Source organism: Hyperoodon ampullatus, assembly GCF_949752795.1.
Source record: "Hyperoodon ampullatus genome assembly, chromosome: 1".
Taxonomy (NCBI): Eukaryota; Metazoa; Chordata; class Mammalia; order Artiodactyla; family Ziphiidae; genus Hyperoodon; species Hyperoodon ampullatus.
Genome location: NC_136914.1, coordinates 190,233,409 through 190,373,861, shown reverse-complemented (window position 1 = coordinate 190,373,861; position 140,453 = coordinate 190,233,409). Strand labels below are relative to the sequence as shown.

Genomic DNA, 140,453 nt, shown 5'->3' with positions numbered 1-140,453 from the left:
TTTTAATTTCATAATTTAGCTGCACTTTCATTATAATAGTTTGATAGGTGAACCCTTTTGAGAAACTCTCACACCATTTTTAATTCCATGTAAACAACAGTCATGAGTAGGTTGTCAATACATGTTGAATCACTTGTTTCCCTTTTTTAAAATGAGTATTTTAAGTGATAGAGTTGAAGATTAAAAACTCAAAGCCCCAAAGTACATTTCTGATGTCCTTGTAGCCACAGTAAGCTTTGTTCAGGGTCTATTAGATTTTGCTCAAAATTAGTATTCCCAGTACTGTTTATACTAGTGTCATGAAAAAAGTTTCATGATCCAATAAATTTGGGAACTACTATATGCTCAACCCCTCTTTCACAGATTCACTATGTACATTACGATAATAGAGGTTTTTAGACACTCTGAAGGTAAGAAATCTATTTAAGTTTGTCTAATTCAATGTTTCCTAAATTTAGTTGAACATAGCTTATTTATTTTAAAGCATTTCAAATATTGGTCTTTCATACGCTAGACACAGTTCTAGGTTCTTCATATGTGTTAACTGATTTATGCTTCATTACAGGCATCTGATTTTACCTCTGTTTTACAGAGGAAATTGTTGAAACAGTAGAAGCAACTTTTGCAGAGCATATAGTTAGAAAGTGGCAGTGTTAGACTTAAAACCCAGGCCTGCCTGGTTCCTAAGAGCATGCTGTTTCCAGTTGTATCACATGGCCTCTCAACAGGAACTTTCAGGTATCTAATGGCTGAGAACAGAATCTTCTGCTTGGCAAGGGGCTGGGAGTCACAAGAGCGCTGCTTTCAGTTGGCTCTTCCCTTGGGTAGAGACACTTTTAAAGTACACTTGTGTAGAAGCAAGTGATTCTCTTCTCCTGGAGGTAAGAAATTATGGCCTGCTATGCTAGATGGTCTTTGCATGCTGCTCCTCAAAAACTTAACCATCTACTTCCAAAGCTGCTGTTGTTTTGGAAAATAACTGGAGAGAATGGATGTCTCTAGGGAATTCTTAATTTGCATAAGATGCTTCACCTCTAGTCTCTTCCCAGGTCTGTACTAGGCACTGCGTTTCTTAGCCATGAAAGCAGAATTTATAGTCTAATTCTCTGAGATTCAACTTTCAAAGTCACTTTCCTGAAGGGATCATAGATTTTGTACCTTACCAATAAAGAACAGCTATTAGAGAACAGATAACTCCAGAAGGTCACTCATCCAGAAACTATTTTTAGGCAGACTATTTTGGGTACTTTATATAGAAAAGCTGGATGAGAGCAGGCTTTTAGAACAGAGGGCAGGAAAAGATGGGCCCTTTGACTCCTGGCTCTGTCTCTTGCTTTCTGTGTGATTCTCAAAGTCTCAGTTTCCTCAGGTGTTAAAAGGAAGTCAATGTACCTAGTTCTTGAGGCTTAATTGAGTATCAAATGAGATCCTGAATATCTATATTCTCCCACTCCAAATTCTTATGAGTCTATAAAACCCAACAAAGACAATGACATAGGAATACAATTGACAAGATTTATTAACATGGTGGAGGAAACTTGTATGTCTGACCCATGTTGTAGAAGGTGTTTTGGATGTCCCCCCATCTTCAAGTGGTAGATTAAAAAGAAAGTGAATTTTAACAGTTTGATCAGGAAAGAGGTGGCCAAGATGGTGAAGTAGGAAGACCCTGAGCTCCTCTCCTCCCATGGATGCACCGAAATTACAGCTACTTATAGAGCAACCATCTATGAGAATGACCTGAAGACTAGCAGAAAAGATTTTCCACAACTAAACACATAGAAAGGAATCATGAGACAGGTAGGAGGGGTTAGAGACACGGTGTAATCAAGACCTACTCCCCTGAGTTGGTGACCCACAAACAGGAGTATGACAATGGTAGAAGTCCTTCCCAAGGAATGAGGGGTACAAGTCCCCATCAGATTCCCTATCCTGGGTGTCCTGCACTGGGGAGACAAGCTCCCAGAATGTCTGGATTTGAAAACCAGCAGGGCCTATGTTTGGGAGAGCCAGAGGGTTATAGGAAATAGAGACTCTGCTCTTAGAGGGCACATGCAAAATCTTGTTCTCTGTAAGTCCCAGCACGGAGGCAGTAGCTTGAAAGGAGCCTGTGTCAGACCCACTTGCTGATCCAGGAGGCAAGAGGGACTGCCCCTGGGGATGGAGATGCTGGTGGCAGCCATGTTTGAGAGCTCATTCTACCATAATAACACTCATTCTGGCAAGCACCATTTTAGAATTCTCTCTCTAGACTATTGGCCCTGGGGACCCAGTCCCACCTTCCAGAAGGTTGGCACCAGCTGCATTCCCCGCCCCCACCCCCCATGTCCAGGCCACACAGCCAACCATGCAGGAAGCCTACCCTTATCTCTAGCAGGCCTGCAGCCACTGCACAGGGCACAGCCTCACAACCAATCAGACCCAAGGCCAGCCCTGCCTACGAGCACACCCAGAGTAGTCAGCCCACCACAACAGAAAGGCACATGCAGCCCACACAAAGGATACCCCTAGAGCACATAGCTCTGGTGACCAGAGGGGAGTATGCTATTAGGCCACATAGGATGTCTTCTACATAAGGCCACTTCTCCAAGATTGGGAAATATAACCAACCTACCTAATGCACAGAAATAGATACAGAGAATTGGGCAAAATGAGGACACAGAAAAATATATTCCTAATAAAGGAACAAGACATAACCTTAGAAAAAGAACTAAAAAAAAAGTGGAGATAAGCAATCTATCCGATAAAGAGTTGAAGGTTATGATCATAAAGATGCTTACTGAACTCAGGAGAAAAATGGATGAACATTGAGAATGTTAACAAGGAGAAAATATAAAGAAGAAGCAAACAGAGCAGAAAAATGTGACTGAAATAAAAAATATACTAGAAGGAATCAACAGTAGATTAGATGATAAAGAGGCATGGATCAGTGAACTGGAAGACAGAGTAGGGGAAATCATCCAAGAAAAACAGAAAAAAGAATTTAAAAAAATTATTATAGTTTGAGACCTATAGAACAACATCAAGTGTACTAACATTGGCATTTTAGGGGTTCCAGAAAGAGAAGAGAAAGTGGTATTTCTTCTTATTTGAAGAAATAATAGCAGAAAACTTCCCTAATCTGGGAAAGGAAACAGACATCCAAGTCCAGGAAATACAGACACTCCAAAACAAGATGAAGCCAAAGAGGTCCACACCAAGACACGTTATAATTAAAATGGCAAAAATTAGAGATAAAGAGAGAATCTTAAAAGCAGCAAGAGAAAAGCAACTAGTTATACACAAGGGAACTCCCATAAGACTATGAGATGACTTTTCAGCAGAAACATTGCAGGCCAGAAAGGAGTGGCAGGATATATTTAAAGTGACGAAAGGAGAAAAGCCTACAACTAAGAATACTCTCTTCAGCGAGACTATCATTCAGATTTGAAGAAGAGATAAAGAGTTTTAGACACGCAAAAGTTAAAAGAGTTCAGTATCACTAAACAAGCTTTACAAGAAATGTTAAAGGGACTTCTCCAAGTGGAAAAGAAAAGACCACAATAGAAATATGAAAATTATGAAAGGAAAAATCTCACTGGTAAAGCAAACATACAGTAAAGATAGTAGATCAACCACTTATGAAGTTAATAGGAAGGTTAAAAGACAAGAGTAGCAAAATCATCCATATCCGCAATAAGTAGTTAAGGGATACACAAAACAAAAATATGTAAAATATGATGTTGACAATAGTAAACGTGGTGGAGGGAGAAGTAAAAATGCAGGGTAGTTAGAATGCATACGAATTAGATTATCAACTTAAAATAGTTATATATAGGTTGTTATATATGAACCTCATGGTAACCACAAACCAAAAACCCATAATAGATACACACGTGAAAAAGAGAGAGGAATTCAAGCATAACACTAAAGATAGTCATCAAATCATAAGGGAAGTGAGCAAAAGAAGAAGAAAGAAACAAGAACTAAAAAAGAGCAAGAAAACAAGCAACCAAATGGCAATAAGTACAAAACTCCGGAGATTCAAGGTCAAACCTGTCAGAGGTCTACTTGCCCAAGGAATCCAGGTGCTTGGAGTGAGGGAAAATTGACCCTTGCCATTTAGCTCCTTTACAAAACTCCTCTTGGTTCTGGGGGAATCATTGAAACACCAAAACCTGCACTTGATGGGGAAGGAGCTCACTCTGATGGGGGTTACCGTGCACCATCTTGCTGGGGAGATAATATCAGTTGCAAGGGAAGGACTAAGGAATGCCTCAGGGTGTGCAGGTCGTCAGCTTGGGTTCTAGCCTAGCTTCCTGCAGACCATCTCTTTGTCCACGGAGGAGGGGAGCTGTAACAGATGATGTGATTTACGAGTGGTTGCGTTAGTTTGGATCCTATGAGAAGCAGGTGCTGGGCATTTCATCTTTACAAGGACCCAGTAACAAGCCCAGAGCTGGTTCTTCACTGCAGATGACACAGCCTGGCTCCAGACCCCCAAAGACCTGCATTGCAGATGCCTCATTAGGGCTTGCCATGCACTGCACACTACGTCTTTTACCACCACCGACCCCAACACTGCAGGGTCTTTTGGTTCATATGGCCCAAGGGACAGGATTGCTCATTCTTCAGCCTGGACCTGCTGCAGAGTCCTTTCTTACTCCAGGTCCCACTCAAGCGGGCAGCCTCCTGACACCTTGTGTGTTGACTAGAGCAGTATTTCTATGTGAGCGTTGTCCTATCTCCAGAACCCAAAGAGGCCTACCAGGCATTACATGTTTTTTTTCTTTCTTTGCCCAGAAAGCCAGTTGTTCAGCACCAGTGGCTCAGGTGAATAACAGTAACCACTGGGTGGGTCTGTGGACCTGGTAGAGGACCTATAAGCCAGACTTCAGTAGGTCTCCATTTATTACCTGACACCTGATAGGCCCCACTTTAACAGGAGCCAGTGATGCCTTTGGGGGTCTCTGGGTATCAATGTCAACTCAAATTCTGTGTCCAATAGTCTTCAGAGTCTCTGGGTTCTCCTCTCTCCAGTCTACAGTCACCTGAGTAAACAGCTCTAGGTCTCATTTGGGAAGTGAATCATAGTCAAGTCAATAAAAAAAACCTTGAGGGACTTCCCTGATGGCACAATGGTTAAGAATCCGCCTGCCAATGCAGGGGACGGGTTCGAGCCCTGGTATGGGCAGATCCCAGATGCCGTGGAGCAACTAAGCCCATGTACCACAACTCCTGATCTTGAGCTCTAGAGCTCGCGAGCCACAACTACTGAAGCCCCTGCACCTAGAGCCCGAGCTCCACAACAACAGAAGCCACTGCAGAAGTCCGTGCACTGCAACAAAGTGTAGCCCCAGCTCACCACCACTAGAGAAAGCCTGCGTACAGCAAAGAAGATCCAACACAGCCAAAAATAAGTAAATAAATTTATATATATAAAAAAAAAACAATCCATCTGTATTAGGCAAAAAATTCACCCCCGCCCCCCAAAGTCTCTGGAACCTGATGGTATGTTATCTTACCTGGCAAAAGAAACCTTGCAGGTGCGATTAAATTAGGGGCCTTAATTTAATTAAGATTAAGGATGGGGAGATTAGCCAGGTGTATCTCAATGTAATCATGTCTTCTTAGGGAAAGATGGAGGCAGGATGGTCGGAAAGAGAGGTCTAAAGATACTTTACTGCTGATTTTTAAGATGGAGGAAAGGGGCCATGGGCTAAAGAATGCTGGCAGCTTCTAGGAGCTGGAGAAAATAAGGAAACAGATTTCCCCTTAGTCTCCGGAAGGAATGCAGCCTTGCCAATACCTTGATTTTAGCTGGTGAGATCCATCTTGGACTTCTGATTATACCGGTAAGATACTAAATTTGAGTTGTTTTAAGCCATTAAGTTTGTGGTAATTTGTTACAGTAGCACTAGGAAACCAATTTACTGTCGTAAGTATGAGTTTCCCCTTCTCTAGGGATCTTTCCCAAAGCGTTAAATCCCTATGTCTCAAAAGTGCCTTCGAATCAGTTCTTTCTTATCCAGCCTCACACTTCGGCCCTTGGAACAAGCACACTCACGATCCAACCCCAGGGTCCTCCTTTGGATTCTGCTTGTACCTACTAGGTAATTCTTGCTATTCCTTCTGGAGGTATAATTTCTTTTCTCTCTTATCAAACCCAGCATGGTCCAAGCTGAGTTATGCTGGATTGAACCCTATCTATCATCCTGGCTGTCCTGGAGAGGAAGTGGGAGCGTCACCTTAGGGAGTTATCTGTTGCCTTATGAAGGAGAGGCTTCTGCAGTGTCTCCCCACACAGGAGAAATGCTAGTTCTTACTGTGAAGGCAACCTCTGGAAGCTCTTGGGGGAAGATGTGCAGAGTAAAATCCTTGAGGGAATCCACCCAAATATCTCCATCCCATATTCTAGGGTCCCATGTTTTCCCAATCAGAGCCCAGGCTTTAGCTTAGCTGACATATTTTGGCTATGTATTTCAATGTGGGCAACTGTATAAATCCAAGGATAGCACTACAAGAGTCAACAAAGTTCTATACTGTGCATAGTAGACACAATATTAATGAAATAAAGAGATATAGAGTGAACAGCCTACAATAGTTCCAAGAGTAATATGTAGACGTGAAGAAAAGATGACAACAGGTTCTAGAGCCACCAATGCTGTTTTGTTTATGAGTGAAATGTCTCTGGAATTCTGCAGCTATATTAATTTCTGATCGTGCTCCTCAGCTGTGTTTGCTTTCACTGCAAGAGATAAGCTACCAAAGAGGCCCTCTGCTTCTCTCTCAGCCGGTAGCTGTCAAACCTGTTTCCCATTTTTCCTCTGTGGAGCATTAAAACAACTTGGTAATGACTAACTCTCTTGCCTTTGTAGGAATTTTTCCCCAATATCTTTCAAATATCTGAGTCATTGTACCGTTAAGAGCATTTCCTTCCAACAGGGCATTTCCCAGGTCAGCACCAGTGAAATCTTCAGCAACTGGGCTGCCACCTGTGCCAGGGACTATCTATGCCCTGCGCAGGATGGAGTCATTCCTGCCTTTTGAGTAATGAATGAGCCAGTCCTGAAACCTCATAATACTACCTGTTTCTTTGGACCACTTGTGGTATCACCTGTGTCATCTAAGAAGCAGATACCCAGATGAGATTAGACATGCAAGAGATTTTATTGGGGAAAATACCTGTTTAGGATTTAGGGGAAGGGAACAGAAACAGGTTAGAGAACCTTCAGACTGTGGTGCAGATCTGGCATTGTGAAAAGAGGGAGGGAAAGAAGGAATGATTGCATTGGAAAACCCTCAGACCACGGTGCAGTCCCGAGAAGGTCTGGGTTAGGCTAACAGGGAATCTCTGAGGAAAGGTTGCTTGACATAGGGGTCCTGTGCTGGGCAATGGTGGCCCAGTTCTAATGCCTCTGCTTTGCTCATTGTCTGGGAGCACACTGGGGGAAGTGTGGCCTTGTCACACCTCACGTGCTTGCTGTTCTCTTAAAGGAGGTCTGAGTGGCAGCCCTCCATGGCCATGACAGTGGTTAATAAACTCATCTCTGGAGCCAGGGGGCCAGGGTTTGAAACTTGACCGTGCCACTTAGTTGCTATATGGTTATTCATATCTCTAAGGTAGTTCATTTCTCTAAACCCTAGTTATCACATCTTAAATCATGAGGTTTACAGTAACTATCTCACAGGCAAACTGTGAGGCTTCAAGTGGTTAATACATGTGAAATGCATAGAACACAGATTGGCACACAGAATAATAAATGGTAGGTAAACAAACAAAACAGATTGGTGGCTCTAGAACCTGTGCTCATCTTTTCTTTGAGTCTATGTATTGCTCTTGCAAATATCATAGGGTGTCCACTCTATTCCTCTTTAGTTATTTTACAGATATTTACTAAGAGTCTCCTAGGCATGGCATATAACCTTGCTGACTCTTGTAGTGCTATTTTGGGATTCCTGCAGCTGAGGAGTGAGTTCTCTGAAATCCTCATAAACTTGAACTGTGTGGCTACCACACAGGGTCACTTTCTAGTTCTTTCCTAGATTCTTTCCTTCTGTGGTCTTCATGAGGTAGAGAAAAGTCTCATTCGTGCACATCAACATCTCAAGCAGTTCCTTCTAGGAGTTTGAAATTTAAAGCTATTCCTGTCTCCTGATACTACGCAAAGCCAAATTAATTCACATGTATTTTATTTCCTTCCTCAAACGTTTATTGAGAGCCTAGTTAGTCGTCAAGCAAATAAGGATAAAATATTAATAAGATGATGATTGAAACACTCAGAAGCTCTAGTCTCCCGGGGAAGATAGATAAGGGACCTACTCAGAATTTAATGTGAAAAGCACAGTTAAAGGAACAGCCATGAACAAAGACAAAAGGATATAGTGAGAAGTTTCCCAGGCGACTTCAAGGAAAAGATGGCAGCAGGGACAAATCCAAAATCACATTTAGAGAATGTCAGGAGATTCTGCCCTACTGCAGTTCAAGCCTCTCAGAAGCCTTCATAGCAACAGCACATTCCTCTTAATGTATTTCTTCCCAAGCCCCTTTGCAAATAGTTATCTTGGGAACAGTGCTGGGGATGCTGTAGTTTACAAAGAGTATGCAAAGTGGCCCTGATAAGAGTTTAGGGTCGTATGTATACATGTGTGTAATGTGATTTATCAATACAAGTAATACGTGTTTCCCATGTTTGTTGGTGATATCTATAGTGCTTCCCTGAGCACTGTTTGATCTCTAAATTATTATTATTATTTTATTTTATTATTATTATTATTTTTTTGCGGTACGCGGGCCTCTCACTGTTGTGGCCTCTCCTGTTGCGGAGCACAGGCTCCTGACACGCAGGCTCAGCGGCCATGGCTCACGGGCCCAGCCGCTCCGCGGCATGTGGGATCTTCCCGGACTGGGGCATGAACCCTTGTCCCCTGCATCGCATCGGCAGGCGGACTCTCAACCACTGCACCACCAAGGAAGCCCATGAGCTCTAAATTATTAACCAGTCAACCTGCTATCACTTTTGCAGAGATGGAGTAAAGAATCCCTGGTTAGAATTAACAGGAAATGAATAAGAGCAGTCTTACATCCAAAGCCAGAATGGTGTAGCACTTGTGAAATTTATACTCCAATTGATTAATAATAAAATCCCTGGGAAGCATTGAGTTTTGTGCTAGAAATAGGCTTTTGACTTTTCCTAACTGGCCCAACACAGTGCAGTTCTCCAATTAAACAAGTGAAAAGGGCCTGGGTGGGGCACTTCTTCCCATCAGAGGAAATTCTAGACAGAGTGTTTTCTTTTTCTTTTTTTTTTCTTCCGTTTTTGGCCAAGCCGTGTGGCTTGTGGGATCCTAGTTCCCTGACCAAGGATTGAAGCTGTGCCCTCGGCAGTGGAAGCGTGGAGTCCTAACCACTGGACTGCCAGGGAAGTCCCCAGGTAGACATTTCTTAGGAGAGAGAAACACATAAAACAGGACCCTGAGCAAAATTAACGGATTCACATGGGGTTATTTTTATTCTTCTAGATGGCCAGGTTTTTCTTGATTTAAGTTAGAGGCGTGAAAAGCATATTGAAGCATATTAAAAATTGCTTGAGACAATTTTAAAATTGAAGCATATTAAAAATATTACGAGTTTATTTGAGCAGAAATCAATTGGAATTGGGCAGCACCAGACTGGAAGTGGGCTCTCTGCACACAGGAACCAGGAGAAAGACTCATATAGAAAAAGTGCCAAATCAAATTACCTGATTGGCTACAGCTTAAGCTAAATGGGCTGTTTGTGATTAGTTTTCTGTAGCTTTCTACTTCAAATCTAGGCATTTACAGGCTTAGTTTTTGGTTTGCTTACATAGGCCTCCACAGCATTAGAGCTGCCTCAGGGCAATGGCCTCCTTGTTTAACTTTTTTTTTTTTTAATTTTGAAAAAAATGACAGCCTTTATTCTTTTGTTTTGTTTTGTTTTATTTTTTATTTATTTATTTTTAAACATCTTTATTGGAGTATAATTGCTTTACAATGGTGTGTTAGTTTCTGCTTTATAACAAAGTGAATCAGTTATACATATGCATATGTCCCCATATCTCTTCCCTCTTGTGTCTCCCTCCCTCCCACCCTCCCTATCCCACCCCTCTAGGTGGTCACAAAGCCCTGAACTGATCTCCCTGTGCTATGTGGCTGCTTCCCACTAGCTATCTATTTTACATTTGGTAGTGTATATATGTCCATGCCTCTCTCTCACTTCGTCCCAGCTTACCCTTCCCCCTCCCCATGTCCTCAAGTCCATTCTCTAGTAGGTCTGCGTCTTTATTCCCGTCTTGCCCCTAGTTCTTCAGGACCATTTTTTTTTTTAGATTCCATATATATGTGTTAGCATACGGTATTTGTTTTTCTCTTTCTGACTTACTTCACTCTGTATGACAGACTCTATGTCCATCCACCTCACTACAAATAACTCAATTTCGTTTCTTTTTATGGCTGAGTAATATTCCATTGTATATATGTGCCACATCTTCTTTATGCATTCATCTGTCAATGGACACTTAGGTTGCTTCCATGTCCTGGCTATTGTAAATAGTGCTGCAATGAACATTGTGGTACATGACTCTTTTTGAATTATGGTTTTCTCAGGGTATATGCCCAGTAGTGGGATTGCTGGGTCTTATGGTAGTTCTATTTTTAGTTTTTTAAGGAAACTGCATACTTGAACTGTTTTCTTAACTTCAACTAAGATCAGCTTAATTATCTGCAAAATGGAAATAGTATCTCATAGAGTGGCTGTAATATATAAATGAAATAATTTAAAACAATTTAGCAAATAATCTCAGTAAAGTAGATGCTCCAGAAATGCTAGTGCCCCTACATTTGATAACAAATGTGGCAATATCTTGGCTAACTGAAATCTAGCTTTCCAGAAATCTCCTTTAACCACATCCTTTCATCTGCATTTCATAGAAGAAAAGCTAGTATATATTGTAAATATTAGTTTATAAACTTCAAGCCCAACTTTATACATTCTAAGCTTGTGTAATCATCAAGAGAAAGAGGAGAGAGAAAGAGAGAGAATTTTTGTTTACCATGGAATCTTTAACACTTAGAACCATCTGGCACATGGTAGGTACTCAATAAATGTTTGTTGAATGAATGAGGACCCAGAAATCCTCAAAGAGCATTATTTGTTAGGAGTTCAATGATGCCGTAAGTCAGCAAAGCAGACAAACTCATTTTACAGAGGTCTTCAATGAAAAATGTTGCAAGTAAAACACTTACTGAAGATTTCTCTGAGTTTCTCTGCAATGCTTAGTTTAATTCAGCAACTTATAAGTATTCAGAAATTGATCAGTATTTCTTGTTTGATTACTACGTGCAAAACAGAGCAAGATATATAGTCCCTTTACTCAAGGAACTCCGATAGAGCATGGGAAGAACAATTGAAATGTCAGGCATAATTGAGAGAATGAACGAATATGAACTAAAATTTCAGTTGTGATGCAGTAGAAGAAGGAATTCATTCTCAGTGAGAGGCACAGGGAGTTCTTTGAAGGGGAGATTTTATTGTATTTGAGTCAAACCCTAAAGTGGGAGTTAATTTGTGACAAGTGGGTGTGACTAAAATGGTAAAGAAGACTAGAAGGGTTGTGAATATGAGGGAGAAATTCCAGGCAGAAGACAAGGCATGGCTGGTAAAAAAGCAGAGAAAACTTTTCCTGGGGATTTTGAAGAGGTACGTCCCAGAGAAGATGCAGTGTGTGAGAAAAGTAAACAGAGAGGATAGGTGATACCTCTTACCAAGATTACTGTAGACTTTATATTTGAATGCCCTTCAAAGTCACTTGGGAAATATAAAGAATGAAATTCCTTATAAGCTCCTTCTTGAATGTGACTCTGCTCTGAGACTGAACAGAAAGAGACTAGATTTTATCAGGGCAAAACAGACAAAGGGTATTAAAAATAGTTCTTTTCTGGGAATGGTGCCCCCATATTTGTAGCCTAAACCAAAGACTAATGGTAGAAGAATTTCTGGCCAGACAGGAGATGTCATCTAACTACTCCTGTAGACTGCTCTCAAGGGTTTAGAATGTGGCAAACCAAAGATAAGCTATTTAACTGCAGAGAAAATGTTCACTCTCATTATTTTGGATGTTAAATCTTTCTAAATTAGATTACATATTTTCTTACTTGATTAAACATAAGACTCTAAGAATAATTTAATTGCTTTAATGACTCAGAGTCACCATTATGGACATCAATTATTATGCCAGTTTGTATAGAGTGAGACCTTGGGAGCTTAAAATGTGTCAGACTTTTTGCCCCTGTATTAATGGTACTACCTACACATTCAAGTTTTTAAAAATTATTATTAGTGTTCTTTTCTCTCCTTTCTGCTGCCAACTCTTGGTATGAAGCAGTTTGTAAGTTCATTTCTAATCTTCCAGTGGTCAGAGTGGTGGCTTTTCTCTGAAGTAAAGCAAAGGGTCTTTGTATTTCAGAGGCCCTGGTGGAGGTAAAAGATGTTTCTGTTATGGGCAATTTATAATGGAAAAATTAATTGGTGGATCTTCTGCAAGACTTGGGTTTCAGCCTCAGCCCTTTCCCTAGTTGCTAGTTAACTTTTTGGCATCACTTAACCTTCCCCAGGCTAACTTCCACATTAAAAATAGACATTTGGAAACATGTTCTCTACAGTCCCAGAATGATGGATGCAGCACGGATTCAGGAGTCAGACTGTATTTACAATTTCTTACTTGCAAGCTTGGCAAGTGGCTTGGACAAGTTAGTTCATCTCTATGCCTCCTTCTGTTTTTCATTTTGGTGGATAATCATACTGGTGTCACTGTGGGGTGTGGGGAGGATAAATGGGGAAAGTTCCTCTCACAGTGCCTAAAACCCATGGGAGAATACTTGTTCGTTCCAGTTCCCTTTCTTCAATTGAAATCTTTTTCAGCAAGATGAAGTGCCTAAGAGGTCAGAATTCCCCAGGCTCTTGAAAAGTCTCTAAGTGTCATTAGCCAACTCAGCCACTGGATGTCACACTTGATCTAAGCTACCACATGTACCTTGTCCAGTGCACTTTGGCTTGGGCAATCTTGTGCTTTCAGAGCTGGAGTGGACCTTAGTGATCTTTGAATCAGAGTTTGAGCCAGAGTTTGAAAACCGCAGGCCACAGCCAAATTTGTTTTGCACCTGTTTTATTTTTTCAGTTTTAATGGAACTTGAATGCACTCAGGTAGACGGTACCCTGTCCTATCCTGTAGAGCCCTACTTGGGCCCTTCACTCATTGGGGTTACTCACCTGTTTCCTCAAGGCAATGGAGTGGGGAGCACCTGATCTCATTTTATAGAAGAGGAGACTGACCACCCAGACACCTTACATGGTTTGTCCAATGACATAGTTTAAGTTGGTGGTAAATCTGGGACTAGAACTCAGGCCACTTGACTCCCCCATTGGTGCCTGGCATTGAGTCAGGTACCCTAGAGTTACATCAAGATTATGTACCTTTAGGAAATTTCTACTATGCAGAAGCAAATGAGAGCGATCCTTATCTGACTCTAGCTCTCTCCTAAGCTCTGTTCAATCACAAGCCTCAGAATATTTTGACTTTCACAGTAGCACTAGATTGGGTGTTTTATCTCATGAACTTGGTTGGGGGGTGGGACTGTGTTTGGACATTGGAACATGTTTCCCAAAGGACTTAGCAGAGACACATAGGCTAACAATAAAGTCCACAACCTCTAACAGGAAATCAGTAAGACAAGCCAAGGGTCATGATTTATCCCAGCTCTTATCAGAAAAAACAAGCCGAGAGCTCACCCTGAGTACTAATCAGTTATAATGTAACCGTACACAACCACACAGGAGTTTAAATTTTCATAACTACCAGAAGGAGGATATAGGCTAATATTGCTCACACTCTACCCACCACCTTTGGAAAAACCAGGTCAGAGAGGGTAATTATCTCTCAAATTTAGATTTTCCAGGTTGTGTTCTCATTAGAACAGCAGAAAGTTATTTCTGGGTCTGTGTCAGCAGAATTGCAGGCCTGTAGGAGCGACCAAGATAAGAGTAAATCAGGTTTCCATTGAAAACATTTTACTGCCTAGGGCACTTATTCTGAGATCCTGCACAGTTTGGGGAGGGTGTGGTCCCTTCCCAGGGGACCGGAAGTGTGGAGTGTGAAGCATGCCTATCTCTTTAGTTGATAAGGATTTTGAAGCTTCTTAAGGAAGCTCACTGCTCTCTTTAAAGTCTATTTTGAAGAACCCTGATGTCAGTGATCAAAAATGGTAGCACAGCCTGTTATAAGTGGAACAAATGTTAAAGAGCATCCAGTGCAACCATTTTCACATCACACAATCAGAAATGGGGGCCCAGAAGTGATAGAGTACCTATTGATGGTTACACAGCCATTTAGCTGAGCCAATACTTTTGTCCTTTCTTCTTCTGTCAACACTTTCTTGTACCCAGATCCTCGGAATCCTCCTCCCTTGATTTCTCTAATTACCCTGCTGCTTTTACTATTTCATACCCATTTTTCAATACTGAGGTTTTGTCGACATATAGTAAACTACGCATAATAAAATTATACAATTTGATACATGTTGACATATATATACTCACAAAGCCATCATCGCAGTCTAGATGATAAACATACCCATCACACTCCCAAGTGTCCAACTGCTGCTTGGTAATCTATCCCTCCCGCTCCACTCCACCCCACCACGCCCCACTCCTTCCTCCAGGCAACCACTGATCTGCTTTCTCTCACTGTAGAAGAGTTTGCATATTCTGGAATTTTATATAAATGAATCTCTTTTGTCTGAGTTCTTTCACTTAGCATACTTACTTTGAGCTTCAATCATGTAGCATGTATCAATTGTTCATTCTATTTATCACTGAGCAACATTCCTTGTATGAGTGTACCACAATTTGTTTATCCATTCATTCATCTATTGATGGACGTTTGGGCTTTTTCCAGTTGTTGACTGTTACAAATAAAGCTTCTATGAACATTCATGAACAAGTCTTTGTGTACATATATACTTTTGTTTCTCTTGGATCAAGACTTAGGAAAAGAATGGCTAGATCATATAATAAGTATGTGTTTAACTTTTTAAAATGCAGCTTTACTGAGTTACATTTGATATATAATACACAGTACATATTTAAATTACACAATTTGATAAGTTTTGACACATTTATACGCCTGTGGAAACATCACCATATTCAAAATAGGAAACATATTCGTCACTCAGAAATGTTTCCTCAGAATCATTTGCCATCACCCTGCCCTTGTCAGCCTCAAGCCCAGGCAACCACTGTTTTTTCTCACTATAGTTCGTGTTTTCTAGAATTTTAGAAAATGGAGTAATACAGTATGTGCTATTTGATGTTTGTTTTCTTTCACCCAGCATAGTTATCTTAAAGTTCATCCATGTAGCAATGTATCAATACTTCATTCCCTTTTCTTAATGAGTAGTATTCCATTATGTGGATGGATTTTTGGTTATTACAGATAAAGCTGGTAGAAACAGTCATGTATAAGTTTCTGTATACAAATATGCTTTCATTTATCTTGGGCTAGATCATATAGTACCTGTACATTTAACTTTCTAAGGTACTACCAAACTGTTTTCCAGAGTGATTGTATCATTTTACCTTCCCAACAGCAGTGCATAAGAGTTCTACTTCTGGACTTCCCTGGTGGCGCAGTGGTTGAGAGTCTGCCTGCCGATGTAGGGGACACGGGTTCGTGCCCCAGTCCGGGAAGATCCCACATGCCGCGGAGCGGCTGGGCCCGTGAGCCATGGCCGCTGAGCCTGCGCGTCCAGAGCCTGTGCTCCGCAACGGGAGAGGCCACAACAGTGAGAGGCCCGCGTACCGCAAAAAAAAAAAAAGAGTTCTAGTTCTTCCACATCCTTGCCAACACTTGGTATGGTCTGTCTCTTGAAGTTTTGGCTACCCTAATACATGTATAGAGACATTTTCTAGGGTGTTAATTTTCATTTCCCTTAGGACTAATGATGTTGAACATTTTTTTATGTACTTATTTGCCACTTCACCAAAGTGTCCATTCATATCTTTTGCCCATTTTTTATTGGGTTGTTTTGTTTTCTTAGTGTTAACTTTTGAGAGTTCTTTACATAGTCTGGATACATGTCTTTATAAAATACATGCTTTGCAAAAATTTTCTCCTAGTCTGTGGCTTGTTTCATTCTCTATTGGATGCTAGAAGTTTTAAATTTTGACGAAGTTCAATTTATCAGTTTGTTCTCATATAAAACTATGCTTTTGGTATTATATCTAAATAATCTTTGCCTATCTTAGGGTCACAAGATTTTTCTCTTATTTTTTTCTTCTAGAAGTTTTACTGTTTTAGGTTTTACATTTTATTCTATGATCAATGTTGAGTTAGTTGTTATGTAGAGTGTGACGTATGGATCAAAATTTATTGTTTTACATATAAATATCCAATTGTTCCATCACCATTTGTTGAAGATTGTCCTTTTTCACTAACTTTGAACTGCTGGCAAAAATCAGTTATATATATGTGTGTATACACACACACACACACATATATATGTATATATGACTCTATTTTTGGACTCTATTTTGCTCCATTGATCTATTTCTCTATTCTGACACCAATACCACAGTGTCTGGGATATTTTAGCTTTATAATAAATCTAGAACTCAGGTAGTATAAAACCTCAAACTTTGTTCTTTTCAAAGTTGTGTTACCATATTCTATATGCATTTCTATATAAATTTTTGAATCATCTTGTCATTGTCTAAATAAGTCTGCTAGTCTGCTGGGTTTGAGATTTCGATTGGGATTGCACTGAAACTATAGATCAGTTTGGGGAGAATTGACATTTTTAAGAGTATTGAATCTTCTGACCCATGAACATGGTGTATCTATCTGTTTATTTAGACTTTCTTTAATTTATCTTTAATTACTTTCTCTAATCTCAGAAGTGTTTTGTAGTTTTCATTGTATAGGCATCACATCTTTTGTCCAATTTAAATCTATGCATTTCACATTTTTTGATGGTGTTGAAAATTGTATTGCTTTTTAAATTTCAACTTTGGATTGTTTGTTGCTAGTTCATTGGAATATAATTGATTTTTGTATATTGATCTTATATCCTGCAAGCTTGCTAAACTCAATTATTAGTTCTCGTAGCTATTTTGTACAGTCCTTCACATTTTCTATATAGGCTATCATGTCTCTGAATAAAGACAGTGTTACTTCTTTCTTTTCAATCTAGATTTTTAAAATTTCTTTTTCTTATTTTATTGTACTGGAAAGAACCTCCAGCACAGTGCTGAATAGAAGTGGTAGAATTGGACACGCAGGTCTTGTATGTTATCTCAGGGAGAAAGCCTAGAGTTTTTCATCATTACTATAATTTTAGATATAGATTTTTTTGGTAGATGCCCTTCATCAATTTAAGGAAGTTCCCTTTTATTCTTAGTGGGCTGAGAATTGTTATGATTATAAGGTTTTCTTTTAAACTTTCTTTGCCTTATTTATTGGGGTAAAGCTGGCCTCATAGAATAAGCATGGAAATATCCCTTCCTTTTCAATTTTCTGGAATAATTTGTATAAATTATTGTAAATTAAAATATTGTAAATAGAACTGTTATTATTTCTTCCGTTATGTCTGGTAGAATTCTACAGTGAAGCCATCTGGACATGCAGTTTTCTTTGTGGGAAAGTTTTTATCTACAAGTTCAATTTTTTAAAGCTATTGGACTATTTCAGTTATCTGTTCCTTCTTTTTTTTTTTTTTTAGTTTCTGCTTTATAACAAATTTAATCAGTTATACATATACATATGTTCCCATATCCCCTCCCTCTTGCGTCTCCCTCCCACCCTCCCTATCCCACCCCTCCAGGCGGTCACAAAGCACCGAGCTGATCTCCCTGTGCTATGCGGCTGCTTCCCACTAGCTATCTACCTTACGTTTGGTAGTGTATATATGTCCGTGCCTCTCTTTCGCTTTGTCACAGCTTACCCTTCCCCCTCCCCATATCCTCAAGTCCATTCTCTAGTAGGTGTGTGTCTTTATTCCTGTCTTACCCCTATGGTCTTCATGACATTTTTTTCCTTAAATTCATATATATGTGTCAGCATACAGTATTTGTCTTTCTCTTTCCGACTTACTTCACTCTGTATGACAGACTCTAGGTCCATCCACCTCATTACAAATAGCTCAATTTCGGTTTTTTTATGGCTGAGTAATATTCCATTGTATATATGTGCCACATCTTCTTTATCCATTCATCCGATGATGGACACTTAGGTTGTTTCCATCTCTGGGGTATTGTAAATAGGGCTGCTATGAACATTTTGGTACATGTCTCTTTTTGAATTATGGTTTTCTCAGGGTATATGCCCAGTAGTGGGATTGCTGGGTCATATGGTAGTTCTATTTGTAGTTTTTTAAGGAACCTCCATACTGTTCTCCATAGTGGCTGTACCAATCCACATTCCCACCAGCAGTGCAAGAGTGTTCCCTTTTTTCCACACCCTCTCCAGCATTTATTGTTTCTAGATTTTTGGATGATGGCCATTCTGACTGGTGTGAGATGATATCTCATTGTAGTTTTGATTTACATTTCTCTAATGAGTAAAGATGTTGAGCATCCTTTCATGTGTTTGTTGGCAGTCTGTATATCTTCTTTGGAGAAATGTCTATTTAGGTCTTCTGCCCATTTTTGGATTGGGTTGTTTGTTTTTTTGTTATTGAGCTGCATGAGCTGCTTATAAATTTTGGAGATTAATCCTTTGTCAGTTGCTTCATTTGCAAATATTTTCTCTCATTCTGAGGGTTGTTTTTTGGTCTTGTTTATGGTTTCCTTTGCTGTGCAAAAGCTTTGAAGTTTCATTAGGTCCCATGTGTTTACTTTTGTCTTTATTTCCATTTCAATAGGAGGTGGGTCCAAAAGGATCTTTCTGTGATTTATGTCATAGAGTGTTCTGCCTAGGTTTTCCTCTAAGAGTTTGAGAGTTTCTGGCCTTACATTTAGGTCTTTAATCCATTTTGAGCTTATTTTTGTGTATGGTGTTAAGGAATGATCTAATCTCATACTTTTACATGTCCCTGTCCAGTTTTCCCAGCACCACTTATTGAAAAGGCTGTCCTTTCTCCACTGTACATTCTTGCCTCCTTTATCAAAGATAAGTTGACCATATGTGCGTGGGTTTATCTCTGGGCTCTGTATCCTGTTCCATTGATCTATCTTTCTGTTTTTGTGCCAGTACCACACTGACTTGATTACTGTAGCTTTGTAGTATAGTCTGAAGTCAGGGAGCCTGATTCCTCCAGCTCTGTTTTTCGTTCTCAAGATTGCTTTGGCTACTCGGGGTCTTTTCTGTTTCCATACAAACTGTGAAATTTTTTGTTCTAGTTCTGTGAAAAATGCTAGTGGTAGTTTGATAGGGATTGCATTGAATCTGTAGATTGCTTTGGGTAGTAGAGTCATTTTCACAATGTTGATTCTTCCAATCCAAGAACATGGAATATCTCTCCATCTATTTGTATCATCTTTAATTTCTTTCATCAGTGTCTCATAATTTTCTGCATACAGGTCTTTTGTCTCCTTAGGTAGGTTTATTCCTAGATACTTTATTCTTTTTGTTGCAATGGTAAATGGGAGTGTTTTCTTGATTTCACTTTCAGATTTTTCATCATTAGTGTACAGGAATGCCAGAGATTTCTGTGCATTAATTTTGTATCCTGCTACTTTACCAAATTCATTGATTAGCTCTAGTAGTTTTCTGGTAGCATCTTTAGGATTCTCTATGTATAGTATCATGTCATCTGCAAACAGTGACAGCTTTACTTCTTCTTTTCCAATTTCGATTCCTTTTATTTCCTTTTCTTCTCTGATTGCTGTGGCTAAAACTTCCAAAACTATGTTGAATAAGAGTGGTGAGAGTGGGCAACCTTGTCTTGTTCCTGATCTTAGTGGGAATGGTTTCAGTTTTTCACCATTGAGGACGATGTTGTCTGTGGGTTTGTCATATATGGCCTTTATTATGTTGAGGAAAGTTCCCTCTACGCCTACTTTCTGCAGGGTTTTTATCATAAATGGGTGTTGAAATTTGTCGAAAGCTTTCTCTGCATCTATTGAGATAATCATATGGTTTTTCTCCTTCAATTTGTTAATATGGTGTATCACGTTGATTGATTTGCGTATATTGAAGAATCCTTGCATTCCTGGAATAAACCCCCCTTCATCATGGTGTATGATCCTTTTTTTTTTTTTTTTTTGGTGGTATGCGGGCCTCTCACTGTTGTGGCCTCTCCCGTTGCAGAGCACAGGCTCCGGACGTGGAGGCTCAGCAGCCATGGCTCACGGGCCCAGCCGCTCCACGGCATGTGGGATCTTCCTGGACCAGGGCTCGAACCCATGTCCCCTGCATCAGCAGGCGGACTCTCAACCACTGCGCCACCAGGGAAGCCCCTGTATGATCCTTTTAATGTGCTGTTGGATTCTGTTTGCTAGTATTTTGTTGAGGATTTTTGCAGCTATGTTCATCAGTGATATTGGCCTGTAGTTTTCTTTCTTTGTGACATCCTTGTCTGGTTTTGGTATCAAGGTGATGGTGGCCTCGTAGAATGAGTTTGGGAGTGCTCCTCCCTCTGCTATATTTTGGAAGAGTTTGAGAAGGATTGGTGTTAGCTCTTCTCTAAATGTTTGATAGAATTCGCCTGTGAAGCCATCTGGTCCTGGGCTTTTGTTTGTTGGAAGATTTTTTATCACAGTTTCAATTTCAGTGCTTGTGATTGGTCTGTTCATATTTTCTATTTCTTCCTGATTCAGTCTTGGCAGGTTGTGCATTTCTAAGAATTTGTCCATTTCTTCCAGGTTGTCCATTTTATTGGCATAGAGTTGCTTGTAGTAATCTCTCATGATCTTTTGTATTTCTGCAGTGTCAGTTGTTACTTCTCCTTTTTCATTTCTAATTCTACTGATTTGAGTCTTCTCCCTTCTTTTCTTGATGAGTCTGGCTAATGGTTTGTCAATTTTGTTTATCTTCTCAAAGAACCAGCTTTTAGTTTGGTTGATCTTTGCTATCGTTTCCTTCATTTCTTTTTCATTTATTTCTGATCTGATTTTTATGATTTCTTTCCTTCTGCTAACTTTGGGGGGTTTTTGTTCTTCTTTCTCTAATTGCATTAGGTGCAAGGTTAGGTTGTTTACTCGAGATGTTTCCTGTTTCTTAAGGTGGGATTGTATTGCTATAAACTTCCCTCTTAGAACTGCTTTTGCCGCATCCCATAGGTTTTGGGTCGTTGTGTCTCCATTGTCATTTGTTTCTAGGTATTTTTTAATTTCCTCTTTGATATCTTCAGTGATGACTTCGTTATTAAGTAGTGTATTGTGTAGCCTCCATGTGTTTGTATTTTTTACAGATCTTTTCCTGTAATTGATGTCTAGTCTCATAGCATTGTGGTCGGAAAAGATACTTGATACAATTTCAATTTTCTTAAATTTACCAAGGCTTGATTTGTGACCCAAGATATGATCTATCCTGGAGAATGTTCCATGAGCACTTGAGAAAAATGTGTATTCTTTTGTTTTTGGATGGAATGTCCTATAATTATCAATTAAGTCCATCTTGTTTAATGTATCATTTAAAGCGTGTGTTTCCTTATTTATTTTCATTTTGGATGATCTGTCCATTGGTGAAAGTGTGGTGTTAAAGTCCCCTACTATGAATGTGTTACTGTCGATTTCCCCTTTCATGGCTGTTAGTATTTGCCTTATGTATTGAGGTGCTCCTATGTTGGGTGCATAAATATTTACAATTGTTATATCTTCTTCTTGGATAGATCCCTTGATCATTATGTAGTGTCCTTCTTTGTCTCTTCTAGTAGTCTTTATTTTAAAGTCTATTTATTCTGATATGAGAATTGATACTCCAGCTTTCTTTTGGTTTCCATCTGCATGGAATATCTTTTTCCATCCCCTTACTTTCAGTCTGTATGTGTCTCTAGGTCTGAAGTGGGTCTCTTGTAGACAGCATATATATGGGTCTTGTTTTTGTATCCATTCAGCCAATCTGTGTCCTTTGGTGGGAGCATTTAGTCCATTTACATTTAAGGTAATTATCGATATGTATGTTCCTATTCCCATTTTCTTAATTGTTTTGGGTTCGTTATTGTAGGTCTTTTCCTTCTGTTGTGTTTCTTGCCTAGAGAAGTTCCTGTAGTGTTTGTTGTAAAGCTGGTTTGGTGGTGCTGAACCCTCTCAGCTTTTGCTTGTCTGTAAAGGTTTTAATTTCTCCATCAAATCTGAATGAGATCCTTGCTGGGTAGAGTAATCTTGGTTGCAGGTTTTTTTTTTTTTTAATTAGTTTCTGCTTTATAACAAAGTGAATCAGTCATACATATACATCTGTTCCCCCATCCCTTCCCTCTTGCATCTCCCTCCTTCCCACCCTCCCTAACCCACCCCTCCAGGCGGTCACAAAGCGCCGAGCTGATCTCCCTGTGCTATGCGGCTGCTTCCCACTATCTATCTACCTTACGTATAGTACTGTATATATGTCCATGCCTCTCTTTCGCTTTATCACAGCTTACCCTTCCCCCTCCCCATATCCTCAAGTCCATTCTCAAGTAGGTCTGTGTCTTTATTCCTGTTTTACCCCTAGGTTCTTCATGACATTTTTTTTCTTAAATTCCCTATATATGTGTTAGCATAAGGTATTTGTCTTTCTCTTTCTGAGTTACTTCACTCTGTATGACAGACTCTAGGTCTAGCCACCTCATTACAAATAGCTCAGTTTCGTTTCTTTTTATGGGTGCGTAATATTCCATTGCATATATGTGCCACTTCTTCTTTATCCATTCATCCGATGATGGACACTTAGGTTGTTTCCAGCTCCGGGCTATTGTGAATAGAGCTGCAATGAACATTTTGTTACATGTCTTTTTTGAATGATGGTTTTCTCAGGGTATATGCCTAGTAGTGGGATTGCTGGGTCATATGGTAGTTCTATTTTTAGTTTTTTAAGGAACCTCCATACTGTTCTCCATAGTGGCCGTACCAATTCACATTCCCACCAGCAGTGCAAGAGTGTTCCCTTTTCTCCACACCCTCTCCAGCATTTATTGTTTCTAGATTTCTTGATGATGTCCATTCTGAGTGGTGTGAGATGATATCTCATTGTAGTTTTGATTTGCATTTCTCTAATGATTAATGATGTTGAGCATTCTTTCATGTGTTTGTTGGCAGTCTGTATATCTTCTTTGGAGAAATGCCTATTTAAGTCTTCTGCCCATTTTTGGATTGGGTTGATTTTTTTTTTGCTATTGAGCTGCATGAGCTGCTTATAAATTTTGGAGATTAATCCTTTGTCAATTGCTTCATTTGCAAATATTTTCTCCCATTCTGAGGGTTGTCTTTTGGTCTTGTTTATGGTTTCCTTTGCTGTGCAAAAGCTTTGAAGTTTCATTAGGTCCCATTTGTTTATCTTTGTTTTTATTTCCATTTCTCTAGGAGGTGGGTCCAAAAGGATCTTGCTGTGATTTATGTCATAGAGTGTTCTGCCTAGGTTTTCCTCTAAGAGTTTGATAGTTTCTGGCCTTACATTTAGGTCTTTAATCCATTTTGAGCTTATTTTTGTGTATGGTGTTGAGGAATGATCTAATCTCATACTTTTACATGTCCTTGTCCAGTTTTCCCGGCACCACTTATTGAAGAGGCTGTCCTTTCTCCACTGTACATTCCTGCCTCCTTTATCAAAGATAAGTTGACCATATGTGCGTATGTTTATCTCTGGGCTCTGTATCCTGTTCCATTGATCTATCTTTCTGTTTTTGTGCCAGTACCACACTGACTTGATTACTGTAGCTTTGTAGTATAGTCTGAAGTCAGGGAGCCTGATTCCTCCAGCTCCGTTTTTCGTTCTCAAGATTCCTTTGGCTATTCGGGGTCTTTTGTTTTTCCAAACAAATTTTGAAATTTTTTGTTCTAGTTCTGTGAAAAATGCTAGTGGTAGTTTGACAGGGATTGCATTGAATCTGTAGATTGCTTTGGGTAGTAGAGTCATTTTCACAATATTGATTTTTTCAATCCAAGAGTATGGTATATCTCTCCATCTATTTGTATCATCTTTAATTTCTTTCATCAGTGTCTTATAATTTTCTGCATACAGGTCTTTTGTCTCCTTAGGTAGGTTTATTCCTAGATATTTTATTCTTTTTGTTGCAATGGTAAATGGGAGTGTTTTGTTGATTTCACTTTCAGATTTTTCATCATTAGTGTACAGGAATGCCAGAGATTTCTGTGCATTAATTTTGTATCCTGCTACTTTACCAAATTCATTTATTAGCTCTAGTAGTTTTCTGGTAGCATCTTTAGGATTCTCTATGTATAATATCATGTCATCTGCAAACAGTGACAGCTTTACTTCTTCTTTTCCAATTTCGATTCCTTTTATTTCCTTTTCTTCTCTGATTGCTGTGGCTAAAACTTCCAAAACTAAGTTGAATAAGAGTGGTAAGAGTGGGCAGCCTTGTCTTGTTCCTGATCTTAGTGGAAATGGTTTCAGTTTTTCACCACTGAGGACGATGTTGTCTGTGGGTTTGTCATATATGGCCTTTATTATGTTGAGGAAAATTCCCTCTACACCTACTTTCTGCAGGGTTTTTGTCATAAATGGGTGTTGAATTTTGTCGAAAGCTTTCTCTGCATCTATTGAGATGATCATATGGTTTTTCTTCTTCAGTTTGTTAATATGGTGTATCACATTGATTGATTTGCATATACTGAATTATCCTTGCATTCCTGGAATAAACCCCACTTTGTTATGGTGTATGATCCTTTTAATGTGCTGTTGGATTCTGTTTGCTAGTATTTTGTTGAGGATTTTTGCATCTATGTTCATCAGTGATATTGGCCTGTAGTTTTCTTTCTTTGTGACATCCTTGTCTGGTTTTGGTATCAAGGTGATGGTGGCCTCGTAGAATGAGTTTGGGAGTGCTCCTCCCTCTGCTATATTTTGGAAAAGTTTGAGAAAGATAGGTGTTAGCTCTTCTCTAAATGTTTGATAGAATTCGCCTGTGAAGCCATCTGGTCCTGGGCTTTTGTTTATTGGAAGATTTTTAATCACAATTTCAATTTCAGTGTGTGTGATTGGTCTATTCATATTTCCTATTTCTTCCTGATTCAGTCTTGGCAGGTTGTGCATTTCTAAGAATTTGTCCATTTCTTCCAGGTTGTCCATTTTATTGGCATAGAGTTGCTTGTAGTAATCTCTCATCATCTTTTGTATTTCTGCAGTGTCAGTTGTTACTTCTCCTTTTCCATTTCTAATTCTATTGATTTGAGTCTTCTCCCTTTTTTCTTGATGAGTCTGGCTAATGGTTTATCAATTTTGTTTATCTTCTCAAAGAACTAGCTTTTAGTTTTATTGATCTTTGCTATCGTTTCCTTCATTTCTTTTTCATTTATTTCTGATCTGATTTTTATGATTTCTTTCCTTCTGCTAACTTTGGGGGGTTTTTGTTCTTCTTTCTCTAATTGCATTAGGTGCAAGGTTAGGTTGTTTACTCGTGATGTTTCCTGTTTCTTAAGGTGGGATTGTATTGCTATAAACTTCCCCCTTAGAACTGCTTTTGCCACGTCCCATAGGTTTTGGGTCATCATGTCTCCATTGTCATTGTTTGTAGGTATTTTTTAATTTCCTCTTTGATTTCTTCAGTGATGACTTCGTTATTAAGTAGTGTATTGTGTAGCCTCCATGTGTTTGTATTTTTTACAGATCTTTTCCTGTAATTGATGTCTAGTCTCATATCATTGTGGTCGGAAAAGATACTTGATACAATTTCAATTTTCTTAAATTTACCAAGGCTTGATTTGTGACCCAAGATATGATCTATCCTGGAGAATGTTCCATGAGCACTTGAGAAAAATGTGTATTCTGTTGTTTTTGGATGGAATATCCTATGGTTGCAGGTTTTTCTCCTTCATCACTTTAAATATGTCCTGCCAGTCCCTTCTGGCTTGAAGAGTTTCTCCTGAAATGTCAGCTGTTAACCTTAAGGGGATTCCCTTGTGTGTTATTTGTTGTTTTTCCCTTGCTGCTTTTAACATGTTTTCTTTGTATTTAATTTTTGACTGTTTGATTAATATGTGTCTTGTCGTATTTCTCCTTGGATTTACTCTGTATGGGACTCTCTTTGCTCCTGGACTTGACTGACTATTTCCTTTCCCATATTAGGGAAGTTTTCAACTATAATCTCTTCAAATATTTTCTCAGTCCCTTTCTTTTTCTGGAACCCCTATAATTCGTATGTTGGTGCATTTAATGTTGTCCCAGAGGTCTCTGAGACTGTCTTCAGTTCTTTTCATTCTTTTTTCTTTCTTCTGCTCTGCAGTAGTTATTTCCACTATTTTATCTTCCATGTCACTTATCCGTTCTTCTGCCTCAGTTATTCTGCTATTGATCTCATCTGGAGTATTTTTCATTTCATTTATTGTGTTTTAAATCATTGCTTGATTCATCTTTATTTCTTCTAGGTCCTTGTTAACTGTTTCTTGCATTTTGTCTATTCTATTTCCAAGATTTTGGATCATCTTTACTCTCATTATTCTGAATTCTTTTTCAGGTATACTGCCTATTTCCTCTGCATTTGTTAGGTTTGGTGGGTTTTTATCTTGTTCTTTCTCCTGCTGTGTGTTTTTCTGTCTTCTCATTTTGCTTATGTTTCTGTGTTTGGGGTCTCCTTTTTGTAGGCTGCAGCTTCGTAGTTCCCATTGTTTTTAGTGTCTGTCCCCAGTGGCTAAGGTTGGTTCAGTGGGTTGTGTAGGCTTCCTGGTGGAGGGGACTAGTGCCTGTGTTCTGGTGGATGAGTCTGGATCTTGTCTTTCTGGTGGGCAGGTCCACGTCTGTTGGTGTGTTTTGTGGTGTCTCTGGACTTTTTATTATTTTAGCCAGCCTCTCTGCTAATGGATGGCGTTGTGTTCCTGTCTTGCTAGTTGTTTGGCATAGGGTGTCCAGTACTGTAGCTTGCTGGTTATTGAGTGAAGCTGGATGCTGGTGTTGAGATGGCGATCTCTGGAAGATTTTCGCCATTTGATATCATGTGGAGCTGTGAGGTCTCTTGTGGACCGGTGTCCTGAAGTTGGCTCTCCCACCTCAGAGGCACAGCGCTGACTCCTGGCTCCTCAATTTGGGATGATTTGTTGTCTATTCATGTATTCCACAGATGCAGGGTACATCAAGTTGATTGTGGAGCTTTAATCCACTGCTTCTGAGGCTGCTAGGAGAGATTTCCCTTTCTCTTCTTTGTTCTCATAACTCCTGGGTCTCAGCTTTGGATTTGGCCCCGCCTCTGCGTGTAGATCGCCGGAGGGCATCTGTTCTTCGCTCAGACAGGACAGGGTTAAAGGAGCAGCCGCCTCGGGGACTCTGGCTCACTCGGGCCTGGGGGGAGGGAGGGGCACGGTGTGCGGGGCAAGCCTGCAGCGGCAGAGGGCAGCGTGACGTTGCACCAGCCCGAGGCGCGCCGTGCATTCTCCCAGGGAAGACGTCCCTGGATCTCGGGACCCCGGCAGTGACCGGCTGCACAGGCTCCCCGGAAGGGGGGCATGGATAGTGACCTGCGCTCGCACACAGGCGTCGTGGGGGTGGCAGCAGCAGCCCCAACATTCCAAGCCTGTCTCTGGGGTCCGCGCTTTTAGCCACGGCTCGCACCCGTCTCTGGAGCTCCTTTAAGCAGAGCTCTTAATCCCCTCTCCTCACGCAGCAGGAAACAAATAGGGAAGAAAAAGTCTCTTGCCTCTTCGGCAGGTCCAAACTTTTTCCCAGACTCCCTCCCGGCTAGCTGTGGCGCATTAGCCCTTTCAGGCTGTGTTCACGCCGCCAGCCCCAGTCCTCTCCCTGCGCTCTGACTGAAGCCCTAGCCTCAGCTCCCAGCGCCGCCCGCCCCAGTGGGCGAGCAGACAAGCCTCTTGGGCTGGTGAGTGCCAGTTGGCACCAATCCTCTGTGCGGGAATCTCTTCGCTTTGCCCTACCCAGGTACGTGGGGAGTTTCTTGCCTTTTGGGAGGTCTTAGGTCTTCTGCCAGCATTCAGTAGGTGTTCTGTAGGAGTTGTTCCACGTGTAGCTGTATTTCTGGTGTATCTGTGGGGAGGAAGGTGATCTCCGCGTCTTACTCTTCCGCCATCTTCCCCGGAAGTCTGTTTCTTCTTGATTAAGCTTTGGTAGCTTTTTTGATTCTTACCATGTCAGGCCTTATGTTGAGTATGCCTATGTACATGATCTCAGTTCTCATAGCAACCCTATAGGGGAGGTGTTACAATTTCTCCCTAATGAGTGAGGAAACAGAATCAGGTAGGTTAAGTTATTTTCTCATTCCCAACCATAAGTAGTGGCAGGGCAGACTTCGTTCTGACTGGCTACAAAGCTTGTGCTTTTAGCCACTCTGCAAGGCAGCATGGGGTTAAAAAGAACAATTGGAACTATGCTGAGGTTGACCTCGATTGATGGAGTAGCAGGTCTCAGTCCACAAACACAAGCACTAAAGAAAAAAAAAATCACTTTATTTTTCTATAACTCAACTTGATTTTCGACTGACTCCCATTTTGTGGGGTGGGTTAAAACAAAAACTTGCCAAGGCTCATCCTCCCATTCCTGAGATTGTGTTACAATATTTGGTGTCCTTCGTACTAGTAGGAATGGAGGATCTGGTCCCCATTACTGGGGCACAGAGATAACTTCTGAGAAGGCCAATGTCTCTGTTGCTTTAGTCCCCTTTAGGGACTCCTTTGAGAAGTTCCTTCTTTGTGTGGGGCATAGGTGTGTATTCAAGCCTGCCTGAACTTGTTCTGAAGCCATTCTTTTCTAAGATCTTATTACCTTCTGGTGTGTGCTGCTTGGATGCAGAATCCAAATTCCCTATATTCTTGGCTTTTCAGGTCTCACTATTCTCTCTCTCCTCATCCCCATTCTGTTTTGGAGATGAGGGCACACGTCATTCCTCTTCCTTCTCTATGATACTCTCTCTATACTATGAATCACTATCTCCTACTCTTTCACTTCTGTAAATTCTTTGAATTGATAAATCTTTTGGAAAACCACAGTCAGAAAGCCTTGCATGGAATCTCTGGTTGATGTTTGGCCAGATACCTTTACTGAAGCAATGGTAGACAGTTGGACCTTCTGAGAAAGAGGGATAAAGTGAGAGTAGAATTAAGTTAATGTCTTCCTTTTCTCTCTCTTTTCCTTCCTCTCTTTCTCTACCCCTCCCTTCCCTTCTTCCTTTCTTCTTTCCTCCATCCTTCACTCTCTCCCTTCATCCATCCCTCCCTTCCTTCTTCTTTCCACTCAGCCAACATTTTTGAGCACTTCCAATCAGGTATCTCCAACCTCCTTAGCTTTAATCCTCCCTAGTATTGGGCATATGCTCCTGCATACGGACAACAGCAAAGTTATTCATAAATTTAAAAATTGAGTTTATTTCTCTGATTTTGTATAACAGCTTCAATGACTCTCAAATAAGCACATTTCCATTCACTATAACTTTATAACTTTTCACTGTTTCATTAATTACTGTTTCACAACAAATTATCCTAGAACTTAGCAACTTAACACAACACATTTTACCTCCTGTGGAACAGGAATCAAGATACAGTTTAGATGGGTTCTCTGCTTCGGAATCTCTCATAATCTGCCGTTAACTCTGTTAGCCTGGACTGCAGTTCTATTGAGGAGGAATCTGCTTCAGAGCCCAGTCATGTGGCTCTTGGCCTGACTCAGTTACTCACAGGCTGTTCCTTACCATATGGCCCTCTCCATAACACAGCTCACAACATGGCAGCTGGCTTCATGAGAGTGAGCAAGCAAGATGAGCTAGCAAGATCCCAGCAATGGAAATCCTAATCTTTTACAACCTTATCTCAGAAGTGATATCCCATATTCTGTCCATTAGAAGTGAGCCACTTGGTCCACACTGAACTCAAGGAGAAGGGATTATTTAATGGTGGGAATACCAGGACGTTTCAGTGGAACCATCCCTACCACAACTATACTTTCAATGGGTGACAACACTTTAAGAAATTCTGAGGTAAATTGACAGTTTCTTTTATTTGGTGAAGGGGAGGGAGGCAAGGGTCCTAGGCATCTAGCATGTGCCAAGCCCAGTGCTGAATGATCTCAAGTGCCTTACTTATTTAACTCTCACATATTTCCTGTGATGTAGGTATCTGTGGCAGACTCTGCTAGCTTTCCCTCAATATTCATTCTTCCATTCTTTCAGAGTAAAATAATTTTTGATGGTTGCCCAGATGAAGACTACCTTTCCCATTCTTTTTTGCAGCTAGGCCTAAGTTCTGGCCAATGGGATGGAAGCCATAGTGTTGTGTGGCAGCTTCCAGTAAATTCCCTTTAGGGAAAGCTAGTAGGGGTCTTTTCCTCTTCTTCTTCATCCTGCCTCTATCCTCCTATGTAGAATGTAGGTGCCGTCATTTTAGATCATGAGATTGAGATCATGCAGGTAAAGCAGCAGAAGAGACTCTCTGTTCATGATATTGTGAAACACAATACCAGCATTGTACTGCATTTTGGGACTTTGGGTGAAGAGCAATAAATTGCTATATTATTTAAACCACTGCCATTTGGGACTGTCACTGGCAGCCAAACCTAATCCTAGCTAATTCAGAATTTAGTACCTAGAAGTGGGATGCTACCTGTAACAGAAGATATTCTGTTAATACCATCAAAATGTGTGGTATTGTCTTAGTGCAGGCTTTGCAAACATTTTGTAAAGGGCCAGATGGTAAAGTCTTTAGTCTTTATATGCCATCTATGGGCATTGTCACAAATTCTTCCTTTTTTTTCAAAGCAACTTTATAAAATGTAAAAAACATCTTAGCTCAGTCCTATAAAAATACTACAACCATCCTTAACTCAAGGGCCAACAAAACACAGGCAGCTGGATTTGGTCCTCCAGGGATGGTTTACTGACTTCTGCTCCCGTCCATTAAGGGATCAGCAGATACCCCCAGGGTAAATGTTGACTTCAGAGCCCACTTACCTTTCTGCAGTCATGTTTTCTCATTATTTTTTTGTTTCTTAGTATTTCTCTTGTTTTCTTTATTGATTGGAAAATAATGCACTCAATCATTAAAAGTTACATTTATTCTCAGAAGATGCACCAGAGGGAAATTTTATAAAAGATGTGAATGTAAAGAAGTCACCAAAGGGACATTGCAAATATAGATCATTAATATTTAGGTATTTACTCAAAAAGAGCAAAACTTTAGTTTTCAGGAAATAAAAAATGAATCAGCAACACATGTTGATACTTTAAAAAACTTTATAATGGTGCTTGAAAATTCAGTTAAAATCATTTCACCATTCTGGAATTACACTAGTCATCACAATATTGCGTTATTTCTCATTTCATGTGATTTATGATTCTACAGTGCCCATTATCTTCCAAACCAATGATTATTTTCCCAATGAATGAATGTTGTAGTTTTACTCAGTATATATAGATAGATCACCGAGTTTTATAAAACATTGTACTCAAAGTACAAAAATAAGTGCTTTATGCATACTCTTTAATACTGTTTTTGTTTCTTGGTACGTCAGCTAACTAACTTCACATAAATAATGTCAATAATAACAAAAAGGAAAAGAAGAGATCGTTTAACATCTAGAAACTAGAGATACATTTTGCTGACAGCATGCTTTTCATTAAGAGAAGAGATAATAATATCTGGCTATATTGCAGTCAGAAAAGTAGAAAAAAGAACTCATGAAGAAATAGGGATAAAAATGCCAATAATTACATTACATATTTGAACCAGTGATAATGACAGATTGATTTAATAGACTTATCTGCAGCCTGTGAGCCCAAAATTCCCTTATAAATTATTGTAGAAAATGCCAAGTTTCAAAATAAATTCACATTTGAAAATAGGTATACTTCATTGTAAATCATTTACTGCAAAAAATATAGGTATAGATAAGGCTTTTTACGCAGAGTTTTAAATTTTATAAACACAGGTATATTTAGAAAATAGAAGTTGTTAATAACCAAACTGTTTTCAAGTAAATAAAAAGCATGCGTCCCTGCTCATTAACATCATAAATCAGTATGTGAATTTGTCAACTCCATGTTTTAAAGCTCCTTCTGGGTCTCTAACTAAAATTTTTTCCTCTTTTTAAATTTTTGCATGGTCTGTTATATTTCTCCTGGGGAAAATATTTGAAAACTCATTTTACTTAAGTAGCAATAATGATAGATCAAGAGTTAAATTTGTCTTTAAAAAGGCTTACTATACGAACCTAGTGTTTGGCAGTGATAGTGGAAACAAGGTTTAGAACAGAGTCGATTTATTTTGGGGATTCTGACTAAGTGACAAAACCTACCAGATGACACACTTAAATATGTGCAATTATATTCAGTTTTAAAAACTGCAGAATGGATCACTAGACTGTGTGCCCCACTGAGGGAAGAAATTTTTAAAAATAGATTTGTGTTCACAGTTTCTGGCATAAGAGTAGGTGCATAGTAAACACAGGCTGATCATACATTCTATGAAGAATAGTTTTGTGGGTTAATAGCAATAGAGACTGTAAAATTTGTTTAATTCTCAATATTAGTAAAGAGAATAAAGGAAGAGTGGAAAGGGATTCCTGTTAAAAAGGAAACTATCTGATAACATTACTTTCCATTAAAAATAATAAATTCTTTATATGGGATTATATGATGATTTGGGGTGAAGGATAGTTGATGAGCAAACATAATGGTGAAGTTAAATAGAAGGGAGTCAGTGTTTGAGCAAATCTGGAAAACACAGAAGGAGGGAAAAAGACATCGTGCCTCTTAATATGAAGATTTACATAGGAAGTCCTTTCTGGTTTGAGGTGTAGGTAGCTTGGTTCAAGGAAGAAAGAACCCAGCAAATGCTCTAAGACCCTACTAATTCCCTCTTGACCTTGACAGGCTAAACACATGCCCCCAAGAGCTATCTTTCATCTTTTCTTCTGCACCATGTGGCCAAGTGGCTGCTAGCTCTGTCAACAAAAGGCAGAACTCAGGACCCAGAGCCCAGGGGCAGTGGGAAGAAAAGTAGGACCAGCAAGGGGCAGTAGAGGGTCAGCTAGATGGGGAGTGGATTGAAGAGTGGAGAAGATGTTGCCTTCCTCTGTGTTCACCATGATCCTACCCCAGTCAGAAAGAAGTGGCAAGGCCTTTTAGTTTAAACTGTATCTGCTCTAGAGAGGATAAAGCCAATTCTACAAAAATAAAAAAAACAAAAAGAGCCATAAAGATGAGGTCACTGTATAATCTGTTGTCTAAACTGAGACAAATTTGAGAGTAAGGGGGACAGGTGTTCATTTTAATTGTTGATTGTTAATATTTATAGTGGGACAACAGACATAAGGCTGCACTGTCCTGGCAAACCAGGATGTATTGTCACTCCAGAGAGATGGTGTTAAACCATGAGTGGGGTGGATGCTCTTGTGTCTTCAAGAAATTCCTGCTGGCAGCTAATTTTCTTTAAAGACCTGTTTCTTGGTATCTCTCCTCCCCTTAGACAAAGTACCATATGTGAAGAGAGAATGGGGTGTATTCTTTTTCTTGATTTCCCTCTCAAAATAAGAAGAAAGTCCACAAGGGAGAGGTGATGCAGAAGAGTTCTCTATTTTATTCCAGGCACTTTTGAATGAATGAAGGCTTCTGGTTTCCTAATTACTTTTTACTTCTAGATTGGTTATGAACTTCTCTTCACTATTAGCTAAACTATAAGGTGTTCTTTTATCTTTCCTACAAAACTGAGGGTAACTGGGGATGCATAAAGTCTGCCGTTTCCCATAAATGAGTCTGTGTGTTCAAGGTATACACTGCTGTCCCTATTAAATTTGTTCATTCTATAATCTGTATCAACATTGTAAGAAAAAGCTGGCTTTTAAAATGTTGGACATTTTGGGGGCACTAGAATATTCTGTACCCATTTATTATTGAGTAAAAAAATTTTTTTTAATGTTTTACTACATAAGTAAAGAGATAAGTATGGAGGTCAGAAAAAAACTTATTTTCCTAATAGTTTCACTAATTATAGCAGGACTTGCTTTGCTTTGTTCTAATGTTGGCAAACACAAACATACAGTTTGTGGATGCTTTACACTTTCTATGAATATGTTCTCATTAAACTGAGAGCATTTTCAAGATATCACTAGAATGAAGTGAAATTTCAACATCAGATTTGACAATCAATTTAACAAAACCCAGTAGATAACCATTGCCTGTCAGGTAGGAATGTCTGTTGCCTAGTTTCTCTTTCAATAAGTATATTAAAATTCCTAAATTATGCTATTAGTATTTTCTCTTAAAAGTGTTTATCATAAAGTTCACTTATGGTGTCATATTTGAAACTTAGTTTTGTCTTTAGCAGATGTCTCTACAATATATAAAAATATATCTACAAAACATAAAAAGTACTAATTCTCTAGGTTAAGTTGTAGCTATGTTTTCACCCCCTGGACACTTCTATATGAGTGCAAGGGGGTAATACATGATCATGGCCTTGTGTGAATATTGGGCACATTGTTCCCTTTTAGTTGTAAGTTACTTTCAGGAAATCTGCGACAGGGCTGGAGTTGCACAACAATAATAAACTTTATCAAAACTTTGTAGCTTTGAATACAAGACAGTTTACTGAAAATCCTAACTTTCTTTATTGACCCTTATTCTGCCAAGGCACCCTGGAAAGTTTCCCTATCCCCATGAATTCAAATTGTGACCCAGCTGCCCAAGAAAAAATGATAAAATAGTCATTTTAAAATATAGCGAAAATTAACATAAATTAAAAATTATATTGAAGTAATATTTCTGAAAAGCTAATCTATGTGATTGGAAGAATGTTTTTTAAAAAAAACTTTTACGTAAGACTAAAATTTCCTGCATAGCTATTAGCAATACATAGCTATAATTTAATTTCCATCCATCATTAGAAAGTTAAACACCTGTGGTTTGGAAATACATTCTCATTTGTTAGATATTTTTTGAAATACGTTCTCATTTGTTAGATTTTTTTTTTTTTTTTTTTTGCGGTACGCGGGCCTCTCACTGTTGTGGTCTCTCCCGTTGCGGAGCACAGGCTCCGGACGTGCAGGCTCAGCGGCCATGGCTCACGGGCCCAGCAGCTCCGCGGCATGTGGGATCTTCCCGGACCGGGGCACGAACCCGTGTCCCCTGCATCGGCAGGCGGACTCGCTACCACTGCGCCACCAGGGAAGCCCTAGATATTTTTTGAAGTCAGTGTTTTCTTAACACGAGGTAGCTTTCTAGCAGCATTTTGGATGCTGTCACCCGAATATCGTGTGATTTAGCATGATACCAGGTTTGGGCGGAGATGGATGGGTGTGGATAGTCATCTAGGAAAATTGTATTTTGTGGCAGTTAAAGGCAGTTCTAGCTAAATTAATGGGGTGGGGGAGGAGTATAGCAATTTAAGAAGAGGAAGCATTTTTATAGATAAGAAATTGATATCTAATCTCAATGCTGTTTCATTTCCTCCTAAGTAACATACAGCTGATTTTAATTCTCATTACGCTATTAATTACCCAAATTTTGAAACCCAATCCTAATTCACTAGATGTTTCTAAATTATTGGTTTGGGTATTTTGTTGTTGTCACTTAGTGGGTTGACTCATTTTAATTTTGTTTCTATGAAGATTTTCTTCTATTAAGCAATAAAGTAAGAAATAGAAAAAGTGTATTGATACACAAGGTATGATAGGTATTAAGTAAGTGCTAATTTCTGAAGTTCAAAACTATAAACATAATGCAAAATAAACCTTTGGTTCTACACTTGATTTTTAAAAAAATCCCAATTTTTAAAGTTTCAAACTCATCATAACAGGAGTTGCTCTACATTACTTAATTTGGGCAAAGGCAATGCAAACATACGGCATGGCAAACACGTTGATACCTTCTATGATTTATGTTCTAAATGGAATTCTCTAGATTTTACTAGAATAAGATTTCAGCAAAAAATAAAACCACATCTACTCACTTGAATAAAACTAGTTCTCAGGAAGTAAATGTTATGCATACTTGTGACTTTTTTCCTTGAGCAAGTAATGAGATGATATTCCAGTGGTAATTTCCTTGATACTTTGCTATTATTGTATATTTATGTCTCTGCTCTTAATCTTTTAAAAAAATGATTATGATTTAATCTGGAATAATGACTTTTTTCTCATAAAATGATTCCTGTATTAACTAATTGTTCATTTTGATTAAATTTAAAACTCCTCTGTATCATACCTTCTTTTTTGCATATACTAGATATGCAGAGTATCTTTTTATGTTTATTTTCAAAGATTTTAAAGAACATTAAAACTTTTGTTCTTGGAATTTGGAATGCTTCTTTGGACTGATTAGCAATTTGCCTGCCCCCACTGTAATTACTCTCCTTGAGTATGAAAGCAGGTCTGTGGAAGAGTGTAAATTTGGACCTAAGAATTGCTTAAGGAGGAATGTTTCACTTTCTCATACTTAGAATTAGTTTGGCCCAAGAGTTAGTTTGAAGCCAGTATGAATTATATTCACATTCATACTTTTCATGAGATGAATATATGTAAAAATATCTGGCTATTTATTTTAACTTAGACAATTTTTCTTGCATTTTTCTAATTAATAAAAGTGAAATAAAAAAGTATTAAAATACCAGCTTACCCTTCCCCCTCCCCGTATCCTCAAGTTCATTCTCTAGTAGGAGAGAGTGGCATGGACATATATACACTACCAAATGTAAAATAGATAGCTAGTGGGAAGCAGCCGCATAGCACAGGGAGATCAGCTCGGTGCTTTGTGACCGCCTGGAGGGGTGGGATAGGGAGGGTGGGAGGGAGGGAGACGCAAGAGGGAAGAGATATGGGGATATATGTATATGTATAACTGATTCACTTTGTTATAAAGCAGAAACTAACACACCATTGTTAAAGCAATTCTACTCCAATAAAGATGTTTTAAAAAAAAGTATTAAAATAGAGTGGAAATACAAAGAATACAGCAGTTCCCAAACTTGGTTGTACACGTGAATCAGCTAAGATCTTTAAAAACAAACAAACAAACAAACTGATGTCCGGCTCCGATCCCAAGACATTCTGATGTAGCTGGTATGAGGTGTGACCTTGGCATTGGCAGTTTGAAAAGCTCTCCAGGTATTTCTAATGTGCAGTCAAGTCTGGGAAACACTGTCCTCAAAAATATGAAAAGCAAAACAAACTGAAAGCATGAGGCCTTTCAGAGTTTCAGCCGGAGCCTTGAGGCCTTTGATATCAGATTGGAGTTAATAGAACTGAAAGATTACAAGGACTCTTAATTGTTGTTGGAATTTACCTGATTTTCATTGGAATCTGGCATGATTTTGGGTCACAGAATTCCATTCAAGACTTGACAGATTTTTCTATGCTTTGGTGTTTATGTCTTCCCTTTAGTCTTACAGAAATTTACAAAAGCCAAGGGAAATGGAAATCTAGTACTGTATGTCTTAAACCACTAATAAGACTGGAGTGGTAGTAATAGGTATTTTGTGTTTGGACTTTGATTATTTCTGTTTTGAACAAAAAGCCATCATTTATAAGTATGAAAGAAAGCAGTGCCTTCTACTCCCCAGTTTTTGTAGCACACTCACCTCAGATGTTCTAGAGAAGAGACCCAAAACTCTAGGAGATTTTGATAATAACATCCTTGTTGAATATCTGAAAAATTGGCTTCTAATAATAACTCACCTCAGATGTTCTAGAGAAGAGACCCAAAACTCTAGGAGATTTTGATAATAACATCCTTGTTGAATATCTGAAAAATTGGCTTCTAATAATAATTGGTGATGGATATAAAGTTCTCCTGTGATAACTTCAGGACTCAGATATGGTAAAGCTGTCTGATACTTATTGAAAGTAAAAGGAAGAGAAGGTGGTGGATTTCTCAGCAGATTTAGTATAAGTGGGTTAGATAGTCCAAGGCTGAACCCAGGTTAATAACTATCTCTGAGTGCTGGATGGTGGGCTGGGTGCTACAAAAACATCATAGGAATGAGAGTAAATCTTCACTCCTCCCTTTGAAATGACTTTTCAGCCAATTTGCTGAATAGCAAAAAATATCATAAATGATATGCTGTAGATTTGATTAATTTTTTTATGATATCGGAGATGAGCAAAATGAGATTGAGATGAAAATAAATCAATATGGACAAGTCAAAAGGTTTAAAATGAGAAAAAGTCATTTCAATTTGGCATGACTATTATGTTGTGGGCATCCTTAGGAAGCGTTGGAGTTCTAGGGAAAAAGAGGTGTGGGCTAATGAGTTTAATAAACGGTGGGCCTGGATTTGTCTTAACAATAGCTGTAACATATCACATTAATTTCCTAGTCCCCAGGGGCTGCAGGGGATGAGAAGATCCTGACTTATGACAAATTGACTGGATGGAATTTTCAGACTGAAATGATGCTGACTCCATTAAACCTTGGATAATCTCTCACGAGGTCCAGGCTGTGAATATGCCTCATGCAGTGGGAAATGGGAAATGTGCTTGGAAAAGCATCTCCTACTGTCCCTCAGCCTTTTGTGACTTTGTGTATTACAAAAGCAGCTGTGAGCCAGGGGTTAAAACTCTGGAATTACTTGGCCCCCTTGGTTGTTACTGGTTGTCCAGGTCTGCTTAGCCCCTGAACTCCTGCTGGCTAAACATCTCTCTCCACTCTGTCAGGGTTTGTAAACATACTCCCAAGACACTCAGGAACCTTGGAAGAACAACCTTTGGGGGCAATTGCTGTTAGCTTCCTGTTAGATAAATGGCTCCTTAATGTTGGATTTCATTAGAAATAAAGTTCTCATACCATGATTCTACAATTAGTATCAATGTAAGCTGTACAGTCTCAGGAAAGGCATCACTCTGGGACATGTATTACTTGTGATAATTAGGGGACCGAGTTAGAGGTGTATTTCTTCTAGATTGAGTTTCGTGTGTTTTATTCTTAAAAGAAAGATGTCTTCAGAAGGTTCCATATCCATCCCCTTGGGCAGTCACTGCAAAAGTGGGGTAGACCTCATACGTTGCATATGCTGCTAAGTCTTGTCCCAAGGTCACCGCTTGCTTGAGCTGGGCTGCAGACACAGATGCAGTTGCATTAGGGACAGCATAGCCTGGAGGAGAAGGCAGAGAAAACTTCATGAAAGGGATTCGGATTTGCTTCCTTTTGGCTTATTGTCTTTATGAAAGATGAAAATTTAACATATTGCTTAAAGCCAAAAGTTAACGTGTACATTTTAAAAGGTGCCCTCAGGGGACGTAATATCTGGACTCACTGATTAGGGAAGAGTGTTCCTGAAAGTGGGGTCGACCATTTATATCAGAATCGTTTCACTCTTAGAAAACTGGCAACATGGGGGATAGACCCCAAGAAACAGAAACTTGACAGGATGCTGAGCTGATTAAAGTTTGATGTTCAGAACTTTTTCAGAGGGTCTCAGAACTTGTGAAGGAGGGGAGGCAGTTGATGGGTTGGCAAGGAGATTGGGGTAGGCCTTGTGGGTCTGGTTCTGCTGCATCCCCACCCTCATCTAAATAGAATATTAAAAACCATTGCCTTTACCCAGGGAGGATTCTAGGGACTGGGTAGACCAATAGGAGGAATAGTTAAAGTTTTAGCATATTTCTATATAGCACCATAAAAGCAAATACCTAGGGTGTCCACATTTTGGTCTAAATGGATAGGACAAACAATACCTCACCCCACCATCGAGCTGTCTTTGATGTATGCAGAGGTCTTAGTGCTCGTCCTCACTGTCAGAGAACTAAGGGGTTTGAGTGATAAGGAAATACTCATGTGCTTTTGTATTACTATCATGTCTAGCTGATTAATACTTTTGAAGAAAAGAGCATAATAGCTATTATCTAAAAGCAGTATTTCCCTGTTAATGTTTTAGACCCAAATCTGGTTATTTCTGAGATGATCCCCAAATTGTGAAAGATGATGAGAAAAAGGGAAAAAGTATACTTAAGCAGCAAATGGGGACCTGATTTAAAAAGAAAAGAAAAGAAAGAAAACAAGCCCATTTGGTTTATGTGTTGTCGAAGTCTGCCCAAACCCAGGCACACTGATTTCTTTCTGGTGGCTTCTGAGGAAGTGGTGGTGGGAAGCTGGCTGCACTATTTGTAAAAAAATTGAATCCACTCCTTGGCTCGTGCACTTTGGGCAGTAATACTGACTAATGTGCTAGTGAAGTTTGGTACATTTTCCAAGGATATGAGAAATATGTTAACAATTACTTTCATAATTTTGGAAACAGTATTTCTAAAGTAAGTAAGTAAAATATATGTGTATGTGCGTGTGTAGTGTAGGTTTTACCTTTAGGGATTTTGAAAAAAAATTGAATTTTCATTTTCAATTTGGCTAATTTCTAAAGTACAAGAGCATTTTTGTTTTAAATAGATTCTTCCCTTGGAGCCTATTATTCTTTGCTTGACTCCATAGCAAGTTATAAAAGATCTTCTCAAATTCTTAGACATTCCCAAGGCAATTCTCATGCTCTAAATAATTTTTTATTTCTTGTGGGAGCAAATAAAAGTGAGGATAAGATAAAATATATTTGGGCAAAAAGCAAATCCTTTCCAATGTGAAAGCAAACTTTAAAATTCTGCTGGCAGTGGCTCATTTATTTTTATAGTACATTAATTTGGTGTCTTTGGGGTACAGTTTTCTGCAAGACAGGGCCTTAACTTTCTACAAGAACTGAGAAGCCTGGCACAAGTCCCCAGAATATGGATGTGTCAACACCCTGTTGTATGGAAAGCAAGCACGGCACTGATGGCTGCAGCACAGCCCAGGAGGGACCTGGCCCTCGGCAGTGACAACTGTTGCCTTGATAACCTCGAAGAGGTGCATCACACACCTTCTCCACGTTCTAAGAACAAAGCTGGAATTGAGGTCACATTTGTGTGGGAAGCATGATTCGTTTTGGCTTCACTTGCCAGAATGGAGGCCACATTTGCAAGTTTTGAGAAATAAAAGGAAAGGAGAGCCAGCTCAGGTGTTATGGATGTGATGTATATAGCAGTTCTCATACCTACACAGGACCAATATATGAATTAGTCAATTGATAGGAATGTCTTATTTCTAGGTCTAGTCAGAACTCTCTGATTTGGGCTTATGGGAGGAGGTATGCCAACACAATGACAAGTCAGAATGACAGATTTCTTCGAAAGACCTAAACTTTTATTACTAAGAAAGAGTGGAGCTGCTCAAACTAACTGCTGAGGGAAAATTTCTGAAAGAAATTTCTTGTCTGGTCCTCTTTAATCTCTAGAGAATTCATTTTTAATTGTTAGCATTTGTTGTGGGTACATAATAAATGGGGGAAAGTCTTTTAAATGTGACCCTGAAGGCATGTTGATCTACAGATAGGCTTTACTTTAAGTAATCAGCATATGTCCCAGACCTAAATTATAGAACAGATAAAATGAGCCTGGTTAGCCACTTATTGAAATGGTCTCTCTTTTTCTTTTTCTCCATCTCTCTCTCTCTCTCTCACACACACACATAGATTTTTGTCTTAAAATAATTTTAAAAAACTTGATCTACACGTTTCTTTCAGAAAGCAAAACAATACAAGTAGAATTGAGTAGAACTGAAGATTAGAATTGGGGAGGGAGTCCATGGATTGCTTAAAAGCTGATTGGCCTTGGCTGAATGACTTAATCTTTCTACTGGTGGTACTTGGTTTCTTCATCTGTACAATGTGCATGATGATAGAACCTGTCTCTTGTGGTGTCATGAGCATTGCTGAGATAAGTCAGCACCTGGCACATAGTAAGAGTTCAAATAAACATCATCCATGAATGTAGTAGTAGTAGAATGTAGTAGTTCTAAACTCTTACTAAAAGTAAAAACCCAAACAAACTAGATGCAGAGAGATTGATTCATTCAAGGTCACACAGCTGCTTATAGCTGAGCTGAGACTAGACTCCCCCATCTGCTGCCCAGCTCAATTCTCTTGCCTTGTTAATGGCTCACTCATCGGGCAAATTCTTTTTGGTCACAGGTGGTGTAAATCAGATTTATTGTAGTTGGAGTTCACAGATAACTCTGTGAGTCCATGGTCCCAAAGACGGTCTCCCAAACACTCTCTGCAGAGTGCCATTTCTGGCATTATTTTTCCATACCTGGAAATGTGGTGGCAGAAGCGGCAGCAGCAGCTGCGGTCTGGGCATCAGCTCCATCGGTGGGGATGCCCAGGGTCTGCAGGGTGTACTCCGCTGCATATGTCTTTGCTTCATCCACATAGGCACTTAGCTTCGGGGGTGTGAAAGGGTGGCTGGAAAGCAAAGTCAGTCAGGGTGTGCATTTTAAACTTATGTAGCTGAGACAGGTGAAAACCTAAGGCGCTGTTCACTTTTTTGATTGGATAATGGAATTTTGCGTGGGGACATATCACTCTCTGCTTTTAAAGCTTCCAGATATACATGCATGTTGGAGCATTTGTGAATGGACCTAGAACATCGATGGATGATGAAATTCCTGGAGCATACTTGCAACTCTTTATAAGTTCTTCCTAATGTACGTGTGAAACAGGATGGTTCCTAAAACACGTAGAAATGCAGGCTCAAGGTAAAATTGAGAAGGTGATAACCACTAATAGAGAGGTTATAGCTTTGGTTCAAAACGTAAATAGCTAGGCATGGTGTTGTTAGGTATAAAAGGGCAGTTTCGTATGGTTCAACCCAAATACTACACAGATAAAGGGATGGGCTATAGTTTTCATTTCTATTACACTTAACATCTGCAGTTTTCCATTGGTTGGTGAGAGTACACAGTCTTCATTGTCTATATGAAATTTAGGGGCTTTGAGATGCTAGTCTCATAGCTGTCACATATATCCCAAATACACATCTCAACGTTTGCACTGAATGAAAAATGAGTAGGTTGTAGACTTGAATATTTATCTTATTTAGATAGTGATAAAATACACTTAATTTACAAGACTCTTATTCTAAAATCAAAATGATTAGGAATTTGGAGAAGTTACACACATGACAGGATTCTGGCTGGACAGGGCAGGAATAGTTATTTTGTATAAGAAGAGTTGTCTTTGATCTTGTCCAATGGCAGAGTGCAGCTGATATACAGGTTGTCCCCAGTTATTTTTCTGACAAACTTCTTCTAATATCTACAAGAGCAAAAAAAACAACAACAAAAAGTGACTTCCCTTCCAAATATCACATTTGCATTATTTCTCTAACTTTCAGGTTTTTAAACTTGAATCTTCAGAGTTTAAGCAAATATAAGAAGATATAAAATGCCACATGGTTTAATGACTCATAAAATTTAAGATGAACTCAATTTGAACTCCATTTAAAATGTTGTGTCTATTAATTCAGGAAAATCATTTTCACACCATTTATTCTAATACACTTTTAGTTTAGTCCATTAGCTCTAACTTTTTACCAATAGTTTAATTTACGATTTGTTTGGTATATTTATTCCATTTTTTAAAAAATTGATATTCCAGCACTGTGTAGTTGGATTTACTCATTGTTACCCTGAATCCTTCTGTTTATAATGGTTTAGAGAAAATAACCTAAGGATTTATTCCTATTTCATGTCATTTGTCATAGGGTTTTAACTTTACATTTTCATAAAAATAGAGTTAAAAAGTTTAATGGGTTAGTATTTATTGATGAACATTAATAGAGGAGTGTTGAGGGGCTTCCCTGGTGGCGCAGTGGTTGAGAGTACGCCTGTCGATGCAGGGGACGCGGGTTCGTGCCCCGGTCCGGGAAGATCCCACATGCCGCAGAGCGGCTGGGCCCGTGAGCCATGGCTGCTGAGCCTGCACGTCCGGAGCCTGTGCTCCGCAACGAGAGAGGCCACAACAGTGAGAGGACCGCGTACCACAAAAAAAAAAAAAAAAAAAAAAAAAAAAAATACAGGGGTATTGATAGTTGCAATGTCTTTGTTTGGCAAAACACCACTTCTGGCTATTTTTATGATGATCTGATTTTTGGAATCTTCCTTCATGCTTCTTTCTTCTGTCATTACTCCAAACCAAATCTTGCCTGAAGGCACATATTTTCTTCATGCCAAAGCCCTTTCTGGTGGCCCACAAGCCCTGATACTCCCATTGGTCAGAAGATCCAGTAAACTGTGCAAAACAGGGCGTAAGTCCTAAAAAATAACTCTTGGGACAGAACAGCTCCCAGGTTGAGTCTGTGGAATTTCTTATCTCATTTGCTCTAATGCTTATCCAGCTGTAATAGCATGACATTTTCCAGTTTATTGAATTTATAGATTGCTCCTATCTCCTCTATTAACTGTTGCTTCTTAATACTCTTAGTTTTGTAGCATCTCTTGTCATCTACAAACTGTTCTCTAAGGTTCCTGGGCAATAGTCAGTTACTTGAGCTGGCAGATATTCTGCCTGCTTGTTTGTGCCCATTGTGCAAACACATGTAAAGGATTCCAGCTCTAACTCCTGACTCTGCAGGGCAGCCTGCTCTTCTTTTTGGAAGTTCATAACTCCACCATGGAGTTGTCCAGGCTCCATCTATGCTGGTTGGGGGTGGCATGGCCCTTAATTTCTAAGCTGCAGTTGCAGAAATTCAGAAACAAATTAATTAAGAAAAACTTTCATTAGTTGATAGAGATAGTTACTCATATGTTACTATATAATTTTGGGGGGTACATTTATTTATTTTATTTATTTATTTTTGCCCACATTGGGTCTTCATTGCTGCGTGCGGCCTTTCTCTAGTTGCGGTGAGCAGGGGCTACTCTTTGAGGTGTGCAGGCTTCTCATTGAGGTGGTTTCTCTTGTTGCGGAGCACGGGCTCTAGGCACGTGGGCTTCAGTAGTTGTGGCACACAGGCTCAGTAGTTGTGGCTCACAGGCTCTAGAGTGCAGGCTCAGTAGTTGTGGCTCACGGGCTTAGTTGCTCTGCAGCACGTGGGATCTTCCCGGACCAGGGCTCAAACCCGTGTCCCCTGCATTGGCAGGTGGATTCTTAACCACTGTGCCACCAGTGAAGCCCCCATATATTACTATAAAGCATGACCAATTTCTAACCTGGATTTAATATAAAACCAGAGATCATGACTCATGCTATGGCAGTTCTTAGAACTATTACACAGAATTTATGACAATGATTATTTTTTATTTTCTAAAAATATTTCTGGGTATCCTAGTACTTTAATTAGGTTGCTTATTTTAGGTTTTAACCCAAGGTAGATTGGATTGACTAGCTTTTGTGTTTTCTGAGCAAAGCTCCATCATGGCACTTACTAGATTTTATTGTAATTATGTGTCAGGATTGCCATATGATTTTTGATGGCAAGGGTTGTGTTATATTCACTTTTCCATCCCCAGCACCTAGCACAATACTTGGTGCATAATGCGTGCCCCTCAAATGGGTTTTGAACAAACACATGATTACTATTTACCACTCTGATAGGCATCCTTTAAAAAAAATTGTATGGGGAGGGGTAGCAGAAACTGTAGATGAGCTAATTTGTATGTAAAAGAAAGCCATTAATACACCAAAAACAAAGAAAAAAACCCACTCAAGATGAGATTTTAGAAAATCAAGTTTTCTACTTGATTGCAATCATAAGGCTACTCATATAAATTTGGGGCTTATACCTTTGGGGTGGGAGTTGGGAATTTTCCTTTAGGATATGCAAACTGTCACTCTGAACAACTGGATATTGATTATTCAGCCAAAGTGTCTCTGCAGAGAGTCCAGCATGTACTACACGTCCAGAGGGGACAGTGTAAGGGTTAACACAGATCCTGTTTTGTTTTATTTTTAACCCTGTCATTCAGTTTCCATACTGGAACAACTTTTATAACTTTTAATTTTCCGATAATAAAATCATAGCCTCATGCAGAAACATGGAAACTTAGAATTGTGAAGTGAAAGCAAAAAATTTACCTTAATGTTACTGCCCAAATACAGTCATTGTAGATGACTTGATTCAATATGGCTGATGGCATCTTATAGTTAATATGAGTAATGATACACCAGAGATAGCACAGTGTTTTCTCTTAGACACAGTGCTTCCAAGAAAAGATGTTCTAAATGATCTATTCATTCCCTGTCATGAGTGCTCTTCATTTGCCAACCAGCCTTGCTTCATTTTATTCTCATTTAAGGTATTGGTTGATAATTCTCGGTAGTGCTCAGGATCCTTGCATTTCAGTGGAAGATTACTTAAGATGTCAAATTTCATAATTTAAAAAAAAGAGACTAAAGTGAAACAATTATACTCAACACCCACTTTTCTCTCACAGTACATTATGTTGATTGGCCACTGTATCTATTTAATAAAACAAAACAAAACAAGACAACAGCTGAAGTAGGGATCAAGTCAAATCCTTTGATGAATGGTAAATGATGGTCTTTGGCCCAACTTATACAAATTATCCAAGTTATCTCTGGAATAACATTACCTACCTGTGGAGCAAGTTTAATTCCTTGGGGTTTTAAAGTGACAGGATTCATTGGGGTGAGCTCCATCCCAGGCAAAAGATCATAGAGTTTGTCTTCTCTCTTGTCTCCTTTGACCTGGTATCCTCGACCCAGGCCTGTGTAAGCCAAATAGCCACGGCCGCCCAGTCCTCTCACTCCCGCAGCCCCTACAGGTACATTCATGTAAATTTCTAGGAATGTAAGAAGGCATTAAACCGAATCAAACCACCAGAAAATCACCCTGAATCTTACTGTAATGGAAAAGTTAGCCCAAGTCACATTGATTATTTCCCTGAAGATGGATAGAAAACTCCAGGATTCTAATGTAATGAAACTCAACATAGAATAGGGTTCACCACAGGTGTCTTTTTTTTTTTTCTTTTTAACTGTCTGTGGAAGAAAGCAATACTATCAAAGCTATGGGTAAGTACACATGCAACTTTAAAACTTTGGTACAGAGAAATTTTGCAATTTCTCTCTTCAGTTAACCTTTCGTTGATGTTTTTCTGTAGACTAATAAATGTTGGGAAGGTATTTATGAAAACAACCCAGCATAATATGACCACATGTATTAAAATAAGTCTTGCCTTTTTGTCTTTGATCAGTAAATTAGAAATGAATTCTAGTTTCTCTAATATCCCATTCATGATGGCCTGCTGGAAAACCAACATTTAGAAAATGTGTTTTAAAACTCACCATTTTCTCTCTTATATTCTATCAATGTGAGGCTTAAATTTCCATTGAGTTTCATTAATAGATTCCTTTTGATTTTTTGTTTTGCCACATTGCTACTTTGATTTTCTATTGGTGGCATAAAGAGATAAAAAATTAAATTGATTACCCTTCATCCATGAATATCATTCATTGATTTCTTTCTTGTTATAAGACAGGTATTTTTTCCCTTGGAGTGAAGTTTGTTTTTTTCCTACATTACAACTGGTTGATAACTTATACTTAATGTAGGGATTATTTAATGATGTGATTTTAGATTATAAATGTACAATGTTTTAATGACATAATTATCAAACCTATAGACAGATCATCATGAAGGAAATCCTGAAGATTTCTTTTACATTAAAATTTTGGGTAGAGTATTATGAGTATGGAAATTTTAAGGCTGTTGAAGACTAGAGTTCCTAGGATGTGGTCAATTCAGTTCTCCTGAAAAATAGTAAAACACAGTAAGATAATTGTTTTCACAGTAATCTGGACATGCCCCTTTTCTTCTAGTCAAACCCAAGAATAGAATTAAGTACACAGTTTGCTGTTGAATTGCTCAGACTGGTGTCATATTTGGCAGACAGATCTGAGATTCCGTAGGCATTGGTTCCTAGCAGAACCACTCCGAAGGATCCCATTAGGTAGAGACAAAACAGTTTCTTGAAAATAAAACATGCTTTCCTTATCTTTTACATTTTTTGAAATAACTGAGCTCAGAAAACTGCTTGAACATTTGGAATTCTCCCAGGATTCAGCAGGAAGATTTGTTGTTTGGCAGTAAGATTGAGGTTGCATTTTTTTTTGTTTGTTTTTTATTTTTCTATTTGGACTTTACTATTTGTTTCCTGATATCCTGGAGAAAAAAGTTGATTTCCTTAGTAATGTGGCTTTTTAGAAGGCATAGAACATATTTCTTAGGAGAGGTCAGATGAGAGCATCTCATATATCTGTTAAATATATTTATGATGAATTGTGATTTATATATGGATGCGGTGGCACTGACTCACTATCCAATACTCATGTGTCTTGATATTTGAGGTAACTGGTTTCCACTGAACCATACTGCTCTCAGTTGGAAGTTTTGTAATGAGTCACATGACTTCAATATGGTAGTACAGTGATAAGGAAGAAACTAATAATTGTGGACCCGAGTTTTAGTTTGTACACATTTTATGGGCCCATGCAAAGATCAAATGTGTACATCAGACTCATTTATACCATGTTCTGACCAAGTTTTTTCAATAACCAGTTGTAATGTGAAAAAAGATTCATATGGAAGGAAAACTATTGATATAATATTTGATTTTCAATAAACAATTTTCCAATTCTTGTCTCCCAGTGGACCCGTCCAATTTGTCTAGGGCTATTGCAATACAAAGCATTTGAAATCGCAGAGTTTTTTTCTAAGACAAGAGCTGATTAATGTTACCTCTAACAGAAGGGGCTCTGATAATGGCCCTGTTGCCAAGATGTCCTTTGGTGGCTGGGAAATGAAGGCTGGGAATTGCTGTGTAGGCTTGGGGGGCATAGAAGACAGGAGCTCCAAGGTAGGCTGTGGTGGGATCATAAACATGACCCAAGGAGTAGGTGTACTCTCCTTGAAGCATGGTGCCCCTTCCACCTGTTCCTCGGGTGTACCTAACATAACTATCCTTGTCCACTGGTTTGGCTAGGGTCACTTCGATGGGGGACCCATCCAGCACCTGTTTTAGACAGCAAGGAAAAAGCAATGTGAAAAGATATGAAGACAACCAGGTGTGGCTGAGTCCTAGTAACATGTCTCCTTCTAAGTGTTAGTCTAGTTGCTGCTGTGTTTACTGACTGTTTCACTTATAGGTGTGGATGAAAAATATCGCCTCTCATATCAGTAAACAAAGGATGTTGCAGCCATTGAGCCATCACATTACATACTCCCCCAACTGTGATCCTGAGGAAACTCAGGATGTGAAAACACAGGATACTGGCCCCAGAGCACTGAGATGCATATCAAAGGAATGATTTCAATGAGCACAGACTCTTGCATCTTCCTATACATAGAAAGTGCTAAATTCCTTAACTTGAGATATCTGGCTTTCTTTAACTAACAGTAATCTTTTGGTGTTCCAACTACCTGTCTTTGTTGCAAAATCTCCTACATATCCTGGCTCTTCTCTTTCCTCTTCAGAGCAATCCCTTAGAGCTATCTGAGAGGCTGTCTCCTGGGCTTGAAGTCCTCAGAATATCCACAGAAGAAGACGTAATTCTCAACTATTAGATTGTGCAAGTTTTTTCCATTGACATATGTATCTTATCTTTTCATAGGTTCTTGTTTTGTGTGCCAGCTGAGTTTTCTCTGAGTGGTTTGTTGGTAAATTGCATATAATCTATCAACAGGTTTGACAGTGAAAAATTGACCACTGTCCATTGACATATTAGTTACAAATTTATTAAGTGAATACAGTTACTGAGACGGAGAATTATGTAATATTTATATGTGATATATATTTTTTAATTACCTATTTATATAATTATTCTAAGAAATTTTAGGTTAATTATGGATGGAATATAATCTCCAGTACCTAGCACAGTGTAATGAAGATAAAAGGAAACCAATAAAAGATCTTACCAATTGTTAACACCTTGGCATGGGCAGCATATCAGGCCTTTCCAGCTGCCAGCCAGGTACGTGTCTTACTTCTTGGTGCAGCTACGCAATAGATGAATTTTTACTGGAAGAGAAGTGAGGCTTAAAAGTGGGGCCCTGCTTAAGAAAGAGGAATCATTGAGGGCACTGCATTGTTCTCTGTAGGTGCTTCCTTATGAAGCAACCTTTTGATCTGCTAAACATCTGGGAACTAACAAACAGGGATGGCAGGGCAGTACTGAAGTTTCTCAAGTCGGGCACTACTTAAAACTTGTCCTCAAGAATTGTTGAAGTGGTTTTTTTCTGACACAAGTTTCTGACATTTTGTAACCAGATCCAGATATTGAAGATAATGGCTGTGTGTAGATCTACAAGTGTGACTTGCTTTTATGTGCTGCTTGCATACACAAAAGATAAAGATAGCTCTCAACAAATACTTGATAGATTGGTGAATTTCTTATCAAAGGGACAAGGTGTTTTGAGGAAACAGTTGGTGGCTTCTTTCAAATAAGAATGTCGTTTGTTATAAAGAAAAGAAATGATGTAAAGTGTTCCTGCAAAAACTCCCTTTCACAGCAGCTCATGATTTCATGAGTGATTCAGTGGTTCCTGCATCACTGAAGTCTGCTGGACAAAATTTGTGCTTCATCCTGATCATTTTGGTCAGCCTCTTGTTCCTAGTTACATGTATCTACCTTACTTTTTAGTAGCAGGAGTCAGTATCAAATATGTTAGATGGACCACACTGAGAGATAGAATTCAGCTCATATTCAACTCTATTATATTTATGTTGATGTAATTAGAAGAAACAAATTTGGAGTATTAAAGAAATGGGGTGACCTTGGATGTAATTCTTTGTCTTCGGTCCTGTCTTGAAGAAGATGATACCCAGATAGGTCTCTGCTTATAGGAACTTCCATATCAAGAGATGTTTTTAATATTTTAACTGCAAAGTCAAATATCTTACTGTAATAGATTTTGTTCTGCATTACTCTGCCCTCTAACCGTGTTTTAAACCCAGTACTGTATTTCACTTATTTGGTTTAGACGTTTCAAGATCTAGGACAATATCTTATTAACCTGTATAGCCACAAGCCCAGCAAAATTCCTTTCACGTCATAGACATTCACAAGTATTTACAGAATAAGTGAATAATCACGTGCAAACTTCAATTCATCCCCTTTCTTTCCAAATAGGTTTCTCTTCTTGACTTCCCTATCAACCTTCTTCTGGTCTCTTATATTGAAAACCTATAATGGCTCATCTTGATTTCTCACTGCTATATACAATCAATTGCTTGATCCTTTGAATTCACCCCTCCATAGTCGTGTATAGAGCTCTCTCCTACATACCATTCCCACCCTTATTCAAGCCCTTATTTCTTCCCATTTGAGCGACTATAATAGTTTTTTAACTAGTTCCAATTACATCTCTCACTCTACTTTATGAAACTTCAATTCTTAAGAGGTTAATTTCCCTAAATTGTTAACATGATCATTACTCCACTGCACAGAAAAACTTCAAAGCCTCACCTTGTCTAATAAATTAAATATAAATATCCATATGTATATTTATAAACCTTCATAGTTCCTAGGCAAACTTACTTTTGATTTTCCCATACCACATTATAGTTAAATATTATTATAATATTTAGTATATATATTTATAATTACACTGAATATGTATTTAACTACATAATACATGTATACATTGCTATAAAAATATCTAGCTCTAAATATATTAGCTACAAAAATTGGAAACAATTTGAATACTTTTCCATTGTGATTATTCCAATGTAATTATTTAGCATTTAATTTATGATGATCCCGTCTCAGTAAGCATCATATATACCTCAAGAATGTTTTCAAATTGAGAAACTAATCTACAAACTGTTTTCAAAGTAATAATTGTTTTGATAATAAATATAATCATCAATGAAGAAGAAATAATGTTTTGCTTCATAGATATGCATTTAAATATACATTAATTTTTGCTCTGCAGTTTTCTTTTTGTGTTTTGGAGTCAGTACTTCCCCCCTCACCCCCGCCACCGCCCACCAGGATTCAAACACTTCTGTAGGCTCATAAGCCCAGGCCCCACTGTGTCTGAAGGGCCTGTGCTGGGAGACCATTTATTTGCCATCCAGATCCACTTCCCACTGGTCTCCAGCCTCCCAGCTCCGGGAGGGTGTTCTGCATGGCATCCTCTTCAGGGTCTTGGGCTTTCTGGATTATGATTGGATTTGGCCAGTGGAGAGGCCTGGCAGGAGGTTGGAGGGAGAGAAAACAGTGAGTTCAAGCCATTTCTTCTCTTGGCTCTCTCTCTGAGAGGTCGCCTTGGCCTGGATGTGTCCACTGGCCAAAGTTCATTACTTTTCTCAGAGACCTGCTCTTTAGAATCCTGTCTCCTTTAGATTTCCTGTTCCTTCTGTAGCCCCTTGTCCCCTTGGGTTCAGGAGTGGGTGAGCCCCAGTTTCCTGCACTCTTTTAATTCCCCTACCCCACACTCACATGTTTGTAATTAGTCCCTTTGCCAACTGTCTCCTATTAGGGCTGACTGATGCAAGTCTGGCAGGTGGAACAGCCCTATGTGCATTAGGTTCATAGCAAAGCAAACTACTTTTACTGTCCTCCAATCATATCTCGCTCTTTCCAAATTCTGTGCCTCTGAGACTACCTTTCCTTTTCCATGTTTTTTCTTTTGGAATTCTGCCCAACTTTCAAGGCTTCTCTTAAATATTATCTTCTCGTATCCATGAAGATTTTCTGATTCTTTATGACCCACTCCTCTTTTCTTTGAACATTCTCACCACTTCTTTTTTTTTTTTTTCCTAAACAAAGCTTACCTGGCTGGACTTTGCAAAAGTTCTGCATACTTGTCTTAATCTTCCAGCTGACTTTTAGCCCTTTGATAAACATCTTTGGTTTGATCCTTTTTGTATCCCAGACTTTATTTAGCATGATAAGTGGTCTACAAAAGCCTTTTAATGTTTATTGGAGTAATAAGTAAATATTGTATTGGTTTCTATATACAAATTAGAAGTAAGGATATAGTATTTGAGTTTTCCCCAGACCTTACTCTTGGCAAGGTGAAGAGATTCTAAGGCTTCCAGAGTTTGGAAGATCAAACTCTGAGGGCAAAATGATAACCTTGACATCTTTTTAGATTATCAGCCTCCAAAATCCTGCACTACAAAGGTGATAGTTTCTTTGAAATAGAGAAAACTGGAATTGGGAAAAACACCTTGGGATAATCCACTCCGACTCTCTCCTTCTAAAGAAATTGAGGGCCAATGACATGTCCAAATCAGCCAAAATTAGAGAAAGAATTGGACATATGAACCACATCTCCACTGTATTTTCCATCACTTCTCTTTTGTTCATCTTAGCTGGATTGAGGCAGCCATGTCAGAGATGGAGGAAGGCTGAGTGAGAAGGACTTGCAGGACTGTTCCCTTGAATAAAACTTCCACACCAAACTTTGATGTAACCTGTACATATTTTTTCTTGGTCCTACATTACCTTCCCATTTAAAGCTTTCATAGCCTCTACCGCATCTTCTCTGTTAGTGAAGTGCACGAAAGCATAGTCTCGGATTTTCTTTACCCTCTCCACAGCACCTGGAAGCAGATTGTAAGTAGTCCCATTAGCAAACCTGAGATAGCATTGAACATGATATATTTAAGCATTTAGCTTCCAAGAATATTTTATCCTTTTTTTTTATTTTTGGAGACTCTATTTAAGTAAGGAGGTCATTGAAAATATTTCTTGTGTCCAGGTTTAAAATTCTGCACATTCAACAGAAGATTTTTTTCTAATTTTTAAATAATACTTATATTCTGCCTTATTGTAATTAGTTGTGGATTTGTGTTTCCACTTCCTAGATTATAAGATCTTTGAGGGTAGGAACGGTATCTTGTATATTATATAATATAAAAGATAGTAACTTAAACATGGTAAAATATTGTTGAGTTGAACTCAATTATTGGTCATATTATCAATATATATTTAGGTAATTACCTTTTTAAATTTTATGGCTTTTTCCCCAGAAAAATACCTTGTCTCTTTTGATTTATATAATAAAAAGTGTTAGAGTTAGGAGAGACTTTAGTAATAATTTAATTTTTAATTCATTTTACCTTAATTTATTTATTTTTAACTTAATGATTTGGAATGTAAGGTTCTGATAAGGTATGCGAGATTTCTGAGTTCACATAGCTAGGAACTAGAACTCAGATCTCCCATCTGCTTATCTCATACTCTCTTGATCAAAACAAACAAACAAAAAATAGTTTGTGAAAGAACATCTGAAAACCAAGATAGTTCCTTATGATGCTGTTCAAAATATCTAAAAGTTGGAAACAATGTAGATATCTACTAATTCTACCTTGAGATATCTCTTTTACAAGAAGCATTCACACATATACAAAAAGATCATGCATAAGGGTATTAATTATACCAGTCAGTTGAAACAGCAAAAATAAAACAATGTCCAATTTCATGAGTGATTAAATTTGGTATATTCTTATTAAATAGCACTAAGGAGTCTTTAAAGAGAACAAATAGGTCTATATATACATGGAAAGATTCAGAGCCTGTTGTCAAATTTAAAAATTTACAAAATAATAAGTATAATATCATAGCATTTATGTTTTTAAAAATCCCAACCGACATACATGTGCACATAAATATGAATACACACACACACAGAAAGAGAACTGGAAGGATAAATATCAGACCATTAGTAGGGGTTACTTCAGGAATGGGGAGAAATTTGGGGAGAAGAAAGGGGACTTTGATATTTTAATTTATATTCTCCAGTATTCTACAAATATTAACAAGGCTTGTTTATATTATTCGTGTAATAAAAAAATAACAAATCAAACTATCCTATTTTTATGTAGAGGGATTGCTGAATATGTTGATGGTAATGTGTAAAAATAAAGTTCTACTGAGATGGTTGAGCTTTATATTTTACATTTTATTATGAAATGTTGCTTACTCAATTTTAAAAATAGAACTTTTGCCTAGAGTGAAGGTAAGATGGAAACTTGTTTAACATTAACCTGTTAGTTTAGCATGTAAATTACCACCTTTTAGTTATAGTCTCTTGGGTGTATCTTGAGAGAACAGGTTTTCTACTATCTTTAGTTTCCAGAGACAACCTAGGATGGGACCCCATGCCAGGGAGGATCAGAAGAGAGGAGAGAAGTCCTCCTTTTCCCCTCTCCCTGTCAAAGTTCAGTTATCTACCCTCTTAGGTTCAAGGTCACAAAGGCAATTAGGCTTCTACTCTATCATGTGGTTCAATGACTATAAACTGTCTTCCTTTGCAATAATGGTAGGGTTCTAATGGAAGGATAATTTAAAAATATTGCAGTACTTCTCTTCTCTCACCCCTCAGCATTCAACCCATGACTTCTTATGATAGTGGTTGTACAGAGCAAAATGGTCTGGCTAAGCTGAAAATAAATAAAGGTATTTGAGACCATGAACCATAGGACATGTGATTAACTGAACTTCTAACCTGGTCCCTTTATTCCTTCAGTGTCAAGTGGGGTAATTATTGTGACTTAACCTTATGACTTATCTTGGAAATTAAGTAAAAAGTGGGCCAATGAGGACCTTTACCTTTCCAGTGTTTGCGCCATTCATTCTCCAGTGCCATCCTCCACCCAGGCTCCACTGTTAGCTCCCAGAGGCATTTTGGTATTGTCTTTACCCTAGTTCCTACCTAGTGTTTTGTACACAGGGGCTGAAACTGAGTAGGGCCCTCTGGGGCCCCCAGGCACTGAAACCGAGTGGGACCTGGGCACAGAGGATGAGCAAATATTATCAGTCAGTTCACACTCCAACTCCTATCATTCACATTAGTTAGGTGGCACTTCAGATGATAATGGATTTTGATGTTCTCAAATTCTGTTTGTAGATATTGAAATCAGCTTGCATTTTTGAACAGTAATGTCCAGCTACACATGCTTTTGGAAATCTTTTTTTTTTCTTTAACTTTATTTTATTTATTTATTTATTTATTTTTGGCTGTGTGGGTTTTTGTTGCTGTGCACAGGCTTTCTCTAGTTGAGGCGAGCAGGGGCTACTCTTCATTGCGGTGCATGGACTTCTCACTGCAGTGGGTTTTCTTGTTGCGGAGCGTGGACTCTAGGTACATGGGCTTCAGTAGTTATGGCATGTGGGCTCAATAGTTGTGGCACACAGGCTCAGTAGTTGTGGCGCATGGGCTTAGTTGCTCTGCGGCATGTGGGATATTCCCAGACCAGGGATAGAACCCGTGTCCCCTGCATTGGCAGGCGGATTCTTAACCACTGCACCACCAGGGAAGTCCTAGAAATCTTAAGATGTAAAAATTTAACCTCATAAAGAAGACAAATTAGAAAGTGAGAGTTTTTATCATAAAAGCTGGTATTCTCTACAGTAGTATCCAACATATGGCTTATTTTAATATGTTCCTCCTTTGTGCATAGGAGTTTGATTATTGATTGATCCTCATTTGGCAGAGGGTGAGACAATAAAATACCAGTGGTCATCTGTAAGACTCATAATGCAGAGAACTGGGAAACAGTTACTCTGTTCATTACCAACTTGTCAGAGACACATCAATTACCTGAAGACAAACACGTCTGCAATACTAAGGGGAGACTTTCAGAGGGTCGTGGTGCCCAAAGTGTGGTCCCCAGACCTGCAGTATCAGCTTCACCTAGAACTTAATGGAAATGCAAGTGCTTGGGCCCCACCCGAGACGTACTGAATGTGAAACTCAAGGGGTGGGGCCAGCAATCTGTTTTAACAAGCCCTCCAGGTGATTCTGAAGGTAAACCCCTTTAGGAAAATCAGATTTTATAGAATGACTATAATTGGAATTTCAGCAGATACCTTTAGGCTACACTGGGGAAGAACATACATTTTCAGGACCCAGTTTTTGTTCTGATTGTCATTTATTTGTCTGAGTACCGATATAATATTTTCAGGTTAATCAGGGTTAAAATAATTAATTGATAAATATTTGCAAGGAATATTCAGGATCCTCCAAGGGATCCAAACCTTCAATAGAATTTTTAAAGAGTTATTTTTCTGTTTCTCAAATTTTTCTAGGTAAGTATAAACACATCCTTTCCACTGGAAAGGAAACTGGTTAGCTCTGACTTTTTCTTTCCCAATACAGCAGATGTCTGCTAGTAGTCCACCCTTTGCAATTCATTTTCTTCTGCAGAGTGCCAAGAAGCAGCCACACATCGTTATAGAGCCCTGAGAGTTGTCCCACCAGCCTCAGAGAGAGAGAGAGAGAGAGAGAGAGAGGAAGAGACACCTGGCATTTATTATTTTCATTATACTTAAAAGGGCCTGGACACTTGTCTATCTTCAACACACAGACTGGGAAAGCTGATAGCCAGTGTCTATGAAATGAAGCAGCCTTTTAGTAGTTTCTCATTCCAGCCTTTCCCCCCTAAAAAGAGTAATTTTTTAACATCTTTATTGTAGTATAATTGCTTTACAATGTTGTGTTAGTTTCTGCTGTATAACAAAGTGAATCAGCTATACATATACATATATCTCCATATCCCTTCCCTCTTGTGCCTCCCTCCCACCCCTCTAGGTGGTCACAAAGCACCAAGCTGATCTTCCTGTGCTATGCAGATGCTTCCCACTAGCTATCTGTTTTACATTTGGTAGTGTATATATGTCCATGCCACTTTCTCACTTTGTCCCAGCTTACCCTTTCCCCATTCCCGGTGTCCTCAAGTTCATTCTCTACATCTGTGTCTTTATTCCTGTCCTGTCCCAAGGTTCATCAGATCCATTTTTTTTAGATTCCATATATAGGTGTTAGCATACAGTATTTGTTTTTCTCTTTCTGACTTGCTTCAAGGAGTAATGTTTTAATTACATAAAAATAAGAAGTATTATTCACTATGGGAAGGAAGAAAATCAACTTAAAGTCATGGTGGAGCAATGCTTATACATTCGCAGATCAGTTGTTATGCTCATAACTGCATCAACTTTCAGATCTCCAATTATACGTCACTTCTCCTAAACATGAGTCTTCTCTACACCTCGGGAGTTAGGCTGCCATTGCTGTTATTCTTCTGGAGCATCTTAAACTCCTTCCACACACACACATCATACCTGTTAGCTCCTCCCACTGTGCCTGGCACCCATGAGCCACTGAAGCAATGACAGGTGAATGAATGAGTGAGTGAATGGAATAAGCACAGAGCACAGGGTCCTAAAGTTGTTAAGAACATGCTGTTAACCAGACCTGGATTCAAGTCCGGAATCTGCCACTTGCTGGTTGTATGCTGGTTGTATGACCCTGGGCAAGCTACTTATCTGCTCTGGGTCCTGGTTTTCTTATCTTTAAAATAATGGAAGTAGTAAGGTACCCTACATCATAGGGTTGTTGAGCCACACCGTTATACTAAAGTAGCAGGGAAGGCAGAGTTCCTGAAGGCTGGAAAAAGGCAAATCTATGATGAATCTTTAAAAAGGGAGAAATGATAACCTTACTAATTACCTTTAGAATTAATTATCAGTTTATTCTATTATAACTGACAGAGCAACCAGAGTTGGAAACAGGCAACATGACTATGTGAAGTGAATATCCTCAGGCAGTTTTAAGATGATGGCATCATGGCCCATGCTTATCAACAATCTAGAGAGTTACTGCCTGAGAAATTCTCATTTATGGAAAGATGTCACCACAGTGATACACTTAGACTAATATGCTCCAAAGCATGCTAATACCAGAAGGCGATCTGCCAAAAAATGGGATCCATGGCCCCCAAATTGGGAAGTGAGTTATCCTACAATGCTTCTTTTGGAGACTTTCAAAGCAAATTCGAAGGTGAAGGACTCTGATAAGTCCCACAAGCAAACAAACCTTTAATTTTGCTGAATCTGGTGTTAACAAACTTATTTGACCATGGACCCCTTTTATCATTAACATTTTATAAAATTAATGTTATGCAGAACTGGCTTTGGGAAATGCTTCTTTGGACATTGTTTCTTAAAATGTTTTACTTGTCTCAGTGTTGCAGTTTCTACATGAGAAAAAAAGAGATAAGGAGTCGATCTCATGGCTTAAAATTGATAATGAAAAGTATTGACAAAATGAACAGTAATTATTCTTCTCCACCTTCCTTTTTGCTTTCTCTTCACCCAAATTAGTTTCCGAGAACAAGTTGTCACCTCCTTACTTATGTACCTAAAGTCACAATCATATTCCATTAGACCAGTGGTTCTCAACTGGGGGCAATTTGCCTTCCCAGGCACAAAAATGTCTAGAGATATTTTTTTAAAAATTATAAAAATGTCCAGAGACATTTTTTGTTATTACACCATGGACTGCACAGGACAGGTCCCCACAGCCAAGAATTATCTGGCCAAAAATGTCAAGAATACTGAGGTTGAGGAACCTGCATTAGATCTATAGTTATAGCCATGCATTTATTAACACAGTTAATATTTATTGAGCATCTACTAAGTCCCAGGCACACAGACAGGAGCTGAGGAGACAATAGAAACAAAAAGAACTCATGGAATTTATAGTTTAATGAAGGAAATATGTATTCATTAAGTAATCACACAGAAACATGTATAATTATAATATCGATAAATGTTATAGGACTTTAGGTCCCTATTTTCTAATCCAAAGGTAGGAATATAGTTTTAGTAGTCTATGCAATTATGAGAATAAGTGAAAGCTATCTTATTTAAAGATACAGGAAGTTGGGCTTCCCTGCTGGCACAGTGGTTGGGAATCTGCCTGCCAATGCAGGGGACACGGGTTTGAGCCCTGGTCTGGGAAGATCCCACATGCCGCAGAGCAACTAAGCCCGTGAGCCACAACTACTGAGCCTGCGCATCTGGAGCCTGTGCTCCGCAACAAGAGAGGCCGCGACAATGAGAGGCCCGCGCACCGTGATGAAGAGTGGCCCCCGCTCGCTGCAACTGGAGAAAGCCCTTGCACAGAGACGAAGACCCAACACAGCCAAAAATAAATAAATAATTAAAAAAAAAAAAGATACAGGATGTTATCACAAGCATAAGAGTTTTTAAAGTATGTTTTGAAAAAGTAATGTTGTCTGGTATGTCCTACCTGGTTTAATATTGTTGAATTCTTTCTCAATCATCTCTTCAGAGGTAGACAGCATTAGGTTTCTTACATATAGGATTTTCACGGAAGACATTGTGTCTTCATCAACTTCTACTTCTGGTTCTGCCCAGTCTACTGCAATAGGATGTCCCCATAACTGAATTCTTCCTGTTGAGAAGGATCACAAGTACGATTAATTATATAGAAATTAAGACATCATCTCTGTTCATACTAACGGACTTTTAAATTGAACCTTGAAGTCTTGATTGAGCAAGAAGACTAATATTAAAAGAGGTGATTATTGTTTTTAAGAGACATTTCAAATAAGACCTGGCTAGAAGGGAGTTCTGTATGACAAGTGGCTTATTATAATGATAGGGTATAAATGGAACTAGAACGTGGTTTGAAATGGAACAGAAATGAGGCAGCAGTGGTCACGTTTGGGTCCTAGTTCTCACAGGGTGAAGGTAGTCATTGGAGATGGCAAAAATGGAAGAAAGAAAAAGAACGGATTTAGGGCTCAGACATAGAGTCTGGCTTCCTGAAGCATTAGAAAGGTCATTAGGAAGTATATCTGCTGCAGTTGGAATCTGTGTGACTAGGTGCCACCACTGAGCTGTCCAAAAATGGTGCATGTGAAGGGGGGGTAGGGCTCAGGTACCCCTAGCTTGTTTTCGGTCACTTACACTCGGTCAGAGCTCTGATCAACTATATTCCCTCCTAATTCTCACTTTATCAGAACATAGACAACTCAGAAATCTGGAGAAAAAGTTATTATTATTTCCCAAATTAAGACAAAGAGCAATGAAGAGTCTATGATGGGAAATTGAACTCATCTTGAAAGGGTAGCTGTTATCCATGACTATATATATATTTGTATTCCTATATAACTGCAATTTATTGAGTGTCTTGCACTCTACTGCATGTTTCCCATATTCTCTCAGTTCCTTCTCACAGTAACTTTGTGGGGAGGGGAATGACTTTCCCAATTTTACAGAAGAGGAAATGAGCTTTTGAGAGGCTACCTTACCCAGATTTATTTCACTTCTCCACTGCTTCCTTTTGTTTTTTGTTACTCAACCCCTGTACCCCTACACAGTACAGATCCATGTTGAAGTGATGAGAGGAGGGTGAGGGTCAACTCAATTTTTTAATTTGATTGGAAATGTTTAATTATTACACAAGAGGCAAGTATTTTTAATCAAAATGCATCTTTTTATTCCTTAAAAAACAGTCAGTGAAAGCATCTGTGGCATTGACATTCTAAAACTCAAACAAAGGATAGACGCATCCTAATGAGTTAGTGAATCCCAGTGAGTTAGCAGGAGGCTGGCTCCTGCTATCCCAGTTGGCTGGCTACCTTGTTCTGCCTTGCAGCCCAGAGGATAGTTTTCTCCATCACTCTCTTTCCCCCCTCCCTTCCACTCCCCTTCTACATTTCCTTTCCTTTTTCTTCCATTCCCTTCCTTTCTATGCTTTACACAGACTTTGCTAAGGGTCTTATCCCCAAAACCCTAAGGCTCCTAGGTGACTCTGGTTTCTGTAGCTCAGTGGTTCTCAATCTTGGTCCCATAGTAGAAGAGCTTACAGAAATATGGGTTCCACTGGGTGTGCTGGACTCAGGTCCTTTCTACCTGCAAGAATAGACTTAAATTTTCAGAATTTTGTGAGTCAATTGATGTCACCTTGGTGGCTTGAAATGAACCACAATGGGAGTGTTAATAGTATGGAAATCCAAAAATATTACAAATCAGTGTTTTTGATTTTCCCCTGGGAATTGGCTCATCACTGACCTCTGGACCCTCTTTTCCAATTCTGATTTAAGTGGTCTAGGCCTTAGGATTTTAAAAAGCACCTCAGTTAATTCAGCCAAAATTGAGAACACTGTTCTAGCCCATTGGCTTTTGCCTTCCCAGACGGGGACCACGGTAAGTCACTCACAGGCCTGAAGATATGGAAAAGGTTAAAGTGGATAGAAGTGAGAGAAGGTGCAGGGAGCAGTGATTTCCATAAACATCCCTGTGAAAGTCAGTGTTGGAAAGTGATTTGTGAACTGAGCTTTGAAGTCAGACAAGTTCAAATATCAGATTAATGATCCTGGCTAGGAAAAAAACCTTTCTAAGCATCAGTTTCCTCATCTGCAAAATGGGGATAATAAAAGTACCTGCTTCTCAGGGTTGTTGTGAAGACAAAAGAAGGTGATGCATTAACGCATATATGAGGAATCTAGGAAAATGTTACAGATGAACCTATATGCAAAGCAGAAATAGAGACATAGACGTAGAGCACAAATGTATGGACACAAAAGGGGGAAAGGGTGGGTGGGATGAACTGGGAGATTGGGATTGACATATATACACTACTATGTGTAAAATAGATAACTAATGAGAACCTACTGTACAGCACAGGGAACTCTACTCAGTGCTCTGTGGTGATTTAAATGGGAAGGAAATCCAAAAAGGAGGGGATATATGTATACATATAGCTAATTCACTTTGCTGTACAGCAGAAACTAACACAACATTGTAAAGCAACTATACAGCAATAAAAAATTTTAAAAACCCACCTATTTAAAACTTTAAAAAAAGAGAAGGGACTTAATTTATCGCTTTTAAATGATAATTCAATAACATACATTCCTCTTGAGTATTGTTTATCTATTTTGGGGGATGTATAGTTTCCTCAGAATATGCATTGTCCAATGTGAATAGTGTCACTCACTCAAATTAGGTATGATTTTTTTTAGAACCTTGTCATTTAGAAGAAAGCAAAGTACATTGTAGACACAATAAATGTTTCTATACTGAGTGGTTCCCCAGGTGTTCCTATTTATTTCCCATGCAGGTGAGTGACTAGTGTCATTAGTTGACAGACCTAGCAGTGGATCACAAAATTTGGCTACACAACAGAATTATCTGGAAAACTTAAAATATCAGTGCTCCAACACCGCCCCCCAGAGAAGCAGATTCAATTGATTAGAGGTTGATTTGGGCACTGGTATTGTTTAAAAACCTCTTCAGATGATTCAAATTTGTAGCCCAGCATGGACCACCCTTGATTTAGATGATCAGATCTCAAACTTGTGGTCTCAGGGGCAGTTGCATCCTGGGAACTTGTTATAAATGCAAATGATCAGACCCCATACTACACCTACTGAATCAGGAACTCTGGGGTTGGGGGCCCCAGCAATCTATGCCTTAACGAGCCCTCCAGGTGATTCTGATGGAGGCTAAAATTGCAAACCGCTGTTGGAAATTTTTTTCAGAGCATCCTTAGAATGCTTTGATAATGCCTGAACTGGATGCATCAACTTTGTTCTACTACACCTCAGTAAAGATGCAATGTCAAGAGGGAGCTTCCACTGTTTGAGGAGGTAGATGGTGGGAGGCAATATACCACTTTAGACCACAATTTTCTCTCTGTCTCCAAGCCTGGATCAATGAAGAAGGAAAAGCTTCTTGTGGTCCTTGCTTATCACGTTTCTTAAAGCTCTCCTTGTCCTTTCAAACTGGGGTCTCCAGAGGATTGCCCATTACTGAAATCATGTGTTGTTGCTTAATCTATGGTGAGGTCATAAGTAGATGTCCAAATGGGTAATAGATTTTACTCTCAGGCTTCAGTAGAAAGGAAGCAGTTTGCTTTGGCTGGCTTATTCACTGCCTCTTATTCTGCTGATGAGGCAGTCTGACTAAACTCCAGCGGACTGAAACTCAACCAGCTGAGGCCAACTTAAAGGGAAACAAGCAAAGAGGTGGGGGCTGCCTCACATTATGATGAGGATGAGAAAATGCCTGGGGAGAGTGAGGCAGCTTATATATTGCTGCGTCCTGGCCAGAGAATCCATAGGGAGAACTCAGGATCTTGGGTGGAAGCATAGCACAGTGCTTGAGAATTCTTGCCGCCTAGCTGCTCAGCCTTGCCCGGTCTAGTCAGTTCAACTCAGGTAAAGACAGAAGCTCTTTCTGTGGGTCAATGTACTGTTTTCTTTGAAGAAGGGAAGCTGACGGGAAGTTTTAATTCCCTAGGAACACTGATTGTCTGGCTGCTGAAAACTCTTTCTCCCATTTTGGACCCTCTTTCACTGCCATCCTCCCCCATCCCCCAAATGATTATACATATCTGTTTTTACAGGTAATGAAGGAGGAAAATGATTAATGTGGGTTGGAATAGTGGAAGCTGGTTTCTCAGTGAAGTGGTGGCTAAGCTGGGGCTTTGAATGCCATGAGTCAGTAGAGACGGGGAGGGGCAGGTCATTCTAGGGGGGGATACAGCCTCTGAAATAAAGGATACAAAAAACGAGCATGGTGTTGTCTAGGACACTGAGTTTGTCCTGATAGAAAGGAGGGTGTTTATTGTGAAAAAGAAGGTCCAATTATGTTTGAAAAGAACTGGGGCCCCGAGTGAAAGGCCTTGAATGACGAGCTCAGAGGTTTATGCTTTATCTCATATGCAGCAGCAAGTTGGTGAATATTTTTGAACTAATGAGTGAGTGACATCATTCAGCCTTCCTACTATTTGGAAGAACTTGTAGAAATGATGATATGTTATTTTAGGAACACTACTCTGGTGGTAATGTTTAGGATGGAGTAGGCGGGGGAGGTGGGGGGCTGGGGGCATCAAAGAGAAAGCAGAGCTGGGAGAATACTTAGGAGACCTTGAAAAAAAATAATCCAAGGTTGGGAATATATGTGTTTAGCCTACAGAGATGGCTTGAGAACAAGAAGGATACGAGGCACTTTTCAAAAGCAGAATTGTTGATGTTGAAGAGGACAGCAAAATATTAAGTTCAGGTCATGAGAGGCTAGGTAAGCAGCGTGGGGGAGTTTTAGTGATTCTATGCACCTGTGAGTCAGGCGACTTGACCACTGGGTAGTGAAGAAGTAGTGAATGGAAGCTTCCCCATTAAAAATATCCACCTCAGATCAAAACATTTTTGCTGGGCTTCCCTGGTGGCGCAGTGGTTGAGAGTCCACCTGCCGATGTAGGGGACGCGGGTTCGTGCCCCGGTCCGAGAGGATCCCACGTGCCGTGGAGCGGCTGGGCCCGTGAGCCATGGCCCCTGAGCCTGTGCGTCCGGAGCCTGTGCTCCGCAGCGGGAGAGGCCACAGCAGTGAGAGGCCCGCATACCGCAAAAAAAAAAAAAAAAAAAAAAAAAATTTTACTGTTAAAATTTTAAATATTGATTTCATCTTCCCTAGTCTTTGCAAAATTTCTCTTTGCTGTGTTTTATAACAATACTATTACACATGTATAAAATATATTAATAATATATTGAGTATAAAAAATGTCCACCTCTCAATAGATTCATCAATTTTGGGGGATATCTCATATTTTTTCACTTTAAGCTGCCTTCATGAAAATATTATTAAAACATATTCCCCAAGCTCAGAAGCCATGTTTCAATTTTGAAAATTTCTGGAAGGCTAATCCTATTGGTTTTATTTTAAAAAATAAAAATAAATGTAGGTGTTTTTGTTGCTGTTTTGCTTTGTTTTAGATTCTGGTGACTTCCACAGTGCTTAAGAGAATCCTTGATTCCAATGTGTTCAATATGCCATTCTTGACACACTTATCATTTTAATATTAATTCATTTTAATACCTTTGTGTAAGTTTGGCAAATATTTTATAACAAGCACAGGACTTTCAACAATTTTTCCTAAGTTGATCTTAGGGGGGCAGTGTCTTGGTGGAGTCTTCTAAACCCAGGAATTTATGGCTGTTGACCAAATAGGACCTACCTTGTGGTTGTAGCATCTAACTAAGGTGTCTTTCTATGGAAAGCTATTATTTCTATTCCCTAAAATTAGACAGAAATTATTAGACACTAGGGAGTCATAATAAAAGTACGTCATTTTAATTGTCATTGGGATAATGTATCACTTGCATATTTATTATTTCTACATTATAATGGATAACATATACCCTATTTCTAATAAGCCTGATAACAAAAACTATATACAAAGATAACTGTTGACTGATAAATTTACTTTTAAGGAGATTCTTCAGTTTAAAGATTCAGTGTAGGTTTGCTATAACTTCAAGTTCTGGATTTCTCCTGTGCAATATACATTGGATTTAATGCATAAAGTGAATAGTTTTCAGAACCCAATCTGTGAAAACTTCAGGGAACTGAATCAACTGTGAGATAAATAAGAAAGACCAAGAGTTTAAAAAATGTAACATAACCAGAGATAAAGAGCAAAAAAAAGAACAACAGGCTTCTGTTTCCTTTGCTAAGGAGTACAGCAGCCTGAGGCAGTGGAAAAGTCTCCTCTTTGAGGAGGGGTCCTAACCTGGCAGAAGCTTCCTCCGGGCCATGGCAGCTGCCCGATGATTCTCATACTCCACGAAGGCAAAGCCCCGGTTTTTGGTTTTATCTGCAGCACTTGGGTAGACAATGACATCCACAACTCCTTCGGTGACCTTTTTCATCTCTGATAATATTTCTTCTCTCTTTTTCGTTTTTGGGATTCCCCCAACAAATAATCGACAGTTGTCCACACTGGCACAAACCCCTAACAGACGCCCATTTCTGTGAAAACAGCAGGCATTTTGATTGGTGAGAGTCCTTGTTTGATTAAGGTTTAAGATGGAAAATGAAAATATATATTGAAATTAAAATTGAAAATATCAGTCCCGGGACCTGATATGGCCTGTGGATATGGAACGTTTGGTCGTCTTAGTGTTTAAACTGGTTTTGGAAAGTTGTAGCTGCTTTTGAGAAACTGGAAGTTCTGTCAACCTTGGCTCTGCATTTTTAAAGAAAAAAATATTTGAAACTGAGTTGCGTCTGCTGTCTTTAGTGTATTTGTAGATTCACTAGTTATTGTGAATCCTCGACACTCCCTGATACATCACCAATCCTGAGGTCTTTACACCTGGCTCAATGTACTCTTGTATCCTGCCCTGGAGGTATTCGAGGTTGCAACCCCTGGTGCTCCCTTTTTTTCCAACCAAATAGAGAAGCTATTCTGACATGATCACTATTAAAGATAGTCCCTTATACAGAACAGAGTTTCACATATTATTTGGCCAACACAAAGAGCCCATGAGATGGGCAGAATAGGTATTGTTTCCATTTTACAGTTGAAGAGCTTGAGACTCCAAGATATTAAGTGACTTTCTTAAGATTCTGTAGATTTTGGGAGTTAAAATGGGCCCCTGGATTCAGTTTAATCCCTGTTTCTTCCACTGTGCAGTGTTGCTTATCAGCCAGTTGGTGGATACCTTCACTGGCAAAGGTGTAGGTTGGTTCAACTTTTCTGGGGGACATGTGGGAAAATGTATCAAAAGTCTTAAGTGTGCGTAACCTTTGGCCAAATAATGCCCCTCTAGGGGAGTGTCCTTAGAAATAAAGATGAGCATCAGCTTTTTTGTGTAAGGTTATCCACTGCTACTATTTAAAATAGTTCCCAAATTGGAAATGAGCAAAATAGTCCATCATGCAGAACTGGTTTAATGTATCTCAGCTGAGATGACTGACTCTGGGGCTGGACATTTCCTCATGGTATACCGTGGTATGTTTGTCATCCCTGGTTCTTGACCACTAAATGCCAAAAGCCACCTGTTAGGTCATCTAAGAATGCCTCTTCATCTTTCTCCACGTCCCTTAGGGGGACAATATTGCTCCTGGCTGGGATGCACTGGTATATAAAAGATGAGTGTTCATAACATAGAATGCTCTGTGGTCAATAAACATAGTAATAGAGGAGAATAAACATAGTAACATAGGAGAGTATTTGATGGTTGAAAATTCCAGTTCACACTATGCTGCTGGGTTAAAAAAAATGTAAAATGAGTATATGAGAAAGCCATTTTAATTAAAACTATAGAAAATCTAGAAAGACTATAAAAATTCAACATAGTGATCCTCTTTAGGCAATAGGGTAATGAAGGAACGGTTTGAAATTTTATTACTGTTTTTTTGCTGTTTTTTTGTGTTTGTGTATTAGGCCATGTGACTTTTGTAATAACTCAAAGTTATTAAAAATGGGTCAAGTTTGCTTAACGGAAACCACTCATTCCTCCTGAATAAAAAGTGCTCAGCCAGGTGAGTGGGAGATTGCTCTGATTTCTGGGAACTAGTGGCTCTCAGCTGTGTGACAGGTGTTCTCACCCAGGTTGAGCCCTGTCCTAGTTGTCCTCTGTGGTTTGTTGAAGAACCAAGGACCACATATCAGATATGTAAGAGGTCTGTCTCCATTTGTTGAACATTGTCCTAACAATGTGTTTTTTCTGGGGGGAGGGAAGGGTCGATAAAGTGATCTTTCAGGGTTTTTTTTTTTTTTTTCTTTTTTAACCTTTTGTTCCAAGATACTATTTATTTAGAAATTATATTTTTGATCATTCGGGGGCCGGTCAGTTACCAGTAGGGGGAGTCTGGAGTCTCCATATCCTGTTTTTAAATCTGTGATTTGTCAGCAAATCCCAGAATTGCTTGGAGACGAGAAACTCTCTCTCAAAAGCTGAGGGCACGACTTTAACGTCGCCAGAAGCCAGACATTTAGAGGATGCTCAGGGAATATTTGATGACAAGGAGGATGATGTGACACCTGTGGGTCTTTTCGGGATAAGAACCTTATCTATCCCCTCAGAGACAGTGGCTAAAAACAAACCAAAGGTTTGTAACAAGAAGAGGTAACAAATAAACCTCTTCTCTACAAGAAAGGTTCTCTCTCTGACAACATCCAAGGCAGAGTGGAAGTAGGTGAAGTTGGCCCTGGGGTGTCTATTCTGCTATTTCACATTCCGTTTATCCTACTCATTAAAATTCAAAGTCACTCTGTGCCTTCACCTTGCTTCTGCCATCCAACCTGAACTTTAACTGGAATTTTGGCCACCAATTCTCTCTTTCCAAATGCTTTGTCATGTTTTTTCTCTTCCTTTTCTGCACCCTCCTGCCATCATCATAACCATCAGCAAACATTTATAGAGCATCTGATATGTGTCAGGCACTGAGCTTTACATGCATTATCTCCTTTATTTTTCATAATCCCTCCCATGAAGTAGGTGTATTTTTGTCTCTATTTTATAGATGAAGACATTGAAATTCACAGAAGATACTGTTACTTTTTAATGGATTGTGTTCATTGTTCTTACCCCATCTATTTTCAGAAAGTCTTGACAGGCTCCAATGTGTAACAATGTATTAAGTAGATCCAGCAAACTTTGTTGATTTCCTACAGAAACAATTCTACATCCATCTCAACTTAAAAGCTATTTTGAGAATAACCTTTGCTATTAAGATGTTTAGTTTCTATGAAAGACCAAGGAATGGAGAATCTTCTAATTCCTGAAAACATCACTAATATAATATAGCTTTTTATAGCCCTTTCTAAAATAACTTAGTATATATTATTTCATATGATGGATGCTCGGAATAACTCTGTGTGATCAGGTGATAATACAAAACGGATGCTGAAAGAGGTCAAAGGATTTGTCCAAAGGAACCTGGGCTAGACCGCTGATCTCCTGATTCTCATACCAAAAATTTTTCCATATATCAGAGCTCTTTTGGATCCATGGTGGCATGTGTGGAAGGGGAGCCTCCTTTATGTTTTTTCAAAGAATCTGTTCCAGAATCCAATCCTGGTACTGAATGACTAGGCTACTAGTAGTTGCCAAGTCCAATCAATCTTTTCATGGCTAAGGGGTTTAAGAAAAATTACCCAGTAGTTGACTGACTACAGAATTACAAAGGATAATGCAGGACTTATTTTGAGCCTATAGGAAGTGAGAGAAAACTAATGACAGGAAATCTACTCTCTCTATATTCATTAAATTTAAGATTCCCTCAGTTTTAAAGTGCATCTCTGTTACAGGAAGAAAATATAAGTGAAAGACTGCATCTCAGAATTAATGTGCTAATATGTAAGAGTTCTATCACTTATTGACTTATTGCTATGTTCCAAACACTAAGCTAAACATACTGAAATCTTGATAACATCCCCATAATAAACCTATGAAATAAGTATTATTATTCCCACTTTATAGATGAGGAAATTGAGGCTCAGAGAGGTCAAGTCACTTTTTGGCACTCAGCTGAGGTCCATCTGACCCCAAGCTATTGCTTTTTCATCTAACACACTAATCTTGCTTCCATGTGGCCCTGGGCTTCCTTAAGAAAGGATTTATGGCAGTTCCTTCTGGTTTAGCTTTTAGAACGTAGATAATATCATGTATTGTCAATTTATAAAAACCAGTTATTGATTGTATAGGGTCAGTAATGTCCTGGAACCCTCTGCTAATCTCATGGTTTCAAATATTGCCTATATTTGGCTGACCCCCAAATTTACGTTCCAATCGTGACCATTCTCCTGACTCCAATATCACACAATCACCTCCTCAGCAACTTCCCTGGGATGTCTAATGTGCATCCCAAATGTACATTGTCCCAAACAGAGCTCTTCATGTTTTCCTGTTATTCTCCCAGCCTTTTCCATCTCTACGACACTATCACATCCACACATACTTGGACCAAAATCCTAATTTTCCTCCCTGAATTATAAATCCACTCACACTCTAAATCCAATATTTAGCCAGTCTTGTCTATTCAACCTCCAAAATATATCACACATCTGACTTTTTACCACCTTTACCACTAGCCCCTTATGCAAGCACTACCGTCTCCCATCTAGTTCTAGACACAGCAGCGGCCTTTGAACTGCCTTCCCTCTTTCAGTCCTTACCCTGCTACAGTCCATTCTTCACTTAGTAGTCAGAGGAATGTTGTAAAAAAGCATGAATCTAATTAAAACCTCCTGTGATTCCCCCCCCCCTTCTTTTAGAATAAAATCCAAATTCTTAATGATGAAATATAAGACTCTCCAACTGTATTGCCTTCAACCCTCCTCTCTTGACTCTGTTCCGAATGCTGGCTTTCTTTCTGTTCCTTTAACACATCATACTTATTCTCATTTTGAGACCTTTGCACTTGCTGTTCTTTCTTTCTCTGAAAGGATTTTCCTCCAGGTCTGACTGTCATGGCAGATTCTTTTCATTCAAGTCTCAGATCAAATTTTACTTTCCGGAAGAGTATTTTCTTAAATACATCAAGTTAGAGTAGCAACCTCCTCATACAACTTTACCCCATTTCCTGGTTTTTATTTTTTCAAACTCTTTTAAATAATCTTATACATCCGATTGCTCACTATGAGTGTAGGAAAGTGTACCTTGATACTTCTAATATTTTCAACAGTGTCCAGCACATATTTATGAAACAGATAAATGAATGAATTTTGCTTCTTTGAACATTTCACAGAACTTAGTCTGGCACCTTACATAGTGTTGGTTAAATAAACATTTCATTAAATTGATTTCCAAGAAAAAGAGCTAACCTTTTATTTCTGATTTTGGCTATATTTTGCATATACTATATTAGATAAACTTGCTGGAAGAACAGATAAAGGTACATTGTCTGATTCACTTTTAATCTAGAAGAGATGGATCTTACCTAATTTCATAATTATTAAGTTGCTTGATTGCATTCTTGGCTTCTTGTTTATTTGAGAATGTTACAAATGCATATCCTCTATTGTTGCCATTAAAATCCATCATCATTCTCATTTCATAAATTTTACCAATCTACAAGTAATAAGAGAGAATTCGTATTTATACATTTGTACTTCCAAATGAAAACACACACACGAATACACAACGTTTTCTGAAGTCTCTGCCGTGTTTGGCATTTGCATCCCATGTGTAATAGTTTGCATGTTTTCATGCTGGGTTCAGATCTGTTATCTGACTCATGGGCAAAGTCAGGATAAATAAAGAAAACATGTACAAGTGACATTTCAGCCGGAGTTGCCAGAATGTATATTTTTGGTAGAGCAGCAAGTGACCTTTCATCACACAATTATCTGGGGATTTATATGACATCTTAGGGACCAGAAAACACATCTGTCATCAGAAGTACAATTTCTTGATAGATTTGTCCTTGCCCTTTACATTGGCCTCTGAGACCTCCACAGTTTTTATCTTTACTTGGTCATACTCACCAGTGATGTTTAAAACCAAAACCAAGAACTCATTTGGAGCCTTGTGAAACTGACTTCTTAGCTATCTTTTCCACCTACCATGATATAAAGGTGAACACAGAAGGTGTGTTTCAGAGGATGGTCCTGGGAGCCCTGTTTTCTCCATCTGTAGGCTGAAGGTAAATGCTAGTTTTAACACAACTGATCCAGGGCCAGCACCTCAACGGTAGCAGTGTACTCACTCTATCCCTCTCACTGTAACTCCTCTGCTTTGCTTATATACTATTCCCTCCTGCTACCCCAACTGTTCTCTACAATCCAGGCACAGTAATTCATTATTGCTGGCTGCTGTAAGACGGTTGGCCCACACAGATGTGAGGGACATGCGTGGGGAGAAGAGGCATCATTAAGCTACTTCTATTATGTCAGTGGTGTCTGACCCACAGGTCAGCCTCACGCCACCCCATCGTACTCGGTGATGTACACCTATTTTTTTCTGGGCTCATTAGGAAAGAGTTCAAGCATGTTTCGTCTCTGCATTTCAAGTGTTTCTTGGTGCTCATTTTCATGTTCAGTATACAAGATTCTTATAGGATTAAGTCCTTGTAATTTATGCACGTGCCAAGTGACATTGTTTGTATAAAATTAAGAGCAGTTCTGAAACTGAGCTAAATTACACACACACACACACACACACACACACAGAGAGCTGGTTTTGGCATTTAGGAAAAGAAATAGCTAAACTCTCGTTAAATTTTCTAGGAATTTTAAACACGACTTGGTAAGTTATCGAAAATGTTAATTTTGTATTTTTGCTTTAACTTTGGGTTTAGTAGCAAAATATCATTTGGAATTAAAACTGAGGAAATTTATTCCTTAATTATATAGTGACTTTGAAAAACCATGTTATTAATCTTGTTGATTGCATTCAAATTTGTAGAAGGAAATTTCATTCTGGATCAATATGTACGGGGACACGGTTGAGCCATGACATACACATTTTTTAATGTGAAAATCTTACACGTTATAAAACCATATTAACATTTCAAAGTTGAAGCAATATCTTATTTTAGACAGGTTGTTGTAGTGTTATTCTAGATTGATAGACCTGTTGACTTTGCAGTAAGATGGCTATGCTAGTGGAGACGGGGGATTGAAATATAGATTAAAAAGTCATCAGCAATGGTAGTTTCAGCTGTCAGTAACAGGACAGAGCTGAGTCAAGGCAATGATAATTAGGGGCCAATCACTAACAGCTGGGAAGGTTTTAACTTTGTCCATGATTGAGGAATGGTAATTGGAAGAGAAATCATCACTGACCAAGAAGAATGAGAGTGAAAGCAAGGTGAAGAGAGTATCTTTTCCTTGAAAGATTAAAAAAAAAATCTTTAGACTCACTTTTTCACATAATGGTATAAGTTCATCTTCAAAAAGGTCTCGGGGAAGTTTTCCAATAAAAATTTCACAGCCCCTTTCTGGGGGTGCAGCATCCCAACCAGGCGGGGGACCACCATATTTTCTTTGTCCATTTTCCTGCAAATCCCATGTGGATTGTAGGGGGGGAAAGAAGAAAACAATAGAATCTTTAGTTTGAGTTCCTCAACTATTTTCAAAATCATTTCTCAATAAGGAAGATACTTATTGACAAGTAATAGTAGTGGACTGGTCAGAGGATAAAAATGGATGTCTCTTTTGTATGAATTTTTTTAAAAAATATTTATTTATTTGGCTGCACCAGGGCTTAGTTGTGGCATGTGGGATCTTTAGTTGCAGTATGTGAACTCTTAGTTGTGGCATGCATGTGAGGTCTAGTTCCCTGACCAGGGATTGAACCCAGGCCCCCTGCATTGCGAGTGCAGAGTCTTATCCCCTGGACCACCAGGGAAGTCCCTCTTTTGTGTGAATTTCAACACCATGCTCTTGCTTCAGCGACTTTCTCCAGATAAGCACTGTGAAAACTTATAAAGTGCTGGACAAATATAAAGGGTTGTTATTTTTTTGGTTTGTTATTATTTTGCCATTCAAACTCACCAATGCCTGATCGTCAAAGGATATGATTATAATTTGAATCTGGGGTTCTGATTTAATATTGAAGTCTATGAGGTTCTGGACCTGAACTACTTGGCTCCATGACCCACTAGCTGTGGGGCGTTGGGCAAATTGCTTGACTTCCCCAAACCTCAGTGTTTCTCATATATTAAGTGGAGATACTATCAGCTTTTGATTAAAGGAGATAATGTATCAAATATGCACGGCACAGGTCTTGGCGTGTGATATATATTCAATAGTTATTAATTCTCTTCTTGCCTCCCTGGATTGAGGCTGTTTCATGCACTGAGCAAGGCAATGTAGGCCCCTAAATAGAAACATCATAGAGGTTAACATTTGAAAGAGTGGACTGGCTAATTGTGGGGGTAACCAGTGAGGGACTTAAATCTGTCTTCAAAGCTGACAAGATGGTGAAAGGTGTTTACTAATGTTGCATCTCTTTGTGGAGAACAATGCTGTTCTCAGTCCAAATACTGTAGCATTAGCTTCTATTTTTTTCCTTTGTTCTAAAAAATCCTTGGTAAATTCAATGTCCTTTTGGGGGAGGAGCAGCACTGATGATGGTCTGTCCTGCTGTCTGTATTTTTCTGAAGGTTAATGACCTAAAAATAACTTCAGGGGCCCCAAAGTGAAAGATAGGCCTAATCCACCACTATTGAGCTGAAATAATTCATTTGCTGGAGAAGAATAAATTTACTTGCCACTTAGGCATAGCCAAAGCTCTTTGTTATACTTTAAGTGATTTTTGGAGGAAGGAAAACATAAAAGACCAAATATCAGTATTCATTGCTAACTTCTACAATTATTACTTTAAAAAAACTTTTATACCATAAAATGATACATGATGTTGGATAAAACCTAGTAACATATAAAGTAAAAAGAAAAATTCCCCAACGTATCACCCTACCCATCTGTAGAAATAGTTACTGTTAAGTTTATCTGCCTTTCCAAATATTTTTCTATGTATATTTTCAAAAGACATGTTAGTTATTTAAAGACATTGTTTTTCGCGATAGTTGTTTGTCAAAAAAAATCAAAGTTAAGCAGCTTCTTGTTTCACTGTTAAATCTTTATATATACTAACTTGAGACTTTCTCAATTATTTTATAAGTGGTACTACAAAGGCTTTTAGGATCACAGTATTTAAGTATTTAAATGCTGTCTGTGATTGCAATCATTTAAAAAATTCCTACTAATTTAATCATGTTGCCTTAAATTAAAAAGATGTCATATGGGTGTTCTACTTTGCCTTGATTACTCTTTGCTTCAAGCAAGTAGGTGCTTTTCATTTTACTAAACATTGAAATATTTGCCTCAAGAGTTCTTGTATTTTTTTCTTCCCCTATATTCTTGCAGGATTATCCAGTAGAAAAACTGTCACTGAAAAATCTGAGAAATAAAATGCTTTATACTTACAGGAAAAAAAAATGTAAGAATTCAATGAGCATATCTCAACCAAGAATTTCCTTAAAAAATGAATTTGATATTTTCAGAGACATATTTAAAGTTTTCTTACTTAACAAATACCTATACAACACTTAGTATATGACAGCACTGTTCTAATTCTCAATATCCACGGGTTAAGGGCTATTACTATTCGTACCTTACAGAAGACAGTTAAGCCCACAGAGATTAAGTAATTTGCCAAGATCATGTGGTTGGGGAGTGGAAAAGTCAGGATTTGAAACCAGGCAGTCTGGTTTCAAAGGCCATCAGCTTAATCCCTACTACATTTTGCTTTGTTATGTGGTAGCCTAATCACTTATAACAGATTCACACATTTAAGTACTTATTTATGAAAAAATTATCATGCCACTGAATTGAAAACTCTCTGCTGCATTTAAAATCCTTTCCAATTTCCAATCATTTTACTACACAAATGTTGGGGAAGAACATATCTCATACCTATTGCTTACAGAGAGGTATTTCTATTGCCACACTACAATCTACTTCCTTGGGTCAACTGTCACCATTTGGTTGATGCTGTTTCCTCTGAGGCCATTTCTGTATTTCTTAAATGTCTGGAGATATACTATTCAATGGATTATTGGAATAAATTTAGTACAAACCTGGCAGTATTTTTACTATTCATGCTGAGGAAACCAAACTTTCATCACATGATAGTGAAATGGTTATTCCAGAATTTCTCATTTGACAAGCTTTGTCTGATAGCTTGAAAATAAATAGGCAACCAGCAGATTGACCTTTAGAATTTCCCCCCTCAACTTTCTTGCTATAATTGTTAAAAAATGTCACCAACTATTTTGTGCATGTCACGTATATAGGAGAATTCATCTGCTTATAAGCCAAAATGATTGGGTAGGAGAGATGATTAATTCTGTTGTTTCTGTAAACAATTGAAATAAATTCACCAAGAGTATTTGGGGGGATCACCAAGAGTCTGACTGGTGAAGTTCAAGCACTGGGGTAGATTTGCCCTATGAGCCACCCACTGGGCTGGGAATGCACCAGTGGTGGAGGTCCAGGCCACTTTAAGACAGGCTCTGGGCATTAGTCATGGGGTTGAAATAGCTGTCCGTTACTTGGAAAGGACAGTTGGGAGCTGGATTGCTGGTATTTTAGGCAGTATTTTTATAGTTGAGGAGTTTAAAATAGATAAAGCCTAGTTATAGCTGCTCTTTCCTCTCCTGGCTGATGTCCTTCTTGTGAGATGAATTCCTCCAGCAGCACAAATGTATTTGTCATTCAGAGAGAGAAAATATAGGTTTTTGTTTTCCATGAATGTTTGTTCATTGAACTCTGGGATCTTTTATTTTTCCAATCAAAGACTTGGAAACCATTTATTCTCTCAAGTCACACATAAATAGGTGAAGACCTTCAACTGTGTAAATTTAAAAATTAAAGACCTCATTCTGACTATAAATCCAGTGGCTTTAATTTAAATACTGGATACTGAGCCTACCCAGTAAGTATTTGGAAGTCCCTTCTGTTGCAGATATTTTAAGCCTTTCATGAAGGAACCATAGAGTCTTTAAGAAATTTTATATACCATCTTCTTGACCTTGGATAAAACCACCCAACCTTTAGTAAATGATTCTAAGCAATAAATCTTAGCATGAAGGACAAGTGGACTGAGTTAATTTGGGCCACCTGGCATCTGATCTTTTAATACATATGGGAAATCTGGGCAAAACTGCCTTTTTCCTATAGGAGTTAAAAATAGCAGATACTTGCTTTTCTAGTGTCCCTTGCAACTAGGACAGTAATGGTTATAATAAAGTTAAACTGAGTTCTGGTGCAGAAATTTTCAGCATGCTAACATTAGTGTTGAATCCTCCTTGGATACATTTTCTTATCATTCCAGGTTTGTGGTGTGGTTTTGGATTTCATTCCTAAAAGCTTACTCTTAAAAAATTTTTTAAATTTTAATTTAATTTATTATTTATTAAAGTATAGTTGATTTATAATGTTGCATTAATTTCAGGCATACAGCAAAGTGATTCAGTTATACATATACATATCTATTTTTTTTTCCTAAAAGCTTAGTCTTGAATCTAGTTCTCTAAATTCAAAATTTCTGTAAGCCAGCATCCTTTTAATAAACTCCTTTTCTGCTTAATCAGCCAGAATTTACCTCTAATACTTGCACATGATAGTAACAGCAGCAAAAAAACAGCAGCTAAAACAGCGGCTAACTCTGAGTCAAGCAATGTGCCAAGTGCTTCCCAGGTATTAATTCATTTAATCTTCTCAACAAACCTATGAGGATGATACTACTATTACTTTAATTTTGTAGGTGAGAAATCCAAAGACATAAGAGCAGTAAGTGACAAAGACAAAATCTGAAATCCTGAGTCCATGCTTGTAGTTATAACATTTTTCTCTGTTTTTTTATATTAACCCAATATGCTCATTTTACAGATGAGGAAACTGAGTCCAGAGATGTTATGTGACTTCCTTAAAGTTACACTGGTTAAATTTATTGCAGAAAACACTAGAATAAATGTCCTCTGATTCTCAATTTGGTGAACTTGGCAAATATACTGTTCAAGAGTCGTGATGACTTTTCTTCTCAGGCTTACCAGCCTCACAATTTTGTATGTTGTGTGTCACACCTACTTTCTTGCTCAACTTCATCAAACATGGACACCAGCTGTTTGGTTGTCTCACATAAATGAACCTATTCATAAACTAGAAGAATATTAATTAATGAACCCTCATTCAGTCTATTTTTCTGAGTAGTAATTTCAATTCCTTCAACGTTTTTTTGGAAATTTTATATTCCAAATCTGTAATCATCTTTGTGGTTCCCTTTGGTCCTTTGTTTTTTCTTGCTAAGAGGGAAGAAATTGTGTATGTTTCTTTATTTAACTGCTTTCAGCTGTTCTCCTACCCATTTTCCAATTGACTATGTTTGGATCTATTTCTGCTCCTGATCGCTCAGGTGCTGGACAATCTCCCCATGCTTGGTGACATTTCTAACCTTCACAAGCATGCCAGTCACCCCCACCATACCAAGAACAATGGTTCCATGGCTAAACTCCTGTGGTCTCTTCTCACAGCTGATGCCAATACATTGAGAACAGCTCTCTGGACTGTGTCTATTGCAGTTCATAAATTAATACCATATTTTCCTGGTCGTTGATTTGAAAGATTGAATAAAGGTCTTTACAAGACATTATTTCTATTACCTTTCACCTGTGTACCAACTCTATATCTCAATATGTGATAGGGTTCAAGGCAAATCTAAGGGACCTTAAATAAGATGTACCAAAAGAATCCTCTTAGATATGATTTTAACTTTGGTCTGCTAATGCTGTTTTTGTTGTTGAGGACAACAGACTGTGCTATAGGGAATGTTTATTTTGTTAATTCTGTATGAAAGATAATCTATTTTGTGTATTGTTTGTTTACCTGCACATCTTAAGACCAGTGACTTCATATTGGTAAAATCTATTTTAGGCTAAGAATTTTTTGAAGGCAGAATTTATTTAACTTATATACTGTGGAAGTTGGCATTACCATTATTAGCTATTGTTTACAATCTTTGCATTCATACACAATATGAATGCCAGATATTTTCTTTAAAATAGAAAGAGCAATAATAATTGTGGTATAAAGACTGAATAAATGGGATGTTGGAAGTTGTAGAAATGTGGTACTATAGTTAGTAACAAAGAGGCAAAGTTAGGTCAGGAACATAACACATGAATATAAATTTAACTTTATCATCATAGAGCCCAGAGTTTCTCAAAATATTTTATGGGAGGTAATATTAGGTGGTTTATAGACCAATGTTTTATTTTAATAGTTATGCATTTATTTTATTGTACATCAGGAAAATATATTTATCACATAATACCTTTTCCACTTACATAAGAGAAAAGTCTACTTTTAACACTAAACTCAGTATTTCTATTCAAGTTATTTAATGAATTCTAAATAAATATTATTTTTGGCTGTATGTGTTTACGGCAAAAATCACAATGATGCCAAATAGATTTTGGCTTTTGAAAATTTATCTTTGTTTTCAGTCTTCAAAAAGCTCTCACATTTTATTTTTTTAAAATATATGGTATGGTTTGTTCATAAAAACAACTATCAGCAAATTATGAATCATGTTCCTGTATCACTTTGGAAGACTGACTGTTGAAAGCCTATTGCCTAGGAAAATAGTCCTAATTTCATTTCAAGTTACTAGTTGTCTTATGGAGGCAGAACTAACTTGTTATCAGATGATGCGTTTAATAATATCATCTTCTAATATTTTCCCTTTATGGATTATGTGTGACAACCACCCTTGAGGAATTCAGTATCTCAGTTGTTGAAGTATTTAAGAGCAAACAGGCTTTTAAAAATAATTTGCATTTTGTAAAGTTTATTATATGTTTTTGGCCAATTCATGGGTATATTAAATTCAAGAATATCCTTACACAAAATTAGAAATCAGAAAAATATTATTTTTGGAGTGTGTATGTGTGTTTCTACATAAGAGAACAAGTAAAATGCCAATTAGCTTCTAAGACCCTCTGTTCACAGTTGCCATGAGTTTCACTAATGATGGACTGCACAGCATATATTATCTTGAGACCAGGATTTGCTGTGTTCATGCTCACTTCTGGCTCTGGGCAGTTGCCTTGTCTTACTGCTGCAATCTCCAGGAACCTATAAATTCCATCTATAAAATAACTAGGTGAAATCTTTGGTGATTCCTTTATCCATTTCGGGCTTTTATCTTTTTGCAATGTGTAATTTATTCAATAGGCCCATCCAACTTTTTATTATAGATACAATTTGCCTTTCTGAATTGACTAATAGTAGTCAGAGATCTGATTAAATGACCTAAAGATATCCACATGCAAATAAGGACATTTGGCCATATGCAGATAATGAACATTTGGTTTGGGTTAATTGCTCTTCTATCCTTTCCTAGTTCAACATATGCCAAGGAGAATTCCATCAAATGCACTTGTCTTTTAGCATGGGAGAAATTTTATACAGTAATTATTCTCCTTATCACACCCCCATGAATTTTTACAAGCTGAGGGTCTCGGCAAGACACTAAATTTCTCCTGACTTGAAATTCTTCATTTAAAAGGGAATAGGGTTAACTAGGTGATTGCAGAGGTCTTGGGAGGGGAGGGTATTAGGATGGTTGTGAAAGGGAGGCTGACTTTCACCATATTAAAATGTGGAAAAATGTTCATAGGATGTTTTCTGAGTTAGTCAATAGGACCCTTAAAGGAAATGTAGGGATTTTTAAAACCAATGTGTCTCCATTGCATATCCCCTTGACACCTGGTCCATTAATTACTTAATGACTTTCTTTGCATTGATTCACTTTCTTAAACTTATACAAAAAAGAAAATACCGTTCTCATAAGTGGAGTATCATTTCCCACAAATGGAAGGTCATTATAAAAGACACTGCAAAAGAAAGAAACTATGATCAAGTACTAGCCGGACATCGTTGTCTACTAAAAGTTCTGAGCCCTAGTTCTGCTGTTTAAAATGATTAGCAGGGGGAGGGGATATGGGGATATTTGTATACATATAACTGATTCACTTTGTTATACAGCAGAAACTAACACAACATTGTAAAGCAATTATACTCCAATAAAGATGTTAAAAAATAACAACAACAACAAAAAAAAGATTAGCAGGGACTGGAGAGGTGTTTAAGACGTACCTTCAATGACATCCCTCATCAGAAAGCTTAAAATAGAATTGAAAGTGGAATAATTCTCTCATGATGAAATGCAAGGTTATTGAATCCTCTGTCAAGGTACAGTTTAACATCAGTTTGGCTCTCTACCCTGCATCTCTGAAACAATGTTTAAAAAAGGATCACAACTACTGAAGTCCTACCCAAATTCATGATTGTATGTTTCTGTGATGTCATATTTTTATCCTTAGCCTATGTTAGACAGCTCTCTTTACATGTCATAATAACATTTTAGTTTCTGAAAATGAAGAGCCACTTACTTTTGGTTGCTAATTGGTATTAACAGGTAACAATTTAAAAAATCCTGAAGTTGTCTGCAAACAGTCTAAAGTTCAAAACAGCCATCGATGCTTCTGTGTATTTGAGTCATGAAATTTACACCAATTTTTAAGCTGATAACATGGAAACCCTTATGTGCTTCTAGTTTAAGGGAAAACACTATAATCCATATTTTGCAAAGATTTTGAACCTTATATAGAAGACCTCATATATAACCAACTTTCTGTTAGGCTATTGAAGGAGAAATTCATTGCTGTTTGAAAATAGCTCCTGGAATGCCTTTCTATTTCGTGGGATGCTGAAGTTCCCATCACATGTCAGGTACACACTCCACAAAAGGGTTCACAGGGCTGCTCCTTCATCTGGAGTCTTCCACACCAGCCTATGGCATTGCTGGCTAGTAGAAGCAAGGCTTCTAAGGAGCTTGATAATTAAGTTAGCCTGTGGGTGGCTGGAGTGATAAGCTTAGGGAAACACATGCCTGTGATGATCTACTGGTCCCACCCTGTTCTCATGCTTAGTGCCACCTATTTAAGGAATTAGGTCATTCACCAAGTGCATGAACTGATAAGTCCTTGGATAGTGGGGACAGGAGCAGTTGGTGAGAGCAGGCAATAGAAGAAAAAGTAGGACCCAGGAACTATATTTTACCATGAAGTCAAATTCCTTTTTCTGTCCCTAGGATTTTTGTGTAGAGGTTGGAAAAGAATGTCAATGTCACAGTGTTCCTCCATCTGCTTCTCACTGAGCTAGTCTAGTCAAAGCCACTTGTAAACTCTGGGATCCTAAGTTACTTATTTTTTATTGCATTATTTGTAGGAAAAATTGTAATTTGAAAAATATCCAGGGAAATTTACTAAAGTACATTATACCAAACCAGAGAGATAGGGGAGTTAACTTAGTTTGATGCACACTTAGCAGAGGGATGGTCTCCTAATCAGATCTAGTGCCATCCTTTGTACCTTATGGCTGGTACATATTTATTGAGGAACTGAATAAATTAGAATTAAAATATGCAGCTGCAGTGAAACTCCAAATAAGAGAACACACCTAGAAAGCAAAGTTTGAGAAATGGGAATTAAAGTCTGTATTTTATTCTAGTTTGAGGAAATTGTTCCCAGGAACAGATTGATGACTGATTTAAAAAAGGAAGAGAAGGATGAAGCCCACTGATTTCTCATTTATCTGCTGTAATCTTACTGGATCTTTGAAATTAAGATACACTAATGTCTTCACCGCTGAAAAGTGTTGTGCATTTTACAAATATTTTGGTTAATCAGTATCACCCAAGTGGTCCCCTCTGCCAGGGATGCTGTTTTGTCCTTGGCTCCTTGCAATGTTTGTTTGCTCTCATCTTCTAAGTCTCAGCTTCAGTGTCATCTTGTCTGAAGAAGGCCTTCTGCCCTTGTCACTTAACCTGATTTATGACATTCATAGCACTCAACATGATATGTCATTATTTTATTTGTTGTTTATTTTCTGTCTTCCCATGAATAATTTTCATGAAGGCAGGCACCGTGTCTCTCTTTGTGGAATCAATAAATGAATCAATAAGTGAATGAATGATAGTTTAGACTTCATTTGGTGGGCAGGACAAGGAGGGATGCTCCTACTTCCTTTAAAGAATCTTAAATGCTCTTGTATGTTATAGGAAGTTTTCTTTAAAAACTGTGATTTAGGCATAGAGAACAGACTTGTGATTTCCAAGGGGGAGAGGGAGCGGGTGGGGGATGGATTGGGAGTTTGGGATGAGCAGATGCAAACTATTATATATAGAATGGATAAACAACAAGGTCGTACTGTATAGCACAGGGAACTATATTCAATATCCTGTGATAAACCATAACCATAATGGAAAAGAACATAAAAAAGAATATATGTGTGTGTATATATATGTATAACTGAATCACTTTGCTGTACACCAGAAGTTAACACAACATGGTAAATCAACTGTACTTCAATTTTTAAAAAAACCTGTGAATGAACTTATAGCATAGAGTACTAGATTAAGGATAAGAGTCGGGAGTCAGCAAACTTTCTCTATAAAATGCTAGATAGTTGATATTTTAGGATTAAAAAACCCCCCGACCTTTTGAAATTGTGAGAATCACTCATAGCCTTCAATCACTACAAAAACAGGCTGTGGCCACATTTGAGTCATGGGTCAGTTTGCTGACCTCTGGCTTATGTCTCTACTGAAGTGTATAACTCGGGGGCTTGTTTTCCAATGTAAAATGGAAAGGGTTGGATTATATCAGTATTAAATATACATGTAGTAAACATATAAAGAATTAGAAATAATAGCCTAATGAACACAAGCACCTATCATCCAGCTTCAGTTATGAAATTTTCTTCATGAAATTTTCCCAACTTTTCTATTCCTAACCGAATGCTTCTTATAAATTTTTTCTACTTCATGAGATTTTTTTCCTTGGCATAAAAAGAATCCATATTCATTTTAGAAAGTTTGGAACACAAAGAGCACAAGGAAGAAAAAACTACTCTCATCAGAGATTACATTTCATTATCTTCCAATATTTGTGTGTGTGAATAATTTCTTAAAATATGATCTATAAACTGATATATACAGTTTTGCATTCTGATTTTTAACTAAACATTAAAATTTGGACATTTCTGCATGTCTTTGAAATCACAGTTTTACATGACTATATAATTTGGAAATATAAGGGTGACATATTTTATATGACCAGTAATATTTTATTGGACACTTAGGATATGTCCAATATTTTTAAACATAAATTCCACTATGATGAGCATCCTTATGTCTAAATATTTGTCCTCATTCCTTAGGTCAAAGACTTCGGTCAGTTTTAAGGCTCTAAATAGGAAGGTAACACCCACAGCTGTATTGCTCATTTAATGCAGTCTTATGGTGTCCTTTTAAATTCTGGATAAATTCATTTTTATTGCAACTACTTGCTATGCATTTTAGGTCAGCTGCTACACCTTACACTTCTATAATGCCAAGGACCAACACTAACACATTGTGTTCAATAATAGGGACTAAGGAAACAAAACAGGAAAACAAGAACAAAAAAACTTTAAGGGCAACCACTGGATTAAGCAAGCAATGGGACTGACATACCACGTAAATATTTGTTGTAATAATTTTTAGAAAATAGATTATCAGTACGGTAATTGGACAAAGTGTTAATACACACCATATTTTAAATCACTTAAAAATAGTATATAAGTATCCTGAGTCTTCTTTAAAAAAATATTCAGACTACTTGAAGGTGATCTTTATTAGCTATATATTTAGCTTTCCTTGTAGTAGAATTAAAACTGATGTAAACTGACTCCACATTGGGTGGAAAGTTTTCTGAAAATGTTCATCTATGAAAATGTATTTTTCTAGATTTAAGGAGAAAATTCCAGCTGAAAGAAGCGTCGCATGTCACAGAGTTGATGACCCATGCTAGTAATGCGTTCTGGAGGAAAGGTTCATCATAATGTGACTTTTTTTTTCCTTTGACTCTCAAAGACGTATAGTAGTTTTAGAAAATCTGGGAAGTACAGTTAAGAGTGAAAAAGTGAGAAAAAAAAGCCCCACACATAATTTCATTGCCTGGAGACAAAGTCTGTTTACAAGCTAACATAGTGGCACACATCCAAAATCTTTCTGTGTGGCATAATGCAACTAAGTTGAAAGTTTAACTTGTCAATATTACAAAATTTTTATCAATAATATTTATTGAACCTATATATGCAGAGTATTGCATTAATGTTCTTTAAAGAACTTTGATAAAAATTTTAGCCATGAATTCTGAAGATATCCAATTATTATTAAAAAGATATCACAAAGCATATTTTCAAGCCCTCACAAGCACGTTTTATTGCATCAGTTTGTATATAAAAGACTGGCTCACGTTATTAAGTAACCTGCAAAATTCTATTTTTGACCGCTGTATTTGTCCTGCTAGTGATAAGAGAGCACAAATTAGTCACCGTCTCTTTTTCAAATTCTTGTTTTGCAAGTATTCAGCATTCAATATCAGAGACTGCAAAGAAGAGCAGAAGCAAATCCTTCAATCCCTAACTTAACAAATACCATAACTTTAAAAATATCATTTTATGGGTACGCTCCCTGAATTGTATTAATATATTTACCTTCATTTGTGTACAGAGATTTTTTAAAAAAGTAAACCCGATGTTCTTTTTTTTTTTTTTTGAAGACGATACTAATGTTTTCTCTAATCCAGAGTAGAAAGACTGAAGTATTGAGAAGGCTAAAGGATTTTCCCTAAATTGCAGAGTTTGAAGCTATGTCTCAATACATGCTGGTTTCCTCTTCCAATTAGACAAGTTTGCTGAGCAGTAAATAGATTGAGCAGATGCTAGAATCACAAAATCTTGACTAAGAGTGGGGTAGGTCCTAGCCAACCTTCTGGGAAATTAAGGCCGAGAGCAGTTAAGGGACTTGAGTTTGGGATTAACATATACACACTACTATATATAAAATAAGTAAACAACAAGGACCTACTGTATAGCACAGGGAACTATACTCAATATATTATAATAACCTACAATGGAAAAGAATATGAAAAATAATATATATACGTCACTGAATCACTTTGCTGTACATCTGAAATGAACACGTTGTAAATCAACTATAGGTCAATTTTTAAAAAAGAATTAAAATATAGATCATACTTGCATATGGTAGATAATGGGTTGAATAGCAGGTCTCTGATTTGAAGTCTTGAGTGATTTTCTACACTTTGCAGCCAAAATCAGAAGGTATTTTCCAAATCATTCAAAGTGGTTGACCTCAGTCATGTATATATTTACATCTTGATTAGAGGCTTTAGATCTAGATAGCTAGGTGTCAGAGTTTTAGGTTTCTACATTACTAGAAAATTTCTGTTCCAGTAGTCATTCTGCTAACAAATACTTACTTAAAGTGAATCATGTTACAAGGTTTAAGCTCAACAAGATATTTTTAGCGTGCTCTGCCATGCTAATCTCTCAAACTGAAATCTTAAAGCTAACATTATAACAGCTCTTAGTTCTGTAAACCTTGCCAGAAATTTTGGCCACTTGCAGTGGAATTAAGATGGCCTATAAATCTTGGGCAAGCTACCCTAAATCCTTGAGCCTTGTTTCTCTTATCTGGAAATTGGAGATGATCATAGTAACTACCTCATAGTGTTGTTATTAGTATTAAATGAATTAATAGACACAAAGCAGTTAGAATATAAATGTCCAGTAAATGTTTACTATTTTGTAATTGTTACTAACTTGTGATCTAAAGCCTCTATTAATATTTTATGAAAGTAATTGAATATATAAGATCAAAGTAATAGGCAGTTTGGCCGTATATTTTTAGGGGTATTATATTTGAAAACATTTAAAATGATAAAAGTAAAATAGCCTTATTTTTTTTCCTTTTTAATGCAAATGTTCTTAAATTATTAGGTTTATGAAAAGATCTCCATTGCTGTTTGAGTCTCTTTTTAAAATATATTGTTATTTGCAAGCTTTTTACATTGTTCTAATATGTTAAAGTTTTCTGTTCTGCAGAATTTTCTAAATGATCACTTAATGACTGTTTACATTTCATTTGTAACAGGATTTTAAGATGGAATTGGATTATTTGGGCCTCTGGTTTGGATACGCAACTGTCACTGGACCACAAGCAGGACAAGGAGGTAGGGAGAAACTGTTTAACTGTTTGACATTCTTAACTGAACATCCCCTACCCCTCCTCATCCCTGAATTTAGAAAAAAATATTGAAGAGTTTGAAAGGAATTTTTGGAGTTGATTCAAAGGTATTTGGAGCCCACTGCTGGTGCGTTGTGAATCCTAGTTCCCCCTAAGTGGGAGGAATTTTGAGGTGCTTCTCAGCTAACCTAAAGCAGGGGAAAGGAGTAGGAAACCACTCAGAGCTTGCTATGTATTCCCTGCTGTTGGGAACACACGAGGCTGGTGGGTCTAACTCAGTCCTAAAGTATCTAATGGTGAACAATGGGCTGGCCTCCTGCTTTGATGGTGGTGAGAAGGAGAGCTGGTTGCTTTGTGTCTCGTGCACTTGCAGGTTTTACTAGGTCAGAATGTGTTTCCAGGGGACTAGAATTTGGCCAAATGTAGGAATCAGGGGTCATTTTCCATCTTCTCCAAGAGGGATGCTTGGGGTGTCGAAAAGAGCTCTGCCAAAGGAGACTGAGGCCCAGGGAAAAAGCCTCTAGCTAGAGCAGAGTGTAGCCAGGTGAGAGACCCCTGGCAATGGAATTAAGGAGGTCTTTGATGACCCTACAAAGTATCCCAGGAGGTTTACACACCTGCTGGGCCCAGAGCCCAATGCCAAAACCAGTCAAGTAGAAACTTTCCTGTCCCCTCTCCTTTGCTTTCACCCCTTTCTTCTGCCTCAGCTGAGTCAGGAATTCTAGTTAGGAAACTGGTGTCAGAAACTATACTTCTGAAAGCATAAAGGAGAAAAAGTAGAAATTGCCCTGCACCCTGACATGCTTGGAAAAGGGAAATGGTTTTCACTTTGAATGAAGTTAAGTTTTTATTCTACTGGACTAGACATATTCATTATTTAGTGGAGGATCTTTTATTAGCTGAAAGTTACCAGAAAAGTCATGAGACTTTCCCTGAATTTCATCTGGGGGGAATGAAAGAACCAGTTCCCAGAATGAAATTAAATGGACAGTTTATATTGTTTTAGGATTATTTCTCATAAAGTTCTGCTTGTTGAGTACACTTGTATATTCATAGTTAATAATTTCCTTTTATACATTAGGTTTATGATATTGAGATATTAGAAATAGCATCACACTAGAAAGGCTTATATATGTTTTCATCATTATATTTCAGATAATTAGAGGTTTGTTTCCAGAAGGGGAATACACTTATGTATGAATATTGACAAATTGGTTTTCAAAAGGGTTTAAGTGCTTTCCACTACCACTATCTTTGCATGAGTGTTTCAGATACAAAGCAGTTAAAAAGATAAACTGATATAAAACATTTTTGATTTTATAACATTTATGAAACTGCTGATTACAAAAGATAAAAACATTTTTTCAACTAACTGTACCTGACCAAATGTAAAAAATTACTATTCTAAGTGTATCTGTTTTATAGACTGTAAGCTCTATAGAATTTTCTCTATGGATTATGAAATACCCCTTTATGTGGGAAAAGGCTGCATAAAAATTTTCAATCAGGCATTAATTTTGAAGCACATTAAATTTGGAGATGAAGACATTTAAAAGTTTAGTAATGATCCTAAAATAGACTTTTATTAAGTATTAAAAACTAATAATACATTAGTATCTCCCTTGACTTAAATGAAACTTTTAGAAGGCTTCTGTGAAATAATACTCTCTGAAATCTTTAAAAAGTCTAAATAAATACTCTTCATTAGGATAAAAAATTAGAAATAACTTTGAGCATTATATTATCTCTAACAAAGTGTGCCATGACTTATAAGATTATTGCAGGGCTTCCCTGGTGGTGCAGTGGTTGAGAGTCCGCCTGCCGATGCATGGGACACGGGTTCGTGCCCTGGTCCGGGAAGATCCCACATGCTGTGGAGCGGCTGGGCCCATGAGCCATGGCTGCTGAGCCTGCGCGTCCAGAGCCTGTGCTCCGCAACGAGAGAGGCCACAACAGTGAGAGGCCCGCGTACCACAAAAACAAAACAAAACAAACAAAAAATTATTACAAAATGTACTACATTTAGTTTTCAACTGATATGACAAAGGAACATGTAATAAAGGACACTATTGTATATTTTATTATTATCCACTTATGAATTTTGTATTCATAATAGTACAAAGATTTGGTTAAGTTGGGAAAGTATGTGGATAAAATGTAATAGCTGAGCAGTAAAATACTTTGTCTTACTGTAAAAAGAACAACATTAAAACAAAGCAACATTATTTCTTCGAGTAAGATAATTAACTTATATGTCTAAAACTAGTTTGTTTTTCAATATATCATAAGCTCTCTAACAGAGGTTATCATAAAGACAATAATAATGTACAGACAATTCATAACAACCAGTGACAATGAATAGATAGTTTTAGGATAGTTTTTCTTCTTTCTTTTTCAAAAATGCTGAACATGGAGAGAAATTATTATATATCCTAAACAGATTGGATAGGTATTATGAGAAAACATCCTGGAATAGCTAGGCTGACCAGATGGTCAGTTCTTGGATCCTTCATCTAGAAGTTGTTTTACATCTGCAGTCAAAAATCTCTCTAGAGACCAAGGCAAGTTCCTGGATAGTTTGTTTTCTTCTGGTTCTTGAAGCACCAGCTGGGTTCTCCTTCACTGACAAGCTCTGGGTGGTGAATTCCAGCTGCCTTTTCTTATACTAAACTGGCCTTTCAAAACTGTGATAGTCTTTATGACTGTTAACCCTAGTTCTGCTTCCAAATGACAAGGCAAAATTGAGTTGATAACCCAGAGTAGAAAGAACATCACCTGGAAGATCACCTACAAAACTGAAATGATCCAACTTCCTTCCACCCCTGGAAAGGAATGTCCATCTAAAGAGCTATACAACTGACCGATCACATTTTGCATGTTAGGATCGCTAATATTCCCACCACTCTGAATTCAGTGGTGAGTTTCAGCAGATGGCACAAGAAGTTCCTACCTGGACCAAGCTATATCCTGTGCGCTGGACCAATGCGCGGAGGGCTGCTTCCTTCTGGGTGCCGCTCAATCCATCCCCGGATTTGTGATTTGATTCCATTGAGAATGATTATCAGCAAAAAATCAGGTTAATTAGGGTTGCTCACTGAAACCAAATTTAAGATAAATTAAGTAAATTACTATTACCAAGTCCAAACTTGTCCTTTTCATGAAGGACATCTTTAGGAAACATTCTGTATAAATTACTCATTAAGGTTAGAGCAACTAACAGACACCCACAAACCAGGCCAGTTAAATATCCTCATTAAAAAAAGTTTTTAAAAAATGTTCAAGTTTAGTTGAAATTTAGAAGTCAACACTGAATAATGTCCTTTTTCCACTTAGAATGCAGACCAGTAGTTCTCAGTCCAATTATCTCAGAATGTCACCAAATGCTCAAAAACAAATTCATTCTTGCCAATTAAAAGTATGAGGAATGGTCCTTGCAGATGTGGGAAGAAAGCACTGTTACTAAATCAAATTGACGAGGATATGGTATGAAGATCCTGAAAGTTTTAGCTTCATTTATCTATTCTGTCTGTTACCTGAGACATTTATTTATCTACTTATTCTTCAAAGATAAATTTCTAGATCAGAGTGTGCTGGTATCAGATATACAGAAGTCATCATTCAAATTACTCTGTAATAAAAATGTCACATGGGTTTTAACAAAACAAGAACAATGGATCCTTTTGAATGGTGTTGGAAGGGCCTACTGACACCTGGATCGTATATCACATAGACCACAGAAAAGGACATGAAGCCCTTTGTAAAATCTAAGAAATTAGGAAAATTTACATATGTCTATGTTGATCTATATAGATGTGAATATGAAACTTCAGCATTTCATTATCTATACTTTCTATCAGGGAACATGATTTGAACCCCATTCCAAATCTGATGGTTGTTCAAATTCACAGGTTCCCAACACAAGGACTTGTCGAAGGTCCCAGGCTATGATGGTGCGAGCCCCTGGAGGCTCCCATGTACAGAGGGGAGTGCACTGACCCACTGGATTAGAGTGGGAGTGACTCAGTGAAGGTTCCGTGCTGGGGTTTCACTCTGCTTGATGTACTCTGCCAACCAAGACAAAGGAAGCTTTTTTACACTGATTTGAATCACATGCAAATATAATGTATTTCACTATAGGCCCTTTAAGAACTTTTCTGTTCTATGCATTGGGATTTCCTATACCACTTTGGTTTTCATTTAAAGGTTCAGAGTAAAGGTACCGTTAATAATACAAGGAATGGGTAAAAAATTGGGTGACAAAAGTGAAGCCAAATAATAGTCTGAGTAAAATGCAGCTTCAAAGTATTCTATTATGAAAGTAATAGAATAATATAGCAGAAACTAACACAACATTGTAAAGCAATTATACTCAATTAAAAATAAAGTTCCCAAACAATAGACAAGCATCATCTAGAAAGAAATATTTTCAATATAATTTAGAAAACCAAATTAAAAAAAAAACTAGATTCCAGAGAGAATATTCATTAGCTGTTACAGGGATAAAACAATTTCATGTTCTGTATATAAGCATGGCCATTCTTGCCCTAGACTTTTCCAATAATTCTTGCTTGCTTCTGACCCAGATCAATTCAGTTTTCAATCATTCATTCTCTCAAGAAGTATTTAGTTAGTGCTGTCTATATGGCAGCTTCACTCCCTGCCCAGCTTTAGGGCATTGTGTTTTATGGACAGTTGGCTAACTCAGTTAATACACCAGTTTCTGTGTCTGTTACTTTGCAAAAGGCAGTGTTTTATTTGTTTGTTTGTTTTAATCTTAACTTTTTATCTTGGCTAAGACAAATTGGAAAGTATTTTCTGATAGTGGTGGTTTGATATATAAATGTAGCAATTCAGATTGGACGTGTAGATTTAGTGACACATTTATAGTGTAAATACTCTTTCTATGGATACTACAAGGTAGGCATAAAATGAGACCTATATTCAGTTCTTAATCCTAAACTGCTGGTGAGTACAGTCATAGAAATCTCTATGAAAAAATACAATCCTCTTAAAAGATAAAACTACAAAAGGCATTTTGTGCCACTTGCAGCAACATGGGTGGGCCTAAAGATTACCATACTAAGTGAAGTAAGCCAGACAGAGAAAGACGAATATGATATTGTTTATATGTGGAATCTAAAAAAAAAAAAGATGCAAATGAACTTACATACAAAACAGCAATAGACCCACAGACATAGGAAACAAACTTATGGTTACCAAAGGGTAAAGAAAAGGGAGGGATAAATTAGGAGTTCAGAATTAACATATACACATTATTGCATGTAAAATAGATAACCAACAAGGACCTACTGTATAGCACAGGGAACTATACTCAGTATTTTGTAATAACCTATAAGGGAAAAGAATCTGCAAAAGAATATATATATATATATATATATATATATATATATATATATATATATTCAGTTTTGTATATATATATATGTGTGTATATATATATATATATCTCTGAATCACTTCACTGTGATGTACACCTGAAACTAACACTAAGTTGTAAATCAACTATACTTCAATAAAAAATATAAATTAAAAAAAGGAATTTTGAAGATTTACAAAGAAAAACTAGCCTTTAAGACTAATTCTAACTCGTGCACTTTTCTCAAATGTTACTAAAATTGCCTTTTCATCAGGATACTCTCAAATGCTCCCACAGTGCTGGATTAAACCTGTAAGAGCAGTGAGGCCATGGATGGACTGGGGTCTGATGAGGTTAGTCTTGCATGTTTTAACAGATGCTGGAAGGCAAAGTCTGTTGTCTTCTAGCCAAGTTGTAGGTTTGCTCTTTGCTGAACTTCATCTTCTCCATCAAGAGATAGCAATTCATGGTGAGACAAGTTTTATTTGTAAAACCTGCCTTTAGTTTTGGTTAATTATTAATAAAGGTGATTAAAAATACTTTGACATCAGAATGGTCTTTTGATCACACACAGGTTCACTCTGACATTATTGAGAAAATCTGTATAATATCTCAACACAGAATCAAGTCATTGGAAATCAGGACATAGAAACAAAATTCAGAATTTGCCTTAAGAGACACTTGACCTTCAATGTTTATTTCTCAAAAACAACCCCCTCTTTCAACATTGACTTAATCTAAGGAGTGAACTCAAATCCAAGATAAATATTTTCTTAAGCAAGTCAAACTTTTGTTTAAAAATTTGGTCAAATTTGAAAGAAACGTTTTGCAATACATTTTCTAATTTAACACCTTGCAGATTCTTCAGATCCGAGATACTGCATTTTGAGGAGTAGTTCCCAGTGCAATTTATTGAGGCAATAGAATTCAAAACCTATATATATAGCAGGCATTAAGACCATTGGAGCTAAAGGAAAGCACTCATAAACATGTATTACTTATTCATTCAAAAGTTGTTTACTGGGTACCTACCATGATCCAAGAATTTTTGAGACACTGGGAATAAAGCAGAGAGCAAAACAAACCACTCTCCCCCCAAAATCTCATGGAATTTTATAGTGATTGTGAGAGACAGCAAACAAGATAAATAAGCAAAGTATACACTATGCTTATGTTAATTTCTGAGGAGAAAAAAATAAAGAATGGAAGAGCAATATGAAGTATTTGTGTTGGGAGGAGGATGGAAGTTTAGATAGTGTGGTCCTGATACAGTGAATTTGGAAAGGAACCTGGGTGAAATGAGGGATGTATTTGGGGGAGAGCATTCCAAGAAGTTGGAGGGCCCTGAGGTGGGAGCTTGTCGATGAAACAGTGGCCTATGTGGAGAGGATGGAGCTGAGTGAATGAGGAGAGAAGTGGGAACTGGGGCCAGGGAGATAATGGCGGACCAGGTCATGAAGGATCTTATAGGTCACGGTAAGGACCTTGGCTTTTGCCCTGAGATGTGAAGATTTTACTTATGTTTAACAGACTCACTCTAACCATCGAGAAAACATTGAAGGGAGTCAGGCAGGGCTGGGACTAAGGTGAGGCAAGGGAGGTAAGGCAATCACTCTGATCCTGTTTTTACTTAAATTTTGCCATTTTGTTCATCATGGATTTTCTTTCCATTGATTTTGATTTTTTTTAATTGCATTAAAATATCATTTGTCTTAATTACTGAGGTTTTGTTAATGGTTCTTACATTTTGCATTTGAGGCAGTGCCTCACTTGCCTTGCTCTGGTTAGAGGGGTCGAGGGCAGAAGCAGGGAGACCAGTTAGAAACACTACGACATCTGGGTACGAGAGAATAGTGGCTTGGATTAGAGTGGTGATAGTGAGGGTGCTGAAAAGTGATCGAATCTTGGAATATATTTTACAGATGAGTTGGATGCATTGTGAGAGAGAAAAATGAGGAGTTGAGGATGACATCGTTTTTTGGCCTGGGCAACTAGAGGAATGGAGTTGCCAGTTTACTGAGATGCGGAATAACGAGTTTGTGGAAGAAGAGCAGGAGCCCAGTTGGAGGCACATTGATTTCGAGATGCCCATTAGGTAGCCATGTGAAGAGGTTCAGTGCACAGTTAGATATCTGAGTCAGAATTTTATGGGAGATTTACAGATAGGAGATATCGATTTGGCAGCTATCTGTGTAGAGATGATGATTAAGCTGTGAAATTGGATGAAAGTAGGGACGGAGTATAGAAAATAGGTCCTACTTTGGGGTATTCTAACTTTTGGAAGTTGGAGAGACAAGGAGGAATCAGCAAAGGGGAATGAGATGAAGCAGCCAGGTAGGTAGGAGGTCAACCAAATGAGAGAGGTGGATTGGAAGCCAAGAAGAAAAAAAGATTTTGAGATCAAGTGCATAGTCAGGTGTGCCAAGTCCTGCTAAGGCAAGGAAGATAAAGCCTGAATAGGGATGCAGACCCTGGAGCTAGACCTCCTGGGTTCAAATCCTCCTTCTGCATCTTACTCTGTGCCCTGGAAAAGTTCCTTAACCTCTTGGTAACTCAATATCTTTAACTGAGGAAGCAATAACATTTCTCTGGGGGTCTTGTATTACATGAGTAAATGTGTTGGAAGGGCTTTGGAAGAATTCCTGGAATGAAGTAAGTGCTAGACTATTGTTAGGCATAGATAATTAAAATATAAAAGCAGAAAGGGACAGGCAATCACCCCAACTTCTCAGAGATTGTGCAGTAAGAAATTCCAGAGGTTCATGGAACAGCAGGGTTATCTAGATGAGAATGGATGAGGGAAGAAAGGGGCAAAGAAATGGAAGTCGGATGGAGAAAGAGCACAGGCAATATTATAGGAAAGAATCATGGGCTTCTCTCCCCCCAGCATCAGTTTGCTCATTTGTGAATTGGGGTAACAGGCAGGCTGTGACATTGCTGGTGTGGAGATGAAATGAGAAAATACCTGTCAAGTATTTAGTTGGGTCCAGCATACAGCAAGTTCTCCCACCTGACTTACGGCTAATCACTCATGTTGGAGGGGAGGAATAGCAAAGAGATTGCAGAAAGGGCCTGCCGGACATGACAGCACTTCCTTGTGTGCTTTCCTTCCCTTCTCCTCCTTCCTTATTCATTCTGAAAATGAGGTGAGGGAGGAGCTAATAATGCAAAAAACGAGAGGTCTCTTCCAGCTCTGCCAGCTTCCGCTAGTCTGCCCTCAGTGTCTCCCATCCTCCTTTTTCTTAGCAAAGTAATACTTTGTTCAAATGTGTACTCGCCACCAAACCTGCTGTATAAAAATGCTCCGCTCTTTTGTTCCTCTGCTTCCATTCAGTGGAAACTGAGTCTCAGTTTCCTAACATTTAAAATTTAGGATAATATTAGTTCCTATTTCATAGGGTTGTTTTTAAGGATTAGTTTTTGTTTTTTTTTTTTTTTTTTTTTTTTTTTTTTTTTTTTTTGCGGTACGTGGGCCTCTCACCGCTGTGGCCTCTCCCGTTGCGGAGCACAGGCTCTGGACGCACAGGCTCAGCGGCCATGGCTCATGGGCCCAGCCGCTCTGCAGCATGTGGGATCTTCCTGGACTGGGGCACGAACCCGTGTCCCCTACATCGGTAGGCAGACTCTCAACCACTGCGCCACCAGGGAAGCCCTGGATTAAGTATTTTAAATGTATTCTTATTTAAAGTGTATCCTGACGATTACTAACTGCACAGGAAGTGTTAGCTATTTTATTATTTAATTATTATTATTATAATTAATCAATCTCTAATTCCAAGGGGTAGAATTGCAAAACCACTTGCTGGGAGGATAAAGTCCCAAGTCCTTAGCATGACACCTCATCTCTTCAGGACTAGCTCCCAGACTCCCCTTCCAGTGTCATTCACATACCCTGCCACTGGGAAGTCCCGTGTTTTCTTATACTTCTGGGCTCTCTGCTTCAAATGCCCTTTCCTTCTCTTCTCTTCCCTTCTCTTAGCTACCATTCTCTTCTCACATTGGTCTCACTACATTGACCCTGTTGATCCTGCCAGACTTGATTGAAATATTATCTGCTCTGTGATGCTTCCTTTGATCCTGTCTATGGGTAATGTTAGGTGCCACTTCCTTAATGCTCTCAAGAAAGCTCGTACATCCCTCGGTTGTTGCATATGGTACTATAATTATAATTATTATAGTTTAGTTATTACCTAACTAAACTGTGAATGTCCTGCATGTATGGACTATGTTGTACTCATCTTTACCCAAGAGTTTTAGCCTGACATTATGCTAAGTGCTCAGTAAATACTTACGGAACAAATGAAAGATTTTGGATCAGCATTTTATAAATGATAGTGACTTGCACTGGATCAGAAGTAAAATTAGTCTGCAGCTAATTTCCTAACACTTATTATTATGCTTGTTCCAGTCACTTCCTGAAAGTTCCATCCTAGAATGAATTTGCTCTATGTGAGAAATTGATTTGCATGGTTTCTCTGCATTTTTGAATGTGTCATTGTATTTGGGAGGGTAAAATTTTGTAAGAGTAAAATTTTGAGTGCAAAGTGATTCAAAAATAGAGTTGATGTTTGGATTCACTTTTCTTCTCAATGCCTTTCTGGTTTTGTATTTGCAATGTTAGTGCCTATTTGATGAAGATAAAAAGAACCTAGAAGTTATTGGGGGTTCAAGATTTCTGCTTCCCTTAAAGTCACAGGTGGATTGGAGTGAACAGCTCACCTCATCACTTGGCTGATACTGATCAGTAGCAATTTCCAGAGTTCACTGTTGGGCAAGATCAGAGCTGCTGTTCCTGACCCTTGACCCTGATGTCCTCCAGTGCCAGTGTGTCCTGGCTCAGGGAAGGTGGCAGGGAACAAAATAAGAAGGAAGCTGGAGGAGAGCAGCAGGTAGGGTGGTAGATTATGACTTTTCCAAATCTAGAGCTGTCAGGTAGATACTGTATACTGCTCTTAAATTATAACCCTAATCTGTAAAGAAGAAAAGCATACATAAAAATTGGGATCACATAGAGAAGCAAGTTGTGGAAGGAAAAATATGATAATATGAGAGAATTTGGGGTGATATGTGTTATCTAGGTTTGCCTGAAGTTATGGCAAAATGGGAAGATCTTAATGCCCTGGTGGAACATAAGTTGGCAGCTAGGGAAACAGAGAGAGTGGGAAAACAAGTTTTTTTTTGTTTGTTTGCTTTTAAAGTCTCTCAAAATAGTAAATTGGGCAAGACATGAGACAAAGGTAAGAGAAGTACACGATGGAAAAGCACACTTAAAGAGTGAAGCACGGATGACTTAGAAAAGCAAAAGCTGAAATGGTAGCTGTGAATGATAGGCAGAGAAGAACAAAAAGGAGATGAAGGATAAGGCAGAGAACTAAAGTTAGAAGGTTTCTTGGTAAAAACTAAATGAAGTAATTATCCTCAACTTTAACAAAAAGGTCAATAAATGTTTAATATCTTAAAATGTTTAATATATTACAGGCATACAATGCCAGCCATTGTACTAACAATTTAGAGTTAGGAAATGGAGTAGTTTTGTTAATGTTATCATTTCTATCTTATTTGGATTTTTTCCGAAGAGGACAGATAAGGAAACTGAATGGGAAGCAAGCCTATTTCTGACTTGGTAAACAGAAGAGAGGTGTTCTTTGTGATTGCGGGGGGCCTGTACTAGCAACGTCCGTGTGCATTTCAAATTGATGGTAGCTTCACTTGCCTTCGGGACCTCTCCAAACCCAATCCAGTCTTTCCCCAGTGTCTTATTGTATACTGATGTTGCATGATGTAGGCTGGACATAACTCTTAATGCAACATGCAAGTGGTACAAGTGATTTTATCATGAATTTCAGCCTTCTAGTATCTCCTGGGAATTTTACACAGAAGGAGTTCCAAATTGTATTGAAATGGTTTGTTAAGGATTTATGACCAAAGTTTACACATTTGCCTAATGAGGCTAAGTAAAAATTACTTTGTGTTACTTGATAAAAAATATAAATTAGCTCTAATATTCTCTTTGGAAAAATGTTTACAATCAGTCTTAAGCTCATTTTGGAAGTGAATTAATATTATAGCTGTTTATTTGGCCGTGCATCATGAACCATAGCAAAATTAATAGAGAATACGCATACATAAAATTCCAAAGCGTAACCATAAAAACATCTCACAAAGTCTTAATATGTGGCATCTTAATTTTTAAAAAGCAATGTATATCAGCAAAAAAATCAAATTAACCAGAATCCCTTCTATGTTATTCAGGCATTAGTAATGAATCATGCGTTAAGTTGGGCCTGGTCAATTTGAGCTTAGACAAGGCTTAAAATAAAGAAAAATAAAGTTTTTCATAGTAGATATATTAATTTTACTGGTAATTATTGACAAAATCCTCTTTCTAGAGTAGGTTTCACATTTTTAGAGAAGGACAAGCTTGTATTTAAATTTCAGTTCTGCCACCATGATTTTCACTATTCTGAGACACTGTTTCCTATTTTAAGGAAAGAATAGGAACACAGATACTTAAATGTTTTTCTTTCCTTTTTTTTTTTCTAAACAAAGGATTAAATAAATCAGATAATGGATATGAGAGCATCTAACAAAATGCTTGACATACAGAAGATACTCAGTAAACATTCCTTCTTTGTTCCTTATCTGCTGCTTTGGTTGACTTTTCTTTTTTTTTTTTTCTGTTGGCAAATTATGCTAGCTTTATTTAATTAGAGATTTTTTTTTACATCTTTATTGGAGTATAATTGCTTTACAATGGTGTGTTAGTTTCTGCTTTATAACAAAGTGAATCAGTTATACATATACATATGTTCCCATATCTCTTCCCTCTTGCGTCTCCCTCCCTCCCACCCTCCCTATCCCACCCCTCTAGGTGGTCACAAAGCACCAAGCTGATCTCCCTGTGCTATGCGGCTGCTTCCCACTAGCTATCTATTTTACGTTTGGTAGTGTATATATGTCCATGCCACTTTTTAATCACCATCCAAGGCTCTCTGAATGGTTATTCTCCTTTCTAGAAACTGTCTGAGGTGAAGAAAAGTGCAGTTTTGAATGTATTATCTTGATTTCTTTCATATTGTTTTAATAATCCAGTTATTTCATTTGTTTTCATTTCTCAGTAGGAAAAATCTTTAAAGTCCTCAGTGTGTATGTGTGTGTGTGTGTGTGTGGTGTCTCATAGAGCATGTTAATTTTATAATAAAAATTAGACACAATCTAAATATCCAATGATAAAGAAATATTAATAAGCAGTGGTACTGTACAGCTAATAAAACTGATGTTCTAGTAGAATATGTTATTTAAGCAGATATTTGTAAACTATAATCAAGTAAAAAAAGGCAGATTACAAAACAATGTATAGTCTGATTTCATTTGTGTTAATTTTTATATTCATCAGAGTGATTATAAAAGATAACTCATTCTATCTTCTTGGTGCATTAAAAAATTATTTTTATCATTCTTGCTATTTTTAGCTGTCTATAATATGCAGCTCTTACTCTAATTTTAAAAAGTTAAATTATATTAACAAATGAATGTCAGTGTAAGCAAGTCATCAAAAACTATGAGATGTGGTCAAGATTACATTCTTAGGAAACTGTTTCTCTTCAGCATTTTTCTAATAAGTGATAATCATTTGACTAAGGAGGCTAGGAAAAAACAAAAGAGACTAAAATAAATCAGAAGAAGTTAAAGATAAAAGTAAATTAATAAAACACAAAAATCTGTAGACTTGATAAATACATGTAAGAGCTGATTGAAGAGATGGGTAAATGAGCACACCTCTGGCAATCTTGCAAGGTAAAAAGAAGAAAACCTATTTTAAAAACAAAGGGAAAATGAATATAACCACAGATCAAGAGACTTTTAAAGAATATGTTTTTATCAATAAATTGAAAAATTAGATGCAGTAACCAGTTACCTAGAAAACTGTGAATTTTCAAAATTGCTTCAAGGGTAAGTCAAAAATGTGCATATACCAATAACTGTAAACTGTATTGAAAAAATTCTTTGTATTCCTCCCAAATAACACATGGTCCAAATGGCTTTATTAGGCAAGTTTTATAAACTTTAAGTTTTCTTAAATGAGTTTTACAGACTCATTTAAGAAATATATTTTTTTATAGAAAGCTTTTGAAGCATAGAATAATAACAGAAAATTTATGAAATTATTGACAAAGTTAACACATCTCTGATACAAAGCCAGACAAACATATCACAAAACAGAAGACTATAGATCAGTATCACAAATATAGATATGAACTGCATGCAGCAAAATATCAAAAGACTAATATACAATAAACACGATGGGTTTACTATAAGACTACAAAGATTATTCAACATCAGGGATTCTATTAGTTTAATTCACTTCATTGACGAAGAAGAAAAAAACATGATCATCCCAGTAAATGTAAATTCAACACCCACTAGTGGTTTAAAAAAAACTCTTAGTAAATTCGTAATAGAATAGTAATTCTTAAATTGATACAGTATCTATCAGAGACATGTAGCAAACATCACACTAAATAGTGAAACACTGCAATCATTCATTCTCAGTCAAAAGAAGTAAATCGGGCTTCCCTGGTGGCACAGTGGTTGGGAGTCCGCCTGCCGATGCAAGGGACACGGGTTCGTGCCCCGGTCCAGGAGGATCCCACATGCCACGGAGCGGCTGGGCCCATGGGCCATGGCCGTTGAGCCTGCGTGTCCGGAGCCTGTGCTCCGCAATGGGAGAGGCCACAATGGTGAGAGGCCCGCATACCACCCCCCCCAAAAAAAGGGTAAATCAACTATATAAAACTATTAGAACTAATAAAAGAATACTACGAGGACAGTTATAAAAATGTTCCGTATTTAAGCAGAAAAAAAATGAAATGAGAATCTGAACAATATAAACAAAATATATAAAGTAACAATAAACAATGTGAAATATCCAAAATCTATATGAAGAAAATGATAAAAGTCTACTTACTGGAGGATCTAAAAGCCTGGGTAAATAAAGGTCTTATTATTATAAAGATTAATTCTTCCAAAGTTATTAATCTAGTGCAATACCAATTACCAATACCAATACCAATATACCAATACCAATACCAATCAAAATACCAATAATTTCCAATTAAATTATTTTGAAATTTGACAAACTGATTCTAAAGTTCATCTGGCAGGAAAAATGGTAATACATATAACAACATGCATTGAAAGTATAGAGTTATTTGAAACTAGCCTAATCAAAACTTAAAATTAAAACAGGCAATGGTGATCATTTGGTAATATATAGAAATATTGAATTACTATGCTGTGTACATGGAATTAACATAGTGTTGTAGATGAATTATACTTCAATAAAACTAAATACAATAGGCACAGGAATAGACAAATAGATTAATGGAATGGAAAAAAGTCTAGACCCATAGTTGTGTTTATATTGGAACTGCCAATAGGTGCAATCATAGGGAGATCATAGACAATTTGAGAAGAAAGATAAAGTTGGCATACCATCTCACAACACATACCGAAATTCTAAGTGAATTGAAGAAATAACCTTTCAAAAACATTGTATAACTGCTAGAAGAAAATATGGGAGGACATTTTTGTAATCTTGTAATGCAGAAAGTCTTCCTAACCAAGCATACCAAAAGCCAGAATTGAAAAGACTAACAGAGGTGACTACATAAAAATTACAAATATCTGTAATGACAACATAAAGTTAAAAGGAAGCCACAGACTAGAAGAAAATGATTGCTACTTACATAATATACAGAGAATTAATATCTGCAATATACAAAGAGTACTTTAAAATCAATAGTAAAGGGGCTCAGAAGTCAGTGGACAAAGAGCAAAGAACATGAGCAGTAAATTCACAGAAAAAAATAGTTTATAAACTTATTTAAATATGGTCATTTAGTGGTCAGAAAAGACATAAAACCAAGATACTTGGTTTTGCCTATTATGGGGCAATATTAGAACAGATTTCAAATAATACAAACAATAAACATAGCTGACATTAACTGAACGATTACTATTGGCTATGTTCTAAAAACTTAAAATGTAATTTATTTAATCCTTATAAAAACTTAATGGGGTAGGTATTATCATTCCTCTGATATAGGTAATAAACCAAGTTAGAGAAGTTAATGAGCCCAAGGTTACTTAGGTAATAAGTGGCACAACCGTGATTTGAATCTAAGTAGCTGTCTACCTGTCTCTAAGTAGCTGTCTACCTGTCTCTTACTCCCTTCCATTCTTTAATCCTGTACTTTGTTCTCTCTCCTGCTCCTTTGGTGACACCCCTGGCTAAAGAAGTTGCTGATTCTACCTGGAAGGTACACCATATTTTTAAGACAAGTTATTAACAGTTGTAGAGAAGCAATGCTGACAGACAAACTTTCTAAATAAATGGCTATTTTTTCAAAGATGTAAAAAGCTGATATTTTGATTACTGTTTGTTGATATTTAAATCCATATACTGTCTTACTTGGAGTCATTCCAAGTCCTAAATAGAGTAACTTAAAATATCACATCCTAAGATACTGGGGAAATTGCACCACAGTAAAAATATCTATAGACAAAAATAAAACTATACCAGAGAAAAAAAAATACTATCGGGGCTACCAACTTAGAATTTATCAGAGAAAAAGAACAAGCAGAGGTATAATAGACAAATGATAGGACTGCAATTTTTATACATTTCTTTGTGTATATACATGTGTATATACTTACACCTGGACTAAATCAGGGCATTATGAACATTCAGGGGATGAGAAGACATGTCTTCCTGACATTTTAAAAAAAATAATTAAAAATCAGGAGTCACACATAATCTCTTTTGAAAAGAAAAAGTTACCCAAACTCTTGGGAAAGTTAAGCACATTCATGTGGCCCACAGATCATCATTACTGCAAAACAATCCTGACATCTGGAATTCCTTCTTGTTTTGTTTGAGAAAAAATGATTTCAAATGAGCAGAAGTTTTTATTTTCATTTAAAAAATCTGTTTAAAGTTGCATAATTTATGGTCCAGTGGAAACACCTCCTGCTCTTTAACATATTCTCATTAAGTAGATATTACGGAGGTATATTTTATTGGCTTCAAAAGACATTTCACCATTTATTTGCTTCAAATGCCCTTTAAATATCAACAGAGAGCCTTTAAATCCCTGGAATTTAGCTTGAAACTATAAATTACACAAGGAAAGACAGGAGAGAAAGTGTTAACCTATGCATGTCTTGTCAAAATAGGACTTCAAGATTTAACTGCAAGTGTCTCTAAATTTTAGCAGAAACTATGGAGAAAGAACAGACTCCCTACCTGGCCTCATGTTATAATCACCTGTACTTGGGCATCACCCTTACCACCCCTAGAGGGATTCTCATTCAACTGGTCTGGAGTGGAGCCCAGGAAATTGTATGGTTTAAAACCTCCTCAGGTGATAATACGCAGCTGATGTTAGAACTTCTGAAATAAGATCTAGTCTATGCATGTTAAATGTCAAACAAAATGAAATATGGAGAGTAATTTATTCCACCTGCCAAATAGTTGGGACAGACACATCTTTAAAAATTACTAAAAAGAAGAAAAATCTATAAAAGAAAGACAGAGACTAGATTACAGGAGAAAGAGAATAATTCAAAATTGTCTCTAATAATTGTCCTGTCTAATTTTCATCACTTTTAATGAATAAATGTTTTCATAATTGCCAGTATTTACAAATAATGCCCTTGAAATACCAAAAAAAATCACATTCTTCCTAGATTCTGGCCTAAGTGATTCATATTCAACTCCATTTCCATGAGGACCAACCAATAAGGTATTCATATTACCACTGTATGCATAAAGCTCTATGTCATGGCTCTGTATATGGAGAGGAAGCAAAAGCTGTGAGGTAGAGAAAGGATAGAGAGTAGAAAGTAAGGATGGCATTTAGAAGAGAGAGAAGCAGATGTAGGAAGTAGTTGAGTCAAGTTAACAGTGAAGCACCTTAGCAGATCCATGAATAACTACAGCTGAGGTCCTTACAGTCTCTTTATCCAGAACAACCTCCAGCGTAGGCTCCTCATGAAGTCTGGATCTTGACTTTTTCCTGCTCCTGTACATATGTATCCTTATTTGTTGCTCTTCTTACTCCTATTCCCATCCTCCACCCTCTCTTCCATTACTAGACTTAACTCAGCCAAAGTAGAATGAAACTTCACTGCTTACTACCCCTAGTTACTGCCTACCTCTGCGAGATCAGTCTCCCTAAGTCCCTTCTAATATTCTTCATTGGTCTCATAATTAACTATAAAGAAACAGTCCAACCCCTTAGCCTGACATCCAGTATCCACCATGATATTGTCCTAACTCTACTTTTCTGACTATCTCTCAATCCAAGTCTAGAGCTATTCTGCACTCAAGCCCATCAGGTCTCCCAGATACACCAGTTACTTCTTACTTCTTAGGTTCCTTTGTTCTTGTTTCCCATTTGCCATGTGCCTAGAGTCCCCATCCTCATTTTCACACTCTCCCTGGTTGAGATGAATTTATGCCTGCACCATCAGGTTGTGTGTGGTTGTACATATGTAGGAATGCACAAGCACACGTGTGGCTATGAATGTGTATATATACATAAGGGTGAATAAACTCCTGGTGGCCAGTGTTGATAGCACAACATCACACAAGAAGTTTCCTTTTGTAGCTGGTTCTGACACCACCACTCCCTTACAAATCCTCCAGCTTCTGCTCAACTTGGATAAGAATATCAGAAACTCTGAACCAGAGATCCTCATAAGTGACCTGTCCTTGACAACATTGAATATTGAGAGATGAATAGCAGTTTTTTTAATCCAAAAAAGACTTTGGAAAATTTTAACAGCAGATGGAAACTGTACATGTGTTGGATGAAGGAGTGGGTAATGGAGAAGGAATGGACATCCTTAAGACCAGACAACATGAGGTGCTTTCTATTCCCTTAAGGTTATACTGTGATGGTTAATTTTATGAATCAACTTGACTGGGTCACAGAGTGCCCAGACATTTGACCAAGCATTATTCTGGGTGTGTCTTTGAGGGTATTTCTGGATGAGATGAATGTTTGAATTGATAGACTGAGTAAAGCAGATTGCTCTTCCTAATGTGGGTGGGCCTCACCTAATCAACTGAAGGTCTGAATAGAATAAAAGGCTAAATAAGAGAGAATGCCCAGTTTATTACAAAAAAAAAAAAGAGAGAGGGAGACCTCTATCTTGCCTGAGTGCTTGAGCTAGGACATCAGTCTCTTCCTGCATTCAGAGTTGAACTGAAACATTGGCTTTTCTTGGGAAGCCTTCTGGCTTTCAGACAGGAACTACATGTTGGCTCTCCTGGGTCTCCAGATTGCCAACTGCAGATCTTGGGACTTGTCAGCCTCCATAATCAGATGAGCCAATTCCTTATAATAAACCTCTTTATCTATTGATAGATAAATAGATTTTTATGTATCTTACAGATACTAGAACAATGACAACACTAAAACTATGTAGGTATATGTATTAGCCAGTTAGGATTCCAATTGGAATATTGGTTCTGTTTCTCTGGAGAACCCTGGCTATACATATACATACATGGTTTTGGTGTTATCATTGTTCTAGTACATGTAAGATCAGGGTACAGATGGCTATTGTGTTATCTTCTCTCAATAATAATTCCCAACTCTGACTCCATGCCTGACTTTCTTAAAGATCCCTGGGAAAGAAAACTGGCAGAGTTTAGAAATTCTAGAATCACATAACCTAACAAGAAGAGTAGAATTTCTTTGCATGTATGTTGAATTTCTAAGTTGACTTACAAATTGGTATGGTGGTAATCACAGCATACAATGTAGATATCTTTCAGCTTAAAAGCAGATGTTTATCCAATAGTCCTGGGACCAATTATTTGTGTGGCTGATTACAGAGACCTGATGAGCTGGTGAGGTCTGGTGTTATCATGTCTCTTTTTATTCTCGTTGAGATTGTCCTTTTGAACTTAGTTCCTGCATCTGGTTTCTTCAGACCAATTTGGAAAAATTAAGTTGAAAACTCAATGTTCACCAAGGTTGCCAATCGCTGACTAATGGAATACATTCAATCCTGGAGTGAAGCTTACAAATTCCAACGATCTAAAGCTCTGTAGTACAATGGCCCTGAGGCAATCTGACTCTTTCAATAAAGGCCAACCTTATGTTTCCCTTAAAAAAAAAGATTTTATGGATATTCTATAACTAGGTCACTGAGTAAGGGTGACTTGCCATCTGATATACCTTGATAAGAGATGTAGCAAATGGTTCTGCTCGGTGTTTTCTTTTTTTTTTTTTTTAATGTACCGTTGGTTTTTTTTGGCTGTGTTGGGTCTTCATTGTTACACACAGGCTTTCTCTAGATGAGACGAGCAGGGGTTACTCTTCGTTGCGGTGCGCATGCTTCTCATCGCGGTGGCTTCTCTTGTTGAGCAGCATGGGCTCTAGGCATGCAAGCTTCAGTGGCTGTGACACGGGGGCTCAGTAGTTTGTGCTCGTGGGCTCTGGAGTGCAGGCTCAGTAGTTGTGGTGCATGGGCTTTGTTGCTCCCTGGCATGTGGGATCTTGCCAGACCAGGTACGAACCCGTGTCCCCTGCACTGGCAGGAGGCTTCTTGACCACTGCAACACCAGGGAAGTCCCTCCGTGCTTTATGAATTGCCTGCGATTGTAATTCTCACAGAGAAGCAGGTGACAGTTTCCTGTAGTAAGAATTTCAGGGCTCTGACTAGCCCACAGTTGTATCTCACCGGGATGAGTAGCACAGGGCTCTGGCCATGTGTTCTTCATATCCTCTACTTAGCTAGTCAAACCCAAGCTGACCAATTGCAGCATCCATCTCTCATCCCCGATTGTAAACTGCCCTCCAAAGATTCAGGCTTCTGAAAGAAATCCAGATCCCCTTCTCCCTGCTCTTTGTCAACAACCCCAAATTCTGCCCTGGTCTCGCATCTAGTCTTCCCCAGCCCTCCCAGCATTACAACTATATGGCTGCTCCCAACCTGATGCACTTAGAAAAAGTGAAAGATTAAAGACCAGATTGTGCGAAGCTTGATGAATGAATAATTTGGAGTGTTTGTTTCCACGATTCAGTTTTTTTTTCCACTGAAAAGCCAGAAACTTCCAAGACTCAGTGTCAGAAAATAAAGGGAGGGGCCAAGAAAAACAGTCTGTACCTCCTGAAACATCTATGAAATTTACTCATACAAATTCCACGCAGTCTGACCACACATACAACTACTTAGATTTATAGTTCTACCTCTCAAAATTGGACAATTTGCTTCAAGAACAAGAGTCAGCTAGACAGAACTTTTGAAGATGAAAGAAAAGATCCTAGTGTATGTCAATGATTAAATTGTGTCAATGCAGTATTTTTTTGGTTGCAAAAATAAAATCAGCTCAAATGTATATATAAACAAAATAATACATTTCAATCACAGTGAAAAAAAAGATTATATAAATTCTGATTTTATGCTAACTCACATGCGTTGTTATAAACTGCCCTTATGAAATTCTTGCCTCCTTATTTCTAGTCAGCCACTGGGTTCTGATACTTTGCTTTCTTTTGAATTCCCACTGCCATTAATTATCATCTCTGCAGCCATCATTTAATACCTAGATCATTGCTGTAATTCAGCCTCTAGTCTTTTCTAACTCTAATGTCATCGGTACAACACTGGTTGATTTTCTTAAATATCCATTTTATATTACTCTTCAAATAAAATAATTCCAATGGCCTCATATAACTCTATGAACTAATGTCAATTTTTCTATCTTATTACCAAACTTCTCCAATGTTGTACTTCATATTAATTTCCAGTGTATACATTCCCTCTACTCAGGCCAGTTTGAAGGATGGCTAGGAGTTAGGAGAAGGGAGAAGAAAGGGACTCTAGGGGACAGAGGAGTAAGTGAAAATAATATGGATGGTTGAGAAACTTGAGTATGATTAGAATGTTGAATTCAAGTTGGGAGGGGGTTTCTCGAGAGAGGGAGCAAGAGTGACAGAAGATAAAGCTGGTAAGGTAGGCAAGAATTAAATCAATATTGGGGCTTCCCTGGTGGCGCAGTGGTTGAGAGCCCGCCTGCCAATGCAGGGGACACGGGTTCGTGCCCCGGTCCGGGAAGATCCCACATGCCGCGGAGCGGCTGGGCCCGTGAGCCATGGCCGCTGAGCCTGTGCGTCCAGAGCCTGTGCTCCGCAACGGGAGAGGCCACAACAGCGCGAGGCCCACATACCCGCAAAAAAAAAAAAAAAAAAAAAAAGAATTAAATCAATATTGACATGATAAGAGTGTTCTCATTGTATTATGAAGTGACTGAGAACAGCATGGAAGAATTCTAGGACCCTGTGTACTTTAGAAAGATAACACGTGAGTTTTGTTGAGAACAGCTTAAAGGCAGAAAGATTAGTTTAGAGACAGATGGAAAAGAAAAAGGAGGACAGAACATCCTACATTCATTCCTCATTCATTCATTGAGGAATAAAGGTAGGATAAAGAGAGGGAGGGCCATAAACTCACCAAGGATATACACTCATCTTCTTAGCCCTTAGCCTCGTGTTAGTTGGCACTTCATACATATTTGCTAAACAGAATGGACATGTTATATATCCCCTCTGACTACTCCAGACTTTGTCCTCTTTTTCCTAATTTTCTAGTTTCACCTCAGCATATTAGAATATACAATATTTTGCACTGTGTTGTTCATTATTGGTTCACAAGTCTAAGGGTGTCATAGTCAATAATGAACAAAAAACCATGGGATCATGAAGTCATACTGACTTAGGTTCAAATATTGAGTTCCATCCTTTAAGAACTTTGCAAACTTGGGTTAAGTTATTTATAACTGGCTCCCAGTTTCTTCATTTCAAAATTGGAGATAATGATGCCTGCCTTATAGGGTTGTTATAGTGATTCAAAGTGATTGGATAAGTGCACAGCACGGAGCTTGGTACATGACACTCACTAATGTTTTTCTTTATTGGATAAGTGCACAGCACGGAGCATGGTACATGACACTCACTAACGTTTTTCTTTATCTCTTCTACCTTCTCGCCTTCTGTCCCCAGTTAGGTGGCTATTTTATTCAATAAACAGTATTGATTGTGCCTTTGAATACTTAGATTTTTTTTTTTTTTTTTTTTTTTTTTTTTTTTTTTTTTGGTCATAACAGTGAAAATAACAGAGCCTGAGAGGTTTCTACTCTGGGGTGATTTCAGACCAGATTTCTAGCCTGTTTCTCTTGCTAATTACCCAGGTTCCTTTAAATCACTCTATACTGACTTAATTAGGAGGCCCTGCCTATGATAGAGAACATCTCTGCCTTGGGAAAACTGCAACAGTCAGGGAGAAATTGTTCTCAATTTGCACAGCAAGCCAGTCGTGGGGATAGTTAATTTCTAAGCCACTGACTTCCAGGCTAAAATACACTTTCTACATTTTGACCCCATAGCCTCTCTCTCTTCTAACCATTTTCCTCAAGTAAAGCATTGTGAAATCAACACAGAAATGAGATGAGAATTACAGCTGCAATAGCTGAGGTTTATGCACACTTACTTGGTATTGTTCTAAGATCTTCATGTGTAACTTCTGATCTAATCTCAAAGCAACCTTGATTTTACAGCAGAGGAAACAGGCACAGAGAAGTTACCTTGCTGAAGGTCACATGGCTAGTAAGTGGTGAAACTAGGATTTGAGCCCAGGCATTCTGGGTCCAGAGTCTTCTGCTTTAACATTGTATTCATCTCCCTCTTGGCCATTCCAGCACCATGAATCAGCTTTGTTTCATTGGAATTTGGGGAATACTTTGAATTATTATTATTGGAAGTAATAAACTAAATTATTATTATTATAGTAAATATTTGATCTTATGGCTTATTTTGAAAGGCAAATAAGAATAAGAGTTTCTAGACATTGTAATTTTTTCTCTTATCTTTATTACCCTCTGGGATCTCATAATGGCATTCCCTGATTAATTCCAACGTAAGTAATGCAGTTGTATTAAGTAACTTATGAAATGAGAGAGACACGTGGAGGAATTAGTACCTGGTAAGTGTGATGCTCAAATGACTTTAATAATAAATCAAAATTATTTAATAAGTAAATTCTTTCTCAAAAATCAGACAAACACCTGCCATTCAAATACCTTCTATTATCCTCTGGTTACCCATGACACTTTCACCCTGGGCCATCTCTCCTGTACGTCTTCTCTTCCCCACCATCAAAACTTTCTTGTCCTAAGTACCATTTTCCTAAGGCTTTATGAGACTAGTGAATATGCTAGGTGATTTTAGGCTACGGTGTTCCTATATGTCAACACCTCAAAGTGCCCTGATCACTCCCACTCTGTATTCCAACTAATTTGTATTTTAAAAAGGAACTTCTGGAAACATACTCTTTTTATCCTAAATGAAGAACTCTATTGAGGCTGATGGAGCTGCTATTTGGGTGCATCTGGGTTCCAATTTAAAGCTCCAAATTAGGTCAGTTTAAATATGGGATTCCCTTAGCATTCAGAGATCTAGCAACCCAATTATCCTTTCCCTGGGGAGAAGGGTGTGTCCTCCAGATGAGAGGTGCTATGTCCTTTTCAGACACTAACAGAATTTGAGTGTAAGGCAGCCAAGTCATTCAGGACATTACTTTGTATTTTCAGAGGTGATGCCACTGTGTTCCTGGCCTGTGCCTGTGCATATTTCCTCTGTGACCTGGGCCTGGCAGTCTCTTTGTTCACAAGAGAGGTCTCCTTTAACTGCGTCTCCGGCTGTGTCAGTCCCTGAATCTGAACGTAACAGGGAGAGTGGCACTCAGAGTGAAGGGAATATTTCCTCATAATCGTGGAGGTCCTATTAATCTCTCTCTCAGAGTCTGCATAGAGAATCAGGATGAATTAGAAATGCTGTCCTTTGGGAGGTGGTATAATGGAAAGGGCCTGCCTGAGGGATGGAGTCCTGCACATGGGTTCTTACCCTAATAAAAAGTGTCTTTTATCCCTGGGGCACTCATATAGCTTTTTCTCTATCAAAGGACCTCAACGTTTCCTTTTAACTCCAAGACTCAGTGCTTCTCAGTGTTCCATTTTTATTCTGTTTGCAGGGTCTATGTGCCAGACTCCTGGAGTTCACTCTTGTTTCTACCACTGATTCACTGTGTGATCTTGGGCAATCATTTTCATGTCTCTGAGACGTCACCTCTTTCCTGGAAAAATGGAATTGCACCAGTACCAATTCCAGGAGATTCCAGAGGATTAAATGAGTTAATCTATGTGTCTGGCATATGGCAGGAGCTATATAAGGATATAAGAGCTATTATTAATATCATTGTTATCATCATCATACAGTGTCCATTGGCTGGTAGTAAATGCCTGAATTGTGAGGCAGTGTTAGGGCTCTTCAGGAAAGAGGATTGGAAAGAGGGTTCCTAAGGGGGGCATTTGTATGTGCCAACAGAGTTTTCTCCTCTGTGGTATCAGATTCTGCTTTTTGACTTCCACTGCAAGTAAGCACAGATTTTAGGTTAAGCCAATTCATGCAGAAGGCCCCAGCTGAGCCCCAGCTGAGCACGAAATATAAACCTAATAGACAAACTGGATAGAAGGCTACTACAGATGGGTTAATAGAAGTGAAAATCAATTGCGTTTATACCTAATGCCCTGCCAGTGCTCTGTCAGTTTTTTAGGAGATGTTATAGAATCTTCCCTTCTTTGTTTCCTTCACTATCTTAGTTACAGCATCTGCACTGGTTTAAATCTTTTTAGGGTTGTTTTCTTCTGGGACCTGCATGGGACTTGTTCTCCTCTCAGCTTCCACCTGGATCCTTATATCCTTCCTTCACAGTTTCATCAAACCTCTTAATTCATCAACAAATCAGTTAATGCCCAGGACAGTAGTTGAAGGCTCCCTAAGTAGTCTGCACTATTGCTACATAAATGGAGCTAAGCTTATAAACTCTAGGTGAGAGCATCATTCAGTGATGAATAATGACAATTACCTTGAAGAAACTAGGATTACTAAATTGACTATGAAGAAATTTGGCATTAAAAAAATCTAAATTCTTCTGTATAAAATGCTCTGTAAACTAGAATATTCTATAGAAATAAGGTATCATGGTAGTTAATTTTGCTCTGTAAATCTAGTGTTAAGTCCACTGGGCATCCCAAAACAATGGTCATTTTTTAACTCCTAGAGGAAGAGAAGACATTGCTATGTCCTTGAAGGAGGGATTTTGATAGAATTTCAAACTGGTTTGCTGGCTTAGTCATTCCTTCTGGCCAAATTGTCATATGCTAATTCTCTTTAGCCACATTACTGACTGGGGCAGAACCCTGTACATAACCTTGCAAACTAGAGAGAGTTATCCTAATCCTTATTATTACTTTCCTCTTAATATTAGCACGAACTGAGTCTTATTGGAATAAGCAAATCTGGAAAATGTTTTCTGTATGATCAGTAATACCTACATATATAAAGTTCTACGTATATATCCAAATAAGGAAAAAACAAGCTTTAAAAGAAAATCAAATCTGAGAGCTTAAGATACCGGTATATTTTAGTCAAGACAACTATTTTTACAAAGATAAATATTTTAATTTTTCATTTGGATCCATCAAAAATATTCATCACAAAATTCTAATTTATTAAAATAAAAATTTGAAATAGTTTTTAATGCTGATAACCTAGTTGGGTTAGGTTTGATGGAATAAAGTGATAAATCAGCTTTTCTGATCGAATCAGCAACAAATTAAATATTTGTTAATTACTGCCTGGATTTTACTTTATTAGGCCAAGGAGCAGATGGAATTTAGATTTCTAATACAGAATGTCACTGTAGTCGTGCTGCTCATTTTCTAGATGCTTTCCCTGGGGGAGTTTGGACTGTTACGACTGCACTTTAGAAGAGCCTGGTTACTGTTTCCATGAATAAGATAAAATGGTGTTTATCCTCTGTGGATCAATACCATCTTGTTTGAATTTATTGAGTCATTTAGAGACACATAAGGTAATGAAAACCATTGTGCAATAGTACCCAGCGTACTACCCATACTGCCCAGGTTTCTGTAGGATGACAGTATTTTAAAAGATAGTTATTGAAACAGATTTTTAATATCAACTGGCTGTGTGATGAAATGAACACACACTGTGACAGGGTGTCTTGTGGGTTTCAGTGAAAAAATTATTTTTTTTAGAATAAAAGAGAATGATAAGTTGTCTTATTTTCTGAATAAATGGAATGGGGTTTCACTTTGTGACTCACAAAAAAACTTCATTGTTTACATACAGCTTTTCATTTAAATGATAGTAGCATTGTTTTGACAAAGAGGAGCTAATAGGTAAGTTTGGAAAGTTTTAGGAAACTTTTCTGGAGGTTTTTACCAACAGGGAAACGGAAAGGGAAAAGAGTTTTGCTGAATTCCTCCTGTGTACCAGGGACTGTGCTTAACTATTTTGCTTTATCATCTCATTTAATCTTTACTAAATTCTGCAGGACAGATTTTGCCCCCATTTTACCTTTGAGGATTCCGAGATTTAGGGAAGCTGAATATCATGCCCAGGGTCACAAACCTAGGGAGTTTGTGAACAAGCAGTCCAACCCAGCTCTGTCAGGAGAAAAGTCCAGTGTTCTGTCTATAATTAATTTGGAAAGTCTCTAAGATAGGCATGGACCTGTTTGACGAAAGATGGTTAGACTCTAAAGTACCTAAGAGGTTTTCAGTCATGATGATTTCAATAGTGATGGTTTCAGTCAATTCTGGTTGTTATGAATGCTGAACACGGGCTATAAAAATGATTTGTTCTGTCTTAATCTGTAGTCTGAGGAATACCATTTCTGAGAGATGTTAATAAATGTTACTGAAAGAAGATGTTCTGTTGTAAGTTAAGCTTAGGAAACAGAACATTGCTTACTCTCCTAGATATTCAAGATGAATGAATGTATTTACACACAGAGTAAATCTCCAGTCATTGTGAGGATGGTCTCATGGTTCTATGCTTGGGCTGGAGTCAGACCACTTGGCTGGGGAACTTGGCTCTGCCACCTCCTAACTGGGTGATGTTCAGCCCATTAGGTAACTTACTTGTGCCTCAGTTTTCTCATTTTGAAAAATGTTATAATAGTATCTACCTTATCTGACTCTTCTAAGAATAACTTGAGATAAACTCATGGAAAGCACTTAGAAGTGCACTTGGCAATATGCATAATAAATGTCTGTTATTATTATTATTCAAAATACTCATGTAGTAACAAGACCTGCTTTAACTTGTCCAACCACCATTTCCTCAACTTACTTGACAATAGAATCCCTCTTTTTGAGCCACATATATTAATGCCCACTGAATACAGTGTAGGAAATGCTATATTTGAAAAGACACAAAAGCAACTTGGTATTAGCCCAATTGGAAATAATAACCAAATATTCAGTGTTTTCATATCCACTATGTCATTTTATGTTTGCCCATAACAACTAATTTCTTTTTTCTCAACAACTATCTTTCTCCTTCCCTTACACTTGATAAATAATAAATTGAAACAGTAAAATGTGAGAACTATCTCAAATGGGCAGTATCAATACTATTCCAGAAAATATTGCCCTTAAAAATGAACCTGTAAGTCATTTGTCTATTACCTGTATTTAGCAGGGAAAGGCCTCAGTGTTTTGACAAGTTAGTGATTTCACTTTTATTTCCAGACCTATGCTCCTACTGTATGCATCTCAGCATATATTAATAAAAAAGAGTGTTTCAGACCAGACCGCCACATCTTTGATGATCTTAAATTGTATACAACTAGAGTTAAATTTGCTAATGCACGTTTTGCAGAACACTAATCCTGCACAATGCACAAATGATGGTGTGTTAGTCATCTTCTTGGAGATACACAATACACATCTCAGAAGTCCCATGGTAAAGAAACTTGTTTGGGAACCCATTCTCCTTGGAACTTACTTTGGTAATCATAGAACAAAACTATTTCAATCAGAGTATTTAAGAGATTTCTGGGAGGAATGGGATATTCCTGGTAAGTGCCCTGATTGATTTCTTTTTTTAGGTAAAATACCATCATAGTCTGATTGTGAATCATCTTGTTGGAGTGAACAAAATGATCATGTGAAATATATCCACTGCAGCACAGTTGCCCAAACCATCCTGAAAGGAAAAGATCTAATAATTAGCCATCTCAAGGTTGAGATTTAATATACTCAAACCAATCATTGTCCATGACTGTGTGTGTGTGTGTGTGTGTGTGTGTGTGTGTGTGTGTTTGGTGGTGGTGCAGGATAAAGGAGGAGAGGAAAGAAGATAATTGAATATATGAAGTCTAAAGTATGGTAGAAATTATGACCTATACAGAGAACTCAGAATCTGTCAGTGACGTTAATACTATTTCTCTTGTTAATTATACTTTTACGTTTCCTGGGATCTGAGGACCAGGACAGGCAGTCAACCACAACTCTCCCAGCTGTCTGGCTATTGCTAAATACATTTCTCAGAAACATTAGCCTTACTCTTATACCCAAAGTGATAAATCTACAATTTTTTTAACCCTCAGAAATTGATTAAATCAAGGAGCAAAAACAGCTGCCATCTCATTTTGAGATTATGTGATCATTCTAATTTTCTTTTGTTTTCAGGTGGCTTCATTAGTATAAAAACAAACTAGAAAAATCTCTGAATTCAGCTCTATAGTGGAAGAGGGTAAAAACTGTTTTCACTGCATTCCCACTGATCCACACCGCACAGTTTCACACAGTTGAGATAGAAAAAGCAAAACACATGGACAATACCTGAGTGATTTCAGAGATCCCCACCCGGAAAAGGTTTCCTTGATTATGGCGAATTCAACGTGTCACTCTGGGTATGCTCTAATCATCATATCAAACTCCAAAGGTTCAGTGGCTTTAGGCTTGGTTTACAATTCCTGGATGTTAAACTTTAACTCACCCTGCCTCTTGCATCCATGCAGCCCTTTGACCAGATAATTGGGTCACTACAACCCAAGCAGAATCTACAAAATTACTGTTGTCATTTGTTTACCATATTAAAATGAATTTTGCATTAAGAATCATTAACATGAATATTATTTTGATGCCGTTTTAAGTGATATATATTTTAAAAGTAGAACTCACTGCAATTTGGGTAACTAAGCTTTTCTTTATATTGGCTCCCTTGTTTTCTGCTATGCCAAAATGATATTAACCCTATGGTAATTTAGGAGAATGTTTCCTTTTTTTTCCCCTCCACACTTCCTATGTCACTGTATTACATGGAATAAAGTGTGGAGTTTTAGGTCAAGTATGTAGATAAATGCAGGCTTACCAAAATAAAACACAAAAAGCATTTATATAACCAAATAAATAGGGTCAGATCAGGTTGGGGAAAGCATGCTTCTTTTTATACAGGCTGCTCCTTCAGATTTTAAGAGGGAGCCATAATAATCAGTCATGTACTGAGGTTATATGAGAGCCAAAGCTATTGTTCATTACTTGTTCATTTCTTGAAGAATAGGAAAATGTTATTTCCAAAGATATAAACTCTACGTTCTCAGTTCTCTGAGAAGAGCTCCTGTCTATAGAGGAGATTTCTAAGGGTCATAAAGCCCACTTAAAAAAAAAAAAAAGAACTAAAACTCTCCTAATTTTGAGCAAATTGTAAGGGTTTATAAACTACAGGTCCCCGCACTAAAATTAGAGGGCACACTTGGTTTCAGTTCTAATAAGAGGAATCTGATTTTCTAGGAACCAACTATTAACAGAAGTACTTGTTCATTCTGTGCTTTCCTTCTTTTTTTTTTTAAACAAACAATCATTCCGTAATATGGACATAGAGGAAGATAAGTCGACTACGCACATCTGCGAAAATAAAGTATACTGTCAGAATGCTAGTTCTGCCCACAGTTTTCAGTTCTCAAACACAAGGAAGCCTTGATTTACCTAAGTTTTTTCCAAAGCAAGGTCTACAAGGTTTAACAAAAACACTCCCAGAACAATTGTTTTACCCTGGAATTTTGCCCCTGGAGTGAGACCTGAGGGAAGCATCATGCCTCTCCCAGCTAGACAGCTCTCTGAGGGACGCATCCCTCTACAACCTCCTTGGGAGTGGACACCCCTCACCAAGCAGTTTTATTGGTTTTCCTAGTGAAAGCTCAATCTGGGCTCGTATGGTTCCCCAATGTGTGGAGAATTCTTTCATTGAGTTCACCTGGTCCTGCAGAGAACTGTTGATATTGTAAGATTGTCAGTCTTGGGAGGATTATTGTTGGTTGTTTGGTATGGTAGATGCCTGGATGGTGAGAAGTAGAGATGAAGCAAAAAAAAAAAAAAAAAAAGGCAGGGTTTTGAGGGTATCAAATGGAACAGCAAAATATGATGGTAAAAGAAGGCATTATGTTAACTGGTTATTTTAAAATATATCGGTTTCCTATTTGAGCTGTCCTGGCACTTAACAGGGCAGGATTATAATCACATTAAACCAAAATGTTTGGAAATAAGTTAAAATAGCCCTTAGATCTGACAATTCAGGTAAGATAATTCATATATTACTCATAAGAGCCAAAGGCAGTAATGAATTCGATGATATTGTTAAGATATTGCTGGAAAGCTTTTTCCTTTTTATTTTCTAAGCCATATTTGTTGCAATGATAGGGATGTGCTGATCAGCAATAAAAAGAAAAATAGTGGATCAACCTCTGTCTTTCCTAAGGTTACTTACTTAGGGAGGCAATCTGTGGCCTTGGGACAAAGAGAAACCAAATGATCAGAAAGAGATCAAGTTCATGACCTTGATCTCATCAGTCTAATCAAGGGAAATAATTGTAGCTAGAATGGCAAGGCTTGCTTTTACTTCGTAAAACTAGACCTAGGTTAGTCCTCCTGGGGCTTCATTATCCTAGGAGAGACAAAGCAATAGTCAAATAAACTGTTATACAGTGTTAACAAGGAAAAAATTCGGTTTAAATAGTGGTTGGTAAATATTGTTTCATTTGTTTATTCTTCAGTTACCTGAGGACTTACTATCTGCTAAGTGTAGATGGGTAATTATTTAAAATGAGAGTTGAATTTATAAGTAGGGTGTAAAATCAATATACTGGGTCATATCCAACATACTAAAACCAGAATAGAATAGAAAATATCAAGCGAATTGCTTCTAGAAAGGGTATATAGTGCTCCTGAAACTTTTGTTTCAGTTACATGTATGTGTATGTGTGTACTGGTTATGATGTAAATTTTATTTTATTGTGGAGCACAATTTTAAACGCTCACAAAATATTGTTAGTCTTTAGGTATTCCATGGTTAACCAACCAGATACAGGGTATATGCGTTAAGCCAGTTCCCCCCTGCAGTGACTAACTTAGTTATAAGTATTATGAGGGAGAAGTACAGGATGCTAAGCAGAGCATAAAACACAGGGACCTACAATTATACTTCAAAAACAAACTCATAGAAAGAGAGAACAGATTTGTGTTATTAGTGGTGGGGGTGGGTAAATTGGAGGGAGGCAGTCAAAAGGTACAGATTTCCAGTTACAGATAAGTACTAGGGATGGAATGTACAACATGTTAAATATAATTGACACTGCTGTATGTTATATATGAAAGTCGTTAAGCGAGTGAATCCTGAGTTGTCATCGCGAGAAATTTTCTATTTAATTTTGTATCTATATGAGATGATGAATATACACTGATATCACTTATTGTGATAATCATGTTAAAAAAAGAAACAAACAAACAACAACAACACAGGAACCTAACCTAGTGTGGGACTGTGTGGGAGTAAGGAAAGGCTTCCAGAACACCAGATATTTAAACTGAGACCCGAGGGATGTGTGAGTGGGAGGGTGGGCATTCGAGTAGGTGGAAATAGTTCATGTGGACGCCCTGAGTTTGAATGAGTTTGAACTGGTAGAAAGCCAGTTGTGAGCGGCAAGAGGGAGAAAGTGGCGGAAAGTGGCCCCTAGAGGGCCATGCATGTGGTGATACAGATTTCCAACATTATCCTGGGGCACCATGGGTAGTCACTGAAGGGTTCTAAGAAGGTGAGTCACATGATCTATTTGTGTATATTTTGGGTGTAGAGTTGAGAATAAATTGTCATGAGATGACATTGTCTGCCCCTCTCCTTATTTTAAAAATTGAGGAATAATTGATATATGATATATTAATTTATCTTTTTAAAGATCAAAATATGCTTGTTTTAGAATTATGTTCAAATAAGAGTTAGTGGTTTGGATTTGAGGGAGGCAAAGCATCTAACAGACTAGATGGTGGTGAAGATTAGGGTGGTGGCATTGGAGTGAGAAAGAATGGAATTGGAGGAAGAGGTTTACAAAATGGATCATAGTAACTGCTCATTAAATGGTAGCTCTCATCAGTCATGTTCTCTTTGGCTTGTGGATTTTTTTTTTTTTTTGGCTTGTGGATTTTAACTAATCTTGCTTTTAATATTGGACTGACTTTGCCACCTAGCAGAGATGGCATACTTAGGCAAAATTCATTGATAGTTGCTGGCTTAGGTAAAATGAAAGCTTTAAAAAACTTAAACTATAATTCAAAGCCAAAGTGTAAGAAATTTCCTTCCCAGCCATGATCCTCCCTCTCCTATCTCAATAAAAGATTTCTTCAGCGTTTTCATTTTCTTAGGAATTCAAATTTCACTTTGGATGTTTGATGGGTGGGTGGGTGTTATTTACTTCCCTAGAAGGGAACATTCTAGATAATGAAAGGGCCGTGTTGGACACGTTACCTAGGGCACAAGCCTAATTCTCTTTCCTTCTCTATTATGTAGAAAGAGCTTTGAGCCTGGAGCTGGTACCTGAGGAATCCAGGGCTAATGCTATCACTCAAGAGCTGCTTGACCCTGAGCAAATGTCTGCCCCTTCTCTGAGTCTGTGTCGCTGCCTTTAATGAGGCAAACCTCTACCTGCCTTATCTACCTCACTGATTATTGAGATGGTCAAAGTATATGTGAAAATGATTTGAAAATAGTAGAGTACCACAGAGTACAGAGTAGAATGATTGCAGAGCAAATGAAATCTACATCCTCAAGGCTATGTCAATGCAACTTCTTGTTTTAATTTAACTGTGAAATAAGGTCTTCTAGGATTTTAAGCCTGCTCTTTTAGAGATTCATAACATTTCAACCTTAAAGCCTGATGCTATTCTTAATGCCTGCTAGACTTTGGAAGAAAGCAGAGTTTGATTCAGGGGGTTAGAATCCATCTGTTCTTTAATGCCACATCCCAGGATTTTAGACTTTTGACAAGTTATTAGTTTTGTAACTAGAGCCATCTAGTGTTGAACTGATTAAAACACACACACACATACACACACACCCACACACACCTACCCACCCCTCTCTTTGCTTTGTGCTTTAGGAAATTGCATTTGGTTCTCCTGACATACTTGAACAGTATTTTCCATATCACATAGGATTAAATGAGTACTTGAGAATTTATCTAAAGTGTAGGCTAGATCTAACAATCATAGCAGCAAGCAGGAGGCTACCCTGGCCCTGTCCTTTAAACATGAATTGAGTATCTCCCACTTTTTAATCCTTGCTCCTTTCCATAGTCATTCCTGTGTTGAAATGAATGTTCTTGAAATTATAGTTTACAAAGATCATATTGCTTTTTTAAAGCAATATTATTTAGTTCAACCCCAAAGCAAAAGCAAATATGGATTTTTTGGTAAAAGAACAGTTTTAGAACAAGAAATCCAGTTGGTAATCTGGTGTTTTCCTTTATTGATATTAGAAAATACTGATCATTGGGTTTTTTGGGGGTTTTTTGATCATTGGGTTTTTAATCTGCCTAATGTGCTGTGCTCTATTTTCTTTACTATAAAGAAAATAATTCCCACAGAAAAATTGCTTCTAAGCTCTTAGATAACTTCTTGAGAGGAATTTATTATATAATCTCTCTCCTAATGATCATGACATTACCTATTTCCTTGAGTTAATTTTACTAAGTTTTGACAAAAAAGATCTTCTTTTCAAAAGGTAGGAGACATCCTGGGGGATGCAAAGTTAAAATGCATATACACATGTGTATGTGCACACAACTCATACACACAAACACACACACGTCCCAGACAAGATAATTATGGCATAATCATATATTTTTTCCTTCTTTCATCAAATGTACCGCTCCTTATGACCAATTGATACACTAAATTCTTCAGGTTCACAAAGCATCTGAGAAGTAATATATGGCAACTTGGGCAGCATCTTGAATTTTTTTCCAGTAAAACTAGATCTGGCTAATTTAGCAAATCTAGGTTTTCCACATCCAAGTAGAAAAACATTTATCGATGAACCAAAAAGGACATTTTTTTCTGATTTTCTTAAATACTAGAATAACATTGGGGTTAAGAATAACAGAAATGGAATAATAAAATGCTAATTATTTGCATTAATACATTTTCAAATGGTAAAAGAAAGCTGAAATGAATGGCAAGCTGGTTAGGAAGAGAACGTTAACTTTTCAAACATAACTGAAGCTGCTGCTCAATGGGCCTAATTCCTAATTTGTGTTCATTGTGGTTTATACAAAATGGAAACTTACATTTCAAATGCACTTTGTAGTTTCCAAAACACTTCTAATGTGTCTTCTCAAGAACCATATAAGATTAGGAGGCGGTAGAGTAAAATATTTAATAGCATGGGTTTTGCAGTCCAGTTGCTTGGGTTGTCATCTCAGTTAACCACAGTAGCTATCTACCCTCAGGTAAGTCTTCTAACCTCTCAGAGCCTCTATTTTCACATCTGGTAATAGGGATCATGGTAAAACCTACCTCAGAGCTCCTATGAGACTCAAAGGAGAGAAGGCATGGAAAGAGCTTAGTCCAAAGCCAAATTCGTAGCATATATTTACCTATTAATTTTGTATTAGTTTTAAAAGGAGCCTTCAGGGTTAACCGTCCTCCTTCCATTATACCAGTGAACAGAAAACTGTGATTCCATGTGGTCTCAAATGTACTGCTCTGAAAACTGGTGTTTCCTGTCAGATGGTCCGAGGTCATCCGCATGGTCTGGTGAACACCATGCGTTTACAATGTGGAGTAAACAGTGTACGTGCGCTTTGAGAATCGTAGATCACTGTAGGAATTAAGATATTATATGTATGTGTGTTTTATCTTCATAGCAACTCTGGGGAACGATTAAGGCAGGAGGGCAATTTCCTCTGTTTTGAAGAAGAAAAGATGAGATAATAAGAGGTTAAATGTTTTGTGCAAAGTAGTGTTATACCAGGAAACAGTGTAGGGGTGGAGCAAAGCATACAGGCTTTTGCCATTTACTCACTGAGTGGCCTTAGAAAGTCTCCTAATGTCTTTGAACATTAATTTTTTCTCATATGTAAAATAGGATTGGTAATATCTAATTTATAATATTTTGTTAGAATTAAATGAGCTTTGTGTTTGTACTATGGCTGGCACATGGTAAATTCCTGTCTCAGCTCCAGGTCTCGTTCTACCACACTGTAATCCATCCAGATTAGGGTTCTTATCCTGGTTCTCCCACTAACAAATTGGTATTTTTATTTAGACTGCTTGAGAAGCCTTCTGCTTCCTGAATCTAAAGTTCTAAGTCTTTCATCACTTCTATAAAATTCTTGATCATCATTTCTTCAAATGTTGCCCCTGAACCAGTTCTCTCTAATCTTTCTCTTTATAGCTATGATTAGATATATTTTGGTAATTTCTTCAAATACACATTTCTGTTCATTAATTTCCTTCTCAACACTGTGTAATCTTATGTTTAATTCATCTTAATGTATCCACTGAGTTTTTAAACTTTGCCAAACACATATATACATATGTACATGTGTGTATGTATATATATATCTTAGAAGTTCTATTTTTTTTTAACAGACCTGTGCATTGTTTTTCTTTGTTTTCAGTTCCATCTTTTATTTTGTGAATCATGATAAACACATTCATTTATAGTCTGTATATGATTACAGTTCTATCTATGGAGCGATTCATGTCCAGTTCTTTTTGTTGTTTTTGTTAACTCTCTTTTAAGATGTCTTATGTCCTTGTAGTTTTGTCATTTTTAGATTGTTATATTTAATATATAAGTTATTTAATAGAGAGGTTATATTTCATATGTGCTTTTATATGTAGGAATTCTGGACCGCCTGAGTTTGCCAACGGGGTTGTATCCCTCCAGAGAGATTTTGCATTTGCTTCCTCTGGGCGACACTTTTCTAAATTAATTTTTTAGCTTGCTATTTATGATAGTATGCAATACATATATATACACACGTACACACACGCATATACAGACACAAATCATGTGTGTGTGTCTGTGTGTGTACCTTAAAACCTGCGTAAGGATATATTAGGTTATAAACATTAGAGAAATTTTATCTCATTTAGATCTAAGATTGAGACAGACAAATTCCATTTTAATTTTCCTTTGCCAGTGGGCAAATATCTTCCAGTCTACATTTCATTTTGGATGGCGTGGTTACATTCAAGAGTCCTGGCTTTATGAAGGGGCTCAATACCAATGCTGATGCTATGCTTATTTCAGGTCCAAGGTCCCCACCTGGTTGCAAGGATCCACTCCACTTGGTTACTAATAATCAGGTTCTGACAATTTTTTGTTTTCTTATTTTTATGCATTTATATGAGTGTGTTATATTCTATCCACATTTCTAGGTCTTTTAGTGGAAATTACATATATTTGAATTAGGTTTGGATTCATATAATAGGAAACCCAAAATAGCAGTGATTTAAAGAAGATAGAAGTTTATTTCTTATGTAAAATAAGTCCAAAGGAGGCAGTGAAAGCTGGTAGGGTAGCTATAAGATTTTCTCAGGGACCTGGGCTCCTTCCTGCCCTCAGCTATGATGTAAACCTCATCTTCACACACCTGGATCCTGATCCAAAGGAACATTATTTATTTATTTATTGGCTGTGTTGGGTCTTCATTGCTGTGCACGCAGGCTTTCTCTAGTTGCAGCGAGTGAGGGCTACTCTTTGTTGCAGTGCATGGGCTTCTCATTGTGGTGGCTTCTCTTGTTGCAGAGCATGGGCTCTAGGCACACGGGCTTCAGTAGTTGTGGCACGCAGGCTCAGTAGTTTTGGCGCATGGGCTTAGTTGCTCAGCGGCATGTGGGATCTTCCCGGACCAGGGCTCAAACCCATGTCCCTGCATTGGCAGGCAGATTCTTAACCACTGCGCCACCAGGGAAGTCCCAAGCTGGTCATCACTTCTAAAATCCAGAATGCAGGGTACAGAAAGGGGTTTAGAAGACATACCTCCTCTCTTTAGGGAAATTCTCCCCAAAATCCCACTCAACATTTCTGCTTACATCTTACTGGCCAAAACTTGGTCAAATGGCCTCATCTAGATCCTAGTTGGAGGAATTACTCTTTCAAGGCCATCCCAAATAAGAACAGGGTTCTTTTACTATGAAGGCAGAATTGAGGTGAGCAACTAGTCTTTTCCATCACAAGAAGTTTTTCAAGAAGTCTAGTCTACAGGATTGCACCTAAAGGAACAATGTTCATTGAACATCTGGATCATGCTTGATATGGGGGTTATTGGAGCCAGCAGGCATGGTATCTGTTCTCATGGGGCTTTTGTCTAGAGGGATATATTGTCATATAACTTAATAACTATGGAAACAATTTCATGTCTCTGAATCTGTTTCCTCACTTGAAAATTTACATCCAATTAGGAGCTTTTGTGGTGACTAATTTTATGTGTCAACGTGGCTAGGGTATAGTACCCAAATATTTGGTGAAACATTATTTTAGATGTTTCTGTGGAGGTATTCTTTAGATGAGATTAACATTCAAATCAGTAGACTTTGAATAAAGCAGATTACCCTCCATAATGTGGGTAAGCCTAATTCAATCAGTTGGAGCTTTAAGAGGAAAAGACCTTTCCCAAGGTAGATGGAATTCTGTCAGCAGATTGCCTTTGGGATTGAAATGCAACTGTTCCCTGGGTCTCCAGCCTGCTAGCCTACACTGCAGATTTTGGACTTGCCAAACTTCCAGGACTGAATTACATAAGCCAATACCTTAAATTCTGTCTATCTGTCTCTCTCTCTCTCTGTGGATACACACACACACAGACACACACACACACACACACAGACACACACAGACATAGCCACTTGCCAGAGGCAGGCTACTATTAAAACCTACCTTAGAAATTTGATAATTATCAAATTATAAAATTAGAAATGAAAAATCAAGGTCAATAAGCATTTGAGGAAAGGCAGATCTGTGTTACATAAGCAACAAATTCAGAACATAGCATGTCCAAGAATTATTATCTTCAGATATTTGATAGGAATTAGCATTTACTAAAAAAAATAATAGGCTACTATAAAAAAGAAATCTTGGGCAACTAAGAATGCTCACTTCAGTATTATTGGAATTTCAACAATAAGAGTATATTTAGGTATTATTTTTAATACTAATTATTTTAAAAGTGAAATCTGTATACTACTGTTGTAAAGAGTATGCTAAATTGGTTGGTAAGGAGATGCTTAGTAAAACTGAATTTGACATGTTGGAATGTCGTTGGGTCAAGAAAAGAGAAGCCTGAGAGGGTTCACTTTAAATTTTGTTCCCATCTTAGGAATGGCAGTTACTCTGTAAAGAAGGCTTTGAAGAGGGATGTTGCCTTCACCAGCTGGTTTATCATCCACACCCTTTAAGTACTGACTTCCATTCTTTTTCTGTCATTGAGGAAATTGAGACCCAGAAAGAAGTGACCTCTGCAAGGCTGGCAAAAGGTTTAGTTTAGTGTAGAACATCAAGACCTAGGATAAGCAACTCCCAAACTTGAAATCCAACTTTAAAACTTTGTTCTAAGTTAGAGTTAGGAGGTCAGTTCTGAAATTCACTGGCTGGCATGGCTGAGTAGTAATACCTGGTGAGATGGTGCGGTGATGAAGCATTCAGGCTCTCAAGCTTGATTTCCTGCTTTATTTACTTTGTAGCTCCCCCACTCACTACCTGTGAAATCTTGGTAAAATTATTTAAATTCTTGGTGCTTAGTTTCCTTCCATTTAAAATGAGGTATTTGGGGGGTTAATTACTATAGTTATGTAAAGTGCTTAACCCATTGTCAGGCATACTCTAAGGATTCAGTGGATATTAGCTATAGGTTATTGAAGTAAAACATGAGTTTCTATGATATCATGAGTTCACCATCCAAAAAGATTTCCTAATAAAGGAGAAAGGTAAGAGTTCCTTTATATTGTTATTTGACAGAAATATGAGAGAAAGTAGAAGGGCCCAGAGTATATTCAGTTTGTGTCAAAGCATAAATTAAAATGTATGCTTGGTGTTCAAGGTAGCACTATTTATGCCTGAATCCTGGGGTGAGAGAATTGGAGACGAAGGTATAAAATGCATCCCAGGTTGTGTTTGCTTTGGCCAGCTCAAATATTTCTGGATTTTGTTGCTGGCAATATTTTGACCTGGCCACACAAATTACTTCTACCCCATTAACTTCACACAGCGGAGAACCGCTGAAAAGAGAACACCGCTGAAAAGAGAACAACCAAACTTTACAACCTCAGCCAGTTCTGTTCACTCAGTTGGAAAATGAGTTCCATGTTAATGGCATTTATTGTGATCCCTTTGCTGCAAAAGGGACATTCAACTAAAACACCAATTAAAGGCACATTTAATTCAGCAAGACCTACTTTGCTGAGGTCCTTTGAGTTCAAACATCTGACTGCTGACTTTATGCCAAGGAGTTTTGTTTTTTGTTCTTTTTTAATTTTTAGTATGGAAGTAGATTGACATTTTCACCATTCTGTGAAATTTGTACATTCCCATATAACTGTGACTAGGACAGGCCTTTAAAAATGTTTCATCTCATTAGGGCAGTTATTTTGGGTTGTACAGAAAAAACAGGGAGCCAGAAAGATTTCAGTTTAATGAGTCTGAGCTCTGGCAGATCTGGCCATATACTTTCTGAGCCTTAGTTTCCTAATCTGTAAAATGGGAGTTGTCACACTTCAGAAGTGTTGTGAAGAGTGAGATTGGTTCTGTTTAAAAAGCTTGTTACGTGCTAAGCACACAAGCATCTGAGACACGTTAGTTTCCTTCTTAGACTGATGGAATAATGGCAGCATCTTGGCTTCTTGGGTGAAACAATCACACTTAGGGATCTTATCCCCTCTCCCAGGCAAAGGCCCTTGGGTAGCCTAACTCAAATCAGTGACTCCAATAGAGTAGATTTCTAATAGGAGGCAGAGATTTTTTTTTAATTAAACCAGAACAGTTTATCAGAATAAAAAAAATAGCTACTGTTTAATGAGTCCAAACCCAGCTCTTCCAATACTGCCTCAAGGAAACTATTATATACACACGTATAAATCCAGAAGTTGGAAATCAAATCTAGCAATTGCCTGCTCTATTAGTTCCATATGCTTCTATTTAGGAGAACTTTTTAAAGTTTTTGAAAACATGTTTATTAAAGTTTAGAACAGTACATTCTAGATATTAAAAATAACTATTTTTTAAATAAACTTTATTTTCAGAACAGTTTTAAATTTACAGAAAAATTGTGAAGACAGCGCTTAGTTCCCTTATACCCAGCATCCAGTTTTGCCTATTATTAACATCATATAATAGTACAGTACCTGTGTTACAACTAATAAACCAATATTGACACAGTACTTCTAATAAAATACATGATTTATTCAGATTTCCTTAAATTTTACCTAATATCCTCTCCCTGTCACAGGTTCTCATCCAAGATATATTGCATTGAGCTATCATGCCTCCTTAAGCTCTTCTTGGCGGTGACAGTTTCACAGACTTTCCTTGTTTTTGGTGACCTTGACAGTCTTGAGGCATACTGATGAAGTGAGTTGTAGGACATCCCTTAATTGGGTTTTATCTGTGTTTTTGTCATGATGAGACTGGAGTTATAGACTTGGGGAAGAGCACAGAGGTAAAGTGCTATTTTAATCATATCATATCAAGGGTACATACTATCAACATGACTTATGACTGTTGATGTTGACCTTGAACCCCTGGCTGAAGCAGTGTTTGTCAGCTTTCTCTGCTGCAAGGTTACTCTTTATTTTCCCCTTTCCATACTGTACTCTTTGGCAGAGAGACACTATGCCCAGGCCACACTGAAGGAGTAGGGAGCTACGTTCCCCCTCCTTTAGAGTATAGGACCTACATAATCTCTTTGGAATTCTTCTGCATGGGAGATTTGGCTCTTCTCCCCTATTTGCTTGCTTTATTGCTTGCTTGCTTATTTATCAGTGTGGAACCATGGATATTTATTTTACCCTTTGGGTTGTAATCGAATAGTACTTTCTTCTCTTGCTCAAACGTTCCAACTTTGGCCATTGGGCTATCTTACAGTCAGCTGCTGTGTCCAGGTACACTTTTCACAATTGTAACTTTACACATACTTTTATGATTTGTTGATTTAATGCAGTTTCCTCACAAACTTATAAACTTTATGAGGGCAAGGTATATGTCTTATTGAGTTTGTTTGCCACTGTGTCCTTGGTATTTAGAAGTTGACTGGAATGTAGTAAGTGCTCAATGAATATTGAATGGCTAAATACAGGAATGAATGAGTAAATGAATGTGTCAGACACTGTGCCTGAGGCACATTACATACATCATTTGTAAACCTCAAAATAAGTCTGAAAAGGAGGCATTACTATTCCCTATTCTGTGGATGGAGGAACTTAACTCAGAGAAGTAACTTGACCAAAGTCACACAGCGGTAGGCAAGAACTTGAACCCAAGATTGCCTGACTTGATGCACATGGGCAGCCCTGAATATTGCAATTGAGACATATGTTAAAGATCTTCAAAAGTCTAATTATAAGGTTATATGTGTATATAACCACTGCTCTCACTATTTCTCTCCTTCTCTCTCTTTATCTGTACTTACATACAACCAGGTATAATCTATTGTTGTAAATGGAACCAAAAATAGTGAGTATAAGTTCCAAAAAATTTTACATTTTACTAGTCCTTTATTCAATGCATAAATTATGCATCTTCCAACCTTTTCTCACATATACTGGTTTGTAGGAGGAATTCCAAAATTTGAGTAAGCTGTATATTTAAATCAACATAGGTTACTCCAGAATACTGGTGAGAGTTAAATAAAGCATTTTCCTGCTCTTCATGGAAAGGCTCAGAAGGGACCCCTGGTTTTATTTTACCACCTTATAAATTAGTGACAATGGGCAGTCAGTGGAAAGCAAATAGTCTTAGGGGATGGAAAGACCAGGTTTGACTCATGGCTCTGCCATTTCCCAGTGGGAGACCTCAGGCAAGTTCCCTAAAACTTTCAAGCCTCAGTTTTCTTCTCTATAAAATGGTGGTATTCAAAGTGCCCACTTCATAAGTGAAGATGATATGGAGCATTGTGTATTCAGTGCATGACACAGTGCCTGTAATATACAAAGAACTCAATACATGGTAGCTGTTGTTTTTATTTTTGTTATCATTGTTATTCCCTTCTCTGGAGTTTAAAACATATTGGAGGTTTTTTTTTTTTTTTTTAAGTGTTTTGCTTTAATGGAGGACTGATACGGAATATAGGGAGACTCAAGCTGAGAATCCATAAACTACACATGACCGATTTTGGAAAATGCTTAGTTTCAAGATGAGACTCTATTTTTCTGGCAAAAATGTTAACTTGAATACATTTACTCTTAAATTATAATCTAATTTATAAAGATAGCTCCCTGGCTCTGTTCAACTGCCTCATACTCTTTGATAAACATGCTCCACACATTTTTTTGATGACCTACAGACTATCACTTACTCCACTTATTTAGGAATATTGTCATCCTCTAAACCAATGGTAGCAAATCCCCCTCTGTATTATGACAAATAATGTTTAATTCCATTTGGTCATATTGGGTGTGCTGGACAATGAATTATAATGTAGATATTAATACCTATTGCCCTCTAGTTTCCATGCCCTTTAAGAATTGCTTTCTAATACTGTGTAAAGTTTCACCAATGACTCACCATTCAACCCATAAATCACTGTTGCCTTACAGAATCCTTCAGCACAGACCCTGTTGTTGGCCCACCTCTCCAGTTGTCATGATTCTAAAGGAGCAGTTCACAGTCAGCGATAGTAGGAAGTCTGGTGGCCTCTCAGCGGTCACAGTCTCATGTCAATGGTTAGAGGATACTGCAGCAATAAGGACATTTACTGGCATGTATACTGGTATTTAGTGATTCTAAGACGCACATTTTCCATATTTTAAATCTCAATGTGTCTTACAGTCACTGTTGGTCAGACAGTGGATATAATGTTGTCATCGCCTCCATGTGCATATCAATATTAGAAGAATTGGTGTTCCTGGGTTGAAAGGCGGTCCTGAAGATAGTAGTGGACCATTCTTTTGGGGGGGGGGAAGCATTGTCTGTATCCTTAATGGCATAGAAAAGGTTGGGATATATGGGATCGAAGGAGAGCCAGATTGAGTGTGAAGAAGTTTTGAGATGACCTTAAATTTGTTTTGTATGCATCCCTTATTATTATGTATGAAAAGGAGATATAATTCCAATCTCTACCTGAATAAGTCTAAAAGAGCTATTTCAGTAACAAAGTTAAAAAAAAAAACAAAACCCTTAAGTGTAAGAAAGCATTATGTCTCAGGGACAGAGCTTTTTCTTAGTGGTGCATACAATAATGGCATGTCTTACAATGGATGGCATATTAAATTTGATAAAATATGGCAGCTGGATGCCCTCAGGTAGCACAGGCTTTAGGTTTTTTCTAGAGCTTCTGGCTCCATATTTCAGCCAACACTCTTGGTTTAATGTTTCAGCCCCTCATAGTTAATTTGGTTCAGGCCTTACATGCTCACATAGCAAAATCTAGACGATGAGAAAGATCTTCATGAGTTCCTTCTTCAGTTAATCTCTGTAGGGAAAAGCTGTCCATTTCATGGCTTAAGTCTTGTTTTCTAAGCCAATTATTGGCAAAGGGGAATTTCATTCTCATGATTAAGATTAACCAGGGTTAAATTTGAAAACCACATGGGCTGGTACACTAAGGGGAAAGGTGAAGAGAATGTTGAGAGGCAGCCATACAGGGTCCACTACAGAGATTTTCTTTCTTTGTTTTACACTGCGTCAAGGCAGTTTTTTTTTTTTCAAGGCGTACTTTTAAAGTTTAATGCTATTGTTGAAACCAAAATCTTTTCCCATTACCTGATTCAATAAGCATCCAATTTTTGTAAGTACTTATACAAAATAAAATCTATTTGCAGTTTTCATATTTAAATATGGGCAAAGTTGTAAAATACTTTCCTGGAACAAACGTGTACAATATTTTACAGTTATCTGTTAGAATATTCTAGTACTTGAATATTTCTATTATATCACAAATGTTATCAACATTTCAGAGAAGCAAAGCTGAATGAGGGTATTTTAGCATAGTACTATGAAAATTGAATGCTGCTCTTTGGGAGGTTATTTGCCTAAAGTTGACTAGAATCACCCAATTGTCTTTATAACTTGGGCAAGAGAACAGTTGTCATTTTCTGGATCTGAGAGAAGAGATGGGATCTCTTCTATATTCTCTAGGTGTGTGTTTTAATTTACTATCTGCTCTACCTCTAGGAAAGGATTTAAGGGCACACTACTGGTGATTTGTAGTTACAGAGAAGCAGGTTTCTTTCCTTCTTTTCCTTTTTCTTTTTTTAGATAAGATGATGGACAAGATGGTCAATTTCTTTATACAGTGGAGGGGCAGTTGGACCTTCTGGGTTTGGGGTGAAAGGTTAGATTGTTTTTCTCCCCACTGTGGTATGAGAAGCAGAGGGTGGGTAAATACATTGGCGGTGGAGCCAGGATCAGAGCTTGAGAAATGCATCCAAACTTATCAGGGCAAGAAAACATGCAAATGGGAAAAGAACGGTCAGAAATCCTGGAAAAATAAATGCAAAGTTCTCATAGGTGACCAAAAATGAATCCCACCTGGGCTTTCAATGAAGCCATGTTAGTGGAGTAGTTAAGACAGTAGGCTCTGGTTTAGGTTAAATTCAGCTCTGCCATTTACTAGCTACGTGACTCTCAACTAATTGTGTAACCGTCAAAATAATTTTCCTTGTCTGTAAAATAAGAATAATAATAGTACCTACCTCATTCTCCTTATACTGTGTCTATTTCTTTCTTAACCTATCCTGATCATTACCTATTTCATTTCATTTGTTGGTTGTATTTGTTACCTTTCTTTCCGAAGATAAACTCCATGGTTGTAGGAACTTTGTTTGACTCATTCACTGCTGAATTTCAATTACCTTGTACAGTGACAATATAAGAAAATAAGGAGGTGATTTCAGCAGTAATGTTTTTGAATAGGCAAGAGGGGATAGAATCAAGGAGACAAACTGAAAAGGCTGGAAGGAAGAGGAGGATAGCTCAGTGCTTCTCCAACTTTGAAGTGCATGCAAATCTCTTAGGGATCTTGGTAAAAGTGCAGATTCTAATTCAGTAGGGCTAGGGTGAGATCTGAGATTCTGAATATACAACAGGCTCCCGGGTGATGTCAAGGTGATGTTGCTTGGACCATACTTTAAGTAGCAAGGTCTAGAGAGATTATTGAGTCAGACACTGTATGAATGGGAATAGGGAACTGTGTTTTTAATAACTCTCCAGGTGATTATGATGCATATCAAAGTTGGAAAACTACTGGGCTTAATGAAAGAGGAAAAGAGATTTTAGAAAGCATGGAGGGACAGCTGAGTTGGAATGAAGTGAATATCTAATGACAGTCAGAGGCGAGGATTAATGTATGATAATGCTTAAGTGGACTTCTGGGATCCTCTAATGTAAGTTTTTATTATATTAAAAAATGGTGCCTTCAGCACTGATTTCAACATTGCTAAACTTCATATTGCTTAAAACGAGAAATTACATATCCCATCTAATTTAATGCCTACATATTCTGGTTACCTTAACTTGAATGCCTCTGAACTTATTGGCAAACACTTCAGACAAATTGAAGAGTTTCCTAATACCTGGTGCTGTTTTGTAAAGAACTAACTATGTCTAACAAATGAAATTTGCCTCTTAGGTAAAGCAATGGACCCCTTACTGAAAATAATGAGAAAGAAGTAGCCAGCTTGTGTTTCAGCTTCAATAAGCTTTTGATTTTTTTTCATATTTACAAATTAAATATAGCAAGGCTATATTTAGACTGCAATATCAGTGGCTTAATAGCAGTATTAAAAAAGGGAAGAGAACTCATTAGGTAATATTTTATAGGCCTTTGGCCTTAGGCCACTGCTATGTACTATTTTACATGACTTTAATGATGGAAAGGAAAGCATAGTCTTTAAATCTGCAAAGTTGGCAGAGCTGGTATCTCATGGACAGAATCTAAAATCAAATTGTATTGAAGGTGATGCAGAAATGGTTTATTATTCACTCAATAAGTATTTTATTGTCTGATTATATGTCCCTCATGTCTGAAAAGGATTTCCAGCAGAGTCAGCAAATGTTTGAATGCCTGCTGTGTGGAGCAGCTATGCCAGGCTCTGAGCAGAATAGAGATAGAGGACTTGAGTGCCAACTTCAAGGTACTTACAGCCTGAGAATATGATAAGACAAGTACCTGAATAACTAAAGCAAGATACCAAAGGATGCATCCTACCAGAGGTGTCAATAGAATCCCCCTGGGAATTGAAGGAGGTAGTGAGAGTGTCTTTCAACATGGATTATAGACTTGATTTTAGAATTCAGCAACATTATTCAAAATGTAAAATACACATGCACTTTGACTCTGCTGTCATAGAAAATTTATACTACATCCAGGTGCTGATCCAGGTTTTGTGGATCTTGAAGCATATATACTATAATTTTGTGGTTCTCTTGTTAAGAGGAAAAATACACCAAAAGACCCATGAAAGTGAGGGACTCTGAAGCTTGAGCTTCAGTAGCTTCACTGTGAGCCTGTCTCTGTGTAATTTAGCATCATTTTTAGTAGCAAAATTCTGGGCTAATCAAATTGTTCATTAGCAGAGTACTGGTTAAATAAATTATGATATATTTTTAATGAAATATTATATAGTTGCTAAAAAGCATGTGGGAGGTCTATCCATATGTACCGATATAGAACAATCTCTAAGATATTATTAGATGACAAAAGCCAAGTGCAGAACAGTGTGTATAGTGTGCTACTATTTATTTTAAAAGGTGGGGACATGTATACGTGGGGATATGCTTATAGATGCATTGAATAGCTCTGACACTGGCAGCATTGTTGCCTCTGGGAAATGGTACAGGGTGGGAGTCAATGGTGAAAGGAAATGTAATTTATTTCCTCATACCCTTTTGCACTGCTTGAATATTTACTATGTGCATTTACAACATTACAAAAATAATGTTAAAAACCAGCCACAACAACCAAAGCAAAGAAGAGAATTTGAGACAGTCCTTGGAAGCAAACGGCATGAAGATATGTTTGGCTGTTGCACAGGGTGAAGTTGGCTCCCAGTGTTGAAGAAGCTCTTCCATGGAGGTGTTGGGGAGCCACTGAGCAGAGGACTTACTTGACAGCAGCTGTGCTTTGCAAATACACATCTGGCCACACTGGCCTGATAAGTCAGTGTGATGCATTGAAGTCAGTAGGCTGGTTCTGAGCCTGTTACGGTGGACCTCCAGGAAAGATACAACAAGGATCTGGGTGGTGTTTTGCAAACAAGAGCAGGGGCAAAAAGATGGGAGTGGGAGAGAGATTGGAAGACGGACCACAGAGTTAGGGAATGCTTTAGGTATGGAAGGAAGGGATATAGAAAAGGGCCACAGGAGACCCTGAAGAAATAGGCTTCATCTGATTAGGAAAAGTAGTGCCCAGTAGTGTGTTTTAAGTTGTTTTTCCTTTGGTGTTTGGTGATATATGTAAACTGTCTTAGAAAACTATTTGTTTGGGAAGGTTCCTGTTGTCATCAGCCTTCCTTCCTTTTCTCCTCGGTGCCTTGGGGAAGGACAGGCCTTCCCAAGGACCCTGGCTTTGGTGGTTTTTCAGAGGTTATTTTCAGTCCTTATCTTTTGAAAATATGGAGAGAAGCATAAAACTCATTGGACCACAAGGAAATGAAGACTCGTTCATTGTGCATCTTGTGTAAGAGATAGCAAGTGTAGATAGAGTGAGCGGTCCACAGAGCAGGTGTGTCCCAGAGCTCTGGGGTACCTTTTCTCACAAGCTAAATAAATGGTCACCTTCAAGGTCTGATTTTTCTGGTCAATAGGAAAGGTTCCCTGGTAATCTGCAGGTAATCCTGCCTCCCTGAGGATGTTCACATTCCTTTATTGAAGACAAAGATTTTTGTTCCTCAGAGATCAGGATAAAAAGCAGATTCATCCTGGTCATGGTAACTCAAGACCCTCACTTCACACTGGGATGTGAAGGGTGCACTTTCCAGAGAATATGTTTCCATAGAGGAAGCCATGAGGGACTGGGTGAAGAGGGGTGTAATTTGAGTGTATTGCAGCTGAAAGAGTGAAGAAAATATAGACAAAGTCATTAATGATGACTTTTTTGACTTCGTAAGGCTGCCTACCTCAGGTCAGGAATAGCACACATGTGAGTGGGGTGATCTTGGCTTAGCTTTGGGTAAAGGGTTTCCCAGAATGGGGTATAGGACCACTTGAAATAGAATCACCTGGGACTCTTGTGAAAAATCAGATTCCTGGGATCCACCCAAGTCCCAGTTAATAATAAACTCAGGAGGGGGTTAAGGAGGAGTGGCTTGGGAATCTGCATTTTGAGAGCTCCCTGGTGATTCTTTTGCCCACAAAAGTTTGGGAATCATTGCCCTAGTAGTTTAGGATTTCTCTCCCCTTCTCTCCCTCCAAGTATCTTTCCATCCCTAACCTTTCTTTCTGTTCTTAAGCCATGACATTCTGGGTTGGCTGCCCGTCTTCTCTGCTCCTACAACACAAGGGTTTTCCTGCATCATAACACTTATCACACTCTTGTAAATAAGTTTACTTGCATTAGAATGTGCATTCTTTGGGTCCAGGAGCTGTGTATTTTATTTTTACATATCCTGTTCTAGAATTCTAGGCTAGGAACACCTCACCAAAGAGCTTCTCAATCACAGGGGGTTGGGATGATGAGATTTGTTCTCAATATCAGTGCAGAGCTATGGCTTTCAAAAGTGTTGAATGGAGTCAGGTCAGTTCAATGATTTTCTGATTTCCCCGTAGCCTTTTGTGTCCTCAGCAGGAATCTGGTAGTAGCATGTGTATTAGCTCATTCATGGACATGCATTTTGTCTTCTTTGCTTGGATCTCTCCCCAGGTTCCTTTACTCCCACACTATGAGGCTCTTACCTACCTCTAACAATAACTACAGGCACAGGCTACTATTTGCAGAATTCAGATATGAAACACAGAACTGGCTAAACCCAAGTTTCATACATAAATAACACCAGAGCGCTGGGCTTACACTACCTGCCTATACCAGAGATGTGAAAACAGGTCAGTGACAAACTTAGATCCTGATCTAATCAAGTAGTCTGGAAGGCAGCCAGCAAATCAGGACAGCTCAGATAGCGGGCAGCATCCTTCTCCCTTCCTAACATTCTGCTTATAGGCTGTTAGCCTCCATGCCTCAGCAAGAGCTGCTAAGTTCTTGAGTAGTTTACAAAGCACTTTAAAATGAATTCAAATCAGGCCATAGGTGGTTATGATGCAAGTTGTTGAACAAGTGTCAAACAGTGCCCTGGCATCATTTCTAGGATTCATTTCCCTCACATGTAAAGAAATTATACTCCAATAAAGATGTTTAAAAAATCAATGGGTTTTCTTCATAGCCAGAGATTTTATGGGATGGAGAAACTAGGATCTGAAATAAGCAAGCCTTCCAAGTGTCCCTAGCATTTGGAAGTGCTCAGAACCCGTGAAAGGCCAGCTTCCCACACAATACACATCTCTGGAGCCTGGAAAAAGAGGATGGCCTGGCACTTAGGCCCACATGGTGGGTTTAGGCTCTCTGTCTGGGCACCCCCTAGGCTTAGGTGAAGCTGATTTTCTTCTTGCCCCAAACCTCCCTCAGGACTTCAAGCCCACTCCCATCCTGCTCTACTGCTCACTCAGAGTTCTGTCTTCACCTGTGGATAGGATGGGGCTTCAACATATTATTAAACATCATTCAATCTGCTGGACGAGCACACCCAAGTCCATGAAACCATAACTCAGGTTCGATTTGTGTCTTTTATCTCATGTAGAATCCACTGGTGGAGAGGAGTGTGTGAAGGACTCTGTTACTCTCATCCACTTGTCCTCCAACCTCGGCGATTGTGGGCCACTTATGACTCCCACTCCACAGTTAATTACTCTTCTCAAGGTCCTGGGGGAAAGTTCTTCCTTCCTTCACATGCTTTTAAATTTCGGCCTCTCGGCTCCCTCTCTTGGGGCCTTCCTCTTGGGGCTTCTTTTCTGGTGTTGGTTATCAATCATGCAGTTCCATCTCTTCCATCAGGGTGGACCACAGTGGAGAACAATACTGGGGAAGATGCTCAGAACATGCAGTTGTAACACTGACGTTATGGTCAGACTTGCACTCTGCTGTGATGCTCAACCTCTTAGAATGCTTTTTTGGGGCATATTCTTTCTTTTCTTTGAGTTACATTACCAAACGTCCCTTTTACCAAACATATGAATCTGCCTCCTTGGCTATCCCTTCATAAGTAAGGTAATCATATTCTCTGGGTCTCATTATTGGGAAGTTATACCTGAGAAGTGTGAGTATTTTTATAGGGACAATAGAATAAGATAATTGAAGAAAGGACTATTTGGATTGAAAGTTTTGAAGTATGTGGTTGAGTCAGTATATTCAAGGGCTATGGTATCAGATTTTCCTTTGACCATCAAACGTACTATTCAGAGTCTCATTCCTCATTCAAGTCCCTGATAGTAACAGGTTACCTCATTCATGTTCAATGAATGAACATAATCTGCTCATCTTAATGATTTACTCATGCAGAGTAATCTATTTTCATTTTGGGAAAGACTTTAACTTAAAGGGGAAATATCAGAATTAAATGACAAGTTGTTGAAGATTTCAGTTGAACCTGGAATTTTATCTCAGTCTTGGCTCTTATCAGCTATCTTACTTTGAAAACCTCATTTAACTGATCCTCAGTTCTCTTGGGCTTGAAGTAACTAGAGATAATAATAGTTATGTCCCATGCTTTAAATGTGTGCAATCTAGTACTTATCAAAATATGTTATGCAAAAGAATCGCCTGAAGAATTTGTTAAGACACAAGGTTCCTGGTCCCCATGCCCAGGAGAGGTTCTATTTGGTAGGTTTGGAGTAAGCTTGAGAATTTACATTTTGGAAAGACCTCAGGTGATGTTGCTGAAAGTGCACCACATTTTGTATAGCAAGGACATAATCTCAAATTAGCAACTGTCAAACCTGCCTGTGGAACAGGGAATGTGTACTTGTCTAAATTACGGATTCTTATACTCTGTCTTTGGAGAATGTGATTCTATAATCCTGGGAGGGACCTGGGAATCTTTATTTTTAATAAAACCCCCAGGAAATTCTTTGTTCTTGTTTATAACCTCAGTAACATTGTTTTGTTTTTCACTAATTTTAGACTTATAGAAATATTACCAAAATCGTACAGAGAGTTCACATATACCACTTATCCAGCTTCTCCTGTTAACAGTTTACATAATTTTAATATAATTACAAAAACTGGGAAAAGAACATGGGTTCAATACTATTAACTACCCACCATTCAGGAAATTCTGACACAACCAGTCTGTAGCAAGCTGAATAATGGTCACTGAAGATGTTTGCATGCTAATCCTGAGAACCTCGGAATGTTACCTTATATGAAAAAATGGACTTTGTAGATGTGACTAAGTTAGGGATCACAAGGTGGGGAGATTGTCCTTGATTATTTGGATGGATCTGATGTAATCACAAGGGTCCTTATTATCATAAGGGACACAGGCAAAAAATCAGAACTAGAAAAGAAGACAATGTGCTGATGGAAACAAGGAGAAAAATGTCTTTTGATGCAAGGCAATAAGCCAAGGAACAAAGACAGCCTCTGGAAACCAGGAAAGGCTAGGAAATGGATTCTCCCTTAGAGATTCCAGAATGATCCAGCTTGCCCCAGTACCCTGATGTTAGCCCTGTAAGGCTTATTTTGGATTTCTGGCCTCCAGAACTGTTAGAATAAATTTGTATTATTTTAAGCCATAAAATTTGTACTGCGTTGTTTTGGTACACTGTCTTATTTTGAGTTAGGGTTTTACAAAACACTGTTTCCTTTGGATTCATATTATCTTTTGGATCTCTAATTTGTTTTCCTTTTCATTCTTTATTTTCATCTGATCTTTTGATTTCTCTTTAACTCTTATCTATTTGAATCTTGTATTTTACTATATTATAACTTAACCATCCTGATTCCTGTTTTCTTTTTTTTGTATGTGTGTGTCTAGTAGAGAGCAAGGAGTACAAGATGAGATGGTGGGGGGGGAGTTCTGTGTCCTCCAGGTGCTTCTGGCAAGAACCACTTTTAGTCCATTTCCATACCTGCAAGGCACAATCTGTTGCATGTTATAGATGCCCTGTCTACATTTGTGGGATGAGTATGCAAAAATTAACAAGGAACTCCTTGTCAAACTCCCTCAGATGACAACTTTTCCAAGATGTCTCTTGGCTGAGTAGTGGTCATTTCTTTTTTTTAATTGAAATAATAGTTGATTTACAATGTTGTGTTAATTTCTGCTGTACAGCAAAGTGATTCAGTTATACATACATATATACTGTTTATTATATTCTTTTCCATTATGATTTATCACAGGATATTGAATGTAATTCCCTGTGCTATGCAGTAGGACCTTGTTGTTTATCCATCCTATATATATAATAGTTTGCATCTGCTAACCCCAAACTCCCACTCCATCCCTCCTCCAGTTTCCCTCCCCCTTGGCAAC

General features: G+C 37.9%; 1 protein-coding gene across 2 annotated transcripts; it reads right to left on the bottom strand.

The window, feature by feature from the left end:
* Positions 1–39,014: 39,014 nt before the first annotated feature.
* Positions 39,015–90,166, bottom strand: A1CF (APOBEC1 complementation factor; the record flags this gene model as incomplete). 2 transcript variants are annotated; one of them, XM_079706461.1, is made up of 11 exons in its annotated part: positions 39,015–39,166; positions 42,186–42,337; positions 43,053–43,189; positions 46,472–46,677; positions 48,636–48,909; positions 53,351–53,448; positions 59,943–60,107; positions 66,234–66,472; positions 71,393–71,523; positions 73,317–73,451; positions 90,068–90,166. In XM_079706461.1, 11 exons carry the CDS (start codon positions 90,164–90,166, stop codon positions 39,015–39,017), a joined length of 1,788 nt encoding a protein of 595 aa, XP_079562587.1. The 2 variants fall into 2 exon arrangements, with proteins under 2 accessions (XP_079562587.1, XP_079562588.1); XM_079706462.1 differs by having other exon boundaries at positions 46,472–46,653.
* Between the last annotated feature and the right edge of the window lie 50,287 nt (positions 90,167–140,453).